Raw genomic sequence first — 136,824 nt, forward strand, 5'->3', positions numbered from 1 at the left:
AGGCAGGAGCTCTGCCCCCTGCCCAGCCTGCAGGGCAGCACAGAGGAAACCTGGGGCAGTGAGTGCCCCAAAACGGAGCCAGGAATGGGGATGGAGCAGGAGAACAGCCCAGAGATGGGGACAGGTGGGTGAAATGTGCTCCTCAAACCTCAGCGATGCTCTCACCCTCCTGGTCCTGGTTTTTAGGGCATTTCCCATTTGGAAATGATTTCTTTGCAGCTTCTCCGAAGCCTGTGCACAACCTGAAGTAATTGTATTTGCCTTGGGTTGAACTCTTTTGGCATTTTCTAAAAATAAACGCTCGATTTCTTCTCCTTCCCGTGGAGCTGCCTCTGCTGGGAGCAGAACCAAGCAAACTGGTAAAAAATTCAAGAGGGAAATCCAACAGCACAGCCCCGAGTTGTCAGGACTGTCCGGCTCCCAGCAGACAGTGACAGATCCATTCCCGTGTGCCAGGGGTGGCCCTGGGCTGGGCGCTGTCCCTCCCTCTCTCCCTGCCCTGGAGCCCCCGGAGAGCCCCAGCCCTGGCCCTGACCCCCAGAATCTGCTGCTGGCAGCTCGAGGGCTGGGTCCCAGCAGGAGACACCCAGGAGCCTTTTCCCTCCTGCCCAGGAGCAGCTTTTGCTCTGACTCATCCTGACGTGCCTCATTCACCACCTCACACTTATTCGGTGATTACTTCAGCGCTGGCCCCGCTCTGGGAAGTTTATCTCTCACCAAATGCTTCTCAGTCCAGCCCTAAACGCTGATTGTTTCAGAAGGAAAGGGCCAAAAGCTGCCTGCTGGCTGCTGATCAGCCTCTGTTCCATGGAGGAGCACCCTGAGCTCCCGGCAAACCCAGCTCCTGGACGGTGCCTCCAGCTGGGACAGGGCTCCTGGCAGGGACCACACCTGGCCTGGCTGCACCCAGCCCGGGGCCAGCAGCTTCCCTGGCTCCTGGCAGCTGGGCCGAGCTGGGCTCAGCCAGCAGAGGGATGTGGGGGAGCCCAGTCCCTCCCCAGGGCTCCTGCAGCTGCAATCCCTCCCCTGGCCCTGCTCAGCACTCCTGAGACCTTGGGGAGAGAGCACATGGGTGCTGTCCTTGTTCCCTGAAGTCCCTGGTATTTCTAACAGGAGCTCAGAACACAACTGGCTCCTGTTTGCCAGGGAGGCTCCTTCCCAAATTTCGGTGCTTCTGCCCTGCCTGATGTGGAGAAGAGCTGAGCAAGGTGCAGGGACAGGGCAGGAACCCTGGGCTGGGGAAGGGTTGGTTCAGGGCCACTGGGGCTGGAGAAGCCCTCAGAGACCAGCCCAGCTGTGCCCAGCCCTGCCAGGGCCACGTGTGCCCAACGTCCCCAGTGCCACATGCAGGGGTTGGGGCCCTCCCAGGCTGGCACAGAGCTGCTCCATTCCTGCTGTGCTTGGGGTGCCTCTGGTGCTGCTGCTCTGCCTCCAGCCCAGCCCTCTGCTCCTGCAGATGAATCTGGGGCTGGGATGGGGCTGGGGCTGGGATGGGGCTGGGCTGGGGATGGGGCTGGGATGGGGCTGGGATGGGGATGGGGAAGGGATGGGGCTGGGGATGGGGATGGGATGGGGATGGGGATGGGGATGAGATGGGATGGGGATGGGGATGGGATGGGGATAGGGATGGGGATGAGGATGGGGATGGGATGGGGATGGGGATGGGGATGAATTGGGGATGGGGATGGGGATAGATGGGGATGGGGATGGGGATGGGGATAGGGATGGGGATGGGGATGGGAGATTGGAGATTGGGGATAGGGATGGGGATGGGGATGGGGATGGGGATGGGGATGGTGATGGGGATGGGGATGGGGATGGGATGGGGATGGGGCTGGGATGGGGATGGCGAAGGGATGGGGATGGGGATGGGGATGGGGATGGGGATGGGGATGGGCTGGGGATGGGGATGGGGATGGGATGGGATGGGATGGGGATGGGGATGGGATGGGGATAGGGATGGGGATGGCAGGGATGGGGAAGGGATGGGATGGGGATGGGGCTGGGGATGGGGATGGGGATGGGGATGGGGATGGGGATGGGGATGGGGATGGGATGGGGATGGGGCTGGGATGGGGATGGGATGGGATGGGATGGGGATGGGATGGGGATGGGGATGGGGATGGGGATGGGATGGGGATGGGGATGGGATGGGGATGGGGATGGGGATGGGGATGGGGATGGGGATGGAACTGGGGATGGGGATGGGGATGGGGATGGGGATGGGGATGGGGATGGGGATGGAGCTGGGGATGGGATGGGGATGGGGCTGGGGATGGGGATGGGATGGGGATGGGGATGGGGATGGGATGGGGATGGGGATGGGGATGGGACTGGGATGGGGATGGGGATGGGGATGGGATGGGGATGGGGCTGGGATGGGATGGGGATGGGGATGGGGATGGGATGGGATGGGATGGGATGGGATGGGGATGGGGATGGGATGGGGATGGGGATGGGGATGGGGATTGGGATGGGGATGGGGATAGGCTGGGATGGGGATGGGATGGGGATGGGGAAAGGATGAGATGGGGATGGGGATGGGATGGGGCTGGGATGGGGATGGGATGGGGATGGGGCTGGGGATGGGATGGGGATGGGGATGGGGATGGGGATGGGATGGGGATGGGGATGGGGATGGGATGGGGATGGGGATGGGGATGGGGATGGGATGGGGATGGGGATGGGATGGGGATGGGGATGGGATGGGGATGGGGATGGGGATGGGATGGGGATGGGGATGGGATGGGGATGGGACTGGGATGGGGATGGGATGGGGATGGGATGGGGATGGGGATGGGGATGGGGATGGGATGGGGATGGGGCTGGGATGGGGATGGGATGGGGATGGGGCTGGGATGGGGATGGGATGGGGATAGGGATGGGGATAGGGATGGGGATAGGGATGGGGATAGGGATGGGGATGGGGATGGGCTGGGGCTGGGATGGGGATGGGGCTGGGATGGGGCTGGGGATGGGATGGGGATGGGGATGGGGCTGGGATGGAGCTGGGGCTGGGGCTGGAGCTGGAGCTGTGGCTGGGGCTGGCCAGTGTCGGGTCTCCCTCATTTCAAACATCATTTATCACACAGGATTATCCTGCAGGGGCTCCTGTGCAGTCATATTTAATAACATAAACTGCTTCAAATCAAATGATTCCTCCTGTGAGTTTAAGCTGAGCTGACACAGCAGATTGACATTTCTGATCCCCACACTAACTGGGAGTGGGTGCAGGGTGCTGGCAGCAGCCCCCACGAGCACTGGAATAAAGCTCCATAAAGCCGCAGTGTCCCGGGCAGGGAGCCGCTCCCAGCCCGTGAATTTGGCCTTTGTGGGGTGGTTTTGGGGTGGGACTGGCAGCTGGGCTGGGCTGGGCGCTGCAGCTCCCTCCCTCCCTCCCTGCACAAGGAGCTCCTTGTGCCCCGGAGCTCCCGCCGTGCCAGCAGCTCTGGGGCCGGGGCATCGCTGCCTCCCGGGGAAATGCCGGGGATGTCTGAGCTCAGGCTCCTGCCGGGGCAACGGGCTCATCCCAGCACCCCCTGAGTGCCCCTGGGCAGCCCAGAGCTGGCAGGGTCCAGCCAGGACGGGCATCTCCAACTCCAGCACCTCCAGCTCTGCTCCTCACTTGTCCAAAATTTCTGGCAAATGATTTCAGCTTCCTCTGGTGCTGCTCCCTCTGAAGAGCATCCTGCTGGAGATGAGGGACTGAGGACCCAGGACAGCTGGACAATGGGGTTGGTGTCTCAGAGTTTCCTTGTGTGCAGCTCCCTGCAAAGAGAAGGCTGGGTTCAGTCCTGGGATAACACAAAAAGTGTTTCCCACTTCTCTGGAGTCAGGAAGTAGCTGAGCAGAGAGCTCAGCCCCAGCAGCAGAGCTGTGCCAGGGCTGCTGGCAGCCTGCAGCATTGCCTAATTAGCATTGGCTAATGAGCCTTGGCTGGGGGCTACTGAGCTCAGAGCCCCCCAGGTCCTGCTCCTCTCCCTCCTCCTGCGCAGGGTTTGTCTCCAAATTTGGGGAGTTTCCTTCCAGGAGGAAACAGAGCTGTGGCTGAAGGCCAGAGCAATGACCAGCTGCTGCAGGGAAACCAGAGCCAGATCCCAGCCCCAGCCAGGGGGTGGGAAAGGCTGTTCAGCACCAGCCAGGGAATGGGAAGGATGCTCAGCCCCAGCCAGGGGGTGGGAAAGGCTGTTCAGCCCCAGCCAGGGGATGGGAAGGATGCTCAGCCCCAGCCAGGGGATGGGAAGGATGCTCAGCCCCAGCCAGGGGATGGAAGGATGCTCAGCCCCAGCCAGGGGGTGGAAGGATGCTCAGTCCCAGCCTGGACAGCCAGCACATTCTGGTTATTCACCAAGTGGCACCTGGGCCTCTGGAAAACCCAATTTCATTCCTCAGTGCCTGGTCCTGGCAAAATAAAGAAAATATTTATTAGTTCTGGTGATTTTGCAAAGGTGAATGGTGAATTTAAGATGAATTTTCAAGTTTCTGTGGTGGCTGCAGGATGCAATGCAGAATGCAGCTCAGAACCTGGGAAGGTCTCCCTGTCACTTGTTTGGGCCAACACCACAACCTGCAATTAAAACCTCCCAGTGCCAGAACGTGTGGGATCAGCTGATCCAACCCACACTGGAGGGGAAAACACGATTTAAAATAGCCTTTAGAAAACACTGAAAACAGACAGATAAACACAGGCTGGGAATGTGAGAGCAGCACAGGGACTCTGCTGGAATTTGTGCACAGCTCACCAGGAGCTGGGCGGCTCCAGGGAGTTTTTAATGTGCTCCTTTGCTCACAGCAAAATGTTCCTGTGCTCGGCTGGCTTCAAAAGCAGCCTGGGACTTCTGGGAGGTTTTTCTCTTCCCCTTTCTTTAGGACATTCTGCAGTAAGAACCCAGAGCGAATCAACCACGGAGTGCTGCAGGACATTTCCGTGTGACACAGAACCCGGCTCGGGGCAGGACAGCGGCTATTGTGCTAAAATCCATTAAAGAACTACTTTCTTTTTTTTTTTTTTTTTTTTTTTTTTTTTTTTTTTTTTAAAATCCAGCTAGAAGAGGAGCGCCTTGTGGGAGGGCAGAGGGGAGAGGAGAGGGGTGGGGCCCGGGAAATCTCCGGAATTCGAGCGCTGTCACTGGAGCGCTGCGCCTCTCCCGCACCCCCATCTAGCGGCGAGCACGGCAAGGGAGCGCTCCCGCCCGCTCCACCCTCCTCATCCTCATCCTCATCCTCATCATCTTCATCCTCATCCCCATCCTCCTCACCCCACTCTGCACCCCACTTTGCACAAGAGCCATCCACCATTCACTGAAATAACTTTATCACTGAAGTATTTTTACATTCCATGGAGATAACCAACCTGCCAGCCCCGTGCTTCTGCTGCTCCAGAACAGATGCAGAGGTGGCTTCAGACAAGAGCCAGTCACTGACAGCACTTGTCCTGCAGCAGGCAGATGTTGTCAGATCCAGATGTTTGCATCCAGTCCTGTCTGGGCTGCATTTACAAACTGGGATCTCTGAAATTCAACAGCTGCAGGAACAGAGTTTTAGGAAAACTTCTTTACAAAATCTGCTCCCCCGGTTTCCAGTAAACTCTGCAGTGCCTGCAGAAGGTGTCACACTCCATCCCCACCTGAACAGGACAAGGCCTGTGCTGAGATCTCCCCTGGGAACATTTCTGTTCTCACCTCCTCAGAAGGGAGGCAGCCCCACATCTCCTCAGATCCTGCTCCTTGGAACTTTATAAAACCAACAGGTATTAAAAAAAAAATACCAGGAACAAACCCAAAATGAAACAAAAAACCCTTCAGCTGATCAGGGACCACCAGCCAAACCTGGGTTTGAAACTGAGGATCATCCTCCAAGTCAGACTTGGAATGTGCACATCAGTCACTGGCAGAGGAAACAACTGCAGAAATTCAGATTTTAAAAAGCCAAGAGAAAATACAAGAGTTCTGTCCTTTGGGAGAAGAACTTTAAATACAGGGGGAGCAGAAGGGGGTGGGGGCACCTCAACAGAGCCCCTGAGCCACCAGGGTGGGAGAGGGCTGGAAATGGTAACAAAAACACAGAAACAAAAATGAAAATGTACTAAAATTTAATCATTCATAAAAGCTGTAATTTAATCTGTGACAGTAAAACACAAGAAGCAATATTAGAGTTGGTTTAGTATATTATATATTTTTGCTTTTAAAGCCATAGAAATCAGTTATCCCAGTTTTTTTCCTATAAAAGACCCATTTTTCCAAAGCATTATGCACAAACATTTTTAATTAGAATACAATGGCAGAATGAAAATAATGATATTCCATAACTTTTAAATATAAAATGAAGTCAATGACTCAAAAAGTTATTTGTTGCAGTGAGTTCAAAGGGAAATTCTGGATAATATATATCTATAGTTATAGATATAAAATATAACAATGGAACATTTTTAGTGCTTGATGGGGAGAAATTATGATAAAATGGTCAATATGAATTTTAATTATAGTAGCAATCTCTAACATTTGAAATGCATCCATGCTCCTTGGGATAATCATATGCTAGAGTCAATTATATTTATTTTCACATCTGTTAATTGCTATTGCAAAGGAGGAGGAATATTGGCTTAAATTTCCAAGAGATATACACAGAGCAACTGCATTTTCCAGGGACTGTGTGCAAACCATTTTTAGATCTAAATTCTTCTGTATATAAAAAACAGGAGAAGCTTCTTCTGATATGTTTCTCATTTCCATAAGGTTTGAAGTTGGGAATGCTGGCACTTTCCATTGAGGCAACAGTTCTTCATTCCTGCAATCTGGAGTGAAACAAAGCACAGGTGAAGGTGCTGGAGGAATTCCCCTCTCTGCTGGAGAGAGCAGTGAGCTCCAAGCCCTGTGCCCACAGAGCTGCTTTCCCTGAAGCCAGGGCTGGTTCCAGGCACAGGAACAGGAGGTTGCACAAAGTGGGACTCCCCAAAGTGTTTTATCAGGGTCACAGCAGTGCCAGAAAACTGCCACCCTCCTGCCACTGCCTGATAGCAGCAGTGCCCAGGGGCTCTGGGATCAGCCCAGGGCAGGGGGATTTCATCTTCTGGGATCTGCATTTTGGGTGAGACAGAGACAGCCACATCCCACTGTGGCACTGACTCAGGGGGGATCTGGGGAGGTGCTGGAGGCTGGAAGGAGATGAGCTCCAACCCTGCCAACCCAAAGCATGCCAGGATTCTGTGGTTGCAGGGATGCAGCAGCTCCCAGAGCTCCTCCAGAGGGAGGGACAGGGCAGAGATCTCCTCCTGCTGGGCTGGGGAAGCCACAATCCACCCTGGCTGAGCAGCAGCATCACCTGAGCAATAGGAAAAGCCACTCAAGGCTCTGCAGTTTCATTTCCTAAAGGCACTGTTTGTCCACAGCCCTGCATGAGCCTCACCCACCAGGGCAGCCCCTGAACAGCCCCTGCTCTGTAGCTGCCCTGATCCTCCTGAGCACACCTGGGCTGCCTCAGGCCATGGCAGCAGGGACTTCAGGCCTGCCAGGGTCCCCTGTCCCCAGGAATTCAGCCCTGAAGGTTTCTGAGGCTGCCAGCTTGTCCCTGAGCTGCTCTGCTGCTCCCCACAGCACAGAGCTCTGCTCAGGACCCTCTGGGGTGACAAAGGCAGGGGCAGAGCTGGGCCATCACCCAGTGCCCTTCTCTGCCCCAAATGGGGACATTTCTGTCCCAAACCTGGAGCTGCAGAGCTGCTGCTTCCTTCCAGGAGCAGGACAGAACAGCTGTGAGCACACAGAGTTCCCTGCCAAGATACACAGGAAGATTATTTATAGCTGTGTCCAGCCTTGGCGTGCTTTTTTGATTGGGTTTGTTTTTGGGTTTTTTTGTGTGTGTTTTGGTTTGGTTTTCTTGTTTATTTGTTTTTTCTGGTGGGCAGATTTTTATTTCTGTGCCACTGAAACCCATGTCCCACCCCAAGCCATCTGCAATTGTCCCCAGCACTCCCAGCACAGGGACAGCAGGGGCAGCAGTAACAACAACACTGAACAGATGAAAGGGAAGGAAAAGTGAGCCCTGGTGGCTCAGAGCTCAGTGTCCCAGGCCAGAGGGAGAACCCAGAGGAGCCAAAAGGAAATTCCTGCCCAGTCACACTGCAGAAGAGCAGCAGAGGGAGGGGGCTGTGACAGGAGCTGCTGTGCTCTGCTCACCTGGCCCAGGTAGGACTCAGGCACCTCTTACCTGGCTCAGAGCTGCTGCATGATGGGAATCTAAAGCAGCAGACATGATTTCTTTTTAGGCTTCTTCTTTTCCACTGGTGTTTTTCTATTTATCTGTCTGACCAGGTCATAAAAGATCTGCAAATGAAAAACACAAGCTGAAAAATCCAAGTGATACAACACAAGCTGTCAAAACTGAGGCAGGCTGGGGAGCTGACAACTCTTTCCTGGTGGCTGCAGTTGTGTAAATCCAATTAAACTGCTTGAATTTATGAAATGTTTCTCAAGCAGCTGCTTATGGAAGAAGAAACCCAAAGCTCCCCTCAGTGTGCAGAACACAAGGGAGCTGGAAACTCAGTTCATCAGCAGCAAGGCCTTCAGAAGAGCAGGGCAGTGAAATGGCAACAATTTCCTTGCTTTGGAAAAGTGGGAGAAAACTGGGATTAACAAAGGGGGTTTTAAGACAGACATGACGTCCTCAAGGACCACCTTGTCAGTGCTGGGGTGTGTGACCAGAGCAGCCCCTGTCCCTGTCCCCTGGCTGTCCCTGCCCTGAACTCTGGCATTTCCACCAGGAACACTGCAGGGCCCTTCCAGCTGCACAGCTTTTGTGAGCCCTGGTGCTGGGAGCTGTTTTCCCAGCAAGACTCAACCCATTTATAGCAAAATGAGCTTTGCAAAAATGCTTGGAGCTGGGTCACAGCATTGAGGAGAAATATTTCAACCTTCAGAGGGCTCCACCCTTGTCCTTGTTTATTTTTTCCCCTTCCTGGAGTGGCTGACAGCTCACAAATTCTTGTTGATTCCAAAGAAATTCAGAAGACAAAGAAACAGTTTATAACACACTGTAACAACTCAAATTTAAGATTTTCCTTTCTCATAAATTAGATAATTTAGGTGCTGGTACTGACTGTGAGTACAGACATCTGCAACAAGGTTTCAGGAATGGCACATCCCTAAAACCAGTCAGTGTGCTGCAGGAGCACCTCAGGGGTCACCAGATTCACTCTGGATTAAAAGCTTATTATCTGAAAGGTTTGATTCAGTGTCAGCAAATGCATGCAGGAATTTACCACTCTTTACCTAAATTTAGAAACTCCACAAGTAGTGAGAAAGAAGAACGAACCCCAAAGAATGCAAAGGCTTCCCCAGCCCAGGAGGCAGCAGGACACACTCCCAGTGCACTGAGCTGCTTCATTCCCAGTTTCTCTCTTTGGCTTCCTCAGCTTTTGTACTTTCCACAACTAGGAAACATCAACTGGCAGGAAACCAGAACATGAAGATCACAAGGAAACCAGAAACTCATCTCCCAGATCAGCACATTCCTGTGTCTGATGTGACCCCTCTGAGGCTGCAGAGCTGGGACAGGGAGAGCAGACTGCAGGTGAGGGATGAGGGATGGGGGATGGGGGATGAGGGTCCCCCCAGGCTGTGCCCCCACTGAACCCCCTGCCATGGGCTGGGGTCCCTCTGCTGCACCCCAGAGCCCAGGATGTGCCCCTCCCTGGGATCTGAGCTGCTCCTTGCTGCAGCAGCAGCCCCAGCCTTAGCCCAGCTCAGACACACACAAATCCCTGCAGGAGCTGATCCCAGCTCAGGGGCTGCAGCTCCCTTCCCTTTCCACAGCCCATCCTGCTGGCTGCCAGGCCAGCCTGGCCCAGGCCAGCATCCTGCTGCTCCTGCTTCTCTCCCAGCCCTGAGCACTCCCACTTATCTGCTGGCAGCAGCCCAGCCCTGCTGCGCCTCAGCTTCTGTGCCTGCAAACTTGGCCTCTGGCACAGGCAGATAATTCCCAGCACAGGATAAAACCCTGATGTGGAGCAGAGCTCCCTCAGCACAGCAGCAGCAGGAGCCCAGAGCAAAGGGGCTCAGTTAACCTTGGGTTTAACTCAGATCAGGTTTGGGCATGGTTTTAGCCAGCTGAGGCTAACAAAGGGCTCTGAGGAGGCATCTGCAGCCAGAAATGCAAATGCTTCAGAACCAGCAGCCAGCACCACGCAAGAGAAGGGTACAAGGGGCACACCCACATTTGCAATGGCAGCAGTTATCCTGACAGAATATTCTCCAGATGAAGCTGATCTGAGCCAAGTGGGAGCCCAGGACCCTCTGCCCTCCATGGCCCTGGGAGAGGCCACAGAAACACCTACCTGGGAATGAGCCTGCCCCTGCAGAGAAAAGGGAGCAAAACCCCTTCAAGCAGACAGAAAATACCTAAATACACTTTATACACTTTATATACCTAAATACACAGAAAGTACCTAAATACACTTTATATACCTAAATACACAGAAAATACCTAAATACACTTTATATACCTAAATACACAGAAAATACCTAAATAAACTTTATATACCTAATACACAGAAAATACCTAAATACACTTTATATACCTAAATACCTAAATACACAGAAAATACCTAAATACACTTTATACACTTTATATACCTAAATACACAGAAAATATCTAAATACACTTTATACACCCAAATACACAGAAAGTACCTGAACACCTTTCCCAGGCTGAGCCCAGGATCATGCTGAATGCCCCCAGGTCACACACACACGCTGGTTTAATGTCACATTCATGCTGGGCAGACACACAGCAGGTGGCACTTACCTCATTTACGTTGATTTTTGACTTTGCAGACGATTCTAGAAAGGCACAGTTACACCACTGTCGTGCTAAGTTCTGCCCCTGCTCCTTGCCCACCACTCGTTCTTCCTCCAGGTCACATTTATTGCCAACCAGAATCATGGGAACCTGCAGGGGAGCAGGCAGGAGGAGAGATCCATCAGCAGGGTCATGTGCAGAGAGCTCTGTGCTGCTCATCTGAGCAAACTGAGGAGGGGAAATGCAGTGGGGGAAATGCAGTGTGGGAAGTGCAGGATGTGGGAAATGCAATATGGAATATGCAGTGTGGGAAAAGCAGTGTGGGAAATGCAATATGGAAAATGCAGTGTGGGAAATGCAGTGTGGAAAATGCAGTGTGGGAAATGCAGTGCAGGAAATGCAGTGTGGGAAATGCAATATGGGAAATGCAGGCCTGGAAAATGCAAACCAGTCCAGGCCAGCAGACAATTCTGAAGTGGCACCTGCCCCCTGCAGTGGCTGGCACAGCTGGGACCCTCCAGGATGTCCCAAACAGGTACAAAAGGAGGAGTCCCAGCCCTGAGAGGGTCCCTGCCCAGGATGAGCTGTGAGGACCCTTCCAACCCAAACCTCTCTGGGATTCTGTACCAAGGCAACAAAGAGCACCCAAAAACCTCTCCCAGCAAGGCCCAGCCCCACCCCAGTGCCACCTGCACGGGGACAGGTGAGGCTGGGCACCCCTGGCCCTGGGGGCTCTGCACCCAGAGCAGCACAGTGCCACAGCCCAGCACCATTTCCTGTTTCCCTCACACTGAAAAGCAGAAAAAACCCTCAGAGCTGCTGCTAAGGGTGTGCACCCGCTGCATTTCCTCAAACATTTCATTCTTTCAGCAGAAATCGAGTCCTTTCCAGCTGGAAAAGAAATCACTGCCTGCTTCACTGGGGAATTCACAACACACTGTGTGTTTGTAATCTACTGCAGTGTTAGGATCTGTGGTCTCTTCCTGACACAACTACACTCAAGATTAATTTTTGTCTTTTAAACTCCCAGCCCATACCCATTAGAAAATGATCATATTTTTATTTTTGAGACATAAGTTTTCCTTTTATTATTATATCAGGAACCTGAAATCACAGTACAGATGAAGCAAATGCAAAAAAAGCTCATTTGAAATCAGATCTACAGGATATTTACAACTCTGTCAGCCTAGACATTGTTATATCCTGTTCTTTACGATTTTCTAGGTAGTTAAAGAGAAATTTTCTCATACTGAAACTTGAAAATGTTTTTAATATGTTCAGCAAAAATCTAAAGTGTATGAAGATGTGAAAGAACAGGGCAAAAAGGGATCCTGAGATGAGTAAGCAGTAGAGGTTTGAAAGACATGAAACTAACTGTGTAAGGTTATTTCAAAAGGTTTTAATGGTTTATCCAAAAGTGGAGTTTGGTGAGCAACTACCTTTGATCATTTACTGTTAGGTGTAGAAGATTGGAATTTAAATTCTTCCAGATAGATAGAATGTAATTTATGTATTGGGACTTTAGACATATTCTGATATGAAGACAGAAAGGAGACATTTCCTAACAGCAAAATGTGGCTTAGACCTTCAAAAGGTTCTCAAGCTTGGATTCAGCAGTACCACACAAAGCAAATAAATGCATTTGAACAGTGCAATCCCATCCTGAAGTGCAAAGGGAAGCAGCAGTGTGTGCTGAGGGATGAACCTGCCCAGCTCAGGGCACAAATGCTCCCAGCACAGGATTTACCCCACTAATCCTGCCTCAAGGAAAAGCAGTTTTGCATAACTAGGAGCTCAGCCTGTTAAAGCAAGGAGGGGCCCAGGGCCATTGCAGCCTGTCCCATCTTCTGTCAAACCAAACTCCCCACAGCTCATCTCTCCTTATGTTAAAGGGTTTAAAACAACCAAAACAACAACCCAAGACTCCACCAGGCCCTTCATGGTTTAATTCATTCATTACTGTGTGAGCTCCTTGGTGACAGATTTTGCTGAGTGACCCAGAGCTGAGGAGCTGCTCCAGGGCTGCAGAGAATTCCAGGCTGAGCCCTGGGAAAAGCTTGGGAGTTCCACTTCCCCCCCACACATCTGGAGTAACCCCTGTCAGTCTGCAGTGCAGGACACCTGCAGAGCCACCAGGAACATCCTGACTGCTGCTCTTCCTTAACTTGGAAGGAAATAAAGCACAGCTAAAGCACAGAGAAAGAAGAAAGTGCAAATCCTGGAAAGCAGTTAAAGGAGGAAAAGTTAAGTGATGTTTTCAATCAACTCCCAGCATTTCAAAAGACTGTGGCTTCCACAATGGAAAATGGGAACATTTTCCAGGACATGGGAAAATCTGGTTGTGTGATGCCTCTTAGCAGGTGCTGTGCCTCAAACAACAACACTGGAAACTCAAATACCCAAGGATATTCCTTGAAAGAATCTTTGTGTGTAAGCATGCAGGCATTTGAGAGCAAACACTCCTTCACCATTCCCAGAAATAAACCCAAATTTTCCACTCACATCTTCAGTGTCCTTAACCCGTAGGATCTGTTCCCGCAGGTCCTGGAGGTCGTTGAACGTGGACTGTGCTGTTATAGAATAAACTAGTGCAAACCCCTGCCCATTCTTCATGTACAGATCCCTCATGGCTGTGAACTGCTCCTGCAAGCAGAGAGATTTTCAACTCATTAGCTGGTGAATGCAGCTGATGAACAGCTCCAAAGGAATACTTTTGTTGTACTGGAGACAAGAACACAAGTGCCACACAGCGTGGATTTCCATATTCACCCCTCCCAGAAACCCACTGAAGCATGGAAATTGAATAATAGCATTAACACTCTCTTTCCCTTTGTTATTTTTTCTCCCTTAATAAAGGGCTTCTTTAAAAAACGAGGGAAAATGAAGAGTAACAATAAAACCATCTCTGCAGACACTGAAATGCCAGGGCAGGCTGGAGCTGCCTCTGCCCCAGCAGGGACAGGACTTCCACCAGACCCACACAGCAACAATTCCTGCTCCTGCTGCTGAGAACTCCCAGCACTTTCCCAATAAAAACAACTTCCAGGGAGCAGCAGCTGCCTGGGATGTGCTGCCAGCCCCAGAGGTTTGTGTGCTGGGGGACAGGGCTGTGCCAGCTGCAGGTGACACTGGCACAGCAAGGGAGCCAGCCCAGCCCTGAGGGACAGGCAGAGCCCCCCTGGCAGGGGCAGTGCCAGGGAGGTGCCAGGGAGGCTCCCTGGCTCTGCAGGGTTTGTGAGGAGCTCCCCACACAGCTGATGGGACCTGCTGGGAGCAGCCCCTGTGCCTGGCATGGCTGCAGCCTGTGTCCTTGCATTCTGGCCACTTGCAAAGTTCATGTTTAAAATCCTCCCAGAGCAGAATGTTGATGTGGGGGGAGGCACAGGAGGCACCAACCTCTGTGGCCACTGGGACAGAGCTCACTGGGCCACTGGCACTCACCACATGGGTTTGGGTTATTGAACAAAATCCTTCCATGTGAATTACTGCAGCTGGTTTATTGCTTTTGTTGGACAGCATCAGCATTCCTGACAAAGCAACTCCACAGCAATTAGATAAAGAAATGCCACTTACTGTCCCTGCTGTGTCGAGGATCTCCAGCATACACTGCTGACAGTCTACTTCCACTTGCTGGGGAGAGAGGGAACAGCTCAGAGCCAGTTATGGGGAGAGAGGGAACAAACAGCTCAGAGCCAGTTATGGGGAGAGAGGGAACAAACAGCTCAGAGTCAGTTATGGGGAGAGAGGGAACAAACAGCTCAGAGTCAGTTATGGGGAGAGAGGGAACAAACAGCTCAGACTGAATTATGGGGAGAGGGGGAACAAACAGCTCAGAGTCAGTTATGGGGAGAGGGGGAACAAACAGCTCAGACTGAGTTCATGGTCTGCAGTGGGACAGGCAGGGGAAGCCCAGCTCAGTCTGACTGCAGCACCAGGGGCTCTGAGCAGAGCAGCACTGCTGCTGGAGGATTAATTCCACCCCAAGCCAGGCATTTGGGTCAGCTCACGTGCTCCAGGACTCCCTTCATTAGCAAGGCTTAAATGAGCAGCTCACTGTAAACATCTCAACTTAAGTGAGATTGTAAATATCTCAATTTAATCCACTCTTACAAATCAAAGCACCTCAAAACTTTATTTTTTTTCTTTGCTGGGGGGAGAAGGGAATAAGGAAGAGAAGAAAATGCAAAATATTTCAGGATCCTCACAGTGAGACTTTGCAAATCTTCCACTCACTGAGAAACGTCTTGGATCTAAAGAGGGTAATTCCAGGAAAGTCAAATAAATTTAACAGCAGAACTCATGCCACAATTTAATTTAATTATCACAGGCACAAATGTCACAAGTTTTCAGTGCATGTTTTGGTGCCTTTAATGCTGGTGACATTTCTGCTAATCCGTGAAACAATGGGTCACTTGACATGCAGCCAGGGAAGAAAGCAGCTCTGTGCCTGGGATTATGTAACAGCTCAGGGATCCTGCAAGGACTTCTGCTCAATCCCAGCCCTGCACATTCTCTGTGACACTTGGGAGAAATAAAAACTATGCTCTTTTACCTTTCTGTATGAATCTTCTATTGTTGGGTCATATTTTTCAACAAAAATTCCCTGAACGAACTGTACAGTCTGGGGAGGAAGGAAAGGAGAAAAAACCTCAGTGAGCTGAACACAACCAGAAACATTCACCAAGAAGCACTTTAGGAAAAAGTAACAACAGTAAAATTGCTCTGCTGTTAAAAATCAATAGTGAAGACTAGAGAAAACTACATAACATTTTGAATTTTTTTTTTCTGTTAAAATCACCTTATTTAAGCATGTTCTCAAGTTTTTTGCACATCAACTGTTTGCTTGCTTGTCTCAGAAAAGATGATACCCTCAAAAATGCCTTTACTCCACTGCCTGTGACTTTAGAAGGATAAAAAATCACCAAATATGGAAGACTTGAGATTTCAGCAGAAGCACTGGCAACCTGTACACCGTGGAAAATCCACATTTCAGTCCAAATGAGCCCAGAGCTGCCACTGCAGGGCAGGGAGGGCAGCCTGGAGAGCCTCCAGCCCCTCCCTGAGCTGGGGAAGGGGAAAGGCTCCCTCACATACCCACAGCACATCTCAGCACCTCCCACCCACTGGGACCATCCTGACACCCAGCTCTGTGCCCTGGCTTCTGCCAGGCCAGAGCTCTCCTGCTCCTCTGGGAGGCAAAGCTCCTTTTCCCTTTTCACCCCCAATAATTTGCAGTAAAACAGCTCAGCAGTGCCTGAAGATTTGGGTGATCCTTGTAAAACAAGGTGGTGTTTGTTTGTGGAACTGAGAGCTCACATCCCAGCACTCAATTTGGTCTCCTGAAAATCACCAAACACACCAAATATCTTCTTCCAACTGAACCTTTCACAAGTTTTATACACAAATTTCGCAAGTTTGTGAGGTAAGTCTGAGCAGCCACAACTACCTCATTTCAAAGTGGTTCTGTATCACTAAAGAAATGCATTTTACACTCTAATGAACGAGGTCTCTGCTTATTCAGTATTTCCTTGTCACACTGAACAGGTGTCCCAGCCTGCCTGAGTGCCAGAAGTGGAATTCCCAGGCTGTGCTTTAGGAATATTGCTGAATTTCAGCACAGTCAGGTGAGCACAGCTGCTCCCAAAGAGGCCCAGAGAAGGCAGCTCTATGCCAGGTCACACATCAGCAGTGCCACATCTGTCCCCCTGTGCCAGGTCACACATCAGCAGTGCCACATCTGTCCCCTCTATGCCAGGTCACACATCAGCACTGCCACATCTGTCCCCCTGTTCCAGGACACACATCTGCACTGCCACATCTGTCCCCTCTGTGCCAGGTCACACACCAGCACTGCCACATCTGTCCCCTCTGTGCCAGGTTACACATCTGCACTGCCACATCTGTCCCCTCTGTGCCAGGTCACACATCTGCACTGCCACATCTGTCCCCTCTGTGCCAGGTCACACATCTGCACTGCCACATCTGTCCCCCTGTGCCAGGTCACACATCAGCAGTGCCACATCTGTCCCCTCTGTGCCAGGTCACACATCTGCACTGCCACATCTGTCCCCTCTGTGCCAGGACACACATCTGCACTGCCACATCTGTCCCCTCTGTGCCAGGACACACATCAGCAGTGCCACATCTGTCCCCCTGTGCCAGGTCACACATCTGCACTGCCACATCTGTCCCCTCTGTGCCAGGACACACATCAGCAGTGCCACATCTGTCCCCTCTGTGCCAGGACACACATCAGCAGTGCCACATCTGTCCCCCTGTGCCAGGTCACACATCTGCACTGCCACATCTGTCCCCTCTGTGCCAGGACACACATCAGCAGTGCCACATCTGTCCCCTCTGTGCCAGGTCACACATCTGCACTGCCACATCTGTCCCCTCTGTGCCAGGACACACACCAGCACTGCCACATCTGTCCCCTCTGGGTGGGAGGATCTGACAAAACCCTGCTGACAGGTAACTCTCAATCTCTGATGGACTTTATTTTCATTTATTACAAGTGAAAAGAAAGGGAGAAGCTACAAATCTGGGGGTGGTTTTGGGTTATTTGTAGTTCCAAGACTTTTAGAAGTTTCCCTCTCTTGGGGTTGTGCAGCTCAACTTCAGTTTCCAGTTCTAAGACTCTGCAGCACTTGACCCCCCTGTAAATTGTGTCACTCCCAGAAGAGTTTTAGCCTCAGAAATGGGATAAAACTGCTCCACAGGAAACAAAAGTTGCTAAACAACTGTGGCTTTCTAACTGTGAAGGTTTTCTGCTGCTCCACCACTGTTAGCAGCAGCACTGGGCTGGCAGAGAAGAGTTAAAACAACGAGGAGGATGTGCAGTGAAACAAGCCCATGTTGTCATCTGCAGCAGGGCAAACAGAGCTGGGAATGAACAGCAGGCTGGGAATGAACAGCAGGCTGGGAATGAACACCAGGCTCTTTGTTGCACAGGTCAGTTTGTACAGTCACAGAATGAAATTTAAAGTGACCCCCATGTTATTTCAAATCCCACCTTGTAATCTCTCCTTGCTAATGCTAGTAAATAAGTGCACAGACTCTTTGAAAGCTAAATATTATCCACTTCTAGCTGTAATTGGCACTCACTGTGTGCTCCTGTAAACATCATGGATCCATGCTGCATGTGAATTACAAATATGCTGATTTAACACCAAGGCTGTCAAAAAGATTTAACTTTTGTTCACCAGACTATTTGAATATTTGCATTTCAGCTGTTAAAAAGGTCAGTGAGGGTACTGACTCAGACTTCACATCACAAAGAAGGAAATTCAACTATGTCAGATGCTGAGTAATTTTTATTTACAGCATACTACTAAGTGTCCCATTTCACCTAGTGAGTCTTTCAGTGCTACATAAGAAAACTAAGATAATCAGGGAAGTGCTGGTGGAAAAAGCAATACAGATTGCTCAAATTGTTGTGGAAGAACAGAGGTGGTAAAAAAAATGACACCTTGTAAACATCTTGTACTGACTAGGATGGGATTGCTGAGAGAATGCATTAAATTTGATACACAGCTGAATAACCTCTCCTCCTGCTCACCAGGACTGTGCAGGTGATTTACCAGGATTATGACCTGGCTGTAGCAGCAGAACACACAAGGAGGCAGGACAGGAAAGGCTGCTGAGCCATTATCATGTCTGTGACAAGGAGCACTGCAGTTCCTTGTTGTTGATAACTTCACACTTGACCAGTTCTTTGCCTCTGTTCTTGAGAGAGCTGCTTGACTGGTGAGTGATAATGGGTGACACAAGGGTCTCTCCCAGTGCTCTGCTATCAACCCTGCTGTGTAAACCTCTTCTCAGGAACAAGACAGGCACTTAAGGAGAGCTAAGTGTCATCAGCCTGCTCCTCCCTCTCTGCTCAGGCTGCAGGTGGATTCCCAGGGCTGCAGCTCTGAGCCCAGGGGCTCACTGGGGATGGAAAACACTCAGCCTTGGAGGTGTGCAAGGCTGAACCCCCAAGTCTGTGACTGATTCCAGCCAGGCTTCTCTTGCTGTGCCACTGCTGGCTGGGGTTTAACACTCACACAGAAGTTCAGCCACAATATGACACCCATGCAGGAAGCAGACATGACACACTAACTACCAGCAATTAATCACCTCTCCTAGACCATGACACCCCTCCACTCAGCAGTGTCACAGTGGCTACATGGAAGTCCTGGCATGTATTAGAAGTCACACAAATTCCCCAAAGCATCAGTAACTGGGCCTGCAGTGAGGCAGGCAGGTTGGAGGGCTGGGTATGGTCAGAGCTGCTTCCCCAAACTCACCAGAGCAGACTTGCCCACACCTCCTGAGCCAAGGACAACCAGCTTGTACTCACGCATGGTGTGGTCTGTCCAGAGAGCGACGACCTGCAGGGCAGGAGGAAAGGCACAGTTAAACACAGAGCTGGGACTGTCCTGGAAGCAGCTGAAACACAGAGCTGGGACCCTGTCCTGGAAGCAGCAGCTGAAACACAGAGCTGGGACCCTGTCCTGGAAGCAGCAGCTGAAACACAGAGCTGGGACCCTGTCCTGGAAGCAGCAGTTAAACACAGAGCTGGGACCCTGTCCTGGAAGCAGCAGTTAAACACAGAGCTGGGACCCTGTCCTGGAAGCAGCAGTTAAACACAGAGCTGGGACTCTGTCCTGGAAGCAGCAGTTAAACACAGAGCTGGGACCCTGTCCTGGAAGCTGCTGAAACACAGAGCTGGGACTCTGTCCTGGAAGCAGCAGCTAAAGCACAGAGCTGAGACTGTCCTGGAAGCTGCTGAAACACAGAGCTGGGACTCTGTCCTGGAAGCAGCAGTTAAACACAGAGCTGGGACTCTGTCCTGGAAGCAGCAGCTAAAGCAAAGTGCTGGGACTCTGTCCTGGAAGCTGCTGAAACACAGAGCTAGGACTCTGTCCTGGAAGCAGCAGTTAAACACAGAGCTGGGACTCTGTCCTGGAAGCAGCAGTTAAACACAGAGCTGGGACTCTGTCCTGGAAGCAGCAGCTAAAGCACAGAGCTGGGACCCTGTCCTGGAAGCAGCAGCTGAAACACAGAGCTGGGACTCTGTCCTGGAAGCAGCTGAAACACAGAGCTGGGACCCTGTCCTGGAAGCAGCAGCTAAAGCAAAGTGCTGGGACTCTGTCCTGGAAGCAGCAGCTAAAGCAAAGTGCTGGGACTCTGTCCTGGAAGCAGCAGCTAAAGCAAAGTGCTGGGACTCTGTCCTGGAAGCAGCAGCTGAAGCAAAGTGCTGGGACTCTGTCCTGGAAGCAGCAGCACTCCCCCTTACCCAATCCTCCCAAAAATGAGAACACCTTTATTGACAGCTCTGGGATTCATTTTTGCACCTGAACAGCCAGGGTGAAAAGGCCAGTCCAGCAGCCCCAGGTTCCAGGAAATGGCCAGAGCTGGATGCTGGCAGTGCTCAGAGAGGAAGAGGAGGGACCATGGCATAAACACAGAGCCCGTCCCAGCTGTGCTGGGCACCACGAGCTGTCACTGCCTGTCCTCTGGCACAGACCAGAGCATGGCACAAGGAAATTAGATCAGAAAGAAGCAAGTCAAGAGGTTTCCTTCTCGCCTCCACCCCCAGCAGGGAGGATTTAGGTCAGTGCTTTCTCTCTGGAAAAGGTCAGGCCCAGCAGTTGGCTGCCAAGCAGGGCTCTGCTCTGCCTTTTTATGGAAATCTCGCGACTCCCTCCAGCCACTACGCAGCACCAGAAAACTTCTCCTTCTCCTCGAGATTCCCTGACAAATAAGGCAAATGACAAAGCTGGTGATAAACACTTCCCTGGGTGTTTACATGAGCAGCCAGGCTGGGCTGTCCCAAACAATGAGCTCAGCACGAGTCCCCCTTCCGCAGGCAGGCGCTTCCTTCCCAAGTAAGGCTGCACACGCTGGAGCCTGGGCAGCTCCCCTGCTCTGAGCATTCCAAACTAACTGCCACGGGATTTATGGGCTCACTGGCTACAGCCCTGAAAATAAAAATGCCTTTCTAGGAGTCTGATAGAGAAATGCATCACCTTGACTGCATGAACAAGCCCATGAAGAACAGGGGTGGTTTGATTTATTGTATTTTTAGCTTTGCAATGTGGACAACTCCCTGACAATCTGTGTCTCAAGGTTATGTCATCATTAAATGGGGACAGGTTCTCTTCTGTCATTTGGACACCCAAGGGGAAGATGTGAAACAGAGTCAAGAGGAGCCCAATGTGCTGCTGTTCCCCAACACCAGTCCCAGCTGAACTGGGACCTGCTGCTCAACAGGAGCTGGGACCCTCCCCAAACATCCCCCCCAGCCTCAGCCTCAGCCTGCTTCATTGGCTTAAAACAAAAATCTGACAATCCCACGTGCTGCTGGAGAGAAATACACAAATTTCTGTGTTTGGTTTAGCACAATTTAAACTCATTTTTAAGCCAGACTAACAGAAATAAAGGACTTGCCTGTGGGGAGGCTCTCTGCAGTCACACAGCCAGGCTGCCCTTCCCTCAGCCAAGCCCTAGACAGGCTCAAGCAATCAGTGCAGCCCATCATTTTAAGCACCTGGAGGAGGTTTTTCTTCAACTCTTGAAGCCCATGTGAGCTCAGTTGCCTAACTGCAAATTGTGAAACCGAGTCACACTGAAAGGGGGTTTCCAGAAACTGCCCAAAAGCAGAGCAGGCAATGTCTGTGCACTCTAGGACACTGACAACAGTTCTGGCTAAATTCTGGGAACTGGAAGCTCTTCTGCTTCACCATTTCCCTGAGAAGTAACATTCACTTCCTTTCTTTCAAAAATCATTATTTTGAATGGGAAGGAGAGGGGAATTCCAATTTACAATTATTTTCCCCTTGATAATCACTAGAAATTAAAAGGTCATGCATTTTTTATAAAGCATAAATGCAACTTATTGATCCAGTCTGTCTTCATTTTCCTACAGTCCCACAGTCAGTTCCATTGAAGAAAACCCAGAAAGCAATCAAGTTAAGGGTTAAATTTAGCTGTGAACTATTTAACTTCTTATTTATAGTAGAAAATACTTGTGGGAAAGTTTTAAGCTGGGAGCAGTACAAGACTAACTTCTCATTTCTTCTCTACAGTATTTGCTGATTTTTTTTTTCAGGTGCAACAGGAAACCAGATCCTGAAAGGCACGAGCCTTATTACTGCAAACCCCACATGCCTTAATTATCTTGTAGCTCTTTCACAAGTATGTTAATGTTATCTGTTTATACAACATGAATAGAGTGCTCAAGAAATTACTATGCTGCATCCCAGCCAACTTTTCATTTGGCAACTGTTGAAGCCCACCTAAATACAGTCAGACACAGCAGCATTCATTTCCATCCAGAGCTCTCTGTGGCAGAGTCACATGCTGTGAAGCAACGGCTCCATTTCCAAATGGAATTAAATTATGGGTGTTAAGTGTTCCTTTAGAGTCAAGAGGAGTATGATCATTAAGAGTGTAAGAAAAATTCACTGGAAATGTTGTGAAACTGGTCTCATTAGTTGTGAATGCTTGGTGCAAAACTAAAGCAAAAGCTGAGTGTGTCTCCTTGCTCCTGGCTCCCTTTTGCCAGGCACAGGGCACCAATCTCAGCCCAGCACTGCCCTGAGCTGCAGCTCCCTGGGCCTTTCCAGCACTCTCCAAAGCACCTGCATCACCTACAGGGCAATGAGTCATAGTGTTCTTCCATCTACAACCACAGTAAAACTGCTTCTACACCATCAAACTCCTGATACATGGGAATCCATCTGTGTTCTGCATCCTTTAACAGCAGCATCTCTTCTCTGCTGCTGCTGGAAGGGACACTCATCCATCCACAGCAGCAGCCCCAGGCTGCACAGACAGAAAAATGAAGGGCTGTACCCTGGGACCAGGTGGAGAGGTGAGAAAAGCTGCAGGGTATTTGTGCCAAAAGCCACAGGCAGTGCAGGCAGAGGATCCCTGAGAAGGGCCATAGGTGGAGGCAAACACAGCTGAGGCTCTGAGCTGGAATGTGGCTCCCACTCACCTGCACCTTTGTTCTGCAGGAGTCACCCTCACCCTCCTGCAGCCCAGGGGCTGAATCAGGGCAGGAAGAGGCAAAACTCCCAGGGGATTTCCCCAGCAGCTGGGCAGAGGCTGGGGGAGGTGGTGGGGACAAGGGCTGAGGCCCTTCAGGACAGAAACCTGATGCAAAAACCAGCTGCTTCTGTTACAGAAGTTTCAGTAGCTCATCAAGAAGTTTTTAATTTCGGTAGTGGGGAGAGAGAAGCATGAACCAAAATAAGCAAACACAGCACTGAAAGAGAGGGAGTGCAAGGACTTCACTTATCAACTACCCACTCCAGTGTTCACAGAAATTGCATTTAAAATATGATGAGAACACTAAAAAACTCTTACCTTGGCATAAAAGATCTCTCATCAGTGTTAGCAGCTCTACTGAAGGTTCTTCCAGGCTCCCCACAAGGAACTGAAAAAAAGAAGAATTAAAAAAAGAGTCAATCGTTTTTCAAGATTCAGCATTTGCAAAGCATGTGTGTAGTGCTTAAGCCAAACCATCCTGGTCCTGTGGAGTTCTCCTCCCTAGATACTCCAAGGAAGACTTCACTTAGGAAAGGCACACTCAAACTAACCATGTTTGAGGTTGCATAAAGTTCACAATTAATTTTAGAAGATCAAAACTTAGTAGAGAAAGTACTACCATAAACACAGGAGAAAGATTTAGAGCAGCCCATCCTGCTGATGTTACAGGGGGAAACCATCACTTATCTGCCCCCCAGCCAGCACAGCCATGCTAAAATCCAATGCAACACCTACACAATTATTTTAGGGAATCCATCAGGTTTGCAGCAGGGGTGCAGGAACGAGATGAGCTTTAAGGTCCCTTCCAACCCAAACCATTCTGGGATTCTGTGACAGTCCTGGAGAGCAGAACAAGTCCCAGCAGCCCCATCCCCTGCCCCAGGAACTGCTGGCTGCCTGCCCAAGAGCTCCAGAAGCTCTAACACTTCCAGTGTCCCAGTCCTTTGCTCAGCAACCCTGAGCAGCAGCAGCAGCACTAACACTGACACCCCAGACAGAAATCACAGCACTGGCTACACCCTGCTGCTCTGACAGTCATAGGCTCCTGTCTTTTACAGGTTCAGCACTTTATCTGTTCTTTTGAAGGGATGAAAAAAAGAATCAATTGTTCCTCTGGAATCATAGGAAGTTTAAATGAAAACCCACTATGCTGGTTTTTTGAAAATGTTTCTTTTTAGCAGCTCTGGAGTCACCGTGGAGTCACAGTCTGTTTCAAAACAGATAATGGAAGCTCTCAAAATCCTTGTCAAATATTTTTCCAAGTATAAGAGAAAGTGAGCAGAGAGGGCAGGGATGGATGGGATATTGGGAAGGAATTCTCCCTGGGAGGGTGGGCAGGGCTGGCACAGGTGCCCAGAGCAGCTGTGGCTGTCCCTGGATCCCTGGCAGTGCCCAAGGCCAGGCTGGAGCAGCCTGGGACAGTGGGAGGTGTCCCTGCCATGGCAGGGATGGCTCTGGATGGGCTTTGAGGTCCCTTCCCACCCAAAGCATTCCCTGATTTTTCGGGGAGGTGCTGCCAGTGCCATGGCTCAGCAGCACTTACAGCCAAAAGCACAGCCTGAGTTGAGATGAGGGTGAGAGAACAGGAACTGAAAGAAGTGAGGCACAGAATGAGCAGCACAGAAATCACAGCAGCAGTTCCTAGAGACAATGTCAGGGGGCCTCTCGAGGTGCACAGCCAGCCTGAGGGGTTTTGCTCTCTGCTCTTCCCCAGAAGATGCACTGGCACAGAGGAAACTGTCCTGGCTGAGAGGAGAGAGGCAGGGAGCAGAGAGCACTCACCTGGCTTTAAGGAAGGAAAAAAGAGAGCAACTCCTCGCCTGCTCATCACTGACACCTCCCTTTCTCTGATTCTCACCAGCAGAACCAGGAATACTGAACATTTCCAAGGAAGAGCAGTGTCAGCACTGTGCACATTTGGAGAGAGGCACAGATGTCTCTGAACTCCAGCACCTCCACTCCAGGCTGGCTGTGCCACTCCTGTGGCCGTGCCCTTCCCATTTCCCAAATGAGAGGCAGATTCTTGGGATGCTGCAGCCACACGTCCTGGTTATTTTTATCCTGGCAGTTAAATACTGAATTGTGGCTACTATAAACAAACCAGTTTAATTTTCAACTTGTAAATGCTCCCTGTGCCAGTTTTTTTCAGTTACTATAAACTAGGCCATGGAAAGGGGTGGATTTTCTTTTTTTAAAGTGTCAACTAAACATTGCTCAACACTCTACCAAAATCCCTCCATTACTCAGAGCCCTGTTGGCAAAACAAACCCAAACCCAGCAGTTCTGCAAGGGGAAGATTTACAGTGATCAAAACCACACTTAAACTGACAGATTCCCTCCACAGCAAAAACAGAGAATCCAAACAAACAGAGAGAATGATGCAGCAGCACAGGCTGGAATCACCAGGGCAAGGATCTCCCCTTGGCTTGGAGCAGCCCAGGCACCATTCCTGCACTGCCCCAGGACAGCTCCACTCAGCACCTGCTCCCTCATTTGTTCTACACCATGTTCAGGGATATTCCATTACTCAATGAAGTCGAAAGCACATGAAATACTTCCCTAATGCTCCTCCAAGCTGTCATCAATTACACAATGGTTACAGGGACGTGCATCCCAAATGAAAGGGGTTTGGCTGGAAATCCCTCAGCCCATCAGCAGATACCAGCCCTGAACAGCATCAGGCAAACACTGCCATACATTAATTACCCTGCTAGGCAGCAAGGAGTCTGCCTCATTAATAAAAACTGTGCCATGGACTCACTTGCTCACAAAACGAGCCCCTTCTCCAAGGCAGTCACACTCCCTGGCTTTAGGGTACAGGGAAAACCTCCTCCACCTTTCCTGAGGCCACCAACACCAGAAAAATGAGAGCACAGAGAAAAACAAAAGGCTAAAAGACCAGACTAAGCAGAAAGCAGCAGTTCAGTCTGACTTCAAAAGTACAGTTTGACAAACTTCCGTTCACAGACTCTGCACCTCATTGTCACTGTGGTATCTGACACCAAAGTGTGCTTTAGGTATTTACATTACATAAGAACATAACATTTTATAATTTGTGCCAGGAATCTCAGCCTCAGTTTTGTAATTTTAACACCAAAATCATTGTCATTTCCACTGACTGCTTTCAGCATCACATCAAATACCAATCAAGGCAACAAATGTGTAATTAGCTATGCACAAGGCTGCTGTAGGATGAGTCACGACCCCATTGCATTCCTGATGCTGGAACATACACGCTGTCCCCTGTCCAAACCATCAGTAATCCAAGCCTAAATATATTTTCCTTTCATTTTTCAGGTAACAAATAACCCCCAAAAGACACGGCAAGAGGCACACACGGAAAATAAAGCTGGTGGCAAGCCAAAAAAGCAACCAGCTGTGTGAGATCACAGGAGAACAACACTGGCCAGAGGTGTTATCTGAACAGTTCCATCACAACAGGCAGGAGCAGCCTTCCAATCTTGCATCCCTTCCCAAAAGCTCCTGGCCCAGCCACATCCCCATCACCACTTTCTGCACCACTCTGTGTTCCTGAGCCAGGGCCAAGGCCACAAGAGCCTGGGCAAAGAGTAAAGTCCTCCAGCAACAGAGCCCTTCCGACTCGTGCTGTGCTGAGCTGGAGCTTCCAGCAAATTAACTGCAGCCCACACAAACAAGGCAGAGAAATGGACTTCTCAGAAAACAGCAATAATTCTGTCATTGGAAATAGTCATTTTGTGCACAAACACTCTGGGACTGATCCTCCTCAGCCTGTAATCTTTTGTGCAATCAGCTTCACGCTGAACCTGCAATTTCAAATAACATAATGTTAACTTCTATGGAGGTGCCTGCCTAATTATTCATTGGAAATTGTTTTGCTACAGAAGCTCTCCAGGCAAGGAACCAGGGCTCCGGGCAGCAAAGCCTGCCTTGCTGAAACGGCTAATTTAGGTTTTGTCCTATTGGTCTGCACTTGCAGCAAGTTGCTAGGGACATGTGCCAGCCAGACAAAGGCAGGGGAAAGGAAGCCAGCAGCACAACTCAAAGAGCAACACACACTGCATCCCCAAATTAGAACAAAGCTCTACGTCAGGGCTGGAGCTGGCAGCCTCCCCTCCGGCCGGACTGCGGCACTGGGAGCACTCACACTGAGCCTGAGCTGCGGGTGGGACACGGACGGGCTGGACACGGGCTGGGCATGGGCAGGACAGGGCTGGACATGGGCTGGGCAGGACACGGACAGGGGCTGGACACGGGCTGGGCATGGGCAGGACAGGGCTGGACATGGGCTGGGCAGGACACGGGCTGGACATGGGCTGGACACAGGCTGGACATGGGCTGGGCAGGACACGGACAGGGGCTGGACACGGGCTGGACATGGGCTGGGCATGGGCAGGACAGGGCTGGACATGGGCTGGGCAGGACACGGACAGGGCTGGACACGGGCAGGGGCTGGACATGGGCTGGGCAGGACACGGACTGGGCATGGGCTGGGCAAGGGCAGGACACGGGCTGGGCATGGGCAGGACACGGACAGGCTGGACACGGGCAGGGCATGGGCTGGGCATGGGCAGGACATGGGCTGGACATGGGCACGGTCTGGACACGGGCATGGGCTGGGCACAGGCTGGGCATGGGCATGGGCTGGACACGGGCACAGGCTGGACATGGGCATGGGCTGGACGCGGGCAGGACACGGGCATGGGCTGGGCATGGGCTGGACACACAGCTCAGCACACCCATCCAGGACAGGACACACAGCTCAGCACACCCATCCAGGACAGGACACACAGCTCAGCACACCCATCCAGCACACACAGCTCAGCACACCCATCCAGCACAGGACACACAGCTCAGCACACCCATCCAGCACAGGACACACAGCTCAGCACACCCATCCAGGACAGGACACACAGCTCAGCACACCCATCCAGCTCAGCACACCCATCCAGCACACACAGCTCAGCACACCCATCCAGGACAGGACACACAGCTGAGCACAGCCAGGGCACGACACTGCTCAATCACAAAAATCTGAAACCTTTGGTAGGAGGGATTGTGAGCTCACAGCTCCTCCCAAGCCACACCACGGTCGCATTCGCCATTCCTCCTTTTCCCTTCTAGCCCTACTGGAGTAGTTCAGCAGAGACCATTCACAGGAGTTCTCCACGGCTTTTTTTGGAAGAAAAAATGAAAAAACCCACTTCCTTTCCCCCTTCCTCATCAGCCAAACGTGTAAACATTAAAGGGCATCGCCATTAGACGCAGCAGCCGTTCAGGGCACTTTCTCCATTTGCTGCCTATCACATCCACAGGTTACCACGCATTTTTAAGCCCTATAAAGTTTTTCATTCCTCTCCATTTGCTTTAGTGGAAAAAATATCCTGACCTTTTATAAAACAGATTAAATTCTAGACAGACCCGAGGAGACTCAATTGCAGCAAAAGACCAACTCCATTCTACTTGGTAGGAATAACTTGTTGTGCTGATAGTAGCTTGGCAACGTTCGCCACTATTCTTCCTGGTTTATATAATTAAGAGTAAATAAGTGACATGAGGTAGATAGATTGCCACTGAAATTTCACCTTGCACTTTAATGATTTCATTTCTGCAGTATTAGTGACCAGACATTGGTCATAAAGCCCAGTTTGAGCTTACTCGGTCTCCAGCATAAAAAATTTAATGGAGAGACGAAGTTTGCAGGTCACTAAGGGTTATGTGAAACTTCTCAATGAAATTGGAGAGGTTTAAACTGCTCTTCCCATGTATTTCAAGCTGACATTGGGTAGGTTAGGATTAGGTATTGGGAAGAAAGTCTTTACTCAAAGGGTTGTGAAGTCCTGGGATCGCTGGAAGGGTCCAAGGCCAGGCTGGAGCACCCCAGGACAGGAGAAGGTGCCCATGGCAGGGGGTGACACTGGATCAGCTTGAAGGTCCTTCCAACCCAAACCATGCCATGCCTCTAGGATTTATACCCACCAGTGATAAATCCTAACACTAATACCAAGCCTCTGAACACGGGGCACATCCCAGCTCTTCAGGAGACCGGGCTAACTCACAAATTCCAGAAAATACTGAGATTCTTTAAATCTGCCTGGCACAGCTGCACCAATCTGCGTGTGTGTGTGTTTGTACCCTGGATCCGAGCCTGCAGCCCGTTCTAAAGGTCAGCTCTGCATGTGCAGCACAGAGATTTTCACTTGCCTGGTGTGTGGCAGCCACGACCAAACCCCTCCCGTTCCCACGCAACTGCCGCTCATTAAACGCCTCTTTGAACAACCATCCTCAGAATGAAAAGCCCCACTGACCATATGGCCACTTATTAATACTACATTTGTTTATCAGTTTAAATAAACCCCCCACAGCAATGAGTATCCGTGTAATGAGGACTTAAACACAGCCCACAACGGATGTGTTTTAGCACTGCCAAGTAGGACTGCACCTCCTGAAAGCTTTTCATGGCAGATTTCAAGGCTTGATAGGAACCTGAATAGCAGTAAGTGCACAGAATTAACTTCAAATAGAGGGGAAAGTAACAGTTTCATTACTTTTCGCAAAGAAATTAAGTTATTTAATGTGGTGCTTAATCCTGCAGTGTTTAGCTCAGCCCTTTAATGCTGCTTCCTGGAACCTTGGGGCAGAGTGGGGGTGGAAACTGAATTTTCTTCTACAGCAAAAATGAAACTTTCTTCTGTGTGAAGGTTTTAACTGAAAGAATATTCAAAGAGTTATTAACACTTCAGTGCCAGAGCGAGCACTTCGAGGCCAGCGGGGCTCTAACAAACCCCTGCCAGGCCTGGCCTCTGCACCAGGGCTTCTCTGAAGTTTTTAATCCTCCTGAACCTGCTTAAAAGGGCAAAACTCCTTTGACAATTCATCCTGGAATTTCCTTTATGGTGAATAAAAGGTGGCATTAAAGGAAACAGCGCTGATAGTTTAATCAGTTTTATACCAGCCATTTCAGTATTTATAGGTCAAGCTTGATTACAACCAAAATAGACAATTATAGAGCAGGCTGTACAGAGCAGCAAGGCCAGGGCAGGGCAGCTGGAGCCCTGCTGGCAGGAGAGGGGCTGGCAGGGCTCACACGGAAGGGAGGACACATCCTCCCCGTGAGCAGCAACTCAAAATGGCTTGTTTTTAACATGTGCCTTTGAAATGATAAGACACAGGGCAAAAGGAAAAAAATCATCTCTCCCACGTTAGTGTGTAAATTTGTCAAACACACGGCCTGGGGACAGGGGGGCTGCTCTGGGAGCAGGACCTGAGAACACAGCACACCTCATTTCAGTGTTCATTGTCATCTCCCACAATTTCTGTGCCTTCCCCGTGGCCAGGACACCTTCCCACCCAAGTTAAAACTAAAACAAAGTTAAAAACACCTGTTTTTTCTGGAGTAAGTCTGTAAATACAGCACCAGCCCAACCCATGCCCTCAGCACAGTACAACCATCACTAGTTTTAAAAAGTTCCTAAATCTATTTCAGCTTCTGCACATAGAGATGCAGTGGATGTGAAGCTGGCATGGAAAGGACAGGGAAAGTTACAGCACTGCAGACACAACTTCATTCTTCTGACACCTGCTAAGCCACCCAGCCCAAGTTTGCTCTGGTGCTGAATGGATTTTGTGTTTATGACAAGGATTTGGGCAACCAGTTCCTTTAACAGAGGCTGCAAAGTACTGAAATGACAGAGAAAAGGACAAGACCCACTTTCTCAGAATCACACCACCCAGGAAAGTGCCCTGGAGCATTACAACATCTGTTTGATCATTTCAAATAGGATTCCTGAAAAAGCTCTGACTGCATTCTAGTGATCAATACTCCAATGCAGTGTATTCACAAAACAGGGCAAAGCCACAATACTGTAACCTCCACAACTTCACAAGTGATCTGATGAGTTAAAAGCCCTAAATGCATAAATATTTCATGAGAAAGGCTGTCTGGAACCACTTCAGTCTGTATCTTTAATCTTAATGCTATTTTCAGCTACAATTAGTGTTATAATCTAATGCAGAAAGCAACAGTTGGCTGAATTTATTTCATCTTCACCCATATTTACTTCATAAATCCATCAAGATTTCTGTTCTTCAGTACATGTTACTCAGCACAGGACTAACAAACCCATCAAATCTCAGGGTAAAGCAAGATGTGCTGGAATGAGACTATTACACAAAAAAAGAATTGCACCAGAAATAGCCTTACCCAATGAACTATGAGTTACTTTTAACTACCACGTGGTGAGTGGCATATAAAAAGATGTTATTCTGCATGTCAGCTGTCTGTAATGAAAGTTTTCCTCTTCTCAGCTGCCCCTCCCTACAACTCCAAGTTTATTTGCATGAGAGAAAAGAATATTACATAAAAATCCAACATTAAAAGCACTGCAAGCAATACTTCCAGCTGAAGTGCTCCTCCCACGCCCTCCGTGCTTTCCAGACTAAGGGCCTATTTCCAGCTGAAACTGTGAGAAATGCCTGATTCCCCCAGATTCCTGCCCTGGCCAGGAACCTGATTCCCCCAGATTCCTGCCCTGGCCAGGAACCTGCAGCAGGAGCAGCCCCAGCTCAGACCCATCACGAGCAGCCTGCACTGCCCCGAGCTCACACGCAATACCCAGATTTAAACATGTCAAGTTCACATTTTTTCAGTATTAGAACACTGCAGAACACAGCATCATTGAATCCAACAAATATCTCGACTAAAAAAAACCCCAAAACATTCCAGCTAGTTGACTCTGCAGTCACTGACAAGTGAAATGCAAGTGTCTGTTTTCCTGCAATGCTCCAGCAAGCAGCAGTTATGCAACACAGCCCATTGACAACCACGCTCCCAGTTGCAGTGCACTCCCAAAAAGCAGGGTTTTGACAAAGCAGCAACCACCTATTACAGAAATGCTCATCCTGCTCCTTACATTGAACACATTTTGCCTCACTGAAGTGATGAATAAAGATTTGCTTCAGCCCCAACACAGTCACTGCTGTGGGCACATCCAGACCTCTTGCTTCAGTGCCCCAGATGGATTTCAGTGTTCTCCATCTTATCAATATTCAAAATAAATAACAAACCACAATGCCTCAGGCCACCTTCCCAACAGGACTGCCACTGCCTGGCTGCCCATAACTTAAGTTAAACAAAGTCCAATAAGTGAAAGAGCCAAGACAACCACCTGCAGCCAGGGGCTGTGAGTAGCCCAGGAGATTACTTTTTGGCTGTTTGTCCTATCACTGCTTCTTTTTGTGCAGGGTCAGGCTTCCCCCTCAGATTGATGATTTTGTTCATCAAAATAAAGTAACCAGCAGTTTTCAAAGCATACCAAGTCTGCTTTTGTCAGCATCTGGATTTCTCAACTGAAAAAAACCCAAACTGAGCCTTTACCTGGGTTCAGGTGAAGCCACTGCAGCTGCAGTGGAAGTGCCTGGTCAGGTACAGCAGGTATTTCCCAACTCCCAATACCTGCCTGAGCACTCACACAGGGAGCAGAGCACACATCAAAACATCCAGGCACCGTCTTCATGTGGCCAGGTCGGGTTCAGCAGAGCCACCAGACCTGCTCCAGCAGCTGGCAGGGTGAGACAGAGCCCCAGCCCTGCCCTGGGCTCTGCTGCCACAGGAGAAACACACACAGGCAGCTCTGAGCTCACCTGCAGCCAGGTGTGCTGCTCTGAGCACAGCCAGTGCAGAAGGAACAGACCCCAGAATGACAGATCAGGGGTTCTGAGTCCTATTTCCTCCCACAGCACTGCATGCAACCTCAGTTTAAACACAGCATTTCTGATCAGGAATGTAAGGCTCAGTGGCTCCTCCCTGAGCACCACCCTTCTTCCCACAGCCTCCTCATCTTAATGTCGTTAAATGGATTATTCTACACAACCTTAATTATTGCAGTACTTGCAAGGGAACTAGTGAACTCTCAGTAGCCAGTTCCCTTTGCAGATCAAAGCTTGTTTCATAGCAAACCTGGGAGTGAAATGGCACCAGAGTGCAGCACAAAGTGCTTCAGTGCAAAAACCAGCTACCAAGAGCTGAGCAGGCCCAGGTGTGTCCTGACTGATGCTCTGCTGTCACTGGGTCCCCTTCTCTTCAGAGGGGAGCTCAGAAAACAGGCATTAATTAACCAAATTATGCTATCACAGGAAATAACAGGAAGCCTCTGATAATGAGCCATTTAGCTGCAAAGGGTTTCAGTCAGACATGTCAAACCAGCTCACAGAGGATGTCAACAGTCACTAGCAACAAGCACAGCCAGCTGAACACCAACCAGCAGAGACCCTCAATTTGTCACAACAGAAAGGCAGCTCCATGGAACTCCCACAAATGCAGGCTGCTCCTTGCAAATAACACCCTGGTACCTCTGAGGACAGAGACCAAATGTCACCTGTTTGGTGTAATTCTGGCAGCCAGAAAAAGCCCCAGGTCATGTTCTTCCCACTGTCACAGGCAAAGCAGAGGCACCACATCAGCCCTGCTGCAGCTCAGGGCTGAAGGACACTGCCCTGGCTCAGGTGTGTCAGCAGCTGCAGTTTCTGGTTCTCCCAACTCCTTCCCTCCATCAGCAGTGGGACTGGCACAATTCAAGTGTATTTTCATCACACCTGCTCATCAACAGCTCTTCACTTACCAACACTGATGGTTTTCTTCACTCTAACATTCATGCTGGAAACTACACTGCAGCAGTTGGATTCCCACTTGGTTCTTGCTTCCAAGAGTTTCTGAATGCTCAACAATAAAGGTTCAGCAATGGGAAATCAGAGGAGTTCAGTCTCTGCCTTGCCTTCCTCACCTCTCAGGGGGTGAGTAACTCACTGCTGCCCTGAACTGCAGCAGCCAACCAGTCTGGGGAATTCTCACCCACAAAAACTGGGCCTCCCTCCTGCCATCCATCCCCTGCTCAGGGAGCACTGGCACAAACTCATCTTCATAACCTGATGCTCTATTTCACCATTTCCACTAAATGAAACCTCCTGAGCTTGATTCTACCTTCCAGGACCTGCAGGGAGCCCATGGGAAGGATGGAGAGGGACTCTCTACATCTCACACAAGTTTTGACATCTGAGCAAGACAGGCTGGACCAGGTAAGAGAGCTCAGCAAGATGAACAGTTCTTTCAGAAAACTTTGGGATATCCTTACTTATCTCTGCCATTAGGTGTCATGTTTCCAGCAGCAGCAACTTTCCTAAAGTGCAAACACAAATGCCTACAGGAAAATCTGACCCTGGGATTTAGAAGCACCCTTTTAAGACACTTCATTCACTTTCTGTTTAATTTCCAATTAACTATTAAATAAAAGAGTAAAAGAAAATCAGTAAGTACTTCAGAGCTCAACATAAAATTAACTAAGGCTATACTTTAACCACCATCCTCACTACCTCATCTTGAAAAAACAACCAAACACCCCTCCCAAATCAAGGCAAAAAAATCCAAACACCACCCCAGGACTTGACCAAGTTTTAAAAGTCGCACCTCCCTTGATTCTGCTTCCTTGAATCTGCAGAATTAAATACACAAAGTAATAAGAAGTGATTGATGTTCAACACTAACGTGGCTCATCAGAAATTCAAAGAAAGTGATAAAATAGGAAATCTCCCATATTACCCTAAAACCCAAAAGTTTTTATCAGGATCCACAGCCAGAGCCAGCTGAGCTGATTTTGGCAAGGTTGAAAGTAACACTGGATCAAGGATAATTCTGAACTTCAAACAGCTACACATAAAAAACACTTCAAATATAAAGCCTAAAGGTTTGAACTTCTGTATGTTCAAAAGATTCTCTTTGTTTTCCCTAGGAAAACGGATAACACACTCCTGTTGTCAGAGTATTAGGATTCCTCTGGAGGACGATTTTTTAAGCCTGCAAAGCTGCACAGAAGCAATCTGTTCTCTAAACACTGAGCACAAGTTCAAAGTGCCACCGAGTGCACTGTGCACGTGCAGGCTACGAGAAAAAGCACTGCAATGTAAAGTACAAACAAATGCTTGGAGTTGTTTATGCCCAGGACGATGATTCAATATACAATTAAAACTTTAATGTTCAAGTGCATCCACATGCTACACTCCTGCCATTTAATTACTTTTCAGTTTTTTTCAGAACAGTCCTCGGACAGGCTGAGCAGCCACGAAATGTATCACTAATACACTATGTCTGTATATCTGCAATATAAACTGTCCCCATGCTCTGAGTAAACACCAGTCTCCAAATAAAAGCATGAACCTGTCACTGCACTTATGCTGTGCGAGCAGTGCAGCCAGTTTGGCAGAAGATCCTCTCAAAACCTCCAGCAAAGCTCCTTACCCTAAAGCCAGGCAGGCAGAGCAGGACACGTGATGGCAGCCAGCGCTGGGCTAGGGGGTGACAGCCTGGCTGTGACACCGGGCTGGGGTGGCACCGAGGTGCCCTCAGCCCCACGGCTCCTGGGCATCCCCACACACAGGCTGTGAGCTGGATCTGCTCTGGAGGGGAAAGCTCTGCTCCCTGACAGGGGCTGAGGAGCACAAACACTGCACATAAAAACAGATTATTTTTAGAAGTGGTGCGAGCACAGCACTTCCTGCCGACTCCACCTTGAAGAACGACAGACACTCTGTCACCCTCCATTCCAAAAGCAGCATTTCACAACTTCTGCTACCTGCCACAACACACTGAGGCGAGGGACAATCTGCCGAGAATGGCAAGTGACAATTCCCCAGCTTGTGACTTGGCACTGACAACTTCTGTTGGAATATGTTGCCAGTCTTCACTCACGTCAATATATCGATGCTTTTTTTCCTGCCAGAGGGATGAACAGAACATTAAGTGTTTTTATTTATGACACTGATTTTCTCCATAGCAACTGGATGTGAACATGGCATTCCCAGCGTAATGAAGTCACTATAGCAACGTGATAATGATGTCAGAATAATCAGCATTTCATACTTGTGAAATACATCGTTTCTGTGAATTCACAAAGTTGCAGAGATCACAAAAGCAAGAGTGCTCCATCTGGAACTTCCCTTTAACTTGCCTGGTTTTGGATAACTTCTCATTAAAGGCACAGAGCTTTGCTAACGCGCCATTCTCTGTTTCCCCAAGCTTCATCCATTACTTCCTGAAAGTCTCACAAATTCCCACATTAGATCCGAGGATCGAGGACACCAGGGAGAATTACTGACACACCATTTCAGCATGAAAAAAGCAATGACATGAATCACAACAGTGAAACATTTTAGAGCAGACAGGCACTGTCAGCTGAACAGCCGCTTTCCTCAACTCTTCACATAATCTGGTGTCTCCTTATGGGGAGCAGCACAACTACTCAGAGAGAACTACAACACAAATTACAGAGTGCACAGATACAATACTCCGAAGGCAGACAGGCGTTTTCAAGTCAAACAACTATTTTAAGAAATATTATCTCTCCTGTTAAGCTCCTGAAAGGAAAAAACCCAGAGTTTTCATGGTTTGCCCTTCCTGTTTGCAGCTCTTTCCAAGCTGTGAGCAAAGCAAGACCTAGTTCCAGTGTCAGTTGGAATTGAGTGTGTCCAAACCCCAACCCTCCCACTGAGGAAGCTTCACAGGAATCCCTGCACCAAAGCCACACGTTCTGCACCTCGAATATTGCAAGCAAAGTCACCAATTAACGAGAAGTATCGAAACACCAAAGTTTCCCTGCACAGAGAACCGTTTCTCTTTAAAGCAATTGAAGGAAGTGCAAGAAAGCTTTTCAGAGCAGAGGTGGTCTGAGACAACGAGTCCTTGGGAGTGGAGGAGGAGGATGGGCCAGAGGATGAGGATGGGCCAGCCCGTGGCTCCACGTGGCTCACCAGGGAATCCCCCTTGGCTTGTCCCCTCTGCCCAAACCTCCTGCTGCCCATCCAGGCTGGCAAAGCAGAGCAGCTCATGGAGCCTGTGCCCTGTCCTGCCACCCCCTGTGCCCTGTCCTCTATCCTTCCAACTCCTGTGCCCTGTCCTGCCACCCCCTGTGCCCTGTCCCCTGTCCTTCCAACTCCTGTGCCCTATACTGTCATCCCCTGTCCCTTATCCTTCCAACTCCTGTGCCCTGTCCTGCCACCCCCTGTGTTCTATCCTGCCATCCCCTGTCCTTCCAACTCCTGTGTCTTACCCTGCCATCTCCTGCCCCCTATACTACCATCCCCCGTCCTGCCATCCCCTGTCCCCCCGTGCCAGCCCACCCTCCGTGCCTCCGGCCCCGCTGTCCCTCGGGCCCCGCACGAGCCCCTGCGCCCCTCCGCACCGCGGGGAGCGGCGAGCACGGGGCGCACCCCTGACCCCGCCAACACCGCAACAATTCCGCCTATCTGAGAGCCCGGCCGGCACAGCCCGCCCGGTGCGGCACAAGATGGATGAGGATGTCCGGCGGGGCAGGACGGACCGGCCGGGGCAGGACGAGAACGGGGCCGGGGTTGGGGTTGGGGCCGGGCGGGGGCCGAGCCGCCTCCCCTCGCTGCCGGCCGGGCCGCGGGCAGGGAGCGCCCAGCGCGGCCCCGCTGACACCGCCCGGCCCCGCCGGACTGCGGGCCGGCCCCTGCCCCGCTCCGCCCGCCCGCGGCCTCGCCAGGCCCCGCCGGGACAGCCGGACCCGCCGCTTCCCCGCCGCTCCCCGGCCCGGCCCCGCCGCGCTCCCCGCTCACCGCCGCCCCCGCGCCGTCCCCGCCGCCGCTCGGCTCCCCCGGAGCGGGCTCGGGGCTCGGGGCTCGGCTCGGCTCGGCTCCTCCTGCCGCTGCCGCTGCTGCTGCTCTGCGCGGCGGCGGCGCCGCGTCCGCTCCGCCCTGCGCGGCCGCGGCCTGGGGAGGAGCCAGCGGCGGGCGGGGACGGACGGGCCGGCAAAAGTTCCGGGAGGGCCGGGGCAGGTGCGGAGTCCGGCGGGGGCTGTTCGTGTGGGGAATGGGCGTCTAATGGGGCTGCTCCGTGTGGGGAATGGGCGTCTAATGGGGCTGCTCCGTGTGGGGAATGGGCACATCCAGCGGGGCTGTTCGTGTGGGGAATGGGCACATCCAGCGGGGTCTGTTCGTGTGGGGAATGGGCACATCCAGCGGGGTCTGTCCGTGTGGGGAATGGGCACATCCAGCGGGGTCTGTCCGTGTGGGGAACGGGCACATCCAGCGGGGCTGTTCCTGTGGGGAATGGGCACATCCAGCGGGGTCTGTTCTGTGTGGGGAACGGGCACATCCAGCGGGGTTTGTTCTGTGTGGGGAACGGGCACATCCAGCGGGGCTGTTCGTGTGGGGAACGGGCACATCCAGCGGGGCTGTTCGTGTGGGGAACGGGCACATCCAGCGGGGCTGTTCCCGTGGGGAATGGCCACATCCAGCGGGGTCTGTCCGTGTGGGGAACGGGCACATCCAGCGGGGTTTGTTCCTGGGGAACGGGCACATCCAGCGGGGTTTGTTCCTGGGGAATGGGCACATCCAGCGGGGCTCTTCGTGTGGGGAATGGGCACATCCAGCGGGGTCTGTCCATGTGGGGAACGGGCACATCCAGCGGGGCTGTTCATGTGGGGAATGGGCACATCCAGCGGGTCGGGGCCGGGGCCGGGCCACTCTGCAGCGGCGGGAGCGGGTCCAGGCACGGGAGCGGAGCTGAGAAGGGGCTGGAGCACCAGGAGCGGCTGGAAAGGGGCTCAGCCTGGAGAAAAGGGGGACCAGGGGCAATTTCTGGCTCTGCACAACTCCCCGACAGAAGGGACAGCCGGGGGGATTTGGGGTCTCATGCCAGCCAACAGGGACAGGAGGAGCGGGCTCAGGGAGGCCCAGGGAGGGAATTTCCCCACGGGAGGGGCTGAGGGTGTTTCCGTGCGGAGGTTTTGCTGCTCTGTCACACCGCACAGGTGTCACCAAGAGGTCCCCGAGCACTGCGCACCGCGGGGCTCAGCAGCAGCGCACATCACCTTCACCCCTGGAAAAGCTTCTCTGGAAACACAGCACTTCAGTGGGTGTGGGGGTTTGTTTGTTTCTTTAGAAAAGCCCAAAATAAAGAACTGTGACATTGGATCACGAAACCAACAAGAAACAGACAAAACGCGGGAAAAGAAAACAGAAAAGTGCGGAGGGTGTTTTTGTCCCCGAGGGTTTGTAAGTGACAGCAGCCACACAGGGAGGATCAGGTCAGAAGTCCAGCACAGGGAGATCTCTTCATTAGCCCCAACTTAAACTGTAATTCGGCTCTAAACTACACACTCCAGAAAAGCTAACGTCAACAGTCAATAAATTTCAGGGACTTGCTTTCCTGGTTAAGAATGTGTAAATACCCCAGGAGGAGCTGTAGCTCCTTCCATGGCTGCAATGCCCGGCTCTCCATGGAATGCAGAGGGATCTCTTGTGTTTCCCAGCACTGTCATCTCCTTGCACAAGCAGGGACAGCCCGAAGGCTGCAGACACTGTCCCTAGGGAGATGCAGAGGACGATGCCAGAAGCAGCAGCAGCAGCGCACCCACGGGCCTCCCCACACTCCTCTATCTCCTCTTGCAAAGCTTCAGGGACACGAGCAGATTTGTTGAGGTCTGAGGCTACAGGAGCAATATTTTAGCAGTCATGCTGCCTTTCATCCAGAAGTCCAACAAAAATGCTAAATGTTATTTGTCTGGCTGTAGAGATGAGAAAACAAAGATTAAATGACTTATCTGAAATCCCCAGCAAGTGAGCAACCAGGAGACACACAGATCTCAGAGTCCCCACTCACCCTCTGTAACTGAGACTGCTCCAGTTCTCCCTCTCACAGCTCTGTGTGTGCAGCAGAAATAAATACACAGCGCAGAATTTTGCTTCCAGGTACAACTTGTGGCTGCTGATACTGATCTGCAAATCCCTGGTTTTATGGCTTAAGAGGTGTCTCCTTCCCCGGGGACCACCGTGCTGGGAGCGAGCAGGTGAATCACTGCTGGCTTTGGATCGCTGGAGGCAGGGCGATGTCAGCAGAGGATTTCCACACTTTCTGTCTCTGCAGGAAGGACTTGGCAGCCTCAGCACTGAGAGGCTCAGTCGGGACACTCGGGGTGGCAAAAGCATCTGCCTTGAAGGATGCTCAGCACTCGTGGTTGAGCAACCTGTTTCTTCAGAGTACAAACGTTATCGTGAAATCTGTGACCTTAGGAAGTTACTAGCTCAATGTTTAAAAACATGAGGTTGTGGCTGGAAAACAGGTGGGGACAGAATATCAGCAGTAACTTCTGTTTAAAAGCTGTGCAGAAACATTTCTATGGGCAGAAACTGCGAGGGATGCAGTTCCTTTACCAGGCTCAGTGTACATGGAAATGTTTGAGCATTCTGCAAGGTTTTACCCCGAATTTCCTTTGAAATTAAAGCTTTAGCAAACTTTGCCCCAAATATCAAGCCATTTGCAGCTTTTCCCACTGAGCACTGACTGAAGAATTTTATTGTATCTAAGGAATCACACACTGATCTGTTTCATGGCTTGTGGACCATCTCCCAGGTTTCAAAACAATGAGGGTCCGGGCACACGGAGGGCCTGACTCAGCGAGTCAGAGCTCCTGTTTGATGTGTGTTCTGGGAAGGGTGACTTTTCCCCCCATTTTCTGCAGGTTGGAGTGGAAGCTGATAACATTTATTGCTGAGTCAGGCTTTGCAAGTACATGAAATTAGATCTGGTTGAATGTGAAGCTGGTTATGAAATGATTAGAAGAGGAGAAGCAGGTCCAAGTTCAGCTGAAATCAGAGGCACTTTTCCTGGTGACTCCAACAGGGAATAAATCTGGATCTCTGTTTCTCCCAGCCCCAAATCCTCCAGGCAGGCACATGCAGCCCCTCAGAGCTGTTTCAGTCGCTGCTGCTGCTCCTTTTCTCTGGTGCAGCACAGGATTGCTCCTCAGCAAACCCAATTTCCCAGCAGGGTGTTGCCTCCCGTGTCCACACCTCGGTGCATTTCCCCATTTCTAACAAATCCCATTATTCCAGGGAGGTCTCCAGGGACTGACAGCACTGACACCTGCTGAGGGGTGGAACCTGCTGACAACCCCAGACCAGGGGTTTCCACTCCACACCAGCTCAGCAACACCAGCAGGTTATGAGGCAAAGAGAATCGATTCTCTGCATCCTGTCACACCCAGGACACAGCCTGTAATGCCCTGGACACAGCCCAGGAAATCCAGTGACCCTTCACACTGCAGTTTTATTTAAAAGGTGTAATTTATCACAGCCCATCTGTTTATACAAAACAGGAGCTGCCACAATAACTTCTTTCCCGAGCTCTTCAGTCCAAACCAAATTCAAATTAAATTACACCAAGATTTCACTCCCATTTTCCTGCTACATGGCAGCAGTTAAAGACTGAAAGGAAAACACTTATTTATCCCAGCACATGCAACAGGATTGTAATTTTTCACCTGCTTTTGCAGCTGAGTTGCAGAGGTTGCACTGAGTCTTCCACAGGCAAATTAATATGAAGCAGAATCCCTCAGGACTGCTTTTATTCCAAAATAATAATTGCCCAATTGGATAAATCATCACAAGTTCAGCTGATGTAAATACATAGCTAAGGCCCATTTGCTGATCTAATGAAATTCAGAAACAATTTGTGATTGCATAACGACCTTGGATTGCTGGCTGATAGAATCAGAGGGCTGGAGAGTAAATGAAAGTGGGTTTGACACCATGCAGGCTAATAACACGTTATCCTTTTGCTCAGGCTGTCAGAAATAAAGGTGCTGACTGCAGCCTGCTCCTGTCCTCAGTGTCTGGACCTAAACTGCACAAGGAAGGAACTGGTGCTCTCTAAACTTAAAATAATCATTCTTTAAACTCTACTCAGGGGAGAATCAAGAAAAAATGCTCATTCCAAAGATCTCAACACAAGCCTTTGAAGTGCAAGCACAATATTTTCTTTACAGATGAGATTGCAGTGTATCATTATGAATAATGACTTAATGATGTAATTAACAGTGAGCACCCACATGGCTGCCAGCAGCTGCCCTGGCTGAGGGTCACAGCTCACACCTCACCTCCCACGCTGTCCTTGCCAGGGATCCGACCACAAAGGATGGTTTAACACAGCCCAGCTCTGCCCTGAGCCTGTTCCCAGAGCAGACAGGACCAGATTCCCCAAACCCCCATCCCTGCTCCCACTGCAGGCCTGGTTTGTTCTGTGCCCACTGTCTGGCTGGGTGAAGCTGCTGGGTGATTAGGCAGATGAACTGGGAGCTGTGGGATCTGGGGAGGGATGGCTGATCCCAAGGCAGGGCTCTGCCAAAGCTCCAGCAGGTTTCCTGGACTGGCTTGTCCATGCACTGCAGTCCTGCTCCTCCCCCAGCTCATCCCGTGCCCTGAAGTCACTCGAAATCACAGCAGAGGCTGGTCCCAGTGCAAACACAGAGGGGTTTTCCAGGTTTGAGCCCTAGGGATGTGAGCACGGGGCTGCAGAAAGGGTGAGCCGGCAGGAACAAGGCTTCCTCTACCAGAAACACCTGGGCTTTCCTCCTGTGTGACTGTCACTCTGAAAGGGACATGGGATGCAAGATTCTCATGCAGCTTCCCAAACATTTCCCTGCCTTGTGATTGTGCCAGAAAAGCCTGGAGCCAGTCTGGTATCAGCAGTTCTGCAGGGTCAGGAGAAAGGCAGAGACTGATTGGGGTTTCTGGTTCAAGGGTTTTATAAATACCATCAGAGGCTGTGAAACTCACTGTGGAAGGAAGCACAAATCCCACTTCCCGTGCTCAGCTCAGCAGGGAGCTGCCAGTGATCATGCACAGGGATTCCCACCTTTCAGCCCAACAGCAGCACAATGGGCTGCTCCCACTCTTTGCTTTCTGCAAGAATTTCCTTGTCCAAAGCTGTAGCTGGAATTTCCTACCAGAGGAGAAGGATTGGATGCTTGGGTTGGGATCTGACCCAGCAGCTCCTCATACTGAGACACATTTGTAGGATACTTCCCAAATCCCCTGGGTAGGGATGGGTGGCATCTCCACAGAGACCCCCATGACACAGCCAGGGCCTGATTCTGCCCTCAGTAACCCCATCCCCAGTCTGCAATGTGCTGGATTTGCACAGGGAAAAGCCAAAGCAGAGGGGACTGGAGCTCCCTGACCCCTGCACAGCCACAGGGAGAGACCCAGGAAAAACTGGGACAGCAGAGCTCGACATGAGCAGGAACAAGTGTTATTCTTTCAGCTGTGCTCACTGCTCAAAGGCAGCTGCAACCACACATTTTCTATTTCCCAACCTCTTCCTGTGCAGCCCAGCACTCGCTCTCCCTGTGGTCGGGCAGTGCCTCCTCCAGCTCTGGGTACCAAACCTCCTCCTCCACTGCCAGCTGCTTTCACCCATTTCTAGGGCAGCTGCAGCTGCCATTTTCCTACTTCTATTTTGTAAAAGCCAGCAGAAGAGTATGGGGAAGTGGGGGAAAGGAAAGAAAAAAAAAAAAAAACAAAGATAAAATGAAAGTTAAAATATAACTGCAAGAGGAAGTCAGAGACATCCTTTGACTGGAGGTTTGGTGGAACCTACACAGTGAGACAAACATTGCCTTGAAATTAAATGTCATACATATTGAAATTGAGAGAATATCTACCCCAGTAAGTACTCCTTCTCATGTGTCCTTTCATGGGATTTAAACACTTGTTTTCTTTAAACAGTCACACAATGACTGTATTGTAGCCAAGGGGCAAGTTTTGATGAGCAGGTAAAAGTAACAATCCAGGTGTTTGTCTGTCAGCTTCTGGAAGATCCATGGAGTTTCTTCATTACCGGTCCATGATTCAGCCATGATTCATGAATAAATTGTCCCAGTTGACAGCTGGTTCCATTCAGGGTCAGTGCCAGTACCCAGGATCAGACACTCCCGGTGCCCTCAGCCCAGCCCCAGGCAGCACAGGCAGCACAGGGCTGCAGGACAGGCTTTAGAAAGACACCAGTGAGGTAATAACGAGCTCACCTACACCTGGAGATGTGTGTTTCCAGTTACTGCTCTGCTGTCCTAAGAGGATTTAATCATGGCCCAGCCTTGGAGACCCTCCAGCACCTCCATTCCTCCTGCTCCCAGGGCTGAGCAGGAGCTTCTCCTAAAGCAGCTGTGGCAGGAGCAGCTCCTCTGCTCCCTCTCATCGCTGCTCCACTGTAATTACGAGCACAGTAACACTCAGACTTTTGACAGCACTCTTTGTTTTCTGATGGCTTCCTGAACACAAGTGAATAACCCTGGCTCTGAGCCTCCTTCTTGGGAAGAGCAGGTATTTTCCTCTGGATAAAGTAAAGCAAATGCTGAACAGGAGGGAGCACGAGGCACCTGTGTGTCCTCACTCACAGCCAGTGCTGATCTCCCCTCCCAGCACTGCCCCCGGCTCTGTTTGGGCAGTGTCACAGCCTGAGCCCAGCTCTGCACTCAGCTGTCGCCTCCTCAGCGGATCATGAGTCACTTCCAGCCCTGCTCTGACTCAGGAGCTTTGGCTGGAAGCTGTCTGAGAAAGGCCTGGCTGTCCTGAGTCTGCCACCCTGGGCAGGACAGCAGTGCCAGGGCCGGGCAGGTCACCTGGGACACACTCAGTCTCCTTTCTGCACCCAGAGATCCCCACAGGCTGAGCTGTGCTGTCTGTGCGGCTGCAGCCCGGCTGAAAATCCAGCCACATCCTCAAAACACTCGGGTGTGCTTTGGTTCCCAACACTTCCCTCTGTTGCCCTTTGGAAAGAAAGTGTTTGCATAAATAGCAGCAGATGCGTTTGAGAGCAGCTCTCTCCCAGCCCGAGCGTGGCTGTGGAAGGAGCAGAGATAAAACTCTCCCATCTGATGTGAGAAATGCAGCAGATGGGTTTGCCAGGAGCAGCCAGCCCGGGCAGGGAGGATTGAGGCTCAGGGACTGAATTTGTCTCAGCATTCATGGCAGGGTCTGGGGGAAAACTGAACCAGTGGCAGCTCAGAGCTCAGCCCAGCAGTGACCTGGGCAGGGGGACAAACTGGCAGCTGTGCAGCCACCTCCAGCTGTGGCTCCCCCTGACACGGGGGTGGATGTGGGGCTGAGCCCCCAGCGCTGCCCCTGCTGTGGGAGGGCAGGGATGGAGCTCCCAAGGCTGTTTGCCCAAAGAACAACGTGCCAGGGATGAGGGTATTTATCTCCCAGATCTCACTTTTACCCCAAACAGGCACAAAGAGTCCTGTGAGCTGCTCTCCCTTTTGATAAACCAGGATGGCAGCTGAGCTCCTGGCACGATGGGGGCTGATCCTTAAGGTTGCCTTAAAGATAGAAATCTCCTCTTGTCTTTCCAGAGCTGCAGAAACCGCAGAGCTATCAGAGCACTTGATGGCTTGTTTTGCTGCCGGGGCTGAGTGTTGTGGCGAGGAGCTGCATTCCAGACTGACGGGCTGCTGTCAGCACCGGCCCCAGCCCAGCAGTCCTGCCTCTCCCTCTGCTCCCTGCTCCATCCCTGGGCAGGGTGAGGAGCAGCTCAGCCGGGTTCCAGCCCTTCCCACTGCCCTGCAGCCCTGGCAGGGAGCAGGGGCTGCTCTCTGCTCTCCTGACACCTTCCACACACCTCTGGGGGCTCTGGGTGCTGGGTGTCCTGGGCATTGGTCACTCCTGCTCCCTGCCAGCCCATTGCCAGCCCATTCCCATTCCCTGCCAGCCCATTGCCAGCCCATTCCCATTCCCAGCCCATTCCCTGCCAGCCCATGCCCACTCTCAGGTTAAATTCCTTCCACTGCAGTGTTGTGCTTCCTTCAGACAAATCTTAGGGGCAAACTCCAGATACATCATTGTGAGGCTCCAAAATCTGCAGCAAGAATTTAAGAATACTTTATTTCCCCCCAGCAATCCTGGCAGACAGTGTCATTAACAGAACAGTTGTCTACAGCAAGGAGAACTCTCTGTGTGTTTTGTTGTAAGGAAAAATAAATTCCTTGTTTTCACTAAGGAACCAAAAAATGTCTGTGAGTTAATTGTAGAACAAAAGAGGCCTTGATTTCTGCCATGCTTCATGGAAAAGGTTGGATCCAAATATACATACATTAAAAATAAAAAGGTATAAACAATGCTTCCTTCCTAAAGAGCTTCCCTGGCAGACCTGGAGCCTGGCTGCCTCCAGCTCATCTTCCTGTTGGTGAGACCCAGGCACACTCAGGCACCTCAGGACCACTTCCCTGGAAAATGGTTTGTTTTCATCCATCTTTGATCAAAGAAGGGCCCGAAGGTTTTCCTTCCTGCTTGGCACCTTTGTGTGTGGCTGCCCTTGGTTCTGTGGGAGCTGAGCCTCCCTCTCCTGCCCTGCTCCAGGGCTCAGCAAACCCTGAGCTCCCTGCAGAGCCAGCGGCACCAGGCAGCTCTGGAAACCCGACCAGTGTGGGGTTTGGGACCACTCCCCTCTCGGCTTTGGAGCCATCAGCTCCTTCCTCCTCCCCAAGGGCCCGTGGGCTTCCATTTGTTCATTTGGAATTGCTGCTCCTTGGGGAAAGCCTCTGCTTGCACCTCAGAGGATTAGGGCAGCCACAGGAGCAAATCCCTCTGTTCATGACACCCGGGCAAAGCTGCAGGAAAGAAATCCTGTTAAGCCATTGGGGCCACTCCGAGCTTACCCTGACAGAAACGGCAGCACTATAAATAAGATCTTGGTTTGATTAGGGAAATAAAGGCAGGAAAAAAGCACTTAAAAGATATCCAGAGGAAATATAAGCTTCACCCCCCCCCCCAGTCATGCTGACAAATGATGAATTAGCCCACGAATGCCAGTCAGAGAGTGAGTCAGGATTCATAAATAAATTACAGCAAGATATTCATAGAATATCCTGAGCTGGGAGGGATCCACAAGGATCACAAATCCACCTCCTGGCCCTGCACAGGATAACCCAAAATCTTAGGAATCACCTTGATAATAGTAATTTAATCTGGGACATTTGTAGCCTGAGATGCCACTAAACATTCAAAATTCAGAGTAATCCAGTGACCCCATATCAAGCACATCTATTGATTGTGGTTGATAAACCACACATTTCTGGCAGTGTCCACTCAACTTTGTTGGAGAGAAGTGATTTGGAGAAGCTGCTCAATGGGTTTTACACCTCCTGTTGTCCAGCCCTGAGCACAGGCAGGGCAGAGGCAGTGCTGCTGCTGAGGATGCTCATCAGGGACATAATGGCACTTTCCTCCCTTGCTTTTCACAGAAGGGCTTTTGCAGTGCTTTGCATTTCAATAATTTGCTAGTGTTCAGAAAGAAGAGCTGGGAAGGGAGCTCAGGGCCTTGGCTTTGTTGTTTCACCCCGTCCTGCCTCCCCCAGCCTTGCTGTGCTGAGATGCAAAATTATCAGTGGAAGAGTTTATAAAATGTCAAAACAGTTTCTCTCCTGTCAGCCAGACAATTCGTGTAAATAGAGCCTCTCTAAAGAACCTCCTGCCAGCTCCAGCCTCCCTTTCATCTCCCCAGGATTTATTGTATGCCATTTTCATGGAATTTTAAAACAGTCTCTAATGAAGAGTGAGGATGGAAAGTTCTGTGCTGTGCAGAGGGGGATCCTGGATCTGCTGTCACCTCCCAGGGCCGGGCAGAGAGGCTGTGAGACACAAACTGAGGTGATTTCCTTCCTCACAGGCAGGAGCTGGCTCTGCAGGCTGCTCTGCAGCAAGCTGGGAAAGCAGCTCTGGGGATAAAATATTCCAAAAGGGTTCATTTCCCCATGAGCCGGGGTGAATCCACTCAGCCCAGGGCAGGAAGAACTGGATAACCCGGGACTGGAGCTCCCAGGGCTGGCAGGGAGCATTCCCCAGTGCATCCAACTGTGCCAGCTGCTCTGCCCCCGCTGCACTGCCACACCCAAAAACCTGCCCAAAACTCCAGCTGTAATGTTGAGAGAAATGTCGGGTTTGTCTTCACAAACGAGCTGTGGATCTGCTGGTAGATAAAACCAGCACTGAGAGAAAAGAAACAATGGGATGGATTCCACTGACTGATGCATGGAGAAAGACATTTGCCTGTACAAACTGTAGCTTTGCTGATAAATGAAATTGGATATTGGAAGATGAAAGAAGCAATGGGGGGAAACCACGAATTCTATAAGAATTAAAAATTAAAAGGGAGGGTTGTACACTAGAGGGAATCTCAGGTGTCAGGTGTTTGGGAAGTCTGTGCCTCTCAAGTACCACAGCCAATGGGGAAAGAGAGAGGGAAATGTGGCATGGACAGGGATGCCAAGGGCAGGGATGCCATGAGAAGGGATGCCAAGGGCAGGGATGCCCTGGGCAGAGATGCCATTGCCAGGGATGCCAAGGGCAGAGGTGCCATGGGAAGGGATGCCAAGGGCAGAGGTGCCATTGCCAGGGATGCCCTGGGCAGGGATGCCATGGACAGGGATGCCAAGGGCAGAGGTGCCATGGGAAGGGATGCCTGGGGAAGGGATGCCTGGGGAAGGGGTGCCAAGGGAAGGGATGCCAAGGGCAGGGATGCCATGGACAGGGATGCCTGGGGAAGGGATGCCAAGGGCAGAGGTGCCATCCCCATACAAGGAGCAGCTGCTGCTGGGAGCTTTCCCGAGCCCAGGACTTACAAGGGGCAAAGCTCCTCCCAAGGCAGCTGCAGGAGCTGCAGCCTGCTCGGGGCAGGGGAAGGGAAGGGGACGTCCCCTGGCACTGTCCCTGCCCTGCCAGGACAGTTGTGGGCCTGTCCCACCCACCCATCACGGGACAGCAGGAGAGGGGCAGGGATCAGGGCCAGGCTGCCCCACAGTGCCACACACTCGCTGCTCTCCTGCCCTGCGTCCAGTAACACCCGGGGCCGCCCGAGGCTGGGGCTGCCCTGGAGGGCAGAGAGCAGCCGAGAGCCCCTGGCAGCTCCCCTGGCAGTCCCAAACACCCTGCTGAGTCACCAGCAGGATCGAGCCCCAGCACAGGGCTCAGCGAACGGGATGTGGAAGGGAAGAGGAGCTTTCCAGATCTGATTCTCCTCTGACAATTTGCTCTTGACAGCAGCTGAAATCATCTTTGGAACCAACCCTGCATTCTAAGGACAGTGAACTTTGCCTTTCAGCACAGCTGTGTGTGTGCCAGAGGAGGGGTTTCTTCAGGTTTTTGCATCTGTGAGAAATACCAGCAGTGGTTTTCTAACATCACTGTGCCCCTGCTGGAGGGGCACGTGAAAAAAATCCCAAATGTGGAGTTTCAGAGGAAAACCAAAAGGGTCCTGCTCCTGTCCATCCCTTCCCAGCTCTGTGCAGACCAGATTAACTCTTCTTTTACCATGGATGGGGAAACTGAGGCACAGCGACAGGACACTGTCCCCCACACCAGGCTCCAGCCTCTCATTCTGGCTCGTAATTCAGCAGCCCACAGTCACTCTGTCATACCAGATGTGATTCTGCTCCACACTCACATCCTCTCTCTGCCTTGCTTTCACTTCCTTCCCAGGCAGGGAAGAGCCAGGACAGAACTCACTTGGTTTATGACTTGCTTGGGGCTTTTCCCTACAAACATTAAATTTTGAAATCCAGAAAAAACTCCTCCACACCCCTTGGCACAGGAGCAGGAGCTGCTGGGATGGAAGGAAAGGGGGGACACTGCTGTCCCCAGCAAGGGACCAGCCTGGCAGTGTGAGCACCGGCTCGGGGACACCCGGAGCAGGCTGGGCTCGCTCTGCCCTCCCCTCCCCTCCCCTCCCCGCGATGTTTTACAGCCCCACCACAACACAGCAGACGTGGCTGTTGTTGACTCACACGATAAGATCATTGCTGTGGGATTTATTTTTTTTTTTCTGTGTGTTATTTAGAAATATTTTTTTTTCTAGCAAATTTGTTCTCCTCCCCTCCACCCCCAAGTGAAAAGGGAATCTGTGCTCAAAGCCGCAGCTGAGATTGCAGAGACCTTCCCTTCCTGATCCTTATCTCACCAGGATGTAGGAGGATCCCTCGGGAGAAGCTGGAAGCCTTTCTCCGGAGCCATCCAAGGAACAAGCCGAGTGCAGCCTTTAAATGGCAAAACCATCAGGAGCTCGGGGACCGGGATCCCAAAGCCTTTAACCCCCTCTGGCTGTGACATCCCCGGGCTCCGACCCCAACCTGCCCGGCCCGGGCTGCTCCTGGAGCTCAATAACGGGATCTGAAAATGCTCCTTGGAATCCTGATGGGCACCAAAGCCCGAGGCTGCTGCCGCACAGCCCTGCCCGCCTTTGGCTGGGCTCACCCGGCTGGGCTCACCTGGGCTGGGCTCACCTGGGCTGGGCTCACCCGGCTGGGCTCAGCCGGGCTGGGCTCTCCCGGGCTGGGCTCTCCCGGCTGGGCTCACCCGGGCTGGGCTCACCGGGGCTGGGCTCACCGGGGCTGGGCTCACCGGGGCTGGGCTCTCCCGGGCTGGGCTCACCGGGGCTGGGCTCACCCGAGCTGGGCTCACCCGGGCTGGGCTCACCGGGGCTGGGCTCACCGGGGCTGGGCTCACCGGGGCTGGGCTCACCCGGGCTGGGCTCTCCCGGGCTGGGCTCAGCCGGGCTGGGCTCACCGGGGCTGGGCTCACCGGGGCTGGGCTCACCCGGGCTGGGCTCAGCCGGGCTGGGCTCACCGGGGCTGGGCTCACCCGGGTTGGGCTCACCGGGGCTGGGCTCACCCGGGCTGGGCTCAGCCGGGCTGGGCTCACCCGAGCTGGGCTCAGCCGGGCTGGGCTCAGCCGGGCTGGGCTCACCGGGGCTGGGCTCTCCCGGGCTGGGCTCACCGGGGCTGGGCTCACCCGAGCTGGGCTCTCCCGGGCTGGGCTCACCCGGCTGGGCTCAGCTGGGCTGGGCTCACCCGAGCTGTGCTCACCCGGGCTGGGCTCACCGGGGCTGGGCTCACCGGGGCTGGGCTCACCGGGGCTGGGCTCACACCGCCTCTGCTCCAGCACCGCCCTCTGCCTTTACAACTCGGTTTTCTGTGTCCTTATCCTGTTCTGATTTGATTGGGAATTAATTTTCCCCCAAGTCAAGTCCGTTTTCCCCATGCTGGTAACGGCACACTCTCCCTGGCCTTACCTCCACTCAGGAGCCTTTTATTTTTTAATGCAGCTCCTTTCAAGCCCCTGAGCTGCCTCAGTTCTGACACTGACTGAAGAGATTAACTGGACTGATAAGTGGCTGCTTTGCAGCCAACTGCTGTTGATATTTTTGAAAGAGGAACCTGTAAAACTATTTCTTTATAAGTTGCTGGTAAGAAGGACTGTGGAAGCTTTCCCTCGTTGTCTCTTCCAAACAGCTGCCCAAGGCACGTGGCTGACCCGAGGCTGCTGGAGGATGCAGTGAGCCTCAGGAGGGGTCTCCAGAGCGGGGAAGGGCTCCTGGATGCTGAGTTCCTGCAGCTGCTGATACCTGCCCAGGTGCTGGGGACACGAGATAGCAGCGAGCTGTGGATGTGGAGAGTCCCCGGGCCAGCACTGCAGATCCACGCGTGGCCGTCCATGCCCACGTCCCCCCGCGCAGCCGCAGCCGGGGCAGCCGCAGCCGCAGCAGCTGGCGATGCCGAACAGCAGCCTGGCCCTGGGCAGCCTGCACGGGCTCTACATCGGCACCGAGTGCCTGGTGGCCCTGCTGGCCACGCTGGGCAACGTGCTGGTGATGTGGGCGGTGAGGCTGCAGGCGCTGCACAACACCACGCTGTACTTCATCGCCTCGCTGGCGCTGGCCGACGCCGCCGTGGGGCTGCTGGTGATGCCGCTGGCCGTGGTGGTGAGCCTGGGCATCGCCATGCCCGCCTACAGCTGCCTCTTCCTCTGCTGCCTGCTGCTGGTGTTCACCAACGCCTCCATCCTGTCCCTGCTGGCCATCGCCATCGACAGGTACCTGCGGGTCAAGCTGCCCACCAGGTGAGCCCGGGCTCCTCTGCCCAGCCTCCTCTCTGACCTTTCCTCTGCCCAACCTCTCTCACCTTTCCTCTGCCCAGCCTCCTCTCCGACCTTTCCTCTGCCCAGCCTCCTCTCCCTCCTTTCCTCTGCCCAGCCTCCTCTCTGACCTTTCCTCTGCCCAGCCTCCTGTCCCCTCTTTCCTCTGCCCAACCTCTCCCACCTTTCCTCTGCCCAGCCTCCTCTCCCTCCTTTCCTCTGCCCAGCCTCCTGTCCCCTCTTTCCTCTGCCCAACCTCTCCCTCCTTTCCTCTGCCCAACCTCTCTCACCTTTCCTCTGCCCAGCCTCCTCTCCGACCTTTCCTCTGCCCAGCCTCTCTGACCTTTCCTCTGCCCAACCTCTCTCACCTTTCCTCTGCCCAACCTCTCTCACCTTTCCTCTGCCCAACCTCTCTCACCTTTCCTCTGCCCAGCCTCCTCTCCGACCTTTCCTCTGCCCAGCCTCTCTCACCTTTCCTCTGCCCAACCTCTCCCACCTTTCCTCTGCCCAGCCTCCTCTCTGACCTTTCCTCTGCCCAGCCTCCTGTCCCACCTTTCCTCTGCCCAACCTCTCCCACCTTCCATCACTCCCTGTCCCAAGCCCACCTGAGCTGAGCTTTCTGAGACTCAGAGCTCATGAGCAGCTTGATGCTCTCGGGTTATCGCTGATCAGAATTTGGCCACAGGATGTGTCTGTGGGCAAACTTGAATTTTCAGCACTTTGGTTAGTTGCACAGGATGCTGAGCGTGTTATAGGTTTTTTTTTTTGTTTTTTTTTTTTAAGTCTCTGAGCTTGTCTTTTAAATAAAATTCCTTTTAGTATTTGCTGAAAATACAAAAACAGTAACAAACTTACTAACAGTTAACTGAAGTCACTCACTGTTTGCATTTAAATGAAAATACACAAGCTAGAAAAGCAAAGCATAGCCTCAAGCATCCAAGAAATCGTATTTTATAATGGGAAAGGTGCTATGAAGCTGAAGAATGAATTTTAGCCCTACAAGTGGCACAAACCAAATAAAAAGAGGAAGGTACAGCCAAGGACGCCAAGAAATAAGATAGGACAGACAGCAGCAGCAAAGCAATATCCTGGCAAGAGGAGAACTAAGATCATAATGAAACAAGAAATAAATTAGATTAAACATCCAATTTTAAACAAGGGAACTTAAGCACAGTTCTGGCTGATGCTGGGAAGTAACTGTTACATTGGACAGTTGGGGCTTGTCTCAAGACAAAATTTGGTTTCCCCCCCAAAAAAAGTTAATGCTTCATTTTCTAGCAATGATCCTGCAGTATTGAACAGGCAAGTTCATCCTTAACTACCTTAAAACGCTTCTCTTTAACACGACTGGGATTTCTTCCCCTACAGATATAAAATAATCACCACTGAGAGGAGGGTGTGGTGGGCCCTGGGGCTGTGCTGGTGCCTGTCCCTGCTGGCAGGGCTGGTGCCCATGTTTGGCTGGAACCAGGCAGGCCCCAGCAGCTCCAGCCCCCTCCGGTGCCACTTCACGGCCGTGATGAGGATGGATTTCATGGTGTATTTCTGCTTCTTCACCTGGACCCTGCTGCCCCTGCTCATCATGTGTGCCCTGTACGCAGAAATCTTCTACATCATCCACACAAAGCTCAGCCAAGGCACTGCTGGGAGAGGGGCTGGGGCTTTCTATGGCCAGGAGTTCAAGACAGCCAAGTCTCTTGCACTTGTTCTCTTCCTGTTTGCAATCTCCTGGCTGCCTCTGTGCATCATAAACTGTGTTTCCTATTTTTACCCCGAGTCTCAGATCCCCCCCTATTTGATTTACTTGGCAATCCTTTTATCCCATGCCAATTCTGCCATGAACCCCATTATCTATGCCTACAAGATAAAGAAGTTCAAAACCACATACCTTTTCATTTTAAGGACCTATATCCTGTGCAAAAAGCCAGACCCAGCTCTTACAGAGCAAACAACAGACCCACAGTCATAAATAAAGGTCCCAGAGCATGGATAAAGCACCTGGCTTTGCTAAGAAACTCTTGGGAAACTGCAGGACCTGTGGATCTGAAGCTGCTCTAAAGCTGTATGTGAATATATGTCTTTATGTAATATAATTTCTGAACACAGAAGATGGACATTTTGTCTAGTTGGGAGTTTGGGATTTTTTTAACATGAGGATTGGTTGAGTTGATTGAAAACCAGGATGTGTTCTTTGCTGTTCATAATCCAGCAGCTCACAAGCTCACTGACTGTTCTCACTGCATTTGTCTTGTCTGTCCATTCAGATTTAACTCTAGTCAGTTTGTGCTTCAGCCAGTGTTGTCAATTTTCATGAGTAATAATAAATAGTAGATGGATTTTACATTATTTTGGCCTGCTGAGTCTTCCCATGACAATCAAACAAACCTGCCCAGTTTCAGTCAGTTCCTGCCTGGGGTGGCACAGGAGCTGCAGTCATTGTTACACCACAGCTCACACAGCCCTTATTTAGGGAACATGGGTCAAACTGAGAAGAGGTTCTTAATGGCCAGGCTCTTTTCTTCTCCATCTTCAAATAATAGAAGCGGTTTAGAAAAAGCAGAAAAGGGAGGGAATCATTCTGCTCCTCACTTAGAGAGTGTTGGCATCTCATTTCTTATCTGAGGTAACCCTTGTCCCAGCCAAAGCTCTGCCCACCTCACAGCTCAGCTCTATCAATAACCAAGCCAAAGGAAGCCACTGCACAAAATATCAGAAGAGTATCAGAACTTGCTGCAGGCTTTCCTGTGAGCATTGATGGACCCGATTGCCTTCAGCAGAAAACCAGGTCCCACCTAAAGAGCAGCAAGTCACTTGTCAGAATGATGCACAGGGAACTCTGCTGATGTGTTTTGGATAAACTGCACCAAACTCCTGGCAGGCTGCTTGGCAAACTCCAAGGGAATGAGGCACAAGGATGTGGAGGAGGAACAGAGAGGACTGAGAGCAAAGCAGAGCAGCCCCAGCCAGTGACCCTGCTCATCCGAGGGACCCAGCCCACAGGAGGGAGGGAGGGAGATGCTCCCCCTGTTTTCTCTATTAAACAGAGCTTGAAGGAACTGCCTTGACAGAGGTGAGAGCAGAGAACAGCAAAACAAACACCACAACAAAAGTTTTTCTGCTGACCCTGTGAAAGTCTTGTGGCCAAACCCACGACACCAAATTTCAGAGCACCAGAGCGTCTGGTGACACTTCCCAGTGTCCCCGAGGTGGCAGCAGCTGCGGGAGGAGAGGAGGAGGAGGAGGAGGAGGAGGGGCAGCGGGCAGGGAGCCCAGCCCGGTCCATCCCCGGCTTGGTGCTGCCCTCAGGCGGCTCCTCCCGCCCCGCTCCGACACAGCCACCGCTGAAACCATCCCCGTCCGTGACACGAACGGTTTGTACACCGTGCTGACATTACAGCTCTTGGTAGTAACAGGTGAATGAACATTTCCAGAGATTCTGGCTGTCACACCCTGATTGTGCATTTCTTTCATGGGACCCGACCAGGAAGCAGAGATTTGCATATAAACATTTCATTATCAACACTTCAATAACAGAAAATTACTAAACAGAGCACTCGGCAATAAAAAAAAACACAATACAAAAAGTTAGAGTTGCTGACCGAAAAGGGAAACACAAGGACAGAGACGTGGATAGATGCAGAGAAACATTTTCATTTCTCAATTCTCTCTGGTAGCTCTCACAAACGGAAACTTTACAAGGGCAGGGAGATTTCTACAGATGAGGAAATCCTGTAGAGCAACTCTCCCTTTGCCCACACTGGTGGCAGCCAGTTTGGAACAGGAGACAGCTTCCAGTCATAACTGCAAAAAGAGCTGTGTCACAGAGGGCATGGGGCATTCCCATGGTGCAACATCCTCGTGGCTTTTGATGTCCAGAAAGTGGGAATGTTTTTAGTTCATTTGGAAACATTTCATATTTCATCCTCATCACACAGGCAGTGATGTCCTGCCCCGCTGGAAGACCAGAGTGCTGTAGATCACTTCATTCTGGGGATGTGAGAGAAGCCACAGACATTAGAGAGCACAGGCACAGCAGCTCAGCAGGAATTTCCCACCTCTAACTGCCCTCAACACCACACACAGCCTGTCCTGCATGGGGGAAGGTGGGAAATGCTGGTTCATCCCACTGGTCAGTCTGGCTCAGGGTTCTGGGCCAAGTCTCCTTTAGGGCCTTCCAAAGAATTAATGACACAGAGGAAAACTGCCCTTTAAAAAGATTTCTCCTAACCTGCCCAGTCAGTGGTTTAGTTAAACCCCAGAGCCCCTGAAGTTCTTGACAAAGAACGGCTGAGTAACAGCTGAGTCTCAAAGGTGACTTTTCTCCCTCCCACCCCAAATTAATATTTACCACCCTGTCAAGAATGTGGAATATCTGCATAAAGCATTAGAAATTACAGTTGTGACATTTACCTGGGTGTTCCTAAGAAATTCCTCAGCTGCCACCTGGGAGAAAGCTTCCTCTTGTAAAGTTTGGTGGGATTTTTTATAACCTAGGAAGGAAAGGGATGCCAGTCTCAGCTGTTTGCACTGTGCAAGAGAGGCTGGAGAGGGGTGACTGATGGGTGAAAGGGACTGAGGAATTCAGTGTGGCCACGATTAGGATAAGAAAATCCCACAACCAAAAAAAAACCCCACAACCCATCAGTGGCAAAGTGAATTTTTTTCCTGAAAGCACTGCTGGGATGATTCATGAGGAGTTGCTGTTCATCAGCACAGAGTCATTCAAGGCAGACATTACTTGAGCCACTTTCTCAGTAACTTCTGCAGTCACTATCACTTGCTGTCATGCCCTTGACTGTGTCACTCACTTTTCCTGAAGAGGAAGATGATTGCAAAAACCAGGACAGTCAGGAGGACACCAGAGATGAAGGCCAAGGACATGTACAGTATTTCATGGCTGTTGATACACAGAAAATCCTGTCAGAACTCTGGTTTCAACAGAGGGATTGAAACATCAGTAGTGCTCAAACTCACCAAACTTCATGGAGTGTAATATTTATCCCCCAGATTAACATGTGTGTATCTGCACTGAGCATCTCTAGGAATCACCATCCAGTGCATGGACTAAGAAATTCTAACCAAATTTTAACCCTCCAAGATGTTAAATATGTGATATATAACCCTTCCCTTGCACAAGGAGGCTGTAGTCTCAGGAAACTTTGGGTTTGAAATCAGGAAAAAAAAGGTGCAGCATTTACTTATCAATCCAGCATCCAACCCCTGCAGCTCTGAAAGCAGCTGTAGTGGTGTGGGCAGTGCTGGGGACAGTGCTGGGGACAGTGGTAGTAGTGGGAATGGCTTCTGGTGCAACTGCAATAGAAACAAAAATAATCACGTTTCTCCAGTAGTACTACCAGCAATTAGAAACACACAGGGGGCTGTGTCTGTACAGTCTGTCTGAAAGTAGAACCAGCAGACAGGAAAATTCTGCTGCTCAGATGGTGTCTGCAGCCATGCAGTTCTTCCCCAAACACCCCCCGTGCTCAGCTTCCCCCACAGCAGCCCCTGGGCCAGCACATCACCTCAGCCAGCAACACTGCAGCCAAGGAAATTCCTTAAAAAATAAAATAAAATAAAATACCTGTAGCTGGTTTTGAGGAAGGGCTTCCCATTCTCTCAGAGCATTAACTGACAGAAAGAAAAGCTGAAAGAAAGGGAAGAGAGTTATATTTAAACAGGTATACACATCAGCAAAACAAACCTGCCATCCTCTTCTAACTCAAAAGACTTGATTTAATTTTTAAGCATTTCTTGGAAATTTTTAAAAGTGGCACAAAGCCACTCAAACCTGGCAGTTCCTCAGCATCAACCCCTTCCAGTGTCTTGTTCCTGAGCACAGGAGGTCACTGCTCCCTGATGGGCACGGCACCTTCTCACCCAGAAAATGCAGGATATTTAATAACCAAACAGCACCTACAGGATGATTTTTGCAGCAGCTAAAACACTGTGAGCATTTTCATAAGCAGCAGCTTTGAAAAGTTCCTTCCTTGATGTGTTTAAGTTAAATTGACTTTTCCCACCAAAACAGGAACAGTAACTTCTCAAATTTGGGCGTGGAATCTTAGAGATAAGGATTCTTACAGACATTCTACAAAACCCCTACACTGGCATTTCTCACCACATGCTTTGCAAACTGTGGATTGTGAATAATGTGAAAATACTACAACATGAAAATAAACACCCTGTTCTCTGCTGCTGCCACATTTCCCACTGCATCCCATTGTTGCCACATTCCAGAGGAGTCAAACCATGAAACCTCCCAGTTTCCCACAGCAAACCTCACAGAGTGCTGTGCTTGCAATAATGAAAGAAGCAAGAAATGATCCAGCTCCCTCTTACCTCCCACCATGGAAGTGCTGCTGGAAAACTCCCCAGGTATCAGCACACCAGTTTAACCACTTGCTTGGTGAGAAGCATCTGTCACACAGTTCAAAGCTCAGACTTGGGCTTACACAATTGTGGAAGTTAAGCAACTTCACTTTTTCATTATTTAAATTGACAAGAAACAGGAAACCATGAAAGACACCTGCATTTTCTGGAACTGTTGATCTAAAAAAAGTAAGGCAGCTTCAGCTCAGGTTGGCTTGAAGTAAGGTTCCTGCCTCTAGAGAACACCATTTTGGTGAGCTGGTGTAGTGAGCTGTGAGGAAACTGTGTTTAACCCCACTGAGAAATGGGATTGCAGGCACCCCCACCCTGCCCACTTGGCTTTATGGACCACATAAATGACATCTCAGCACACACAGGAGGAGTTCATTCCTGTCTGTGCTTTGCTGGGATTTTTAACAAATTCCTTCAGGGAAAAGCTTTCTATAGAAAGAAAATGAAGAGACTTATGCAAGTCCAGAAAATCTCCTCTGGAATAAATTTCCCCATCTCCCTATTTCAAACTCAGCACTGACTACTGACACGGTCAGCTGAGGACAAGTTTTTCACGAGCCTTTGATACATTTCCTGCCCTTTTCCCAGAACCCTTTCAACACTGCACGAGGCTTTATGGTGAAAGGGGGTTCCCAGCTCCTTCTGAGAACAAGATTCACTCAGAGCCCCTCCAAGCACAGGGCCAGGTGACTGGGAGCACAAATCATCCAGGTTTTAGAACATGTGTACCAGGACAGCCAGTATCTGGGGTTGCTGTCACTCATTATTCTACCTCAGGGATCAGTTTCAGCACCAGAACTCTCTCTGTAAATTCTGTATCCTTAGAAGTGTTTGTGACCAGGGAATCCAACAGGATCTCACACACTGTGGTTTCAACTCATCCCCCACCAGCTGTAGTGGTTGGTGTGACCATCCAGTGACTTCAGACACAAACAGACAGGGACTGTTGCTAGTGAAAGACAGCGGAGGGGTTTTTTGTCTGTTTAATGGTATTTTAGACTCATACAGTTTCCAAGAGGAGCTATTGGGAGGTGGCAGTGGGCTCAGGCTGCTCACACGGCTGCGTGGGCGCTCTTGGACAGCGCCTTCAGGTCCAGGATGCACTTGGCAATGCTCTCCTTCTGCTGCAAGAGACAGGACACAGCCTTCAGGAGACATTTCAACACAAAAATAGACATCCAAGCGTGTTTTAGATACACCTTTCTAGACCTCTAAGTTACTGATTCAGAGGGATGCAATTACAGCTCATGAAGTCACAGATTCACATCCAATAAAGCACAGATTCAAGGAATCCCAGAAGGTTTGGGTTGGAAGGGACCTCAAAGCTCATCCAGTCCCACCCATAGCCAAGGTTACCCACCAGCTCATGAGCCAGGACCCTGAACAGCAAAACTTTGTGCAGGCTGAAAAGCAAAGCAGGAAAAGCCCAGCAAGTACCTGCTGAGGTGTGATGCTCTGAACAACACTTTTCTCCACCCACTGGATCATGTGGTCCTGCTCCTTCTGCCGTTTCAGGTTCTGCATGGCCACCTGGTAGTCCAGCCTCTTCTTCACCTCGTTGTACACCATCAGCAAACGCTCTCGGTAGTTGGCTTCCAGCAGCATGGCAATGTTGTTCTGCACACAGCAGAGACAAGGGGCTCAGGTCAGGCAGCAGAACAGGCTCTGTGCAGGGTGCCAGGAGCCCAGCATTGCTCCCTGCACTGAGCCCAGCATTGCTCCCTGCACTGAGCCCAGCATTGCTCCCTGCACTCAGCAGCAGCAGGGCTGCCCTGCACTGAGCCCAGCACTGAGCCCGGCAGGGCTGCCCTGCACTGAGCCCAGCATTGCTCCCTGCACTCAGCAGCAGCAGCAGGGCTCCCTGCACTCAGCAGCAGCAGCAGCGCTGCCCTGCACTCAGCAGCAGCAGCAGGGCTCCCTGCACTGAGCCCAGCAGGGCTCCCTGCTCACCCTCTTGGCATCAAAGAGGTAGCTGCGCCCCTCTGCCCTCCACTGCTCCTTCTTCTCCTCCTCAATGGCTGTCTGCAGTGTCTGTATGGACTCGTTCTTCATAGCCAGAGCTGAGGCCACTTTCTCCTGCAAGAAGGAAAGAACTCCACAATTCAGAATCTCACAGGTGCAAGGAAAACAAATGAGCTGCAATAAATCCTGAAATGCTGCATGAAGCTGTGAGAAGTGTCTGTGTGACCTGCCCTGTGCCAGGGCTGAGATTATAGCAACAGAGCAGAATGAGGGCTCACAATCAGTCATGGAATCCCAGACTGGTTTAGGCTGGAAGGGAACTTAAATCCCATCCAATCCCACCCCCTGCCATTGCAGGAACACCTTCCCCTGTCCCAGGCTGCTCCAAGCCCCAATGTCCAACCTGGCTCTGGGTACTCTGGGCAACCTCTGCCTCTCCACCCTCACAGGGAAGAATTCCTTCCCAACATCCCATGTGACCCTACCCTCTGCCAGTTTGAATCCATTTGTACTTTCACAAAACCACTCCTTACTAATGACTACAAAGGCAACTTGCAGCTCCTTCATTACCTCGTTAAGTTTGTCAGCAAAAGCTGCCACACTAGGCCCAAACTTCTTGATGCCATAAATGATGACTGAGAGGATGCAGGCAGCTGCTGCTGTCTCGTGGTTAACAACGTAGATCTCCTTGGAAAGGAGGTACAGCAGGAGGCCAGTGCCCAACATGTAGGGCCCTACAGAAGAAAAAAAGCATAACAAGGCTCAATAAACTCAAGCACCTAAGAGGGAGCTCCTTTAAAGGCTCACAAGGTCAGGAAGAAGTGTTCTATTTCATCAGGACAAAAAGCAGAGCCACAATTCCACCTGGGAAAGGTGACACAAGGAATCTCATTAGAAGCAGAAGCAGCTTGCACCTGACATGGGACCTGCTGCTTCTGCTCATTCACAAACATGTTGAATTCCCTGTTTAAACGTTTTAAGGACCAACAGGCAATTAAGTCTTTTTATAAAATCAAGCTCAAAGAATTCTTTCAACCATTAGGTGTCTAATTTTAGTGCCAGGAATCCTGCATTGGCTTGTTCTGCACAACCTACACACTCAAAATATTCATTTTCAGTAACACTTTACCTTTTCAGCAGCCAGAACTGGTGAACAGAACCAGCATAGCATAAAATGGCAAAAGTCTATATTAACCTGTAACTCCTGTTTTAGGGTAGAGAAACTGGAAAAACTCCTCAGGGATCAACCCATGACGAACTTCTCCTCCCTTCTCAGGCAGAGGTGGCACAGGAGCCAAACTCTGTTGAGTTGTGTGTAGTGGTCTTGTGGTGTGCAACACCCTGTGAACAAGGAGAACATTCCAATTATTACTCTTATTTTAAAAAAGAGACAGAAATAATCCCCCAAACCACCCTCAGATGAGGCACATTTCCAATACAATAAGTGGGTAAGTGGTGAGGCCCGGGCACAGGGTCCCAGCCCACCCCGGCAGTGTGCAAGGGCAGGCTGGGCCTGCTCTGGGGGAAGGTGTCCCTGCCCATGGCAGCCGCTGAAATCGATGAACTTTAAGGTCCTTTCCAACTCAAAGTGCTCCGTGATTCGAAGGTGGCGCTTGCTGGACACACCTCCTTTCAGGAAGTGGGCGGGACTAGATAACCTCCAGCAGTTCCTTCCCACCGTCCCTATTCCACACTCCCACAGCATGAATGAGAAAATAAAAGACAAAACCCCAGCATAACGCTGTTTAGGCACAAATCCCGGCGGTTCCCCCGGTACTCACCCCACGGCGACGGGCGGCGGCAGCGCCCTCAGCGCGGCGGGGGCTGAGGGACGAGAGGGCAGAGAGCGCGTCAGGGCAGAGCTCGGCCCGCACCCAGCACCCCGCACCCAGCATCCCGCCACCCCGTTCCCCCGGCAGTCCGTCCCGGCTCACCGGCGCGCAGCACGAGGCGGGACAGCATGGCGGGGCAGGGAAAGCCGTGAGGCGCGGAGCCGAGTCCCGCTGGGGGTTCGTCCCGCTCGGTCACCGCCGCCGCCGCCGGGCGCTGAGATGGCGGCGCGCTCTCGCGAGAGCGCGGGGGGGGGCGGGCGCGGCGCGGGCGCTCTCGCGAGAGGACGCGGCGCGGGAGGCACGTGGGGGCGCCGCCGGCCGCGCCGCCGCCGCCGCCATGGAGGAGCCGCTGCCGCCGCCGCCGCCGCTGTCGCTGCCGCTGCCCCAGGCGGCCCCGCCGCCCGCCCCGCCCGGCTCCGCGCTCTCGGAGGATGGGAAACCCGCGGTGGAGGCCGGCCCCGAGTGGAACATCCCGCCCAACGCGCCCGCCTGCATGGAGCGGCACCTGGAGCGCGCGCGTTACCGCGCAGGTAGCGGCGCGGCGGCGCGGGGGGCGCGGCGGGGCCCGGGAGCCTCGGGCGCTCCCCGGGGATTCCCCGCGCCGCTCCCCGCGCCTCCCGCCTGTCTCTGCCGCAGACGGGGCCCTGCTGCTCGGCGCCTCCGGGCTGAACGGCCGCTGCTGGACCGGCTCGCTGTGGGTGTTCGCCGAGCCCCGGCGCGCCCCCAGCGAGGGCTTCTGCACCGCCGGCGTGCAGACCGAGGCGGGGGTCGCCGACCTGTGCTGGCTGGCGGACAGGGGCATCCTGGTGGCCTCCGACTCCGGTGAGCGATGGATGTCCGCATCCTTCCCCGGGGGGTGTCTGTCCCCTCTCCCGCTGGGGCGGGTGTCCCCCCGTTCCCTGCTCCTCCTGCTACCTCTCGCTGAGCCGGGTGTCCCCCTGCATCCCCCAGGTGCGGTGGAGCTCTGGGAGCTGGAGGAGAAGGAGAGCTTGATCGTGAACAAGTTCTGTAAATACGAGCACGATGACATCGTGACGTCGGTGTGTGTGCTGGCTGGCAGCAGCCAGGCTGTCAGCGGGGGCAGGGATTGCTGGTGAGTGTCCCCAGCCCGGCAGCCGTGTGCCCGGGCTGTGCTGGGCACTCACTGCTCCCTCTTCTCCCCAGCGTGAAGGTCTGGGACATCCCGGAGCAAACGGTGCTGCACTCCTACAGAGGTGAGTGCCAGCCTTCTCTCTTCCTTTTATAAACCCCTTTACATCCCATTTTCACCTTTTCCCCCGACCCCTTGTCTGGCTCCCTCAAGCTCAGGCCTGTCATAAGGACTTGTGGCCATGGTTGGATTGGGCACTCATCGCCTTGGTAGGAAGCAGCTGGCTGCTGCTGCTGCTGAGCAGAAGTTATCCCGTGTCTGGGCATAACTGCTGAGCCTCCGGAGGCCCTTGGGAATTCGGGGGAGAGTTGGATACAATCTTTGAGGCTGTTTATCCTTTTGTGCTTTTGGTAGCTCACTCCGACGCAGTGACATGTGTGGCTTCCTGTCCTGGTAAGGACACTGTGTTCCTGTCCTGTGCTGAGGTAAAGCTCACTCCATTGTCTAAATCCACCTCTTTAAAACAAGATTTCACTTTAGCTATTTGCAGTTTAATGCACTTAGAAACCACCTCTTTTGCTGCAGCCTGTGTTATTGCATTGTTCTAGTCTGATAAATTTATAATCGACTTACCAAGCTGAGTCCTACAGGTTCGTATCAAATTTTGGGAACTCCTAGTTCTGTCCTGGGCGTGACTAAAGGCTGCACTAAATGACAGCATCATTTTAACCCAGAGGAAAAGGCAGGGCCATTTTGCCTGTGAGTTAGCAGTGAATCTGAATTTATGCCACAAAGAAATTGTAAAATTTTTCTCATTCCTTTTGGATTTATAGGACAACAGAATTTTACTCTGGGACACCCGATGCCCCAAACCAGCTACCCGAATTGGTATGTCTCTGTGTGCAGTCACTGCTTCTGCATGAGTTTGTGTTGGAAGAAACAAATTACTTAATGCCTGACTTCTAACTCCAAACCTAGTGAGTGGTGTGCTTGTTAAAACCTAAGGAGGTCTAACACTGTCACAGAAGTGCAATGAGCTTGTCTTGCTGCAGTAGTAGTGCTAGGTGAGATGGATGAGGAGTGTCTTTGTGCTGCTCCTTCCACACTCACCCCAGTTCTTCCCTCTCAGTTTGCCGTGCCTGTAATTACCTACCTACCTCAGTCTTGTGGCATCCACAGAAAAGTGACATCTTTGTCTTGGGTAAGAATCTGATCTCTCACCTGGAAAATCAAGGTTGTTATTTTCACAGGACAGTTTTTGCTGGTAATTTAAATCTCCCTCTGTCCCAGGTGATGAAAGTGGAAGAGTTGCACTGGTGGACACAAAGAATCCTGAGTCTGCCCTCAGCGCTGATGTGCACTCCCAAGGCATCACAGGCTTTGCTTTCTCTGCACACAGGTACTGACTGAATCTGAACAGAACATGGGACTGCATCCCTTAAAAGCCTTAGTTTTGAGTAAAACCCATGAGAGTGCCAGTTTTGGCCTTCTTATCAAGGAGATTGTAGCAGAGAATAGAGTAAACCAAGTAATGTCTCACTTCTGACATGTGAATGTCCGTGACAAGAATTCAGCTGTTCCAGAACTACTGACCCACACACCGTAGGGTTTTTCTAATTACAGTCACCCCTGATTAAGGAATGATCACTTGCTTTCAGACTCTAATAGAATATTCCCACTCAGAGTAGTGGCACCCTGCCAAATGCTGATAAAAACATTTTTGTAAGATTTTTGTGAGTTAATTCGCTGTACTGGGTCAGGATCACTAAGAATCTTGCTGTTCACAAGTTTATCCCTAAAAATTCTTGTATTTGGTGGTTCTAACTGTGCTCTCATCTTTCTCTAGTTCACCCTTACTCGCTTCCATCAGTGAAGACTGTTCAGTTGCTGTTCTTGACTCAGACCTCTCAGAGGTGTAAGTACAGACAGAATGTACTCACTGCTGTTTTATTCTTGTTTTTTCGAGTTAATTATTAGTACACAGGATGGTTTGGGGTGGAAGGGACCTTAGGGATCATTCATCCCACCCCTGCCATGGCAGGACACCTTCCACTATCCCAGGTGGCTCCAAGCCCTGTCCAGCCTGGCCTTGGACACTTCTAGGGCAGGGGCAGCCACAGGTTCTCTGGGCAACCTGGAGGTGAAAATGTTCCTAAACAGAGGAGCATCATCCTAACAAGCCAGCAGTGAGGGATGGCCAAGCCCACATACTGTGTGATGATGGCTGATGGGGTGATGGTGTTTTTCAGGTTCAGAAACCGTTCTCATCGAGACTTTGTCAAAGGCTTGTCCTGGTCTCCTTCAGATGATGCCTTGCTCACTACAGTTGGATGGGATCATCAGGTTATACATCACACTGTCCCCCTCCCAGCTGCTGAACCTTCTGGAATCAACTGTGTAAAAGAATAGTTTTATAAACTCGCGGTCCAAGTTCCGAGCTGGCATCACTTTGATCCTGCTGAAGTCACAGGTGTGTGAGCTGGAGTTGGGCTCTGGTGTCTGCCTCAAAGCTTGTGGCTAAGAAGGTTCCTGTAGTAATTTTTAATTTTGCTTAAGTTAGTTACAAACCAAGCTTTACCTTATCCTCAGGAGTGGCTTCTCCTGTAATAAAAGACTTTGGTTTGACTCAGAAAAAATTGACTTCAGGCACAGAGGAGACTTAGGGAATTGGGTGTAATGAAAAAAGAAATAAAGTCAAAAAGACTTGATTCTTCCCTCAGTTCTCCACACTACCCATGGAATTAATAGAAGCTTTTGGGGGAGGTTAGCAACACGCCTCTTGTTTGGTAGATGTGAGAGCCTCACCCCTGAGCAGAGCTTTTTGCTGTGTAAATCAGGTAGAATGAAAAGACATGTTGGGATTCAAGGGCTGGAAGGGTTCCAGCACTGTCCCTAGTGCAGCACGTGGTGGAGGATGGAGCCTCTGGTGAGCACTGGTGTCAAATCCCAGTGTTTGGTGTTGGGATGTGAAGGATCCCAGCTGCAGCCCTGCAGTTAAACACCTTTGGGAAGGTGCTGGAATCCTGGGGTGCCCAGCACGTGGGTGCAGTGCTCTGACACCATGGGCCACCTCCTCTCTGCTGAAGGGTAAGACCTGTGAACAAAAGGTTTCTCTGAGGGGAAAACTGGACTAAGGACTTCAGTTGTCATTTGCTTGTTCCTGTACCAGACTGCTTAGTGATAACCCAGACCCATGCACTTGTGACAAGTGACTTCTGGTGCTGGCACTGAGGGGACAGGACATTGCCCTGCCCCCAACCCAGACTCCACAGAACCCACAGAGGTGTTTTTGTCAAATACCACATACATTTCTAACTCGGCTGTTTCTCTGGAGAAAGTCACTGCTCTGCATGCATTGCTGCTGCTCTCGTTATGGCTTGGTCTGGTCAGTTCTTTAGTATAGCATCATTTAAATGTACACTGCTTCCAGTTTTTACTCTGCATACACATAGGTTTAGTTGTGCAAAGCCCACAAATAATTTTTAGGCAGACTAAGCTTTCCCAGGCTCTACTTTTCCCATACTCCTTGTAAACCTCCCTGCTTTTTAAATTCCTGTGTCATACAGGTGTTCACAGCAACTTCCTGTTTTAGGGCTGTGTATGACAAATATAAATGATGATAAAAACTGACACATTTCCTCAGAAATGTCCTTTGAACCACAAAATCCCATTAGGGACCTGTGATGCTGTACTGAACTAGGTCTTGTGCTCATTCTGAAAAAGGTGTTTTGGAAGATGGTTTTTGTTTGTAACTGGGGTTGTTTCACTGGGCCGCTTCTGTAGCACTGAAGAGCCAGCTGAGATCATCCACACAGTTCAAGTTGTGATTTCAGTTCCTGATATTAAAACTGTTCTTAAATAAGTGTTCACCGTATTCCTGTTCAATGCCAGGGTCCTGCAGTTCTTCAGCACTGCTACAAGGCAGGAAGAATTCCCAATCAAGTTATTCTTAAAGGGAGGAAAAAGAAGCCAGGGAATTCACAATAAGTTATTCATTACAGGAATCAAACACAGTCGGGGGGGAAAAGGAGCTCGGGAAATTCCCCTCAAAGTTACTCCAGCAGTGTTCCCGCAGATCCCATTACCCCAGTGGCCTTCCAGCGGGATTCCTGGGGTGTTCCTGCTATCCCAGTGGGATCCCAGCAGCACCGTTCCCTCTCCCGTTCCCGCTCGTACCCAGCAGCTCAACGTTCATGGCGCCGCCCGTTCCGCTCCCGTCGCCGAAGGACCCCGCAGGGCCCTGCCCGGTGCTGCTCCGCGCCGTTCGCCTGAGGGCGGGATCAGGCACTGCAACGGGCAGCCCCAGCGCGGCGCGCAGAACAGGCCGGGTGAACCCCGCGGCCGCGCAGAAAAGTTCCGGGCAGAAAGGTTCCGGGTAGCGGGAGTGGCCAGCAGGGGGCGCTAGGCAATAATGCAAGACAAGGCAGGGCAGGGCAGGGCAAGGCAATGGCTTTACCTGACCCCAGAACAGTTTTCTCCCACCGGGAGGGGCGCCCAGAGCCGTGGCAGAGGTGGAGGAAATGAGCAGCGATCACTCGTGCAAACTGATCTACCTGCTCATTGTGTTGGTGCTCCTCATTAGCTCTACTCTTGGAGACATGGGCATCTACGTAACAAACTTTCACAGCAAGCTTCTCTATTGAGTGCCAATGTCTTTCCACTCATCAGCAGCCCAGAGTGGTTTTCCTCTATGTTGCCTTTTTGCACCTTTCCAGCCAACCCCACAGAGCACTGGCTACCATCCATGAATCAGTGGCCACTTCTCTCTCTCAGCAATGTCCAGGGCCAGCTGAACAGCTCTGAGCTCAGCAATGATGAGACAGGAACTGTCAGTGAAAGGAGCACAGCGTGTTCCCTCTGCTGGCAGTTGGTTGTTGTACCGTGGGGCCTCTTCAGCCCAGGTGTTTATGAGGCTGTTCTTGAAACAAGTCCCATTGTCTGACACAATTATCTCAGGGGTGCTGTGCCATGGAATGTCAGGGAATTGTCCAGGATAGGTTCCTCGGGAATTGCAGACACAGACACAGAGCTTTGCCTTTATTTGTTTACTATTTACACTCCTCTGTGCCAGCCCGAGGCCATTCCCACTTTGCCAGAGGTTTTTCCCCTCCTGGGCCTGATGCTGTCTTTGGAAAAGGGATGGGAATTCTTGGCACGAGCATCTGGATTGGGATGGGACAGCTAGGAATGGCAGGAGAGAGGATGGATCCATTAAAAAAAACACAGTTTGGAATACCAGGAGAAAGGATGGATCCATAGAAAACCATTCTGGAATGGCAGAGCAGGGATAAGATCCATAAAAAAACCACTCTGGAATACCAGGAGGGGTATTGGATCCATACAAACCACTCTGGGAATGCCACAGGAGGGTTTGGATCCATAAAAAAATCCCCTCTGGACTGGCAGGAGAGGTTGGATCCATCCCCATCCCATCAGGAATGCCAGCACATCCCCCACAGGTTGAGGGAATTAACACAAAAAAGCCATTTTTTGTTTTTTTTTTTTTTTTTTTTTTTCTTTCCTCCATAAAAAGCTTCTGAATCCATTTATTGCACAAAGAAAGGAAAAGATTCCCACTAAACCCATCCTCAGCCACGGGCAGCTGGAATTTCAGCCAAGGAATTCCACCTGCCCTGGGAATTCCAGGGAGAATTCCCAACTCCCCAGTTCCTCATGGAGCCACCAAGGGGCCTTTCCTGCTCCAGATCAGCCCAATTCCACCCCAAAAATGCAGGAAGCAAACTGGGATTTCCAGGAATTTGGGAAAGACAACCTTGCCCATGATCCCCCTCTTCCCATATCCCCATTTTTTTTTATTCTTTCCAACCAAATTCCAGCCCTGGAATGAAAGTGAGGAGAAGAAGGATCTTTCTTCCCTCCAACTTGAAACAAAAAGCTGGAAAAACCTTTTTTTAAAATATTCCTGTGCAGACTCAGCCCCATTTAAAACTGCCATGACATTCCCATGAATTCCAAGCCCCAAATCCTGGTCTAAAAGGAATTTTGGCACTCTCCCCATGGAAAAATCAGTATTTTTAAGGACTTTTTTTGTGCTGCTACAAAGCAGAACCTCTGAGGAACAGAGCATGGAATCAAGGGAAGGTTTCTCCAGCCATTCCAAGAAATGTAAAGAAGCAAAGGAGAGGGAGAAAGAGGAGGAAAAAGTGGGATTAGGGATCAATAGCTTATCCAGGTGGGGTTTTCCAAGTCCCCACAGAAAAACACGGAAGCTTTGCTCCTGTCCATGTAAACATTTCCAGCTCCTTGGAGCTTCCCAACACTTCCTTCCTTATCCTAAAGTTTTGTGCCTTTTCCTTCCCCTCTGAGAGCTCTGGAATTGGTGCCAACGGCTGAGGGAGGAGCAGGATCCTCATCCCGGAGTTTTGGGAAAGGACTTCCCCATCCCACAGATCACTCACAAGGCTTGGGGTGGGACTGGTGAGTCCAAAGGGTTTGGATTTGCCACCCTTTGGCAGCACAATTCCAAAGGGATAGCGGGGTGGGATTGGGATGGAGCTGTCCCCACCCTGAGCCTCTCTGAGCTCCTCCCTGTCCCCTCGGGGCTGGCTCGGGCTCTGCCAGGCGGGGCTGGAATTGCCAAATCCCGCCTCAATTCCCGCACGCTGCCGCGGCTCCCGCTCAGGTGGAGTCATCCAGGCCTTTGTGGGGGTGCTCGGAGGGGGCCCGGCAGAGCCTGTCCATGATTCCCTGCAGCATGGGCTGCACGATTCCCAGCAGAGGCCGCTGGGAGGAGTCCCCGGCCCAGCAGGCTTCCATCAGCTGCCAGCACTCCTCGTCAAACACCGGCAGCCGCTCCGGACGCACCCCTGGCAAACACACGGGGAGGGGGGTCAGGAATGCCAGGGATCCCCAGGGAAAGCCCTGCCTGCTGCTCACATCCAGGGAAAAACGGGCACAGGGGGCTGGAGCTGCTGGGAAAGGGGCACATGGCAGCAGTGCTGCCAAGGAGTCGCTCAGGGCGCTTCCAAATCCACGGAATCGTGGACTGGAGCACTGGGATGGGTTGGGAGGGGTTTTAAACATCCCATTCCATGGGCATCCCATTCCTATCCCAGGCTGCTCCAAACCGGTCTTGGACAATCCCAGGGATGGGGCAGCCATGGATTCTCTGGGAATTCCATCCCAGCCCCTCCCCACCCTCCCTGGGGAGGATTTATTCCCAAGACTCCATCCAAACAAGCACAGGGAATCCTGGAATCATTCAATCCCGTGGGCAGGGACACCTCCCACTATCCCAGGTTGCATTTTATCCATGTTTTATCCACGCTTTATTCATATTTTATCCCTTTTATCCACTATCCAACCTGGCCTTGGGCCCTTCCATGGATTGGAATTCCCAGAGAATCTGTGGCTTCCCTTCGCAGCCCCTCCCCACCCTCAGACTCAGGAATTCCTTCCCAAAATCCCATCTAAACCTTCCCTCTTTTACTTGATCAGCTCTTGTCCTGTCACTCCATTCCATTTAAAAATCTCTCTCCCTCCTTTTTGAGCCTATTCAAGCCCTGAAAGGATCTCTGAGGTTTCCCTGGAATCTTCTCTTCCCAGCTCTCCCAGTTAATTCCACTAGAATCTCGTATTTGCAATTATCTGGGATTAAAAAACCCTCTTCCTGTCGGGATCCCAATCTCCCCACCCAGCTGCACATTCCAGAGCCTTGGGAGCCAGCTCCACCCGGGAACAGCCCAGAGTGTGAGACAAACACAGCCTGACTCTCCCAGATAATCCTTCCCACGTGACCAGGGGGAACTTCCAGAGACACAAAACTCCAGGCACAGAGGATCAAACCTCCTGACAAAGCTGGGACAAATCTCCAAACCCAGGGAACCAGCAGGACAAATCCCAGCCCTCCCCAAATCCAGTGAACCAGGAGTTGATATTTTGGTGAACAGCTGGAGCAGTTTTTTCCCTCCACATCCAGCTCTGTCCCATCCTCAAGGATTTGGATGTGCAGATGCCACAGCCTCCAAGTGCCAGGGATTAAACATTCCTCAGGGGATCACTCCTGCCTGCTCTGGGGGCTGATTTTCATCCCAAGGCTGTGCTGCTTCCTGGACTGAGTGTGCTGCTGGGGAAGGAGCTGATCCCAAAAACCTCTTTTATCCTGGGAATTTTAGTTCAATTTCCAGCAGAACCTGTCCAGGTTGGACCAGTGAATGCCCCTCTAAACACTGGATCAAAAACTAAAGCAGCAGGAGCAGGGCAGGGATTGTCCCCTCACAATGGGGAGGAGCCTCAACCCCTGCGTCCAGTTCAGGAGGAACATTTTGGGGCTGGAGTGAGTCCAGGGGAAGGGAATGGAGATGGAGAAGGGTCTGGAGAGTCCTGAGGGAACTGGAGAAGGGTCTGGAGAGTCCTGAGGGGAAAAGGAAGGGGCTCAGCCTGGAGAAAAGGGGCTCAGGGGGAATTTCTGGCTCTGCACAGCTCCCTGAGGAGGGGGCAGCCGGGGGGGATTTGGGATCTCATCCCAGGAACAGGGACAGGAGGAGAGGGAACGGCTCAAGCTGGGCCAGGGGAGGCTCAGGGTGGATTTTAGGAGGAATTTCCTCATGGAAAGGGTTGGCAGGGGCTGCCCAGGGAGGTTTGGAGTACCCAGCCTGGGGGTGGCACTGAGTGCTCAGGGTGGGGATCGGGCACAGCTGATCCATGATCCCACAGGGATGTTCCAACTTCAGGGATTCTGGATTTTTTTCCTTTCACCTCTCCACCACCAGAATAAAACTGGATTTTCCCAGCAGCTCAGGATTTTCAGAGTTGAGCCAAGCCCAGGTACCTCTCCTGACGTTGTTCCACAGGTGATCTTTGCTCGCACACCTCTCAAAAGCCTCAGGTAACTTCACGTGGCCTGAGCAGAGGTACCAGAACAGGATCCCAAAAGCATAAACATCCACAGAATTGTCATATTTCCCTGGGAAAAAACACAGAGGATCAGCAGGGAAAAATCATTGGGCAGGCTGAGAGGTGCTTCCAGGGTCCCAAATTTAAACCTCAGTTTCATAGCAGAAGGCAAAACTTGTGTGAAACCCAGGAAGGCAGCAGGAGCTGGGATCAAGGTTAAGCTTTTCCCATTACCAGGATTTATAAATTTAAGCTGTACCAAGAAGTCCCAAACTGAACTCAGGTGTGTTTTAAACACCAACACCTGTAAGGCTCAACTCAGAGTCAAACTTCAGCCTCTCATCCCAGAAATAGGTATCCCCTAAATTCCCACAATTAGAGATGCCTCCATTTGATCCCAGCCTTCTCCAAGCAGGAGCAGCTCTGACAGACCAAAAGGATTTGGACAAGTGGGATTTGAATTTCCAAGTGGCTCCAAAACTCAGCAAAAACCTTGGGGCAGTTGCCAGAATTCCCAGTAAATCCAAACTCACTCCAAGGTAACAACAGCTTGGAAATTCCATGCAGGGAATCCTTCCTGGAGTATTTCCCTATGGAAGCCAAGGATTTCCAGCTTCCTAGTGATGATAATTTACCTTTCTAATTGCAAGGGTGTTAATTACTGCAGCAGAGCTGATCAGCCCCATTATCCCCTGTCAAGAGTGGCACTTAAAAAACAGGAAAAATCCAGCATGATGGAAAGCAGGGAATTTTCTGGGGTTGGAATGGTCTCAGGAGCAGCTGAGAGGTGAATTCCAAGGGCTTTCCCCCAGAACTGCAGGCAGAGCAGTGGATGCAGGGGGATCCTACCTGTGAACAGCTCGGGAGCCATGTGGATGGGGGTGCCCACGATGCTGCCCGACATCATCGCCTCGGGTTTGCAGAACCCCAAATCTGTGATCTTGGCCCGATTCTTTTTGTCCAGCTGGGGGAAAAAACCACAGGCAGGCAGGTGAGAAGCTCACTTCTCCCATAAAATACTGATTTTTGATGTTGATTCCCACTGGGAGGGCTGAGCAGATGGTTTGAACTGGGTTTCTCTGATTTCCTGCCTGCTCCAGGGCCTTTCCCTGCAGGCACTGCTCATCTCCCACACCAGGGGTGTGCCTGGGATTTCAGGGAAGCAGGAACTGGAAATCCTGCTCATGAATTAAGCTGTCTGCACTCCAAAGGAATCATTTCCTGCTCCCTTTGCCCCATGTTTCCAGCCAGGAAAGGAAGTAGCAAAACCTCCCTGTGGCTGACACCAGCACAGCTTCAAATATCCCGTGTGGAGAAAGTTATTCCTTCACTTCAAGATTCTTTTTCCCACTACAAATGCTCTGGGATGAGGCAGAGGCAGGGATTTCCTTACCAGGACGTTTTTGAGTTTGATATCCCTGTGCACCAAGCCCTGGCTGTGCAGGTACCGGATCCCTTCCACCACATCCAAGGCAATCTGCAACCGTGGCTCCAACTCCAGCCCAGCCTGAGGGCAAAAACATGGATTTTATTCCTAAAAGTTGCTTTGGCCTGCTCTTCTTTATCAAAACACTGAAAATTGAGTGATTCCAGCTTTGTTTTGCAGATTAATGGGAATTGTTTTAATTAGAGAATCACAGGTTTGGGTTGGAAGATTAAAGCTCATCCCATGGGCAGGGACACTTCCCACTAAACCAGAATTAGTCTGAGGGGAAAAATACAGATTTTATCCCTAAAAGTTGCTTTGGCCCCTGCTCTTCTTTACCAAAATGCTGAAAATTGAGCAATTCCAGCTTTGTTTTACAGATTAATGGGGATTTTTTCATTAGAGAACCAGTTTTGAGTTGGGAGATTAAAACATCCCATGGGCAGGGACACTTCCCACTAAACCAGGATGCTCCACGCTCTGTTCCCAGTGCTTCCAGGGATAAAATAAATATAAAATCAATATTTAATAAGGGAATTAGGTACCTTCAGGCCCGTGTAGAGGTCCCTGTGCAGCCTCTCCATGATGAGCAGCACAGCAATGCTGGAGCCTCCCCCGTAGCCGTAATCGATCACGGAGCCGTGCAGGTGCACCAGCCTCTCGTGGGACTGCAGGGACCTGCAGCAGGTGCAGCACAAAAACTGGGGTCATTTTTATCCCTGCCCAGGCCAAGGCAAGAAGCCCCTGAGTCCCTGCAGAGGCCTGGAATAGGCTCAGCACAAAAAAACCTGGGGTTATTTTTGGCCCCTGAGTCCCTGCAGAGACCTGCACAAAAAAATTTGGGTCATTTTTTTCCCTGTCCTCCAGCCCAGGCCAAGGGAAGAAGCCCCAGAGTCTCTGCAGAAGGTTCAGCACAGAAAACTGGGGAAATTTTTGTCCTTATCCTCCAACCCAGGCCAAGGGAAGAAGCCCCAGAGCTGCAGATTGAGCAAAAATTCCCAGCACAGCTCAGAGCAGCACAATCCTCAGCTGTCTGAGCCAATTAAACTCAAAAAATAAAAGCCTTTTTAAAGGTTAGAGTCACAAAAAAGCCCATTCTTCTGTCAGCTGGCTGTGCCTGCAGCTGTTTACTGCAAAGCAGCTGCTCCCTGCACTGCAGAGCCATCCCTGGCTTTTTTGGGGATTCAGGCAGGACAAGGAGTGGGAAAAGAGGGAGGACTCACCACCAGGAGTCAGGGGAGGAGAACTGCTGGTTATTATGGTCTGTAAATTGGAATTTACTCTGAATTTGGAAAGCAAAGAATCCAATTAAGGCAGGAAGGAGCACCCCTGCCCATCACAAGGTGTTCTATTGCATGTAAGTAAAAAATTTTTAAAAGAAAGGCTTTATAAAACCATGACCTAAGCCTGTTACTTCAGCTAGGTGCAGTTAACAATCAGCATGTCAAGTTGCCATGAAAAAGAATCTAAAAATAAAAATCAATTTACATAACAATCTATTCTTACTAAGAAAAACAAACTGCACCTATGGAAAAGAAAAAATCTATCCCATCAGAATCTATAAAAGATATATTAACAACAATATGAAAAGAATACACACACAAACACCTTCTAACCAAGGAATTAAGTAGCAAGAAAATTACTAACCAATTAAACACTAAGTTAAAATATATAAAAATAGACTGTAACATTAAAATAGAGGTTTTGCCACTAAAACTTTCATGTGCTGTGCCCATCTTTATTCATTTTTTTTTTAGTGTCCTGCCAGGGTTGGGAATGGCTGAGCATTCCAGGAGCTCCAATCCCTCATTTCAGAGTGGAAGTGCAGCAAACCTGGATCAGAGCTCTGGGCTGGGTGACAAAGGAGACACCAGCCCCAGCCTGGGGGCTCTTCCAGCCTGAATAATGCTGGGAAATCAAGCAGATCCCTGTGCCATGGGGGAAGCTCTCAGGTACAGACCTCATGTAGTGAAATTCCAGTGCCAGGTCGTTCCAGTGCTTCTCATCCGGGGGGACGACGGATTTGAGGGCGCAGGGGAAGTGTCCCCCCCAGGAGTCACACAGGTACACCACCCCGTACTGGCCTCTGCCCAGCTCCCTGCCCAGCCTGGGCTTCCCTGCAAGGCACAGAGTCCTGCAATCACCCACAAACCAAGGCACAGAGCCCTGGAATCACCCCCAAACCAAGGCACAGAGCCCTGGAATCACCCCCATTCCAAGGCTCAGAGCCCTGGAATCACCCCCAATCCAAGGCTCAGAGCCCTGGAATCACCCCCAATCCAAGGGGCAGAGCCCTGGAATCACCCCCAATCCAATCAGCCCCAAACCAAGGCACAGAGCCCTGGAATCACCCCCAATCCAAGGCACAGAGCCCTGGAATCACCCCCAATCCAAGGGGCAGAGCCCCGGAATCACCCCCAATCCAAGGGGCAGAGCCCTGGAATCACCCCCAATCCAAGGGGCAGAGCCCTGGAATCACCCCCAATCCAATCAGCCCCAAACCAAGGCACAGAGCCCTGGAATCAGCCCCAAAACAAGGCTCAGAGCCCTGGAATCACCCTCAAACCAAGGCACAGAGCCCTGGAATCACCCCCATTCCAAGGCTCAGAGCCCTGGAATCACCCCCAATCCAAGGCTCAGAGCCCTGGAATCACCCCCAAACCAAGGCTCAGAGCCCTGGAATCACCCCCATTCCAAGGCTCAGAGCCCTGGAATAACCCCCAATCCAAGGCACAGAGCCCTGGAATCAGCCCCAGTCCAAGGCACAAACTGATCCCTGGAATCAATCACCCCCAGTCCAAGGCACAGAGCCCTGGAATCACCCCCAAACCAAGGCACAGAGTCCTGGAATCAATCAGGCCCAGTCCAAGGCACAGAGCCCTGGAAACAGCCCCAATCCAAGGCACAGACCCCTGGAATCACCCCCAGTCCGTGCTCTCCCCCCTGCACATCCCCAGCCTGGCCCAGCTGAGGCAGTGGGAGTTGCCAGGTGAAGCCTGGCTGGAGGATGCAGTGCAAACCCCAAAGCCCAGTGTGCAGAGCAGCCATCCCTCCCTCAGGAGCCCTGTCTCACCGTGCAGCAGCACATCCTGCAGGGACCTGCTCTCCAGGGCGAGCCGGGCCAGCCGGGGCGCGTGCTCCTTCCGCACCTTCAGCCACAGGTCCTCCGTCCTCTCCAGCCGGCCCGAGTGGCCGTCCTCCAGCTGTGGGGACCTCTCTGAGCTCAAACCCCACACTGCCAGCCCCAGCACAGAGCTGCTGGGCAGTTTGTGGTGGTTTTGAGTTCAAACCCCACACGCCCAGCCCAAACTCAGGATTCCTGGGCAGTTTTTGGTGGTTTTGAGTTCAAACCCCACACTCCCAGCCCAAACCCAGGATTCCTGGGCAGTTTTTGGTGGTTTTGAGCTCAAGCCCCACATTCCCAGCCCAAACCCAGGATTCCTGGGCAGTTTTTGGTGGTTTTGAGCTCAAGCCCCACATGCCCAGCCCCAGCCCGGGGCAGCTCCCCTGACCTGGCGCAGGGAGGCAGCGAAGGCCTCGTGGGAGCTGTTGAGGCGCGTGCGGAACTGGCTGCAGATGCTCTTGGCCAGTTTGGAGGCGCTGAGGCTCTCGATGGCGTCCTGGGCCACCTTCCTCTTCCAGTCACTGCTGATGGCAGGGGGGCTGACCCACGTCAGCCGCTGGATTATCTGGGGAATCACAGAGCCACGGTCACACAACCACAGAAATCCCAGAAATCCCAGGAATCACACAGTCACACAATCCCAAAATCACAGAAATCACAGTCCCGGAAATCCCAGAAATCACAGTCACACAGTCCCAGAAATCAGTCACACAAAACAGAAATCACAGAGTCACAGAAATCACAGTCACACAATCTCGAAACCACAGAAATCACAGTCCCAGAAATCAGTCCCAGAAACCACAGTCACAGAGATCACAGAAATCACAGTCACAGAAATAAGTCACACAGTCCCAGAAATCCCAGAAATCACAGTCACACAGTCCCAGAAATCACACAGTCACACAGTCCCAGAAATCACAGTCACACAGTCCCAGAAATCCCAGAAGTCATGGAGATCACAGAGTCCCAGAAATCACACAGTCACACAATCCCGAAATCACAGAAATCACACAGTCATAGAAATCACAGAAATCACAGTCCCAGAAATCCCAGAAATCCCAGAAATCACAGAAATCACAGAAATCACAGCCACACAGTCCGATAAATCACAGTCACACAGCCCCAGAAATCCCAGAAATCCCAGTCACACAGTCCCAGAAATCCCAGAAATCACACAGTCACAGAAATCCCAGTCCCAGAAATCACACAGTCACAGAGTCACAGAAATCAGTCACATAAAATGGAAATCACAGTCCCAGAAATCACACAGTCACACAATCCTGAAATCACAGAAATCACACAGTCCCAGAAATCACACAGTCCCAGAAATAAAAGTCTCAGAGTCACAGAAATCACAGTCACACAATCCCAAAATCACAGAAATCATAGAAATCACAGTCCCAGAGTCACACAATCCCAAAATCACAGAAGTCCCAGAAATCACACAGTCCCAGAAATCAATCAGCTCCCAATCCAAGGCACAGATCCCTGGAATCACCCCCAGTCCAAGGCAGGAATCCCACAGGAATCAATCCCACAGGAATCAACCAATCAATCACACAGAAATCAATCAATCAATCAATCAATCAATCACATAGAAATCCGTTCCTCACAGGTTTTGTGTTCCAAAGAGTTCAGAGTCTCTTTAGGGAGCAGCTGAGAGGATTCTTTGCTCCAAAATTCACTTTTTTTCACCTGTTTGATCTGTTCCCACAGCATCCTGGTCACTGTTGAGCCCGAGTGGAAAGTGACCTCCACGTGATAGGCTGCATTCAGGATCTGGAAAAGCAGAAAAATGGGAATTTTCCTCTGGGAAAAGAGGGAAAATAGGAATTCTGCCAGTAGGAACTTTGCTAGAGCCTGTGAAAATGGAAAAAAAAAAAATGGGATAGTCCATGAATCACTTAGTTAATTGATTTATTGTTTTACTTCATGGGTGTTTCTAGGCTGTAATTTGATTATTTTAAACAGATTTAGGAAAATTACTGCATCACCACCCCAAATTCCTGAGCTCTTTCCCTAATTTTCTTGCCTCCACCTCCCTGGAGCAGCACAAAGGCACTGGGACATCCCAGACCTGTCTGAGGTAATTTATTGTATTATCTCATGACTGTTTTTAGGCTGTAATTTGATTCTTTCACACAGATTGAGGAGGTAATTGATTTATTGATTATTTCATGACTGGTTTTAGGCTGTAATTTGATTATTTCATACAAATTTAGAAAATTACTGTTTCACCACTCCAATTCCTGAGCTGTTTCCTGGATTTTCCTGCTTCCAGCTCCCTGGAGCAGCACAAAGGCCCTGACTGGGACATCCCAGACCTGTTTGAAGCAAATTATTGTATTATTTCATGGGTGTTTTTAGGCTGCAATTTAATTATAACTGATTTATTGATTATTTCATAGGTGTTTCTAGGCTGTAATTCAATTACTTTATATAGATTTAAGAGATAATTAATTTATTGATTATCTCATAGGTGTTTTTAGGCTGTAATTTCATTATTGCATATAGATTTAGGAAAATTACTGTTTCACCACCCCAAATTCCCAATTTCCTGTCTCCAGCTCCCTGGAGCAGGACCATGCCAGCCCCATCCCAGACCAGTTTGAGGTAATCTACTGATTATCTCATAGGTGTTTTTAGGCTGTAATTTCATTATTTCATACAGATTGAAGAGATAATTGATTTACTGATTATCTCGTGGGTTTTTAGCCCATAATTTGATTATTTCCTACAAATTTAGGAGGTAATTGATTTATTGTGTTATTTCATGTGTGGTTTCAGACTGTAATTTCATTATTTCATACAGATTGAGGATATAATTGATTAACTGATTATCTCATGTGGGTTTTAGACCATAATTGGATTATTTCCTACAAATTTAGGAGATCATTGATTTATTGATTATCTCATGGCTGTTTTTAGGCCGTAATTTGATTATGTCACACAGATTTAGGCAAGTGACTGTCTCAGCACCCCAAATTCCCCATTTGCCCATGGCTCCCCACCCCAAATTCCCCATTTGCCCATGTCTCATTGCCCCAAACTCCCCATTTGCCCATGTCTCCCCACCCCAAATTCCCAATCTGTCCATGTCTCCCCACCAAATTCCCCATTTGCCCACATCTCCCCACCCCAAACTCCCCCTTTGCCCATGTCTCATTGCCCCAAACTCCCCATTTGCCCATGTCTCCCCACCCCAAACTCCCCATTTGCCCATGTCTCATTGCCCCAGACTCCCCATTTGCCCATGTCTCATTGCCCCAGACTCCCCCTTTGCCCATGTCTCCCCCAAACTCCCCCTTTGCCCATGTCTCATTGCCCCAGACTCCCCCTTTGCCCATGTCTCATTGCCCCAGACTCCCCATTTGCCCATGTCTCATTGCCCCAGACTCCCCATTTGCCCATGTCTCCCCCCAGACTCCCCCTTTGCCCATGTCTCCCCCCAGACTCCCCATTTGCCCATGTCTCCCCCCAGACTCCCCATTTGCCCATGTCTCCCCCCAGACTCCCCATTTGCCCATGTCTCATTGCCCCAAACTCCCCCTTTGCCCATGTCTCATTGCCCCAGACTCCCCCTTTGCCCATGTCTCCCCCCAAACTCCCCATTTGCCCATGTCTCCCCCCAGACTCCCCCTTTGCCCATGTCTCCCCCCAGACTCCCCCTTTGCCCATGTCTCCCCCCAGACTCCCCATGTCTCCCTCTCCCGTCCCAGACCTGTTTGAGGTAATTGCTGGTGATGTGCACGGCGCCCTCGCGGGGTTTCTCCAGCCCCCGGGCCGGGTGCACCGAGCCCTCCCAGGACTCCTCCAGGCTCTTCAGGCAGCGCTCCAGCGTGCCCACGAAGCTCTCCCGCAGATAATCCACAGAGCTGATCAGTTTATTGGCCACAGCCTGGTTCAGCCTGGAGATGATCAGCTCCTGGATCTGCTGGATGCAGCGTTTGATGTCCTTGGAGCTGACGGGCTCGCCGTTCTCGGGGATGATGATGTCTGCAGGAAAGGGGAGGGGAAATGTCCTGGAGGTGTGGGATTGCTGGGAGAACAGCTCCTGAGGGAGCCCAAACTGCTCCAAATGGGGTTTTAAAAATGCTCTTCTGCCATCATCCCAAAACTGCATTATTATCATTTTATCCAAGACTATTAAAATTTTATCCAAGATAAAAAGAGGGAAGTTTCAGGGAAGGGAAGTTTCAGGGAAGGGAAGGGAAGTTTCAGGGAAGGGAAGGTTTCAGGGAAGGGAAGGGAAGGTTCAGGGAAGGGAAGGGAAGGTTCAGGGAAGGGAAGGTTCGGGAAGGGAAAAGGGGAACCAGAGGAGACAAAAAGCAAGGAAAGAAAAAGGAAAGACCAGAGGAGACAAGGAAGGGAAAGGGAAAGCCAGAAGAGACCAGAGCAGAGGAGGTACACACAAAACACACCCAAACCCACCCCAGCCCCTCCAGGCAGGACCCACCTCGGAAGTCCATGCTGGCAGCATCCTCCAGCAGCTCCTCCTTCATGCTGCTCAGCGTCTCCACGATCATGTCCTTCATCTCCTCCTGCTTGCGGTTGGCGATGCCCATGAGGGACTCGTAGAGCTCGCTCTCCTTCCTGCGCGTGTACTCCAGGCGCTTGGGGGTGATCTGCAGGTCCCTCTGCATGTCGAAGGCCTGGTTGATGAAGATGTTGAGGCAGCGGCCGTGCACCTCGCTCAGCCTGGTGGCCGCCTGCACCAGGTGCTGCTGCAGCACCTGCCTGCAGAAGGCGCTCAGCAGCCGCAGCCTCTCCGCCATGGAGGAGGCGGGAACGCCGCAGGGGCTGGACGGGCTCAGCAGCTCCAGATCCAGCAGCTGCCGCTGCAGGGGGGATCTGTCCCTGCCGGGGTCGCTGCAGGGCTCGGAGACTCGCAGGAAGAAGATGGGCAGGGAGAATTTCTCCTTGATGTCCCGAAGTTCTGCCTGCTCTGATGGGGACAGCTGGGGCTCGCTGATGGCGAAGGTGACAACGGGCAGCACCTGATTCACAAGTTCACCCAGGGTGGCCTCAGCTGACTGGAAACCTCGGCATGGAGCCACCACGATGTCCACTTCCTAGGAAAAAGGAGGTTTGGAGAGGGTTTTTTTCCCCTGTGGAAAAATGCCCTGGAATTCATTCATACAGCAAAAAAAAGGAATTCTTCAAACCAAACCTGGAGTCTTTCTCTTCCTTGTCTCCTCTGGTCTTTCCTTTTCCTCCTTCTTTCCTTGTCTCCTCTGGTTTTCTTTTCTCCTTTCCCATTTCCCAGTTAGGCTGACCCCTAACTCCAAATTTCTTATTTTGCACCAAATCTTTGGAGTTTTAGCCCAGGTTAGGACAAGGGTGATCCCTGGACAACTCCAAATTCCTTACTTTGGACCAAATCATTGGAATTTTAAGACAAAGTCCTGGAATTCATGCACAAATCAAAAAAACCTGAATTCTTCAAAGCAGATCTGGAGTCTCACCTGCAACGACTCCAAATTCCTTGTTTTGCACCAAATCCTTGGAGTTTTAGGACCAAAGTTTAGAAGTGTCCCAGGGAAGAGCCAGCACAGAAAAGCTGGAATTTTTCACGTTATCCCTGCCCTATTTTGCACCAACCCTGCAATTCCTGGACGGTCACAGCATCCCAGACCCCAAACATAAATCAAAATGAGGGATCAAGAAGCTTTTGACCCAGAAAAAAATCCATGAATTCAGTGGGATTCCAACCTGCAATTCCTGGATGATTCCAGAACCCTAAACAGGAATGAAAATCTGGGATCAGGCAGATCCTGCCAACCAGGAATTCTGTGGCCAACTGGAGTGTGGAGGATTCCTCATTTCCAGAGCAGTTTAAAGCAGTCCCTGGCTCCATCCCAGTTTTTTGTCCAATTCTTTCAGGCTTGGGGCACTTTAATCCCTGTTTGCTCAGCAAGCTGAGGTGCTGAAAACCCAATTTTGTGCCATTTTCACCCAAATTTCTCCTCACACAATGACTGCAGGCCCAGCTCAGCCTTTTCCTGCTCCAATTGGTATTTTGCCTTCCAAGAACAGCCTGTGACTTACTCCAGTCTGACAATTCCTGCTTTTATTCCATTTGGGAGCTCATTACATGCCTCCCTCATTCATCCCAGTCACTTTTATACCCCCAGATTCCACTTCAAATTCTCTTTGTTTTGTTTCACACACCCAGTTTTGCTCAAATCTCACCCATTTTTTGTTTCCATGGAAATCTGAGGGGAAAAAAGTTGAGTCACAAAATAAATCCCAATTAATTTGACTTCTCATTAATTTTCCAGTTTTGTCACAACAACTGGAAGTTTTTCATTCCCTACAATCCTTACACTTTTCAGCCCAAAATTCCAAATTCCACAAGGGCAGGAAAAAGAAAATAAATCCAAGGAAAACCAAGCCCATCCCAGCTTCCAGGCACAGCTGACTGGATTTAGGGAAGCAGCCAAGTGTTTGCTCCCACTGTAAATCCCATAATAATCCCAAAATCTGTCTGGCCCCATGGATTATTCCCCATGACCTTGCTGAATTCCTAAAATCCCCAAGGAATTGGGCAGCTCTGCCAAAACATCAGATTTTCCATCCTGATATTTGGAGTTTAAAAATATCCCAGAGCAACACAAGGTTCCCGCAGCAGCCATGCCATGGAAATGGGATTTGTGGTTCCCTCCTCACTCTTTTTGGGGAAAATTTGGGATTCGGGAATCTGGCAGGAAGAGGAAAAAAAGTGCCAGGGGACAGTGGCAGTGCCACTTCAAGCTCCCCATGGATCAGGGCAGGGACAATGAGAATTGGGAATTTATTGATCAGACCAGGAACAGTGGCAGTGCTACCCCAAGCACCCCACAGAGCAAGGCAGGGACGATTTGGAAACTGGGAATTTACTGATCAGGGCAGAGACAGCAGCAGTGCCACCCCAAGGATGGTGGCAGTGCCACCCCAAGCTCCCCACGGACGGGACAATGAGAATTGGGAATTCATTGATCAGACCAGGAACAGTGGCAGTGCCACCCCAAGCTCCCCACAGACCAAGGATGGTGGCAGTGCCACCCCCAAGCTCCCCACGGACCACGGCAGACCAATGAGAATTGGGAATTTATTGATCAGACCAAGAACAGTGGCAGTGCCATCCCAAGCTCCTCACAGAGCAGGACAGGGACAGTTGGGGAATTGGGAATTTATTGATCAGGGCCATGGGGCAGTGGCGGTGCCACCCCAATGTCCCTACAGACCAGGGACAGTAGCAGTGCCAGCCCAAGCTCCCCAGGGACAGTGGCAGTGCCACCCCAAGCTCCTCACAGAGCAGGACAGGGACAGCTGGGGAATTGGGAATTTATTGATCAGGGCCACGGGACAGTGGCGGTGCCACCCCAGGCTCCCCACAGAGCAGAGACAGAGCCAAGCACGGTGCCACCCTCACCTTGAGCAGCGCGTAGGGCAGCGCCACCTCCAGCTCTGCCGCCCTCTGCGCGGGATCCTCGGCGTCGCCGGGCACCTGCAGGTCCTGCTCGGGGATGGTGTCCCAGTGCCCGCGGTGCGCTGCCAGCGCCTGCACCAGCTCGTACTGCCCGGGCAGCGCCAGGCTGAGCCGCGTCCGTGCCCCGTGCGTGAAGCGCACGCGGCGGCGCCGGCAGCGCTCCTCGCTGCTGGATGTGGGCGAGGGTAGCAGCTCTTCAGTGCCAGCCCTGCGTGAGGGCAGCTCCTCACTGCTGGACGTGGGCGAGGGCAGCAGCTCTTCAGTGCCAGCCCTGCGTGAGGGCAGCTCCTCACTGCTGGATGTGGGCAGAGATAGCAGTTCTTCAGTGCCAGCCCTGCGTGAGGGCAGCTCCTCACTGCTGGATGTGGGCAGAGATAGCAGTTCTTCAGTGCCAGCCCTGTGTGAGGGCAGCTCCTCACTGCTGGATGTGGGCAAGGGCAGCAGTCCTTCAGTGCCAGCCCTACATGAGGGCAGCTCCTCGGTGCTGGACACGGGTGTGAGCAGCTCCTCGGTGCCATCCCCGAGCCTGGGCAGCAGCTCCTCGGTGCCAGCCCCGGGTGAGGGCAGCTCCTTGTCGCCAGCCCCGGGCGCGGGCAGCAGCTGCTGGCCCAGCAGCGCGTTCAGTAGCCGGCCCTTGGCGCCGCAGTTCTGGCCCAGGATGAGCAGGCACGGCCGCCAGCTCACCGAGCGCTGCAGCTGCTCCTCCTCGTGCGGCGGGAACCAGGCGGGGCTGGGGCCTGCAACGGGACAGCAGCTCAGGGTCAGCCCTCCGGGGAAAACGGGTGTTTAGGGGATTGTTCCTGAGGGGAAAACTGGAGATTTAGGGGCTCATCCCTGAGTGGAAAATGGGATATTTAGGGGATTGTCCCTGAGGGGGAAATTGGGTATTTAGGGGTTTGTCCCTGAGGGGAAAACTGGATATTGAGGGGATCATCCCTGAGGGGAAAATGGGATATTTAGAGGTTCATCCCTGAGGGGAAAATGGGATATTTAGAGGTTCATCCCTGAGAGGAAAAATGCAATAGTTAGGGGGAAAACCTGAGAGGGGAAAACCACCTATTTTTGGGTTCATCTCTGAGGGGAAAATTGGATATTTAGGGGTTCATCCCTAACAGGAAAAATTGGATATTTACGGTTGTGTCCCCGAGGGGGAAAATTGGATATTTAGGGGTTCATCTTTGAGGTGGAAATTGGGATATTTAGGGGTTCATCCCTGAGGACAAAATTGGATATTTAAGGGTTCATCCCTGAGGGGAAAATGTGATATTTAGAAGCTCATCCCTGAGGGGAAACCCAGCAGCCTGGGAAAGGATGAGGCCCAGGGAAGGCCTGGGCTGGCAGCCAAAAGGTTCTGGAACAACCTCAAACCTCACAAACATCCCTCAGAGCCCACAAACCTCTTTAACACCCCAGAAATGTCCCTCAGAGCCCACAATTGTCCCTCACACCCCACAATCGTCCCTCAGAGCCCGCAAACCCCACAAATGTCCCTCAGATCCCACAAACGTCCCCCAGAGCCCACAAACTCCCCAAAATCATCCCTCAAACCCCACAACTGTTCCCCCCCTTGCTGCTCCAACAATAAATCAACTGGCAGAGTTTGCCACGGGTTGGTTTGGAAAGGAAGAAAAGGAAATTTCTCCACATCTGCCTCCCTTCCCGAGCTCTCTGTCCTCACCCTCCTTACTCATCTTCCCTGGGAAGCGTCACGGGCAAAGAATTCCAAGGTCAGTGGGATGGAACAACTCCCTGCCCTCACCTGGCTGTGCTAATTCAGCCCCAGGGCTGAGTTTAGCTCTTGTTTTCTTTTTTAAAAAGTCCTAAATCTGGCTGTGGGAAGAGCTAAATTCAGCGTTATCCTCGTGCACAGCAGCAGGATGACTCTGACAGCCCCAGAAATGTGGAACAACAAACAAATCCCTCATCTGCTGCACTTCAGGAATACAAAAATTCCAGGGCACAAGGCCCAGGAATGAAATTAAATGGGAAATGGAGGCACCAGTCTCTAAGAATGCCCAGTTTGAGAGCTACAAACCACCAGGATTGCTCTGATACTGGAAGGAGCAGCAGGGTTTTTACAGGGAAGGTGCTGTTAAAATTCTTTTTCATGAGTCATGTTCTGGCAGCCCAAATTGTCAGGAAAACAAGATCCTCCCCATACTCCAAACCCAACTAAAGAGATCCTACAACACATCTCGCTCCTCACTCTTACAGCTTAATCACACCAGTTTAATCAAAACCAGCCAAATTTGGAGCACTTTGTGTAGTCTTCGATTGGTTTAAAGCTTCTTTAAAACCCTGCCCAAGATTTGCCTTCCCCTCAAATCCTCCAGCTGGAAATAGGATTTTGGAAGAGTTTTTCCACCTCAAAACTAAGAAAAACTCTCTTTGTGGCTCAGCACTGCACCTCTGCCTCACCGAACCCCAATTCTGAGCCCCAAACCTGGGAATGGTTTAAGGCAGGAAGCTCTCCTTGAAGTGTGATTTTTTGGATTTGTTTTCCAAACGAGCCTTTCAAAAGCCACATCAAGTGACCAAAGGGCTGGAAGCTGACCAGAAGCTCACAAAAGATAAGGAACTGGAAAAATCCCACAAATTGCACATTTGAGCCTTCATCTGCAGGATGAAGGATGTCTTTGATCTGGGGACATTCCTTGGAGCTTCTCCTGGGATTCAGGCTCCCGAGTATGAAAAAGCAATTCAGGGAGGGCTGCACAGGCAGAGCCTTTTTCCTGCTGAGGCTTCTGAAGGGAAAAGAGGCAGAAGAGCTCTCTCTCCTCCTTCCAACCAGGCTCAGAATTTGTGGATCCTAAAGTCCAGCAGAAAATATCCCCAAAAAATCACTGAGATACAGCAGCTTAACTGGAACTATTGAAGGGTTATTTATATGGATGGGGAATCCTGGGATGATTTAGGTTGGACCTTAAAGCTCACCCTGTTCCTCAGCCACCTTCACTATATCAGGATGCTCCAACCTGGCTTTGGACACTCCCAGGGATGGGGAAACCAAGGATTCTCTGGGAATTCCATCCCAGGGCCTCCCCACCCTCACAGAGAGGAATTTCTTCCTATATCCCATCTAAACCTTCCCCCTTCAACTCAAGCCCATTCCCCTTATCCATGTGAAAATTCCCTTTCCAGTCTTCTTGGAGCTCCTTTGGCTACTGGGAAAGTGCTCCAAAGTCCTCCCAAATCCATCTTTTCTCCAGGATTTGTGGTGAAAACACCTTTCCTGTGTTTCCATGTCCTGTGATCAGCAAGACACAGATCCAGGCTGGGAGGGACTCAACAAAAAGTGGGATCAGAACTTCCCAGAGGGACGCAGCGACATTTCCTTGCCCACAGGGGCAGTGCCAGGGGCTGGAGCTCCATCCCAGATCCATCCCAGATCCCAGCTGGGATGGGCCATGTGATGAACACTTCAATCCAGGGAGCCCTGGGGCGCGCACATCCCATGAATTCCCCGGGATAAAAGGAGGCCTGTCCATGGAACAAGGGCGGCTCTCAGCAGGGCTCCTCTCCAAGCTTGGATTTATGGAATCTACAGAAGCTCCAAGCATTGATTCATCCCTTTTCCAGCACTTTGATGGCCTCACTTGCCTTCACTCCATTTTCCACCCCTGGTTTTGCCAATATTGAGACTTTTCTAAGGACTCTGGCCATTTCTGAGCTGCTGGCTGTGACTTCCTGCAGGCTTTGACCACCACAAGATTTAATCTCAACACATTTGTGCCAACTGAGGTGTCCAAAACTGGCTTGGAGCAACCTGGAATGTGGGAGACTGGATGAGCTTTTAGGTCCTTTCCAACCCAAGCCAGTCTAGAATTCTAAATAAACCCACTTCTAGTTCCATATCAGCACAGAGGTCTTGATTCCAGGAGAAAAAAAATCCAATTAATTCTGATTTCAGCAGCTCCAAAGGCTGCAGAGCCAAATTCCATCCTCTGAAGCTCTTTGGAAATCCTCCTTTCATCAACCTGAGGAGTTATTCCACAAATCCCACCCCAACCACCTCTCCACTGCTCTTAAATCCAACTTCTTACCCCCAAAAGGAGCCCTGATCTTTAAGGGATCACAGTGATATCAGCAGAGCTCACACTGGAACAGGATAAACCCCTCAGTCAGCAGAGATCAGCACCAAAAACACTTTCAAACCCTCTGGAGAACTCCCTAAAAAATTACATTTATTTATGGAAGCTGAGCCCCAACACACAACATTAAGGGAACCTCCAGCTGCTGCCCAAAACTTTGGGGATTTTCTAAAAATTCCTAATATAAGGCAAAAGAAACCTCCAAACCCCTCAGGTTTCCAGGTCAGATTGTTCCAGTTATTACAGGCACTGCACAAAGAAAACCCCAATGAGCAGAAAACAAATTGATTTTTTACCCATATCTTTACCTATTTTATGCTTTGAGTCCCTAACTCAGATTTTGTTTTTACAGCTCCCCAAGAACCCCAAAACCCCAGGATTGGAGGAAACCATTCCCAAAAGGCAATTCCTGGAACACCATCCCAGGATTCTATTTGTACACCCATATAAACAATCCTTCAATAATTCCAGGTAAACTGCTGTATCTCTGATTTTTTGGGAGGGACTTTTTGGCTGGAATTAAAGAATCCACAAATTCCCAGCCTGCCTGGAGCGAGGAGAGGGAGCCCTGGGGAACAGCCAGGATGTTGTTGACTCTCTGGGAAGAGCAAACACAACTTTCCCTTCCCTCACAAACAGTGGCTGCCCCTGGATCCAGCTCAGTTCTGCTCTCAGGAGTAACCTCAGAGTAGCAGCCTTGGAGTGATGGGTGTTGTGTCACCCTCCAAGCAGGGAAAGTGGGAAATAAAAGGATTTATTTGCTCCTTGAAGCACCACCTTGAGCTCACCTGAGAGGTTCAGGGGCTCCTACTCAGCAGATACTCGGGCCTGGTTGTGTTTGGAAGCTGATCCAAAGGGAATTTCCCTCCCTGTGCTGTCCCATCTGTCTTGCAGATATCCCAAAGGCAAACCCTTCACATCTCTTTGATTTCTAAGACATCCACATTTATTTTCCAGGTTTCTTTTTCCACTCCAGCCCCTGGGAATTGCGTCCTCTCCACTCCACTGCCCAGTGCCCTCTGTGCTGCACAAAACTGACCCTGCACAAGTCCTTGGACAAAATTCCTCCACTTTGGAACCACCTGAAGGGCAGATTTTGGGGAAAAGTCAAGGAAAACTGTGCTCTTTAATCCTCCTGACACCTAAAAACCTCCCCAGGGGAAAAAGGACAATTTCTATGATCCTAGTTTGACCCCAGCCATGTCCAGCCTGACTTTGGATACTCTCAGGGATGGGGCAGCCATGGATGCTCTGGGAATTCCATCCCAGCCCCTCCCCACCCTCCCAGAGAAGGATTTATTCCCAAAATCCCATCTATCCCTGCCCTCTGGCAGTGGGAAGCCATTTCCTGTGTGCTGGCACTCCATCACTTGGAAATATTCCATCTTTTCTCAATTCACCCCAAATCCTTCTCTTCTCCAGGCAGAACAATCCCAAATTCCAAACATCACAGGGTCACCTGTCCTGGCTCTGCCCCTTCCCAAAATCTCACTTCCCACCCAGCCTGGTGAGAGGGGCAGCAGCCACTTCCCAAAATCCTGATGTGCTCCCAAAACCTTTCCAGCCACGACTCCACAGTACCACAAGGGGAAAATGAACCCCAAATCAAACCAAATACATTTTTTCTTTTAATACACAGACAGAAAAACTCAACACTTCAAACATTCAACCAGGATTTGGAGTGCAAGACAAGGAGGGACAAGAATCCTGGACAAGGACCCTGGACAAGTGGCCAAGAGAGATGACTCAGGAGCCGTTTGGGGATGAATGAAGATGATCTTTATGGACTTTTCATGTCACACTGAGTTCCTCTCACGAGACAGTCTTATGGAAACACCGAGTGCTGCTCGTGGCAGGAGAGGGGCCACCCGCAGCTCTGTTTGTCAACAGCAGCAGATGATCAGGAAGGTCCTGAATGAGGCCACTATTCACGGAACTCCGGGACAAACAGGGAACGCCGGCCCCTCATCCCACCGCCCTCCCTGCGGGGCTGGAGCTGCAGGTGGGATCAGGGACAGGGGGAGAGGGTCCCCATCACGAAATCATGGAAAGGACCCACAGGGACGATGGATCCAGCTCCTGGTCCTGCACAGACACCCCAACAATCCCACCTTGAGCATCCCTGGGAGCGGCTGCCAAATGTTCCCGGAGCCCCTGCAAAGCCTGGGCAGTGCCCCAAAACCCTCCGGGAGAGGAGTATTTTCCTGATATCCATCCTAAATCCCCTCCTAAATCACTCCCTGCCCTCCTCCCTTCACCCCACAAAGCCCCTCACACTCTCCAGCCCTGTAACCCCCATTACAGCCCCCCCCAAGTCGGACGCTTCAGTCTGCACCGCAACCCTCGCAAGACCCTCGAGACCCTGGGCCCCAGAGATTTCCCTTTACCCCCACAGACCCCTCACCCTCACACCCCCCCGCCCCAGCGAGGCCTCCCCGCCCGCCCCCGCCCCTCTCTCACCGCCGTCCCCGGGACCCCCATCCCCATCCCCGGCGGAGGGGGGGCCGTCACCGGCAGGCACCGAAGCGAAGGGATGTCCCTGGGAGTACTTGACATCGCGGAAGAACCTCTTGGTCTCTCGCAGGTTGTGCTGTAGCCGCGCCAGGTGCCGGTTGTAGTGGCCGAAGGAGCGGCAGAGCTCCCGCACAGCCCCGCCGGGACCCCGCCATGACGGGGCCTCCTCGCCCTCCATGTCCTCCGGGTCCGCCCCGCTATCCCCTCCCCACCGCGGGCCGCACTCGGGCCCGGCCAGGCTGCCGCCGTTCGGGGAGGAACCTCCCCGAGGATTTCCTCGCGTCCCGACCCCCCCACCCCCCGCCCCTCCCGCCTCCCCGACCCCCGCGGCCGCCGCCTTCTCCCGAGGGGAAGCGCCTCCACCGGCCGCGCTGCGTGTGCGCGGAACGATTGTCGGCGCGCCGCAGGGCAAAGGGGGAGGAGGCCGGGCGCACCTCGCTGGCCAGGAACGCTGGGAGATGCAGTTTGTTTACGTTAAAATGTAGTTCATTGTCCCGGCCCGCGGAGGGACGCCGGGAGTTGTAGTCTGTTGTGCCACAAAGCCTCATGGAAATTGTAGTCTCTCAAAGAGCGGCCGCCGACCTCTCTCCGCGGCCTCTGCGCAGCCCCGTGGGGAACGAAAAAAAATACTCCAAAAAAAGAAAACCACCATAAAAAGACATATAGAAAATGGGGGTGCAAAAGGGGACGGTGAAACGTCGCCCGCTGCTTCCCCATTCCGCGCTGCGCGGAGCGGCTCGGCAGGAGGCGGCCCGCCCGTCTCCAGCTCCGCTCCGCCTCCGCGAATCACCAGCGGCGGCCCCGCCCTCCGCGCGCCGTCATTGGTTAATTCCTCCCGCCAGCACCGCCCCCCGAGCGGTTTCAACCAATCACCGCGCGAGACCCCTCCCGCCTCACGCCGCCATTGGCCCGCGGCCCTGTCTGTCAGGCGCGGCGGCGGCGGCGGCGATGCCGGTGGCGGCGGCGGGCGCGGAGCCGCCGCGGCGCGGAGCCGCCGCCCGGCCCGGGCTCGGCGGGGCGGGCGGGCCGGGGCCGCGCAGCCCGCGGGCCCCGCAGCGGCCGCCGGGGCGCCGCCCGCCGCCGCCGCCGCGCCCGTAGGCGCCCCCCGCGCGCCGCGGGCACGGCGCTCCCGGGATGAAGCGGTGCCGCTCGGACGAGCTGCAGCAGCCCGAGGAGGATCCCGGTGCCGCGGGGGAGTCGCCCGGTCACGGCGTGATGGAGGGCAAGGCCGGCGAGGCGGCGGCGGCCCCCGAGGCGGGCGCTGTCCCGCCGCCGCCGCGCTCCAAGCCCCCCGACCTGAAGGTGAGCGGCGGGGGCATCCCGGTGGGACACGGGGATCCCGTAGGATCGGCGGGGGGCTCCCGGTGGTGACCGGTGTGGGGAGATCCCAGCGGGGTCACCGGAACGATGGAGCTCGGGGTGCCACAACCCCATCCCCCCGGTCCTACAGGTGTGACCTTGGAGAATGCGGGATGGCTTCGGTATAGGGGCGCTCCGGGATTGGGATAATCCTGGGAATAGCGTGCTCCTGGATGAGGATATCCCTGGGAATAGGGTGCTCCTGGACCGGGATGCTCGTAGGATGGGGACGGTCCTGTTACGGGGATCCTACTGGATGAAGATGCACCAGGGATGGAGACACTCCTAGGATGGGGATGTTGCTGGAATAGAATGCTCCTGGAATGATGATGCTCCTGGAATGAGGATGCTCCTGGGATGAGGAGCCTCCTGGGGTCGGGATGGGGATGGTCCAAGAATGAGGCTAATCCATGTCTGGAGCTGGTCCTGCAGTGAGGACACTCCTGGGACAGGGATTCTCCTGGGATGGAGGAATCGCAGGCTGGGAACAGGGCGTTGGGGGCTGCCCCCCTGCCGAGGGGCTGCGCAAATCCCGGGAATTCCCTGCCGGGAGCCGGGAGGGATGCTCCGGGAGGATCCGGGGCTGCGGCACCGGGAGTGACGGTGTGGAAATGGCCCCGAGGCTGCTCCTGCCGGGCCTCGGGGCCGGTGGATGAGGAAAACAAACCCGGCAGCACTGCAGCGCTGCGGGAGAGACAGAGCCCGTCCTGGAGCCGGGATCCGGCCTGAAACCGGGCACACAATTCCCCTGGGGTTGGGAAAGAAGCAGCTCCGACCCCTGGCTGTTCAACAGGGTTTTATCCCGCAGGGACGAATTCCCAGCATGGAACTTTGGGGTGTGCAGGCGTGGGAATTCCGTGGGCAGAGTGGGATGGGCTCAGAGGCACCCCGTGGTGGGACGGACCGAGGGGATGCTCCCACTCCTCGCTTTCAAAAAGCCCTGGAAAAAGTGGGAAATGTCCCTGCTCAACCCTGGGATCCAGGGTGGAGCCCCTCGTTGTGGCAGCCCAGGTGGCCCTGAAGGTGTCACCAGCACGGTCAAGGTCACGAGGAAGCCGATGGCAGAGCCAGGAGTGCCGAGCCTGCAGCCATCCCTTCCAGAAAGGCACCAGGAGAACAAATCCCTGCTCCCAGACGAAAACTCGGCTGCTGTGGGCACAAGGAGTCCTGTGGACACTGCTGGAGGTGACACAGTGACATGTGGGCCTTCCCCTCGATGGTCCAGCAGCTCCTGCTCCTGAGGCTGCTGTGGGGGAGCAGCTGCTGCTGCCCCAAAAACAGCTGGAGGGGCCAGGGCCAGCACATCCGTGGGCTGGGAGGGTGGCACAGCTCATTCCAGAGGAGTCTGGCTGTGATCCCTGAAGTGTCCAAGGCCAGGCTGGACAGGGCTTGGAGCAGCCTGGGGCAGTGGGAGGTGTCCTGTCCACCCAAACAGGGGCTGGAACTGGATGAGTTTTAAGGTCCCTTCCCAGCCAAACCATAATTCCATGATCCGTGAGGTGTGAAGCTCAGGGCTGTGCTTGGCTTGGTGGCTTGGGACATCCCAAGGGTTTCCCACCCCCAGCTGGGGCACAGAGGCTCAGAAAGGGGTGGGAACGTTGGGCAAAAGGAGCTGCATCTTCCCGTGGCTGCTCCCAGAACCCCAACCATTCCAGGGCTGGCACATCCCGCTGGAGCTGGAGCTCCTTTGGCCCCGCAGCCTCACCCAGCAGCAGCAGCATCCGAGGCCAGATAAATCCCCATTGATTTTATTGAGCTGGCCGTGCTGCCCTCCCGCAGGTTTGCTGCCAGTGCTCACCTTTAATGCATTTGGAGCTGAGCAATTAATTAAAATAAATCCTCAAACTGGGCAGAGCACAGGGGAAGCTGGGGATGGCTGCTGCCCACAGCTGCCACCGCGCTGGGCACCGTGCCATGGCCACCAGGAGTGGCACCATTCAGAAATCCGAGTTTTCCTACCCCAAACCCTCACTGGAGCTGCTGCTGGCATGGGTTTAAGCTGGTCCTGCTGTCCCTGTTCCAAATCCAGATTGCTGTGCCCATGGATGGGGAATGATCAGAGATTCCTGTGCCCATGAATGGGGAATAATCGGAGATTCCTGTGCCCATGAATGGGGAATGATCGGAGATTCCTGTGCCCATGGATAGGGAAGGATCAGAAATTCCTGTGCCCATGGATAGGGAAGGATCAGAAATTCCTGTGCCCATGAATGGGGAATGATCAGAGATTCCTGTCCCCCTGGATAGGGAAGGATCAGAAATTCCTGTGCCCGTGAATGGGGAATGATCGGAGATTCCTGTGCCCATGGATAGGAAAGGATCAGAGTGAACTCTTTGCTGCCAGCTGAAGATGGATTTGAGGTGGCACCCTGGAAACCACAGCCTGCTTGGTGTCACCTCCATCCCCGAATTCCAGCAGATCCGTGGCAGCTCTCCCTTCCCCATCCCTGGCTGCCTTAGGGAAAAAGAGGGGAAACGGAAGTTCTGGCAAGGAGCAAAGCTGTTGTGTGACAGCTACTCAGGGATTTCTGCAGGAGTGATGGGATCCATCCAAAAGCCTGCATCCAAAAGTGCCACTTTTCCTGAGCCAAGGGTTTTCCCTGGCTCCCTGTTTTCCCTGGCTCTCTGTTTTCCTGGCTTTGTTTTCCCCAGTCTCACCCAGCCCAGGGCTGCAGGTTGAAGCCTGACCCTATTCCCATCTCCAGGTTCACAGTTTTGGTTTTCACAGCTCCTGAACCCAAAAGCCAAGTGAATTCCATCATTCCCAGAGCATTCCCACTCCTGGGCAGTGAATTCTGCTATTCCCAGAGCATTCCCACTCCTGGGCAGTGAATTCCATCATTCCCAGAGCATTCCCACTCCTGGGCACTGAATTCTGCTATTCCCAGACCATTCTCACTCCTGGGCAGTGAATTCTGCTATTCCTAGACCATTCCCACTCCTGGGCAGTGAATTCCATTATTCCCAGACCATTCCCACTCCTGGGCAGTGAATTCCATTATTCCCAGAGCATTCTCACTCCTGGGCAGTGAATTTCATCATTCCCTGCTATTCCCCACTCCTGGGCAGTGAATTCCGTTATTCCCCAGAGCATTCCCATTCCTGGGCAGTGAATTCTGTTATTCCCCACTCCTGGGCAGTGAATTCCATTATTCTCAGAGCATTCCCATTCCTGGGCAGTGAATTCTGCTATTCCCCACTCCTGGGCAGTGAATTCCATTATTCCCAGACCATTCCCACTCCTGGGCAGTGAATTCTGCTATTCCCCATTCCTGGGCAGTGAGTTCCATTATTCCCAGAGCATTCCCACTCCTGGGCAGTGAATTCTGCTATTCCCCATTCCTGGGCAGTGAGTTCCGTGGCTCCCGCAGCGTTCCCGGCTCTGTCGCTGTCGCTGGCGCTGTCACTCCGGCGCTGTCACTCCGGCGCTGGCAGTGCCCTGCCCATCGTGACTCACGTTTGTCACATGCTGCTGCCGCTGCCGCTGCCGCTCTGCCGCTGTCCCCGGAGGAGCAGCGGGTGTGGGGGAGTTCTTCAGTTGCCATTTGGGAACATCCCGACGTTTTCCTTGGCGTTTGTGGCAGCGGGAGGAGCAGGAGCTTGGGGTGCTGTGAGAGAAGGGGCTGAGCTGGGCTGGTTGTCACCTCTTGGGGACAACTCCGAGCCTGTCCCCCAGCCTGGCTGGAGAGTGCTGGGAACCTCTGGGTCCTTCCCAAGGAGAATCAGCTGGAAAAGCAGCAGCAGGGCTGGAAACCCCACACAGGGGTGAGCAGGATCTGCCAGGGTCCTGCTGCTGTTTGGGGGCTGTGGCCTCCCCTCTGTGCCCTAAATATAGAATGGGATGGGGTGGGAGGCACTGAAACTTCCCCCTGTGCCCTAAATATGGAATGGGATGGGGTGGGAAGGGCTCAGACTTCCCCCTGTGCCCTAAATATGGAATGGGGTGGGGTAGGAGGGGCTGAAACTTCCCCCTGTGCCCTAAATATGGAATGGGGTGGGGTAGGAGGGGCTGAAACTTCCCCCCAAGTTTGTGCAAACACTCCAAAGAGCTGCAGACCCTCGGCTGGAGCCTCTGGGCGGGCTGGGGAGTTAATCAATAATTAATAGTCCCAGCAATTGAGCAGGATTTCGCAGCTTGGGGCCATGCTGGGAGGTCGTGGCAACCAGATCCTCTCCTTGTGTGTCCGTCTGAAAGCCGAGGAAGGGGTTTGGGTGTCAGGAATGATTTCCAGAGGAGCTGGGAGGTTTCAGGCTGAAAAACCACCCTGGAGAGCCTGGCACAGCTCTCACAAGGCAGCACAGGGTATTGCCAAAGAGTCCAAGCCAAAACGGTCGTCCAAGTCCCAGTTTTCCCTACAAGATATCCTGGTTTGGGGCTAAAATGGGATTTCTCCAGCTCTTCTCAGTGCAGGGGCTTTGATGCCCATAAAAACAAGTCCCCACCACCAAGCAGGAGAGCCTGGCTGTGCTGATAAAAAAGTCCAAAGAAATAAAGATATTTTTGGATTCACCTCGGTGTTTTACAGCTGTCCACACTGAGAAATTAATCTGTGTCCATTGCCTCGGTTAGTAAGCAATGGCTGTTCCAAAATAGCCTCTGCTCTGAGCTGTGAGCGCATCTGTGCCAGGAAAATGCCTCTGCTTTGGAAGTGCAGGAATATCCTGGGAGAACAGGAGAAAACATGAAAAAACAGAGCTTTCCCAGCAGCAGAGGACTTGTTTGTGGCCACCACTCACAGCTCTTTAAAGCACACAAACCCAGAGCTGGAATTCAGTGGGTTCCAGGCTGGACAAACAGAACTGGGATCCCTCCTTGCTTCCCTCGTTGTTTTTGTTGTTTTTTTTTTCCATGCAGATCCCGTGAATGCCAAGCTCATGAAAGCTTCTTTCAGAAAAAGTTGGAAAGGGCCTGAGGGGTGTTTGTTTGAAAAGGTGAATTTTGCTCAGTTGGAGCTGTTGGACCAAGAAGCCCTGAGGGCATCTGGCTCCCACCTCGGGGAGGGGGGAAACACTTCCCCTCCTTTCCTGCCAGCTCCACTTTGAGTTTGTTTTCATCTCCCTCGGGGAAGGGAGTTGGTTGTTTCTTTTCCCTTGGACCTTCTGCAGCTCTGGCCATGCCCTACATGGGAGGAATCTGGGGGTTTGGAGTTCTTACCTCTCCAATGCTGCCTCTGTTTCCATAGAGACTCTATAAATAGAATAAAATTTAAATCGTTATTTCCTCAAGAAGGGATTCGGCACCGGAGATTTCTTATCTATTTCCTAGGAAGGACCTGAAAGGACTGAGATTTGTGTTGTGAACAGCTCAGGGAAGGATGAAAGGCTTTGCCTGCAGAGTCTGGGGACACAGGATCCCATTGCTGATTCCTTGTCAATATTCCAGCTGGGAGAGATGGATTTGAACCTTGGCTGGGATATTTTAGGGGATTTTTAGCCTGTTCTGTACGGCCACAAGTCCTGCTCTGTCTGGAGCTCCTGGAGGTCATGGCTGAAACATCACAGCTTTTCCAAAATCCTCACTTTTTGCTGCTGGGGCTCTGAGGATTCCTGCTGGTTTGGAACAGGAGTAAATGTCACGGGAAGAGGATCCCTGGGGACAGTCCTTGCTGCAGGACAGCAGAGGGGAGGTGGCCTTGAGGACAGTCCCTGCTGCCTTGGGGACAGTCCTTGCTGCAGGACAGCAGAGGGGAGGTGGCCTTGGGGACAGTCCTTGCTGCAGGACAGCAGAGCTGAGGTGGCCCTGGATGTCACCAGGGTCACAGGACAAAAGCAGGGTTGTGCCTTGTGCCCTGCCAGGTCCTGCCTGCTCCTGCTCAGGAGGGAGAGGATTTTTTCTGATGCCAAACCATTTCTGCTGGAGCAGGAGCTGGGAATTGGAAGTGGAAGTGCTGGAATTTGCTGTCCCCCGGTCCAGCAGGCACAGGGGATTGTGGAGGGCACGGGGCCAGAATCTGCCGGGATGCAAATCTGGGTGTTGCACACACCCCGGATTTCAGCCCGGGCTGCCCCGGCTGTAATCGGGAGCGGGATCTGTTCCACCATCCATATTCATGACTTCTTCCCCGCCCTGATTCCCCCGAGCCTGTGTGTGTGTCCTGGGGAAAGGGAGACCTGCTCCTGTGTCCCCATCTCCTGCTGGGAGCCATTGGCTGCCCTGTTTGGGCTGGTTTTGGTGGCCCAGGGCCACCAGCTGGGTGCATCCCCAGAAGTGAGGCCATGGGAAATGGCACAGGGAAAAGTCCCCTGATCCTGCTGGAGCTCGTGTGGCTCTTGGTCCATGGCTGAGGCCACTAATGTTTAGTATTTCCAATACTTCCATTAATATTTAGTATTTTCAAGTACTAATATTTAGTATTTCCAGTGTTTCCACAAAAATTTTGTATTTCCAAATACTAATACTCAATATTTCCAATATTTCCACTAATACTTAGCATTTCCAAGCACCAGTATTTCCACTAAAGTTTCATATTTCCAAAAACTAATATTTAGTATTTCCAGCGTTTCCACTAAAATTTCCTATTTCCAAATACTAGTATGTAACAATTCCAATATAAATATTCCCATCTTCCAGTAAGTGCTGGTAGGGGCTTGTTCCCTTCTACAGATCCCTTTGGGCTTTTCCAGGGGGTCCCCAAATCCCTGTGGGTACTTCCCAGATCCCTTTGGGCTGCTCCAGGTGGTTTCCAGATCCCTCTGGGCTGCTCCAGGGGGTTCCCAAATCCCTCGTGGCTGCTCCAGAGTGTCCTTAGATCCCTCTGGGTACTTCTCAGATCCCTCTGGGCTTCTCCAGGGGGTCCCCAGATCCCTGTGGGTACTCCCCAGATCCCTCTGGATACTTCCCAAATCCCTCTGGGCTGCTCCAGAGTGTCCCCAGATCCCTCTGGGTGTTTCTCAGATCCCTCTGGATACTTCCCAAATCCCTTTGGGCTGCTCCAGGGTGTTCCCAGATCTCTGTGGGTACTTCCCAGGTCCCTGTGGGTACTCCCCAGATCCCTCTAGGTTGCTCCAAGGGTTCCCCAGATCCCTGTGGGTACTTCCCAGGTCCCTGTGGCTACTCCCCAGATCCCGGTGGGATCTCTGCAGAGCTGGGATGGGCACAGGGCCATCCCGATGACCAGTTCCCATTAACCCCTCCTTCGTCCCGCAGAAAATCCAGCAGCTCTCCGAGGGCTCCATGTTCGGCCACGGCCTGAAGCACCTGTTCCACAGCCGGCGGCGCTCGCGGGAGCGGGAGCAGCAGAGCTCGCAGGACTCGGGCCCGGCCGCCCCCGGCGCCTCCGACCACGAGTCTCCGGACGAGAAGGAGCGCTCGCCGGAGATGCACCGCGTGTCCTACGCCGTGTCCCTGCACGACCTGCCCGCCCGCCCCACCGCCTTCAACCGCGTGCTGCAGCAGATCCGCTCCCGCCCCTCCATCAAGCGCGGCACCAGCCTGCACAGCGGCGGCCGCCGCGCCAAGAGCGGCTCCCTGGAGCCCCAGAGGGGCAGCCCCCACCTGGGCCGCAGGACCCCCCAGGACAGCGGCCTGACGGCCATCCTGCACCAGCACCAGGGCAGGCCCAGGTCATCGTCCACCACCGACACCGCCATCCTGCTGGCCGAGGGCGGGGCTGTCTACCTGCTGGCCGAGGACAGCGAGGGGCTGGAAAAGGTAGGGCTGGGGAAAGGAGGGGTTAAACAAGGGGTTTTGTGACTCTTTATAGCTGACAGGGTAGTGAGGGGCTGGATAAGGTAGGGGTGGGGAAAGGAGGGGGTTAAACAGGGGCTGGAGGGGTTTTGTGGCTCTCTATAGCTGAAGGGTAGTGAGGGGCTGGAAAAGGTAGGGGTGGGGAAAGGAGGGGTTAAAGGAGGGGTTTTGTGACTCTTTATAGCTGACAGGGTAGTGAGGGGCTGGAAAAGGTAGGGGTGGGGAAAGGAGGGGTTAAAGGAGGGGTTTTGTGGCTCTCTATAGCTGACAGGGTAGTGAGGGGCTGGAAAAGGTAGGGGTGGGGAAAGGAGGGGTTAAAGGAGGGGTTTTATGGCTTTACAGCTGACAGGGTAGTGAGGGGCTGGAAAAGGTAGGGGTGGGGAAAGGAGAGGTTAAAGGAGGGGTTTTGTGGCTTTACAGCTGACAGGGTAGTGAGGGGCTGGAAAAGGTAGGGGTGGTGAAAGGAGGGGGTTAAACAGGGGCTGGAGGGGTTTTGTGGCTCTCTATAGCTGACAGGGTAGTGAGGGGCTGGATAAGGTAGGGCTGGGGAAAGGAAGGGGTTAAACAGGGGCTGGAGGGGTTTTGTGGCTCTGTAGCTGACTGAGGATAGTGAGGGGCTGGTGGATAAGGATGGAGCACCTGCAGGGGTGTGGTGTGGAATTAGGAGATGCTGAGTTCTGCACAGTGTGGACAGGCACAGAGAGAACCTTCCCAAGGGGGTTTTTCCATCTGTACAACTGCACTTCACGAGTGCCCTGAGCCCCGTGGGATGGTGGCACCGTCACAGCCCCAATGGGGACAAGGAGCAGTGGTGGCTATTTGTTTGTTTGTTTGTTCCCTTTGGAGGGGTTTTGTGGCTCTCTACAGCTCCCTGGTTTGGTGCAGCTACAGGGGTCAGGCTCTGCTCCCACAGGAGAAGGGGACATCACCTTAATCTGTGCCTCAAGAGGTTTAGGTTGGACATCAGGAGGAATTTCTTGCTATAAATGGGGATTAGACACTGGAAGGGGCTGCCCAAGGGGGTTTGGAGTGCCCATCCCTGGAGGTGTCACCTGGAGGTGGCACTGAGTGCTCAGGGTGGGGATTGGGCACAGCTTGGACTCAATGATCCCAGAGGGATTTTCCAGCCTCAATTCTGGGATTCTGTGGCTGCACCTGGGTTAGGGAGCACAAGAACAGAGTGGGAAGCCTGGGCAGGACAGGGTGCAGAGCACCCCAAAATTCTCTTGGGATGAGGTTGTTCCTCAGGGCAGCCCTTGGGAACCACTCAGGTCTGGAGCTGCTGGAATTGAGGCTTCTCTCATGGGGAATCTAAGGCAGGGACACAATTCCAGAGTGGGATTTGAGGGATGAAGACAAGGCCCTGGCATGACTCCATTCCCGTGGGATGGGGGGATCCAGGGGCAGCTCCAGGCTCAGCTGGGTGGCTGCGATTTGGTCCCATCCCAAATGATTTTGAAACCAGTCTGTGCCAGGCTGCTGGGCAGGATGGTGTTTCCATCTAGTGTTTAGTGCCATTAATTATGCACCAGCCCAATTAGCACACGCTGGGTTCAAGGGACAGGCACTGAGAGGTGCTCTGGGGGCCAGGGGGATTTTCACTGTTGGCTTCTCTCCTCGACCTTCGGAGCCTGAGGGGTTCCAGGGGTTCCTTGCAGCTCTCAGGGAAACAAGGATCCTTCTTTTTATGTTTTTAATTCACCTGAGAGTACCAGCAGTGGATTGGAAAAGCTTGGCATGGGGAGATGGCCAGGCAGGGACATGGAAATGTGCTCCCAGAAGATAAAAATGTCACTGGATCAGCAGCTGTCCAAGGAGCTGCCCAGAATCTCCTGTCCCCAAATCAGGGCACCCCAACCCTTCCCTCCAGTCCCTGCTCCTCCCTTGTGGAATGTCCCACCCAGACCAAGTGATGCAGGAGCTCAAGTTGTTCATTTGAGCATCTGCAGCCAGAATTCCTCCCTGGTGGCCTCCTCTGAGGCATGGCCCATGGCATTGCCTTGTGAGGATCCCAGTCCCACTGGGATTATGGCCAAAGCCTCAATCCCACTGGGACAGAAGCACCCAGAGCAGCTCTGTGTCCACTCCCTGAGCAGCACAGAGAGGGGATGAATAATTAACTGCATATGACACAAAGAGTAATAAGAAGAGAGACAACACCTTTGTGAGGCAGTGGAAAAATAACTTATTTAGAGAAACACGAGCCGGGCGATATTCCCGAGCCGGATTGTTTTTCCAGGAGCCCTCAGGAAGCCCTGAGCCTCCTGCCTGCAGCAAAGCAGCTCCTTTTCCTCAGGGATGGGCTCCAGAGGGGGGCATGGCCTCATTCCTGCCTTGTCCCCTGGGATCTGGCACCTCCCCCCTGTTTCCAGTCCCATTGGAAGCCCCACGGGATGCACGGGGCCCCTGGGAAACAGACATTTCCCACACACACACAAATTTTGTGCTGAATTTTCCACCCTTTCCATGAGGAGCACACACTGGGGGGAGATCCCTCGTGGGATCTCTCAGTCTCAGCAAGTGCTTTCTGAGCAGTTATTGGTGATTTTTTTTCCTTTTAATTTTTATTTAATTAAGTTCCTACAGTTCTGCCTTCCCTTTTCCTACACTAACTCCTCACCTTGTGGAATTTGGCACACAAAATTCCTCCCCCCTGCACCCCCTAATTCCCCCAAGGAGCAGCCTATGGTGACAGGGCACATCCAGAGGGGCTCAGTGGGACCATGGAACAGTCTGGGAATTTGGGGCTGGGGGTGCCAGTTCTGGCTGGGGTTTGTGGTTTACTGTCCTGTGTGTCCCACCAAGCTCCTGGCTGGAGGAGCTCCTTCCCCATGGCTGGGAACATCCCTGCATCCCAAAAATCGGCTCTGCTCGGTGTCCCACGGAGCTCTGAGCTGGAGGAGCTCCTTCCCCAGGGCTGGGAGCATCCCTGCATTCCAAACATTCCCTGTCCTGTGTGTCCCACGGAGCTCTGAGCTGGAGGAGCTCCTTCCCCAGGGCTGGGAACATCCCTGCATCCCCCAAATCCCCTCTCCCCTGTGTCCCACCGAGCTCTGAGCTGGAGGAGTTCCTTCCCTGGGACCGGGAGCATCCCTGCATGCCCAAAATCTCCTCTTCCCTGTGTCCACCAAGCTCCTGGCTGCAGGAGCTCGTTCCCCAGGGCCGGGAGCATCCCTGCATCCCCAAAATCCCCTCTTCCCTGTGTCCTACCGAATCCCGGCTGCAGGAGCTCGTTCCCCAGGGCCGGGAGCATCCCTGCATCCCGAACCCCCGCTCGGAGCGCGCCTCTCGTTAACCCCCCGGCGGCGTTCGGGGCGTACCCGCCGTGCCGGGAGCGGCTGCGGCCGGTGCCGCTGCTCGCCACGAGGCCGTGCTGGCGGCACGTGTGACAGTGGCACTGTCGGGGCCGGGGGAGGCAGCGGCAGGGAGGGCGCACGGCGCCGGGAGCGTGCTGGGGATCTTTGTGCTGATCTCCCTAATCTCCTGCTGGTGACCCGCCAGGCAGAGGCGGCCACTCGGGAATTAGCGGCCGCAGCGCCCGGCACCGGCAGCAGCGGCCGGGGGGGTCCCTGCACGGCCGGGGGTGTCCCCGCAGCCCCCCGTGCCCGCGGCCGGGGCTCGGCCGGTGCTGGCGGGGCTCAGCATCCCCGGGGACCCGCGGGGTCCCGCAGGGCCGGAGCTGGAGCGGGGCGGCCGCGGGGTGCTGTGCCTGGTGCTGCCGGGGAGCTGCACGGACTGCGGGGACTGCAGCATGGTGCACGTGCAGGTGGGAGCGCCGCGACCGGCGGGGGACGGACGGGACGGGACGGACGGGACGGGACGGGACGGGACGGGACGGGACGGACGGGGCGGGACGGGACGGGACGGGACGGACGGGGCGGGACGGGCACGGCGCGGGGAGCGGCGGCGCACGTGGCCGTTAGAGGGCGGCGTTACCGCGGCGGAGCCGCTGCCCGGGTGTCCGTGTGTCCGTCCATCTGTCCGTCTGTCTGTCCGGATATCTGTGTGTCTGTCCTTCTGTCCGGCCGCGCTCCCGGCCGCCTCCTCCCCGCGTCCCCCCAGCAGTGGATCCGTCACAAGTGTCACCAGTGCCAGTGGCTCTGGAGCCGCCGAGTCCCCGGCCTCGCTGCCCTCGGTGTCCCCGGGCAAGTGACAGCGCCAGCTGCCGCCGCTGGCCGTGTCCCCCTCCGTGCCCCTCCCGGAGCAGATGCTTCTCCTGTGAGGCGCTGAGGGCAGCGGGGGCTTCCTGCCACGCCTCAGGCCGGTTCTAGAGCTGTGGGATTTATGGGATTAGGTGTGTTTTTATGGGATCACAACCCAAAAGTGCTGTTCCTCTGCTCCAAACTCCTCTCTCCCTGCCCCTGTCCCTGTACTGGCCCTCCAGGAGAGTGTCCACACTGCCCTGGGGAGGGGCCTGTCCCTACAGCCCCAGCCCTGCTGTTGTGCTGCCTCAAGGGCAGGATTCATCCTGCTAAATTTAGCTTCCCCCAGGTCAGTGGCTATATCAGGGCCAGACAGATTACAGAAGAAACCCAGAGTTCCCCAGCACCCACCCTGGGGTGGCCGTGGGGACAGAGGGGTTTGGGGTGGCCAGAAGGCTGTGAGGTGGCTCAGGGATGTCAGGGAAAGTTCCTGTCCCCTGCCCAGGCTCTGCTCCCTGCCTGGGGCACGTCCAGCTCGGCCCCTCTGACCCTCCTGGCATCCAAGTGCCTTTGGTTCCAGTGGGAGGATGTGGTTTCTCCCTCCTACAGCTCCAGTTACCTGGGCTCAGTCAGCAGCTGGGACAGGGACTCTGTGAGGATTGTCCCCACACCTAACCCCGGGCAGAATTTCACCAGGCAGTTTTCCCTCACTTGCTGCCTCAGGTCCCCCAGCTGGAATCCAGAGCCAGCCCATCCATGAGTCTGGTGAAATGTCTTGGGTTTTCTGACATATCCTCCCCTGCCACCAAAATTCCCAGTGACTTAAAATCCCGGGGAAGGAGGTGAAATGGGTAAAAGGGAACAGAGAGAGAGGTAAAGCTGCCCTCCCTGCACCCCCCAGCCCCTGGGACATCCCTTGGGCACCTTGATCCCCAGGGGTGAGCTGGGGAGCACCAGGGTGCAGAGACCCTCCAAACACCAGGGGTTGGGGGGGAACTCCTGACCTGGAATTGGAGGTGTGAGAGTCCAGGTGAGCCCCCACTCCTGACCTGGAATTGGAGGTGTGAGAGTCCAGGTGGGCTCCCCCTCCCCACTCCTGACCTGGAACTGAAGGTGTGTGAGTCCAGGTGGGCTCCCCCTCCCCACCTCCATCTCCCCACGTGCAGCAGGGGAATGAGTCTGAGCCAAGGCTGGTGCTGGGAGCTCCTTCCTGCACTGGGTTGGGATGAGAGCTTTGGAACGAGCAGATAATAGCTGGAAAGACAAAGACACACGAGATTGCTGCTTAATTAATTCAGGAGGAGAAGAATATCAGACTGTGCTACTGATTCACCCCTCATGAAGACATCGTGTTCCTCAGCCTGGCTGACATATGGCTGTTGATTGCAGCCCACCCGCAGCTGCCGCTCCCGCAGGCAGCGCCGCGCTCCCGGGGGGTTTGGGGGTGGGTGCCCGGGGTGCAGGGCAGGATCTGGGGTGCAGGGTTTGTGATCTCTGCAGGTCACCCCTGCTGCTCTGGGCCGGGAGCAGGATTTGGCTCCAGAGTCTGGATGAGGGTCCTGTTTGTGACAGGCTGTGGCTCGGCCTCTCCCTGTTTCCATCTCAAATCCTCCGTGCAGAAGCTCCCAAAAATCCTGGCTGTGCAAACCCTGCTGGAGGTGCTGAGCTGCTGGGTGGCTTTAGTGCCATGTCGGGGTCACTCCCTCCAACAAAAACAACTGCAGGAATTTTCCCAAATGTTCTCCAGGCATAGGCAGGGCCCTGAATGGCTTCCCCCATGAGGGGTGGTCGCTGAGTTGTCCCTTCAGAGCTGTCCCACAGGGCACATGGACAGTCCCAGCTTGGGGGATGTGTGTGGAATTAGGAAACACCAGGTTCTGCACAGCGGGGACAGGCACGGAGAGAGCCTTCCCAAGGGAGAATCCCGGGGTTTTTCCATCTGTCAACAGCACTTCAGGAGTGCCCTGAGCCCCGTGGGGCGGTGGCACTGTCACAGCCCATGGGGACAGCGAGCAGTGGTGGCTCTTTGTTTGTTTGTTTGCTGCCTTTGGGAAGCAGCACTCGGCGGTGCTGTCTGTTCCCGGGCACAGTTGGAGGATTGGGATCAGCCCCGTGGCACCTGGCCTGTTCCTGCTCCCCCAGGCTGCCCCCAGCCTGTGCTGCTCCTTCTTGGCTGCTGTGGAGGCTCCTCTGTGAATCCTCTGCCCCTCGGGCTCCTCGGCTGTGAGGGAGGGAGAGGATCCAGCCCTGCACTCTGCAGGAGCCACCCCCCAACCCTGCCCTGGCAAAGGGACACTGCTCCTAAATTCTCTGCTGGGTGTCCTTGTGAGTATCCCCCTGCTCTGGTCTCCTTTCCAGGTGAGGGTTTGGGATGTGCAGGGATAAGGGGTGAGGAGCTGCAGGAGGAGGCTCAGAAGCCGCTTGCTCCAGACACCAGATCCTGGAATGGGATGCTAAGGAACAGTGGGTTTACAGATCTCCACCTGTATCAGCATCCCAATAATACATATGCGGTTTTCCCAGCCCACTCAAGGAGGGTTTTCCTGCTGGTTTTAATTCCTGCTGCTCTGTGCTAAGCCCAGCCCCAGGCAAAGCAAAGCCCAATCCCCAAAGCTGCCCCAGATTCGTGTGGCAGCACAAGGGGCCCCACCTGGTGCTCAGCCCAAGGCTTTGTAGCTGGATCCTGCCCTGCCCAGCACCAGCACACACCAAATCTGCCCTGATTTTTTAGGAAAATCCAGGGGTTTTCTTTGCAGGGGAGCTGGCATTTATTTCTAAATTTGCCTCGTACAGTCAGGCCTCAAAAACAGCCGCCAGAGGGAAGGATGATGGGGAGTCTGATACCAACCTCTTGGGTAATTCCCTTGCAGAATTCCCATTTTTCCCATGCCAGGAGGGGTTTTGCATCCTGTGGAAGGGAGTCTGTGCCCTTGGGAGGGGAGATGCTGCCCCACTGCTCTGCCTTGCTCGGCTGGGGTGTTCATCAGCGAGCTCTTTGTTGTTTGCAATGATTTGTTAGCCTTCCCATTGTACTGGGGAGCTGGGAGCAGGTGTTTTCCTGGGAATCCTGCACCTGAGGTTCTCAATAAGTCCCAACTCTCCAGGGCTTTTTACAGCAGCCAGCCTGCACTGGCTCTTCCTGAACATCCCAACCTTTATCAGCTCAGCCTTTTTCAAGTCCTCGCTCCATCAGCCTCCTCTGGGAAATTCCTGCTCCTCCATCTTTTCCCAAGGCCAGGAACAGGGTTTGTGGGGGTCTGAGCTGTGGGGGACATCCTGTTTCCCCCTAGGATGGGTGAACCACTCCTTTCCCAGCCCCAAAAACCACGGAGGGGAAGCAGAAGGGCTCTAGGGCCAGCCCCACCACCTTAAAGAGGGAACTGGCAAGCAGGAAGGGTGCTTTCCACAGTGTCCTGTGCAGCTGGGTGATTCTCCTGCCCTGCTGAGACAGCAGCAGAGCGATGGGAAGTGACCTCTGCCTGCTGTGCTAAAAGCAGAAGTGATGCTATGGCAGATAGCAGAGCCGAGCTGTCCGGCCCTGGTCACCTGCCCCGAGTCACGCCAGAGGCACCCACGGCAGGCTGCTCCATCCCCCGGCATGCAGGGATGGGCCAGGACAGGAGCCTGCCCACCAGGGAGGAGAGGAGCCCCGGGTGCTGCCGGTGCCACCCCCGGGGGCAGCTCTGCCGTGTCACCTCCCATCCCCGGGGTGTCACCGCCCGGTCCCCGCGGCTCCGTGTGGCACCGGCAGGGAGCTCTGCCCCGTCCTCACCCTGCCCTGGCACGGCTGAGCACCGCATGGTAGGCACGGCTGCGTCCTGGGTGGAATTCCCAGGGAATCTGCTCATCCTGTGCCTGGGGATGGAGGCATCGGGAGCTGGGGTTGGAAGGGGACGAGGAATTTGGGGCCGTGTCCGGCTGCTCCAGCTCTGCCTTCTGTCCCTGCTGGGGGAGGGCACACCGGGCACGGGCACCAAGTGCTGCTGCACAGCTCGGGGTGCAGCACCGCGCCGGAGTGCCAGGCTGGGTGTGGGGACAGCCCGGGAGCGATGGCACTGCCAGGCTGGGTATGGGGACAGCCCGGGGGCGATGGCACTGCCAGGCTGAGTGTGGGACAGCCCGGGGGCGATGGCAGTGCCAGGCTGAGTGTGGGACAGCCCGGGGGCGATGGCAGTGCCAGGCTGGGTGTGGGGACAGCCCGGGGGCGATGGCACTGCCAGGCTGAGTGTGGGACAGCCCGGGGGCGATGGCAGTGCCAGGCTGGGTGTGGGACAGCCCGGGGGCGATGGCAGTGCCAGGCTGAGCAGGGCTTAGTGCGGGAGCAGTACAGGCTGCCCCTTCCGGGGGTCTGGGGCACGCTCAGCTCCAGCTGTTCCAGCCTGCAGCCTTCAAAGGGTGCTTGCAAACACTTCCTAACTAAAAAACCTAACTAGAAAACTGGTAGGGTTTTTGAGGAATAGCTAAAGCAGAGGGCTGCAGAGGAGCCAGCCTGCTGTCCGTGCCCATGATGGGTTTGGGGTTTCAGACACCGTGAGGGCTTTGCTGTGGCTCTGCACAAGGTTCTGGATTTCCATTCTGCCTCCCAGGTTGCTCAGACCCACCAGCCCTGCCTGGTGCAGCCCCACACTCTGGGCTGAGTCAAACGCTCGAGCTGGGGTGCCCTCGGTGCCTGCCCAGCTCACAGCCCTGGGAACGCGGCTGAGCCTGCTCAGCGTTGTCCATCCCTCCTTTTTCCATCTGTCCTGTTTAACATCTCGGGAGCTGCTGTGAACCTCCACACCGGGCTCTGGGCAGTGGCTGGATGTGTTTTCTGTGCCGGGTGTGTTCTCCGGTGGCAGAATGGGGTCAGTGCCACCCCCACTCTCGTGGGTGACAGGGACAGATCCAGGTCCTGCTCCAAGACCCCTCCTGGTGCTGGCACGAGTGGCTCATTCCTGTTTGTAATTCCCTCAGGCCACCCAGCTCCTTGCTCGATGACAGGATTTTTTTTTTCCCCGACTGCTTTCCACTCTCATTTTTCCTTTCTGGATGCCTCCCCCTGCCTCTCGCAAGCTTTTCTGTCCCGCTCTGTGACACAGCAGATGACAAGAGCCCGTCCCGACCTCCTGCGTCAGGGCACAGGCAGCGTATGGGGCTGGAGGCGTGTGAATATCCCGGCACGGGGACGAGGGGGGTTTTGCGTTCCAGCCCTGAGAGCTGGGCTCGCTGGGAGCTGTAAACAGCTCGGGCAGATTTCCTGAGTCGGCAATCCCGCCGGAGCCAGCGCCTCCGTCCCTGCGCGCCGGGAACGCGCGGGGAGCGCTCGGGAACGCTCCGGGAACGCTCCGGGATCGCGCCGGGATCGCTCCGGGATCGCTCCGGGATCGCTCCGGGGACACGGAGCCAGCCCTGACGGGGTCTGCGAGAGGCTTCTCCTATTCCTCCTTCTCCCTCCCTGCTGCTCCCCCAAAACTTCTCTGCGTTCCCTCTCCGGGAATCCTGCCATGGCAGCCGGCACTGCCCGGGCAGCGCTGCCAGCCTCGGGGACACAGCGGGGACACGGCCGGGCAGACAACTAGCCCTGGGGCACCCCAGCCCTGCCCGCCATGGAGGTATGTCCTGGCAGCTTTTGGGGTTCGGGTAAGGTGATGGGGAGGATGGTGATGGGCACAGAGACCCACGGGGGTTTTCAGTGCCCCCGTTCCTCAGGGGATGAAAGCAGTGAGTGAAACCCCCCAGCGCCGTCCGTGCCGGGTGGGAAACTCCGCTGCAGCTGGCAGGCTGAACGTTAATCCCTGCATTATGTAAGGAAAATTATTGCCAGGCTGGAGAATGAGTGCAGGGAGTGCTGCCAGCCCGTTGTGCCCATCCAGGGGTGGCACAGAGGGGGACACGGTGCTGCTGGCCCCGGGCGCTGCTGCAGGCTCGGAAGGAGGGTGGGAGAGTGAGTCAGGGCTCCTGCTGCTGTTTTCAACACCTGGGGTGGGTCTGGGGGGAATAACAGCTCAGCTCAGGAGGCACAGGCTGGTGTGGGGACAGGGACAGGACATTCAGCATGTTTCCAGTGACACGGGGCTGTCACCGGCTCAGGGGATGCTGTGCTGGGGAACTGCTCTGAGGAACGGGGGCCACATGGAATAACTGCCCCAAAACCCCCCTCCCCACATCCACCACACACCTGCATTTCTGTGCTGGCTGTGGCCTCTCCCTGATGGCATCCCTCGGCCACCAAGGCACGGTGACACTTGTGCTGCACAGATCAGGGCAGCAGCTCCCTAGATCTGCCCTGGATTTGGCATCAGTGGCACTTATTCTTGTTTTTCCCATGCTGGAAGGTGCACATGGTCCTTCCCACGGCTGTTTTGTCTCTGTGATGGATTCCAGCCAGGAATCACTGACACTTTGTAGGGAAAGTCCTTGCGTGGGGTGGACACAGCCACGGCTCATCCCCGGCGCTTCCCAGGGAGCTGCAGGCTCGGAAAACAGAATAGTTCAGGGGGTGATGTCAGTGCCTCCAGAATTTTGCTCTGAACTTTGCAATAATTGTGCAATTTCTTAAAAATGGGGTTAAATACGGGCGTGGATGTGCTGGGACAGCCACGGCCCCGAGGTGGGGACACAGCCCTGAGCTGGGGGACATCTCCAAGCTGGGGGGAGCAGCCCCGATTTGGGGGGACAGCCCCGAGCTGGGGACACATCCTTGAGCTGCTCACCTGCCAGCTGGGCTCATCCCTACCCAGCCAAAGAGCCCAGCATTGCATAATTGTGCCCGGCCCTGGCCCTCTGGGCACTGTTTGCTCAGCTCATTAGCTTGAGCCTTTTGCAGATCTCAGCTCTCCTGGGCTCAGCTCTGTTGATAAGAATAATTTCCCTCCTCTTGTCCTGCATTCCTCCCGCATCCCACATCAGCCCTGGCTCTGCCCTCCCAGCCTGCCTGGAAAACAAGCTCTGCAAAACAGCGTTTTCCAGATCAGGATGAAATTCTGTTTCATCTGGTGCCTACCAGCAGGTTTGCTGCATGTAGGGAAAGTGTGGCTTTTCGTAATCCCCTCGTTAAATCCCCTGCACAGTCGCTGGGATTTAGCAGGCAGGGTCTGTTAATGCCCCAGGGATCCACATTGTCTTTTTTTGGGGGGTTGTTTTCAAAGCAGTGCCTTCCCCAGCATGGCAGGGGTCAGGATTTCAGCCCAGTGCTGGATCCCTGCTGTTCCCTGCCCATCCCAGATGTAATCCCATGGACAAATCATGGAGTTACAGAATGGTTTGGGTTAGGAGGGACCATAAAACCCATCCAGTCCCACCCCTGCCATGGACAGGGACATCTTTCACCATCCCAGGATGCTCCAACCCAGCCTTGGACACTTCCAGGGATGGTGCAGCCATGGATTCTCTGGGAATTCCATCTCACCACCCTCACAGCCAGGAATTCCTTCCCAAAATCCCATCTAAACGTCTTTTCCAACCCAAAAGATTGGCTTTACAGAGGGCAACTCCCTCTTTGGAAAAAGAGTTTGAGCAACTTCTCCCCTCCCCTCCCCAGCGGGTGTTTCCCGTTTGGGCCTCTCCAGAGCTGCCTTTTCCTTTGCCACGGTCACTTTTTCCCTTTTCTGTCCAAAGAATTGCACATCTGGGCTAAAAGTCTGTTTCCTGCTGTTTCTAATTTCTGCCTTGTGATAAGAAACCAAAGCAAAACCCTTGGTGGAGGGCCCAGCCTAAAAATAGCCTGGAAGTGGGGTCTGAAAACCATGGGTTTGTTATGACTTCACTTTTATTTTTAAAAAATTGCCACTGCAGACAGAGTGAATCCAGCTGGGATTGACCTTTTGCTCCCATCCTCTGGCCCTTGCTCCATCACAGCATCACAAGGAGGAGACAGGAAAAGCTTTGGGGAATGGGCTGGGGGGAAGCTGAGATGAAATCCCAACACCCCCAGACTCCCAGCAGAACACAAAAAACAGAGGGAAAAGGGGATGGGAGAGAATAACAGGAGGGCCTTGGCTTTTCCAAGCCCCTGCTCCAGATGGGAGTGTTCCCAAGCAGCATCTTGAGAGAACATTCCTCCCTCTTCCCCCCTGCATTTCCTGGTGATACACACTCCCAAGCAATGATCCTGCAGCTTTATCCCTATTAAAGGGTCACTCGGGGAAAGTGGGATGGAAATGAGAAATTATTCAGGTCTGCCAAGAGTATTTAACTTTCAAGCAGCTCTTAATTAGAAGCCAGGAGCCATTTACACAACCAGGGAGGTTTTGCATAAGAATCTGCGTGTAAAACCCAGCAACTGGGAAGATTTAGGGATTTTTTTGGTTTTTGTTTTTTTAATTATTATTTTTTATTTTTTAATTTTTCCCAACTGGCCAAGTCCACATTGGAGAGCACAAGGCAGGGCCTGGGTTGCAGTCCAGGCTCTGCAAATGTGGCTTCAGGCGAGTGATTTCCTCTCCCAGAGCTCCAGTTTTGCCATCTGTAAAATGGAATTTTTGGCATTTGTCCGAATTCCCTGTGGTGGCAGCTGGTGTTTGCAAGAGGAGCTTGGCACTGCCAGGTGAGGGAGCCTGGAAAAGCAGAGGAGTCCCTGCACCTGCAGAACTGGGAGCAGGAGCTGTTCCCCAGTCCCCCAGAAATTTGGATTAGGGTGGTTCCTCTTGGGCTGGACAGCTTGGGGGTGTATCCAGGCTGAAAGCAGGACTGCAATACCTGGGGGCGGCTCAGTCCTTGTGCTCTGTGCTGCTCTGGGGACAGATTGGATGAGGAATCCTGGTTTTCCTCACTCCTTTCTCCCGGAGAAATCCCAGTTCCCATCTGTGCACAAGGTGAGGTTGGGAAGGCAGAGTCAGAATTCCACAGGGAAAATCCAGCCCTGAACCCCAACTGGCTGCTGTGCTCTTTTCCTGGTGTATTCCTGGGATGAACTGGTGTGTTCCTGGGATCTGCTGGGGTATTCCTGGGATCTACTGGGGTATTCCTGGGATCAACTGGAGTGTTCCTGGGATCTGCTGGTGCGTTCCTGGAATCAGCTGAGATGTTCCTGGGATCTGCTGGGGTATTCCTGGGATCTACTGGGGTATTCCTGGAATCAGCTGGGGTGTTCCTGGGATCAGCTGGTGCATTCCTGGGATCATCTGGTGCATTCCTGGGATCTACTGGGGTATTCCTGGCATCAGCTGGGGTGTTCCTGGGATCTACTGCTGCATTCCTGGAATCAGCTGGTGTGTTCCTGGGATCTACTTGTGCATTCCTGGGATCAGCTGGGGTGTTCCTGGGATCAACTGGTGTGTTCCTAGGATCAGCTGGTGTATTCCTGGGATTCTAGCCATGCTTGCATGGCTGGGACATCTCCAACCAACCGGAAAACTCCCCCAGCTTCTCCAGTTAATTATTCTCCTGCCCAGTTCTCGCCTCTTCCTTGCATCCCAAGCCCAGTTCCCTCTGTCCCCTCCCATTCCCGGGGTTTTTCCTCCCTCCCCTGAACACCCCCTTCCTTTTTCTTCCCCGCCAGCTGGACAAGGGCGACGTGAGCACCCTGAACCTGCCCCCGGGCGCCGGGCACGGCGACGCCGACGGCCCCGTGTGCCTGGATGTGCCCGATGGCACCCCCGACCCCCAGCGCACCAAAGCCGCCATCGAGCACCTGCACCAGAAGATCCTCAAGATCACGGAGCAGATCAAGATCGAGCAGGAGGCGCGGGACGACAACGTGGCCGAGTACCTGAAGCTGGCCAACAACGCCGACAAGCAGCAGGCGTCGCGCATCAAGCAGGTGTTTGAGAAGAAGAACCAGAAGTCGGCGCAGACCATCGCGCAGCTGCACAAGAAGCTGGAGCACTACCACAAGAAGCTGAAGGAGATCGAGCAGAACGGCCCCTCCCGGCAGCCCAAGGATGTTTTCCGGGACATGCACCAAGGGCTGAAGGACGTGGGCGCCAACGTCCGCTCCAGCATCAGCGGCTTCAGCGGCGGCGTGGTGGAGGGGGTCAAGGGGGGGCTCTCGGGGCTGTCCCAGGCCACGCACACGGCCGTGGTGTCCAAGCCGCGCGAGTTCGCCAGCCTGATCCGCAACAAGTTCGGCAGCGCCGACAACATCGCGCACCTGAAGGACACGCTGGACGACGGGCACCCCGAGGAGGCGGCGCGGGCGCTGAGCGGCAGCGCCACGCTGGTGTCCAGCCCCAAGTACGGCAGCGATGACGAGTGCTCCAGCGCCACCTCGGGCTCGGCCGGCGGCAGCAACTCCGGGGCGGGGCCCGGCGGCTTGGGCAGCCCCAAGTCCAACACGCTGGACAGCCACCACAACAACTTCGACACCATCCTGGAGGAGCTGAGGGAGATCAAGGACAGCCAGTCCCACCTGGAGGACTCCATGGAGGACCTGAAGGCGCAGCTGCAGCGGGATTACACCTACATGACCCAGTGCTTGCAGGAGGAGCGCTACAGGTAGGGGAGGTGTCACCCGGGGTGGCTCTCTGGGGACCACGAGCCTCCCTCGTGGGCTGGTCCAGCCAAGAGACACGGGGAGCTGCAGCCCTGCTCACTGCCAGACCTCCACGGAGGGTCCTGAGATGTCTTCCCACAGCAGGGGAGGAGGGTGGGAGGGGCTGGGTGGTGTCCCCAGAGCCAGGGGGGGTCTCAGGGAGGTGTCCCAGCCCGGCTGCCCTGTGCAGGTACGAGCGTCTGGAGGAGCAGCTGAACGACCTCACGGAGCTGCACCAGAACGAGATGACCAACCTGAAGCAGGAGCTGGCCAGCATGGAGGAGAAGGTGGCCTACCAGTCCTACGAGAGGGCACGGGACATCCAGGTAGGGCTGTGGGAGGGCTCAGCCCCCCTCTGCTCCCTGCAGCCACACAGTGAGGGAGAAGCTCTGGGCTGGGGGGTCCCTTCTCCCAGCACCCTCCAGGTGAGGTTCTCCCTGTCACAGCAAGAGGCAGGTGACAAAACCACGTCCCCAAAATCAGGGAATCCCAGACTGGTATGAGTTGGAAGGGACTTTAAAAATCACCCATGGGCAGGAGCACCCTCCACCATCCCAGGCTGCTCCAACCTGGCCTGGGACACTTCCAGGGATGAGACAGCCATGGATTCTCTGGGAATTCCATCCCACTCTCACAGGGAGGTATTCCTTCCCAATATCCCATCTTCCCTGCCCTCCATCCCCCTTGTCCTGTCACTCCTGCCCTACTGCTGTCCTGCTCTGCTCAGCTGGGTGTCACATCACTGAGCTGTGACAAACCACGTGTGTGTGCCAGCACAATCCCCGTTGAGCCACCCCCCAGAACCCAGAGAGAACAGAAATGCCCAGCAGCAAACGCCAGGATCCCTAGGGAGTCTGGACCCCTCTGGGGACAGCCCTGGAGCCGCTGCCACCTCTGTTCCCCCACAGGAGGCCGTGGAGTCGTGCCTGACGCGGGTGACCAAGCTGGAGCTGCAGCAGCAGCAGCAGCAGGTGGTGCAGCTGGAGGGGGTGGAGAACGCCAACGCCCGGGCCCTGCTGGGCAAGTTCATCAACGTCATCCTGGCCCTCATGGCCGTGCTGCTCGTCTTCGTCTCCACCATCGCCAACTTCATCACGCCGCTCATGAAGACCCGCATGCGCATCCTCAGCACCGCCCTGCTCGTCCTCTTCCTCTTCTTCCTCTGGAAGCACTGGGACTCCATCAGCTACTTCCTGGAGCACGTGCTGCTCCCCAGCTGAGCCTCCAGCCCCGGGGTTTTCGTTTCCTGACGAGGAGAGGGACAGGGGGATGAGGGTCCAAAGCCTTCTCCACGCGCTGGGCTCGGCTGCTTTCCCGGCCCTCCACGGATCTGGGATCCCTCTGGGATGTTTGGGAAGGGTGGGATGGGGGGCGAGGAGGAGTTTTGGAAGGCACTGGTGATTTCTGGATTTTTCTAAGGGGTTTTGGGTGGTTTTTTAAAGGTCATCCTGGAGTCCCCAGGAAGGAGATTTTCTCCTGGGGTCTTCAGTTGGTGAGAAGGATTGAGCTGGACCAAACCTGGCTCTGGGAGAACTTCCAGCAGGGAGAGGAGAGGGGTTCATTGGGGCAGGATTTTCCCTTTCAGCCTTGACAACCAAGGTGGCAAAAAGTCCTGGGATGGAGCAAAAGCAAAGCAGGTGGAGATGGAGACAGCAGGGCCACGACAAACACAGCAGGACACACACGTGCCAGCAGCCCGGCAGGACACAGCGGGGCTGTGACACCCCCCGGTGTCCCCGCAGGGGCTGGCCACACCCAGGGCAGTCAGCACCGGCACAAGCAACACCCCCTGCGCTGGTTTCACCTCCTGACTTCCCAACTCTTTGGCTTTAGTTGATCCGATCTCTTCAGGGACGCCTGGACTCATCCAGCCTCTGCCCCGTGTCGTGTGTGTGTGCGTGTGTGCGGTTTTTAATTTAATTCCAGACTCTGTTTCCATTTGTGAATCAAAGCTGGTGGGGCAGGGGGAGGAGGGGCAGCAGCTGCTCCCCCCAGCCCCTCCCCAGAGCACAGCATGCTGTCTCAGATGGTTCTTAAATTATTTCATACCTATATATTTATGTAATATATCTATACACACACATATATATATATAAATATATATATAAAATACCTGCACAGTCAGGGCTTCCTCTGGTGCAGCTGCTCCACTCACTTTGAAACCCTCAACCACTTGGCCTCAGGTGAGAATTTGGCCCCAAACATTTTCAGTGGTGATTCCCAGGACTGGCACAGGGTGTTTGGGAGGGCTGAGGGTCCCTCTGCCACCTCCTCTGTACTCCCAGGGCCAAGCCCAGCCCTTCTGTGGCCTCATATCAGGGTCCCTGCATCCCCTCTTGAGCACCACAGCTGGCAGGTGATAAAGGTTTGGTGTCAGAGATAAGGCCCAGGGTATGAGCAGGGCCGTGCCCAGGTGGGGTGCACAGGTAAGGACAGGACAGAGCTTTGTGGAGGCTCCCTGGTGCTGCAGGGGACACCCAGGGCAGGTCTCCTGCAGAGGGAATGGTCAGGAGTGGTCACCTGAGCAAGGTGGGGCTTGCCCAGAGCTGGGGAATCTGTCCCACCCTCAGGTCCAGCAGAATTCCCTCCTCTGCCTCTTCCCAGCCAGGTGCATCCTGCACCAGGTCAGCCCTGACACCATCAAAGGAACAAAACCGTGAGTAATTCCTGGATTAAACTTAAACTCGGCTCCATGCCCTGCCTGAGCCCAGATCGGGAGCCCGGCGGTGCAGCTGCCCCCGCCCTTCGAGGGAGGGAGGGAGGAGATGGGGGGAAAAAAACCTCGTTCCGGATTTTATCAGCATCCGGCTGGGCAGGGGCTGCGGGAGGGGAATTCTGCCACAAGACGGATTGCGGGAAGGGGATTCTGCGGGAAGGGGATGCTCCAGAAAGGGAATTCCGCTGGAAGGGGAGTCTCCGGGAAGGGGATGCTCCGGGACGGGATTTCTCCGGGAAGGGATTTCTCCGGGGTGGGAATTCTCCGGGACGGGATTTCTCCGGGGTGGGAATTCTCCGGGAAGGGATTTCTCCGGGATGGGAATGCGGCGCTGCGGCCGCAGGGGGGCTCCCGGTCCCCGCCGCAGAGCCCGGAGCCGCTCCGGAGCGTGTTCCTGTAGGGCCGGGCAGGGACATGGACAGGGACAGGGACAGAGGTGGGGGTCACAGCCCCCCAATTAACCCCTTGCTGCCCTCCAGCACAGCATCAGCAATCGTGACCTTAAAGCCCATCCAGGGCCCCCCCGTGCCGTGGGCAGGGACACCTGCCGCTATCCCAGGCTGCTCCAAGCCCCATAACCCGGCTTTGGACACTGCCCTGGGGCAGCCACGGCTGCTCTGGGAAATCCATCGCAGGCCCTCACCAGCCTCCCTTTGAAAAGCGCCATCCCAGTGTCCGCTCTGAGCCACCCTCTGCAGCTAAAACTCTTCGTTCCCTTCGTCACACAATCGCCGTGAACTGGAGGCGGCTTTGGGGCAGGAACCCCACACGTGCGAGCCCTGCCACCCCCCTCGCCGCCTGTGGCACTTGGGGACATTCATTCAGGTCCGGCCTGGCACTGCCCATCCCTGCGGCCGCGTTGGCAGGGCCGGAGGAGGCCCCAGGTTGGGGCAGCGGGAGGAGGTTCGCTCCTCCAGCCGGGGCCATCTCATCCCGGTGGGAATTTCGGGATCTCTTGTTCATGCCCCTGCTGTCCCCATGTCCCCTCCTGCCCTCCACACCCCTCCAGCCAGCAGAGACCTCCCCCGGGCCGAGCCCCGCTCTGATGGGCGAGCACCTGGCACTGGGGGCCACTGGCACCAGCGAGGGGGAGCTGCGAGCCGGCGAACCCCGCTCGGGAGCCGCTGGTGACACTGGCGCTGGCGGAGGGGACAATTCCCGCGGGGCTCCCTGAGGACTCGCCTTGTCCCGGCGGGGTCAGGGGGGCTCACAAGGGCCCCCTTTGTGCGGGAGAGGTGAAGCTTTGACGTCAGCCCGGCAGGAATTCCTTAATTCCATTCAGGCCTCGCTGCCCGCCGCTAATTGCGTTTTATGTAAGAGCCGCAGCTGCGCTCGCGGCCGGCAGCGGGATAAGCGGCGGGGACAGGGAATGTCCCTGCGGGACACGCCGGGCTGGTGCCACCGGGCACGGGGACCCTCGTGGGGCCGGGCTCAGCCAGCCCTTGGCGTGGCACATGCGGAGATTGGGGCACTCAGCGGGGACAGCAAGGACGGGACACACCAAGCTGCACCAAGGGAAATACAGGCTGGATATCAGGAAAAAACTTTTTACAGAAAGGGTGACAAAGTACTGGAATGGTCTGCCCAGAGAGGTGCTGGAGTCACCATCCCTGGATGTGTTTAAAAACAGACTGGATGTGGCACTCAGTGCCATGGGCTGGGTTGGACTCGATCTTGGAGGTCTCTTCCAACCCTGTGATTCTGTGATTCTGTGTGTGACAGAGCTCTCTGGGGACGTCCAGGGACAGGCTGGGGGGTCGTGGGGGCGGCACGGCACAGTAGGATGTCCCTCTGTCCCCTGCTTGGGGCTGGTTTGCCGCATCCCCGGGGTGCCCCGCGGTGCCCAGGTGCTGCAGGGTGGGACCAGCACTGTCGCCGTCGCTGTCCCGTGTCACCGCAGCCAGCCCGGCTGAATTCATCACCATAACTTTTGTTGGTGTCTCAGGGTGATGGATGCTAATTCAGACAAAGCCAGGCACTGATTTATCCCCTGGCATTCTGCTCCTCCTTTCCAGCTGCACGCACCATAAAATGATGTCCTCGCTGCCCTCTGCTCTGCTGGGTGGAATATCCCAAATATCCCCGCGCTGTCCCCCCGGGGATGTCCCTGCGTGCCCAGGAACAGGAGGGACCCGAAGAGGCTCACCTGCATCCCCTGGGCACGGAGACCCGAGCCAGGCACAGCGCTGGGGAGTTTTCCCAAGGAGGAGGAGGATGAAGGGATTGGAGGGGGAATGTTGGCACCCATCAACGGGGACACGGCGGTCCCGGCTGTCCCCTCCCCCCGGCGGCGTGGCCGAGCTTAGGCCGTAAGAAGCGAGAGCTGGTACCAAGGAGAACATGCCTCGCATTCCTGCGCTGTCTCCGGGGGAATTTCGGCTGTTCCACATGAAAAATGCTCCTGCCCTGCGGGTCAGGACGGCTGCAGGAGAAACCACGGGTCGGAAAAGCTCCTGGCGGCCAGAGCCGGCCCCGGGCACTGTGGCCACCACGGCAGGTGCCTGTGCCACTGTGGGCCATCCCCGTGTCACTGTGATCAATGACAATGCCACCATGGCCAATGCCAGTGCCACCATGAATTGTGCCTGTGCCACCCGGCCAGTGCCTCTGCTACTGTGACTGGTGTTGATGGCGCTGTGACCAGTGCCAGTGCCACCAATGCCACTGTGACCAGTGCCAGCACCACAGAGTGGCCAGTAGCCCCGCGAGGCTCGTGTGGCCCCGGCAGCCCAGCAGCTCGCCCAGCCGTGTCCCACTCGTGGCCACTCCAACCCTTTAATTGCTCGTTTAAAAATAAATCCTCCTCTGGGCTGGGGGGGGGGAGAGAGGCTCGTGGAAGAAAATGAAGAAGAATTTAATTAAGGGTCGTGCCGGGAATGTCTCTCCCACAATAAAGATAAGAAGGATCAATTGCTGCTTCCCGGGATCAAAGCCGGGGCTGGAGGGGAAGCGTGGAGGCTACAAAGGGAGGAGGAGGCAGCGAGGGGAGGGCGCACAAGGGAAAGCAGCAGAGAGACTGAGATAAGATTAGAGAAATCATTGATCGCGGGGCTCCCCGAGGGCTGGCGGCACTCGCAGGTCGATGGTGGGTGCCAAAATCCCACCCTGTGCATCCCTGAGATGAGAAAAATATCCAAACTTCCCATTTCTCCCCAGGAATGCAAACATCAGAGTTAAGGACACCAAGATAAAAAAAAAGAGAAATATCCTGAGCTGGAAGAACCCACCAGGATCACTGATCCAGCTCCTGGCCCTGCACAGAACAGCCCCAAAATCCCACCCTGCGCATCCCTGGGAGCTTTTCCCAAGCATTCCTGGAGCTCTGGCAGGTTTGGAACAGCGACCATTCCCTGGGGATCCTTCCCAGTGCCACCCCTGCGGGAAGAACCTTTCCCTAAAACCCCCTGGCCCAGCTCCAGCCCTTCCCTGGCTGCTGCCACTGCCACAGGGAGCAGAGATCGGATCTGTCTCTCCGAGCTCTCCGTGCCCAGCCCCGTGCCCATCCACCCCTCCCCGAGCCCCGGGAACGCCCGCTGGGATGGCGGCTCCATGGGAATCGCGCCCCGCTCCATTCTCAAGCGCTTCCCACGCGTGCAAAGCAGGCACGGGAGGCTCCCCCGGGGCCGCGGCGAACCGGCCCCGCTGGCTCGACCGCCGGGGCTGCCACCGGCTCGGCGGGGAGGTGGCACACCCAGATGCTGTCCCCGTGCCAGCCTGCCAGCCCCGAGCCGGCCCGACCGCTTCCCCCGGCTGCTGCTTGCAAAAGCAGCTGAGGCAAGAGCCCAGCCCGGCTCTCAGCGCCCTGCAGGAAATTCCCAGCGGGATCCAAAGCTGCTCCTGCAGCCCCGGAAAGCCCCGGGAGCGGGGAGCAGCACCCCGAGCCCTGGGGGACAGGGGAGCGGCGATCCCCGAGCTCCAGCTGCAGCAGCCGGGGGCCCGCGCTCGCTCCGGTGCCTGGAGATGCGCTGGGGGGTCCGAACTCCCAGGTGGGCTTGGCTGGGCACCAGCGTCCCGAATTCGGGATCCGCCAGGCCCGGCCCTCCCCAGAAACCTGTCTGGCTGCTGCTCTGCGTTCCCAGGCAGCCAGACCCGCTGGGAAAATCGCCCTCGCCTGCAGCTGCCAGCGGTGCCGCGCTCCCTTCCCGTGTGAGACACGGGATGGGATGGAGGATCCCGGCTGGGGCAGGAGCGGCTCTTGAAAGCGGCTCCTGGAGCCGCCGGGCAGGCTGGCAGCTCCCCGTGCCCATCTCGGGCAGGGTGACAGCTCCCCGTGCCCACCCCAGGCAGGCTGGCAGCTCCCCGTGCCCACCCCAGGCAGGCTGGCATCAGCCCCGTGCCCATCCCGGGCAGGGTGGCAGCTCCCTGTGCCCATCCCAGGCAGGCTGGCAGCTTCCCGTGCCCACCCCGGGCAGGCTGACATCAGCTCCGTGCCCATCCCAGGCAGGCTGGCATCAGCCCCGTGCCCACCCCGGGCAGGCTGGCAGCTCCCCGTGCCCACCCCAGGCAGGCTGGCATCAGCCCCGTGCCCACCCCAGGCAGGCTGGCATCAGCCCCGTGCCCACCCCGGGCAGGGTGGCCGTGTTGGGGTCGCTCCGGTCCCGCTGCAGGCCTGGGCAGCGCGGAGATGCCGCGGCGCTGACGCGGCGGTGACAGGAGCTGTGACAGCCCCTGGGGACCCGCGGGGTCACTGAGTCACTGTCAGGGCTGCTCTCCCCAGCCGGTCCCCGAGGGTGAGCGCCGGTGGCTTTTGCAAGCCCGGAGTGTCCCGGGAGCAGCCCAAGGCTCGGGATGAGGGGCTGTGGTCAGGAGCTGAACTCCACGATCCCTGTGGGACGTTCCAGCTCAGGATATTCCGTGGGTTTATGGCTCCCATCAGCTCATGGCCCGAACGTTGGGCTGGATCCTGCAAGGAATGGCAAGGACAGGAGATGTCCTGGCGGTCCCACAGGCACAGATTTTGGACCTGATCCCCCCTGTCCCCTTCCACTGCACATCCCAGAGTTTCTGGCATGGGATGGGCAGAGCTCTCCTGCTTGGAGAAATCTTCCAGCAGAGACCCAGCACCCCAAAAACATCACCACAGCTCCAGGAGGGCACGGGAGCTTCAGAGTGGCCACCAGTGCTCAGCCAGCCGGTCCCCAGTGGAGTCTGGGGTTGCATTTTTGGCTCAGCCATTCCTTGTGCTCCAGAAAAAAATGGGATCAAAGTTTCTGAGAGCCGATTTCTCCTTTTTTTTTGGGCCGCTCCAGGCTGCCATTGAAGATGGGAGGACTTTCATGTGGGGATTTCTTTCCTTCAGATCTTCAAAGAAATCCAGCAATCAAACAGGTGGCTGTGGAGGCACCTTAAAAAAATACAAAAAGAAAAAACTAGAAAAAAGAAACCACTTTGAAAGAATCAGAGGCAAAGGAACACCTCAACTTTGTTGTGTTAATTGTTCTGGCACTCAAAGTTCTGACAAAATGTCTCAGAAATATCCCTGGCTCTGAGCCCACGATGTGTCAGACACACAAAAAAGGCTCCGACACAAGACGCGAGGAAGGGAAAACCGACAGCGGGAGATTCCGACAGGAAAGAACAATCCCAAGGTTCCAAAGAGGGAGCTCGGCCAGAGGGGAGGTGACACCCAAGCTCCAGACTCCAGAACATCCCTGAGCGGCTCTGACCTCGTTAAGAGCCGCCGGTTAATGAGAGCTGCCCGCGGCCCTTCATCCATCCCGTTCCAGCGGCTCTGGGAGGCTCCAGCGGGTCCAGCCCCGTCCCCGCGCTGCGTTCCCGACCCCCGGGGTCTCCCCGCGTCCCCCCGAGCCCCCAGCCCCACAGAATCCCCGGTGGATCCGGGATTCCCGCACAAGCCCGGGCAGGAGCCGGGACCGGGGGTGACTCAGGGGAGCGCCCGGAGCTCCGCTCTGCCGGGAAATCCTCCCGCCGGGGCCTGCCGGGAATTCTGCTGGAGCCGCTCCCCAACCAGCTCATGGCCGCTTCCACCCCAAAATTCTCTTTTCCTCCTTTTCCGCGGAGCTGTCGCTGCTCGGGGGGGGATGTGGATCCCAAAGCATCCCCCGGTGAGGGGGGATCCAAGCGTGGGGTGACCCAGAGAGGCACAGACACACCACCCACCCCGTTAGAAATGGTCGGGAATGCCCAATTCCCCTGAATGGAAGTCCCTACACGTGTTCTTTGGCCATGGCTGCAGTCCCAAACCCCGGGATGCAGCAGTGGGAAGCACCAGGACCAGCGGGAGAAGGGTCCAGGCTGGATAATCGCTTGAGATGGTGGCCAGGGAAGCTGGGATCAGCGGATATAAACCCACAGGACAGCGCACGGTGCTCCGAGCCCTCCAGGAAAAATCACCTCCGGCTGCTTCTCCCGGTTTCCCTGTTGCTCGGAGCCGCTCCCACACCTTGCTGGGCAGCAAACGCAGCACTTGGGGCTGAAGTCACCCCCAAAAAATGACATTTTCTCAGCAAAACGCGGCTGAGGTCATTCCCAGCAGCCCCAAAGCCCCGTGGGGCCGGGCAGGGCGGGGTGGGAGCTGCGGGAATTGCCAGTCCTGGGGATGAAAGGGCTGGATGGATAAAAGAGCCGCGAATAATGGTGGGGGGCTGAGAGGGGGGCTCAGAGGCAGCGGAAATCAAGGCTGGGATGAAAGGAGCGTTTCCAGGGGCTGGCGGGGGAATTCCAGGAGCGCAGGGATGGGGGCGGTCCCCGCGGTGTCCTCGGGCTCGGCTGTCACCGCCTCATCCAAGGGCATTTCCCACCCTAGGGAAGGGACTCGGGGCAGCCCCGGGGAGATGCCACAGCTCAGGGTTGGGCTGAGCTGCCCACGACACGGGGGACAAGCTCTGCTGGCACCAGCGGGGACACGGGGCGGGGGGGGCTCCTCACACCCAGAGCTCCGAGGGGCCACCAGTGCTGGGCTAGCCAGGCCTCCAGTGGGACCTGGGGTGGCATTTTCGGCTCAGATGTGACCCAGCCAGGAGCAGACACGTCATCCACCCCAACATTCCCATTAAAAATCTTTGGGAATGCCCAACTGCCGTGCTTGAATTCCCTACACCCGTCCTTTAGCAGCCGCAGTCCCAAACCCCGGGATGCAGCACTGCCCACCCAGAGCTGCCACGGCTCCAAAAACAGCACGAGGGGACGTTTTCCTGCAAATCCGGGATGAAACGGGGCTGTGACTCCAACACCAAACCCAAAGAGGAGCCTGTGCTGCTTGCCTGGCTCATCCCATCCCATCCCATCCCATCCCATCCCATCCCATCCCATCCCATCCCATCCCATCCCATCCCATCCCATCCCATCCCATCCCAGGGCACCAGGGCTTTGCCCAGGCTCAGCTGGACGCCCTCAGAGTCGCTTTAAGCTCTCGGAGTTTCCCAAGGCTCGGGAAGCACGCGGGGAATGCGCGGCGGGGGCCGAGCGCGGTGACCCGAGCCCGGGGGGACAAGGGGTGGCATTCCGGGCACGGCCCTGGCACCCTGGCCGTGCGGGGGGTGAGGCACGGGATAGCTCCGGTTAACCCGGCTGGAAATGGGTCAAGGGGCTGAAGGGAAAGGGGGGAGAGGCAGCTCTTGCCGCCAAAACCCGGGAATATCCCCCAAACCCAAACCCACGGGGGTTCAGGGATGTGGGAGGGGCTGGGACAGAGGGGCTGCTCGTGGTGGGGAGAGAAGGGATCCTGCTTCCATCACAGCTTCCCCTAAATTTTGGGCTGTGTTTATCCAGCAGCTGCTCAGCTTTAAAATCCAGATTTCCCACTCGTGGGGGTGCTGAGCCCCGACATCAGCCATGTGCCAGTCCCAGCTGAGAACCAGTTAAACCCAGTTTGAGGAGGGGCTGAGCACACAGAGGAGTCTGAGCTGAGCCGATGGAGCACAGCCCTGTCCCAGCAGGGATGGCACAAGGTCAGGGTCAGGGACAGGGACACCAGCCTGGCCCAGGCAGCCCCTCCCTCACACCCAGCAATCAAGGTGACAACTCAGCTTTACCATTCGCTTTTAATTTAATGTTTTTCTCCAGCCCGTGCTGCAGGAAGGAGGGAAAACACAACACGAGCACACGTGGCAATAGTACAAGGGAGCCGTGTGACACAAGGACACGGCCACCTCCCCAGAAACACCCCTGGAGGCCTCTGTGGAGCCAGACACGTCCCGTGCTCCACAGCAGCCTGGGCAAAGGCAAGAAATCAATAAATAAAGACACGGTGCCTCACCAAAGGCACCTTTTCTATTTCTTTTCTTTTTTTTTTTTTTTCTTTTTCCACATTACAATGAGATGTTGGCATCACAGCATTTCCCAGCCCGGGCTTTTGGCCACATCCAGTTTCTCAGCACTCAGGACAGGGCAGAGCCGTGGCCTGGGTGCCCCAGCACCTCCCAAAGCCCACGGGCAGCACCTTGGAGCCCTCGCCAGCACCCTGCTACATCTGCAGCTTGTTTGAGGTATATCACCCACCCCCTCCGTTACCTTGTGCAGCAAAAAACAGTGCAAAGAAAACAAACCCCCCCACCCCCAACCCACTGCTTTCACCCCCGTGATGAGATGATTTTGGGAGGAGAGGACGGCAGCGAGGAGCCCCCGGGACCCCCCAGCCCCTCCTCGGGGGTCACTCTGGGGGCTTTGGTCCATTCAATGTCCTGGCCCTGGGGCATCCCCCGGCCCCGAGGCTGCCAAATAAATCCGTGGGATGCGGATCAGCAGCACCGGCAGCCCCGGGGAAGGAAGGGAGGGATGGAGGGAAGGAGGGAGGCTCAGCCCCATCCCCAAAATGCCGGGGGAGAGCCCGGAGGGAGGCGGGCTGGGCTCGGCTCGGCTCAGCTCAGCTTCACCCCGACACAGCGCCGGTAGAGCTGGGTGTCATTGTCACAGCCCGCCAGGGACGCGCTGCTCTCGGCCAAGGGGCTGCGGCAGTGCGTGACCGTCCAGCGGCGCAGCCGCCGCCCTTCCTCCCGCTGCTCCTCCTCCTCCAGCCGCAGCAGGCTCTCGGCGGACACGCAGCCCCGCACGGCCCCGCCGCCGGGGGCGCCGCGGGCGGGCAGGTCCAGCTGCTCGAAGGACTCGGTGGACAGGATGCTGTCCTCGCTGACGGCGCTGGCGGGCCGGCCGCGGGGTCCGGGCGGCAGCGACACCTCGCTGAAACCCCCGAAGCCGCTCCCGGGGGGGGTTCCCGGCCCGGCGCTGCCCGAGGAGAATTTGCCGTTGTGTTTGAGGATTCCTTTCCTGCGGGCCGGGAGCCCCCGGGCGGGCGGGGAGGGCGGCTCGGCAAACACGGTTCCGTCCAGGTCCAAGCTCCCCGCGTCCAGCACATCCCCGGACTCGCAGCACTCCAGGGACGAGTAATAGCCCGACTCCCTGGCCGGGGGCTTCTTCAGGATTCCCTTCTTGGGCGCGGCCGCGGGCGCTGCTCCCGCTGCTGCCGAGACCCGGGAGAGCCCCGCGGGGACCCCCTCCCCATCCTCGGCCGGCGGGGGGCCGGGCCCGGGCACCTTCTGCTCGCACGAGTTCCTCTTCTTCAGGATGCCCTTGGGCCGCTTGAGGATGGACTTGGAGGGGTTCTCGGGGCCCGCGGGCACCTCCTGCAGGGCGTGCGACACGTCGTTCTCCTTCTTGGACTTCTTGAGCGAGCGCTGCCGCTCCAGGGCGGCGCCGGGCATGTGCTGCTTGAGGAAGCAGCGCACCTTGGAGCCGTTCTCCAGCAGCGGCCGGGACGAGCGGCGCAGCCACTCGGCCACCGTGGCCAGCGGGGACTCGCTCTCCCGCAGCAGCTCCTGCTCGCCCAGCGGCATTTTGTAGCCCCAGTTGACCCACCAGTGCGTGGCGATGTCCTCGATGGTGGCCCGGCGCTCGGGGTTCACCATCAGCATCCAGCGGATCAGCCCGCAGGCATCTGGGGAAGGGGCAGGTCAGGCACGGGAGGGGACACGGGGAAGGGACACGCAGGGGGCGGGGCTGTCCCTACCTGAGAGCTTCGTGGGCTCCCGGTAGTCCCCGCTCGTGATCTGCTTGACCAGAGTCTTGTAGTCGTGGCCATCGAAGGGCATCGTGCCGTGCACCAGGATGTAGAGGAGGACACCCAGGGACCAGCTGTCCACCTGTGGAAGGGACAGAGGAGCCTGGAGGGGACAGCAGGACCGGCCTGTCCTGGTCCCCACCCCACCAGAGTCTCATCAGGACTCCCAGCACGGCAGCAGCCACAGGGAAGGGACGGGGTGTGGGGCAGGACCCCAGCACACCCTGCAGTGCCCCGTTATCCCAAGTACCCTGGGAAAACCCCAGAGGGATTCCCTGGGCCCACCTCCCACAGAGGGAGGCACAACCCACCTCGGGGCCCTTGTAGGGCCGCCCGTTGATGATCTCAGGGGACGCGTACAGGGGGCTGCCGCAGTAGGTCTGCAGGAGCTTGTCCTGCTGGAAAACGTTGGACAGCCCAAAATCTGCAATCTGGGGGGACAAACACAGCTGTCATCCAGTGGCAAAGACCCTCTTCCCAAAGTTCCCATTCCCAAAGACCCTCTTTCCAAAGATCCCCCCTCTCCAAAGTCCCCCCTCCCAAGTTTCCCAAGGCTGAAAGTTCCCCTGGAGTTCTCCTGGAATAAATCTGGTCCAAACCAGAGCTGCCCTTGGTTCTGAATCCCCTCAGGTGGCACCACCAGCCTGGTTTTCCACCCCTGAGGTCACTCCTGCTGCTCTCTGCCTCCTGAAATCCTCATCCCAGGCACGGCAGCAGCTGCCCTGCAGCGCTGGCAGCGGGAGCAGAGTGGAAAGGTGAGGCTGGAAGCACTGCCAGGCTTTCCTCCAGCTCATTCCCAGCCACCCCGGGCTGCAGCAATCCCTATCAGCTCCACCTTGCACAGGTACTCATTATCCTCATTACAGCTGTCACAGGAGCTTCTGTGGCTGCCCGCGAGCTCCCAATTGCAAAATTATCCCCGGTGGAGATAAATCCTGCAGCCCGTTCCCAGTGACCGCAGGGATCCCCGTGAGAGCACGCTCAGGGGAGCTGGGATGTCCTGCTGGCACCTTCAGAAACCAGGAAAAGAGCCCTTCTCATGCAGCCAGCCTTGATCTGGGCACTCAGACTTTGCCCTCTTATCAGCAGGCTGGTATCAGTTATGGCTTTACCAGATCTGCTCAGGTGCCAGGCTCTCTCCTGAGGATTCCAGGTGGTGCCAGAGCTCTGGGAATCACGTGCCCTGAGGGGACTGAGGTGCTGTGGTCACCCCCTGTCCCTGCACGCCGGGCAGCTCCCCTGGGTGACACCCCAGCCCCTCACCTTGATGTTCCCGTTGGCGTCCAGCAGGATGTTCTCCAGCTTCAGGTCCCGGTGGACGATCCCGTTCTGCGGGAAGAGCCGGGGTTAACCCGTGGGGGTTTGAGGGAGGGCAGCTCGGCACAGCGGGAGGTCACTGCCGGGCACGGGAGGAGCCGCAAACAGCGCGGGTGTGGCCCCGGGCAGGGTGGCCCGGGTGTGCCCAGGCCCTGCGGCACCAGCTCGGCAGCAGCAGCAGGGAGGTGACAGCAGCAGGTGCCACCCTGCGCTCCTCCATTGTCCCCAGCCGTGGCAGCACGCGGTGCCAGCCCCACCCGGGCACAGCTTCAGCTTGGCCAGGGCCTGCTGTGCCCAGCTGAACGAGCCCCCGCCCTGGTTTGGGGTGAGGAGCTGCCTTGGGGCATCCTCCGGGCTGGAGGGTCCTGCCAGGGCACCATCCCAGAGCCCCAGGGAGGTCCTGCCAGGGCACCATCCACAACCCCAGGCAGGTCCTGCCAGGGCACCATCCACAACCCCAGGCAGGTCCTGCCAGGGCACCATCCACAGCCCAAGGCAGGTCCTGCCAGGGCACCATCCACAACCCCAGGCAGGTCCTGCCAGGGCACCATCCCAGAGCCCCAGGGAGGTCCTGCCAGGGCACCATCCACAACCCCAGGGAGGTCCTGCCAGGGCACCATCCACAGCCCCAGGAAATTCCTGCCAGGGCACCATCCACAGCCCCAGGCAGGTCCTGCCAGGGCACCATCCACAGCCCCAGGCAGGTCCTGCCAGGGCACCATCCCACAGCCCCAGGGAGGTCCTGCCAGGGCACCATCCACAGCCCCAGGAAATTCCTGCCAGGGCACCATCCACAACCCCAGGCAGGTCCTGCCAGGGCACCATCCACAGCCCCAGGCAGGTCCTGCCAGGGCACCATCCCTCCACCCCGCAGCTTAGCCTCCCCACCAGGAACAGGACAGGTGAGCCAGGCCTTGGCTCCCAGCCCCGCGGGCAGCCCTGGGCGTCTCCGTCTGGCCGGGTGGGAGGGGAGGTGACAACTGCCAGGCCGGGTTAGTCACCTCCACAGCGCAGCAGCCGAGGCCAGGACCTCCCAAAAGCTGCCAGGGTGCTGCCACACCCTTCAGACTAAAGGCAGGACCAACCCTTCTGCTGGGAAAGGTGAGGGGCCACGGGCTCTTCTCACCTCCCGCTCTGCTGCAGGGAGGAGCGCTCAGGAGCCCACCCGGCCTCTCTCCCGTGGGAAATCCTCGGGAAAGCCGCGGGAATGGCGCTGCCCGCGCACCTTGTGGCAGTAGTAGACGGCGGACACGACCTGGCGGAAGAAGTGCCGCGCCTCCTGCTCCGAGAGGCGCTGCCGCTCGCTGATGTAATCGTACAGGTCGCCCTTGCTGGCGTATTCCATCACAATGACGATCTTGCCGCTGTTCTCGAACACTGCGGGGCACGGGAAAGGGTTAAAAGGGATCCTGGGGGAGTTCTCGTTAGGGCGTTGCTGTTAATGAGCAGGTGAAGCCTTGGTTCACCCTAACGCTGCCCACCCCAATCCCTGCCCTCAGACTTGGGCTAACAGCGACCTGCGGGTCAGAGGGGGCCACCAGGGCTGTCACCCACCCCCCCCGGTGCCACCAGGGCTGTCACCCACCCCCCCCGGTGCCACCAGGGCTGCTGGCCCAGCAGCTCTGCCACCACCGAGCCTGTGCCACCACTGGCTGTGCCACCACCGAGGCTCTGCCATCACTGAAGTTATGTCACCACAGTGGCTGTGCCACCACCGAGGCTCTGCCGCCACAGCGGTGACTCAGACGTGCGGCTCTTTGCTGGAACCCCTCGCCAGTGACCTTCCTGCCTGTTCCCAGTGCTCCCAAAAAAGGCTCTGGCTGGAGCCAAGAGCCGGAGCGTTTTCTTCCTGTTTGCAGAAAGCACCTCGGTATTTTTGAATTCCAGCGGCCGGTGTGAGTCAGCGCTCGCAGGCAGCGCGGAGGAGCTGCCAGCGCGCCCGCCTTTGTTCGCAGCACAAAAGGCTCCGGATCCCGCACAAGCGCCGGGAGCAGGGGCAGAGCCAGCCCGAGGAAGGGCAGGGGCACAGCAGGGCCCAAGGCCTGCGTCTGCTAAGCCTGACCCAGCTGCGGATTTGGGTTTAGTTTGGTTCCGGTTGGAGAAATTTCTCTCGGGATATCCCAACCTCCCGGCAGCAAAGCCCAGCCCTGGCCACAAAGCCCAGCCCGGCAGCACCAGGAACTCTCCCAGCACGCTGTGGTTTGGTTTTCCAGCGCTCCAGGGAATGAGGAGGACTCCAGGACTGAGATTAAATCCTGCCTCGGGCTCAGAGCAGATCCACGGAGATTCCAAATTCTCTGGGATGAGCGCTCAGCACAGCCACACTCAGGCCCTGCTCCCCATCACAGCCTAGCCTCCCTCCACAGCCCCACCGCAGCTTCCAGCTCCCAAAAATCCACATTTGGGGCTGGATTCGCTGTCTGGGTGGGAGGGGAGGGGACAGGACAGGAAGGGTTTTTTCTGGAGCAGGTATTTCCCCTCGCCGGGGAAAAAACAGCCCGGGAGCATCTGCATTCCCTGTGAGTGAGCAGGAACGGGAGCCAGGTCCTGGAAGGGAGGAGAAGCCGGGCCAAACCCACCCCAGCCCGTTCCCGAGGCTCGGATCATGGATGCAGCTGGAAAACAGAAGGGAGAGGAGGCCTCACCTTCGTGCACGGCGATGATGTGCGGGTGGTTGAGGGAGGACATGATCTCAATCTCCCTCCGGATGTGGACAAGGTCCTGCTCATCCTTGATTTTGTCCTTCCGGATGGATTTGATGGCCACCTGCAGGTGAGCACAGAGGGGGCTGTGAATTCCCGAAGGAAGAAATTCCTCCCTCCCTTGTTTTGGGAAGGGACTCACAAACAAATCCTGGCTTCCCCACGAGCTCCATGGAAACAGCTCCCAGAAAAGCCAATTTATCCATTTGGGGTTTATTCTTCCCAAATCCTTCTGCTGCACACGAGGGAGGAGCTGCCCCCGAGGGACATCTGTGACAGCTCCTCATTTTTGGGGGCTCCTCGAGCCTCCTCCCGCAGGTAGCACAGCCCTGATCCTGATTTTTGGGGGCTCCAGGAGCTTTATCCCACAGGTAGCACGGCCCCGATTTTTGGGGGGTCCCAGAGCCTCATCCATCAGGTAGCACAGCCCTGAGTTTTGGGGCTCCCCAGGATTCCTCCCAGGGTAGAACAGCTCTGATTTTTGGGGCTCCCGGAGCCTCCTCACAGGTAGCACAGCCCCGCCCCCGATTTTTGGACTTTGCAGGGATCGCGTCCCGGCGCTGGAGCTCGGCCAGCCGCAGGAATGTGCCCCATGACTGGGGAGATAACCACAACAACAACAACAGCCAACTCCTGGGGTGAGGAAAAGGGAAAAAAAAACCCACACCTCGGGTTTTGTTTGCCTCTAAACCACTTTATTTCTAGGAGTAAGAGAAAGTTTGGATGAAAAATAGATCCCTGCTCGGAACGGGGTGGGAGAGCCGGAGTTTTCCAGGCTTTCCTTTGGGTTTTCAAGTTTTCCTCTACAAGGAGATTGAAAAGGGAGGAGAAAGAGGGGTAAGAATAGACGCCTTCTAATCCCCTTTCAAAGGGGCACACAATGCGCTCCCAGGGCTGAATTTACAACTGAATCCAGCAGAACCTTTCATTTATTTTTTTTTTCTTCTTTTCCCCTCCCAGACAAGAATGCGGAACAGTTCTAATCCCGTCAAGGGACCCTCGCAGCAGTCGCCCAGCAACGGGGAGAGGCCACGGAGCCCCGGCGGTCGCAGGGAGCTGTGGGAGGGATGCTCAGCCCCGTGTCCCTGGGATTCCGGGGCCTCGCTCCTAAAGCCCAGCCCAGCAGGCAGCCAAGTTTTGCTAAGCCGGGTCTGTGGCACCCGCGGGAGGCATCGGGCACAGAACCAGCGAGATCTGAGCAGGGAGAAGCCTCTGGAAGGGGGCTCAGGTGGGTTCCTGAAGTGCCTTGCTGGCCCCAAATCTCATTTTTTGTGGCCCCAAATCCCATTTCTGTGGTCCTAAACCACCCCAGGCAGCAGCAGCCAGTGCAGGAATTGCTCCTGGAGGATCCAGCACGTGGGAGCAGCGGACTCTGGCCCGGGGAAGTTCAGTAACCCCGGCCCGAGTTACTGGATAAAGCAATACCGAAAGTGTTTGGCTCTTCTGGGAAGCCCAGCCAGGTTTTCTTTCCACTGACCTTTGTTTAACAAGTTACATTTTAACAATTTTTTTTTTTTTTTTTTCGCTGCTGCTCCAGTTACCTGAGCCTTGCAGAGCCTCCCAAATTCCTGCTCGCTCCCTCCATCTCTGCCCCCTGACACCCAGCCCAGCAGCCTCAGCATTTCAGGGCCAAAAATTCTGAGCATTTTTGAGAGTTTCCTCGCTGCACTGGAGGCTCACACCCAAATTCTGAGCCCGGGGCTCAGGAAGAGCCACAATCCATAAAAAGATGAAGTAGCTGCAGGAGATGCCCCTGGATCTCTGGCTGTATCCAGTAGCGCTGGATCCTCACCGTGATCCCAAAATTAGTGACCTGCAGGCAGGTGGAGCCATCCCATCTTCCCCCAGGGATGCTGAGCAGCGGCTTTGTTCCCAAATTTCCCCTGCCCGGGAGGGATGGGAGCAGAACGTGTCCCCCGGAGACGGGAAAGGCCACCCTGGAGTGGGGGACAGCAGCCTCGGGGACAGGCAGGGCCACAGGAAAATCCTGCAGGGAAACAGCCAGGAAATCCCTCCGGGAGCACAGCGAGCTCGGCAGTGCTTTCCAAGTCAAAAAAGGCTTTTAATTACAAGTTTTTGGGGGCAGAACAGGTATTTTCAGCAGCTGCTGAAAGATGCATTAAGCTACAACCTCAGGCAGCGCTTCAGAAGTTGTTCCAGGCTGCGAGGGCAGCGTTTGGTGCTCGGTGAAACGCGGATTGAAATCCAGCGTGGCTTTCCCAGAAAAGACTCTGGAATATTCCAGGTGCTGCCTCCTCCTGACACCACGCGGGCCCCAAAGCGCGTTTGTGACACCGAGGATTGTCCCACGGGAGGTCCCCCGGCTGTGTTTGGTTTGGCTGCTTGCCAGGGATTGGGAGCCAGGCTGGGAAAAAATCCAGGCTGGGAGGAAAAGAAAGAGCCCGGGGGCTGCCCTGCAAACAGGTGGAGAAAAAAAGGGAAGGGGGGAGAAAAAAGGGGAAGGGGGAAAAAAATGAAAGACAAAAAAAGGAAGGAAAAAATGGGAAGGAAGGAAAAAAGCAGGAAAGGAAGAAGGGAAAGAAAGAAAAAAAGGGAAAGAAAAAAAAAAAAGGAAAAGCAAAAAAATGGGAAAGGGAAAACACCCAGCAATTCCCTCCCCTGATATTGCAAGGATTTTTATAAGGATTGGGAAAGGCACTCAGCAGGAGCATCACTTCGGATAAAGGATTTCTAACAAGAAAAAAAAAAAAAAAGAAAAGGATTTTTTCCCAGACAAATAATTCATGGAAGTCCTAAAACACCCTCCAGCTGCAGGAGCCTGGAATTTCCTGTCACCTTCCAACCAAATCAGCCTGCTCTGGGTACAGGTATTTTAAAATTCAGAGAGGAGCAAGAAATCCGGGCGGTAAAACGAGATGTTTCAAGTGTCAGAGGCAATTCCCGATTGGCCAGAGGCAAAATCCCTGCGGATGGAGCAGCTCCAGCTTTTCTGCCCGAGCCGGTGCCGGGGGATCCCCGGTCCTGCCCTCACAGCCGCGGGTTTGGGAAGTGAAAACCGCTGGGGCAAGGAGCAAATGAGAGCCGAGCTCGGGATAAAGCTCCAGATTAACCAGGCCCGGAAATGCTGAGCGCTCCGAGAAAGAATTTGCGGGAAGAGGAGAGATTTGTGGGCTTGAGTCTCCTGTTCCTTCACCGGGCCGGGGAGGTGCTGCTGAGCAGAGCCTTTGATTTTCTGCGGCGTTGATTGAGGGCTCGGTGGCCCGTGGGTTGAATTTGCATGAAAATAAAGAGATGCCAGAGCCAGTCCTGAGGGGCTCCCGCAGAGTTTTGGGGCACAGAGCTGAAATTTCGGAGCTGCAGGTGCGGGCAGCGAAAGGCAAATTTTCTCTGGCGTGCGAGGGGAGGGATCCTCGCAGCTCTGGGGGTGGAAGCTGCATTTCCAGGCCCTGATTATGCAGCAAAGCAGCGGCTCGGATGGGCTGATGGAAAGGGCAGAGCTGCCTTCGGATCTGATTTCATCAAGATTACACAAGGAAACCTCGCAGGTTCGCGGCTCTTTCCCCTGGGATGTCGCCGATCCCATCTCAGCCCCTGCCAGGGCCCGTCCTGCCTCTCGCGGGTCACCCCCAGCTCGGGCCGGGCTGCGAGGGGCTTTTTGGGTCCCTCCCACCCCTTGGAATTCAGTCCAGGGTTGAATCCTTGCAGATCCCCACAGGACAGAGCAGCACCCGGCGTTCCTGGGGGCTCAATCCCCTTTTCCCTGAGAAAAGCTGAGCCGGGCTGAGCCAGAGCCACTTTCCCCAGCGAGCTGGGGTGAGTCAGGAATTTGGAGAGCCCTGCTGCGCTCTGGGTGCCCCACACCGTGTGAAAGCAAAGCCCGGCCCTCACCCAGGGTGAGAGGAAGGGAAAAACCCTTCAGACTCAAGTGCGGTGTTTGCTCTGGCGGCCCCGTCCCCGCCCGCTCCTTCCCCCAGGAAGCGCGACCGCGGTCAAGTGGGCGAGAGGAGCCGCAGCTCCCCGGGAGGAGGGGGCGAGACCCCCCTGGGCTCCCTGAGCACCCCCTGCCCCACGGCGAGGGCAGAGCCGCACACTGCGGGGGGAGCGGGCCCGGCCTGGCTGCACCGAGCCGGTACCGGAGAACAGGGAATGGAACCGGGACGAGATACTGGGAGCGGGGGATGCGCGGGGGTCCGTGGGGATGGAGGGGGGAGCATAGGAGGGGGAGGCACCGGGACCGGGCTGAGGGGAGCGGGGGCAGCTCAGAGACCTCCGAAGCACGGCGGGGCTGCGGCGGGCACAGGGAGGGACACACTGGACCGAGGGATGTACCGGAGACAGAGAGGGACACACGGGGCCGGGGGGATGTACCGGGGACAGAGAGGGACACACTGCACCGAGGGATGCAGCAGGGACGGGAAGGGACGCACCGGACCGGAGGGGATGCGGTGGGAACGCCAAAGGTGCACAGGACCGAGGGATGCTCGGGGACCCCGCACCCGGTGACGATGCCCCCCCAGAAGGATCCTTACCAGCTTCCCGGAGCGCTCCCGGGCTTTCTTCACCTTCCCGTAGGTGCCTTTGCCCAGCGTTTCCAGGAACTCGTAGCGGTGTTTGAGGTTGTGCTTGTGGTGGTGCCGCTTCACCGCCTGCTTCTTCATCAGGGGCCGCGGCGATTTGATCAGCCCCTCGGCCAGCGAGGCGGCCAGAGCAGAACCGGTGCCGGTTCCGGGCCCCGCCGCCCGCTCCATCCCGCTCCGGCTCCGGCTCCGCCGCCCGCCTCGTCCCAGCCCGGCCCGGCGATAAATGCGGCGGCTCCGGCGGCCGCGCCTCCCTGCGCCCATTGGCGGCTGCCGGCGACAGCCCCGCCCGGGGCCGGGACCGGGACCGGGGATGGAGGGGCCGGGCTGCGGGGACACCCCACGGACAGCGGGGAACCCGCGGGAGGGGCTGGGGGGACCCAGGGGGCAGCGGGCTGGGGGCACCCACAAATTTGGGGTGAGAGAGGAGGTGTGGAGAGGGGGGCAGAGGGAATTCAGGGACGAGGGAGAGAGGAGGGACAAAGAGGGGCGCGGGGGGGTTCCCAGGCTGAGGGAGATGCAGATTTTCCAAGGGGTGATGAAGGACAGATTTTCACCCCTAGGCTGGGAAGGGGAGCAGCCCCAGAGCGCTGGGAGGGTCAGAGGGGCTCTGGAGAAAAGCCTGGGGTGCCAGGACACGGGGAATGGCTTCACGGTGACTGAGGGCGGCGTTAGACGGGATATTGGGGTGAAATTCCACCCGTGACCGTGCCGAGACTCTGGCACAGAGTGCACAGAGCAGCTGTGGCTGCCCCTGGATCTGCCAAAGCTGGACATTGGGGCTGGGATCAGCCTGGGACAGTAGGACGTGTCCCTGCCATGGCAGGGGTGGCACTGGGTGATGTTTTAGCTTCCTTCCAACCCACACCATTCTATAATTCCACAACGTGGAGTGAATTCCATCAAGTCTCACAGCAGGGGCTGAGGGACACGCACAGCCAGACGTCATTGGCTGCAAGGAGTCCCAATGCACGCAAACCCAGGATAAAAACGGCATTTAGGGCAAAATCAGGGAGGGGAGAGGTCTGGCCGAGTGCAGCCCTTCCACAACCTCCACAGGGCCACCCTGTGCCCTCCTGGACACGGAGCCCGGGAGGGAGGAACGGGAGCCAGGCCCGGAGCCGGGGGGGAAACGGCTGCTGAGGCTGCTCAGGGCCATTCCCGGCTCCCTCGGCAGCACCTTCGCCCCGTGTGGTCTCCCTGCGGTAAATCTTCTTTGGAGATATTAAAAGAATGCAATTATTCCCCAGAACAGCCAAAACAAAGGCGCTTGCCCAGTTCTGGCGGGTGCGGGGACAGCCCGGATCGATGGCAGAGGGAGATAACTGCGGCATTACTCACCCAGAGCTGGATTTTCCCAGCGCTCCCCGCAGAGCAGGGGGTCCCAAACTCCTGCCAGGGGTGATTTAATCCAGCCCCGGCTCCTCCCCGCGGGCTCGGGAGGTGACACAGACAGGACCGAGCTCTCAGCACCTCCAGGCTGTGTCTCGGTGTCAGGAGAGAGCCAGGCGGGTGGCACTGTCCCCTGGCTGGTTTTGTCACCGGGGTGAGGTTAGAGAGTGACCTTTTGAGGACAAATGTCCCTCA

The 136,824-nt window shown here is 54.3% G+C and overlaps 8 protein-coding genes across 11 annotated transcripts; 3 read left to right on the forward strand and 5 right to left on the reverse strand.

Annotated features, from left to right (window-relative positions):
• Positions 1-6,074: 6,074 nt before the first annotated feature.
• Positions 6,075-37,572, reverse strand: RAP1A (RAP1A, member of RAS oncogene family). The gene is made up of 9 exons (XM_056511318.1): positions 37,438-37,572; positions 23,152-23,221; positions 19,083-19,166; positions 15,344-15,412; positions 14,365-14,421; positions 13,294-13,434; positions 10,798-10,941; positions 8,203-8,318; positions 6,075-6,793 (listed from the first exon to the last, which is right to left on the reverse strand). Exons 3-8 carry the CDS (start codon positions 19,137-19,139, stop codon positions 8,232-8,234), a joined length of 555 nt encoding a protein of 184 aa, XP_056367293.1. The 5' UTR covers positions 19,140-19,166; positions 23,152-23,221; positions 37,438-37,572; the 3' UTR covers positions 6,075-6,793; positions 8,203-8,231.
• A 12,972-nt stretch (positions 37,573-50,544) lies between these two features.
• On the forward strand, positions 50,545-53,910 carry ADORA3 (adenosine A3 receptor). The gene is made up of 2 exons (XM_056511494.1): positions 50,545-51,549; positions 52,933-53,910. Exons 1-2 carry the CDS (start codon positions 51,203-51,205, stop codon positions 53,531-53,533), a joined length of 948 nt encoding a protein of 315 aa, XP_056367469.1. The 5' UTR covers positions 50,545-51,202; the 3' UTR covers positions 53,534-53,910.
• Positions 53,911-55,007: 1,097 nt separating this feature from the next.
• Positions 55,008-58,397, reverse strand: C26H1orf162 (chromosome 26 C1orf162 homolog). Of its 2 annotated transcripts, XM_056511498.1 has the most exons (6): positions 57,904-58,397; positions 57,146-57,208; positions 56,763-56,874; positions 56,373-56,461; positions 55,975-56,054; positions 55,008-55,551 (listed from the first exon to the last, which is right to left on the reverse strand). In XM_056511498.1, exons 2-6 carry the CDS (start codon positions 57,174-57,176, stop codon positions 55,492-55,494), a joined length of 372 nt encoding a protein of 123 aa, XP_056367473.1. In that variant the 5' UTR covers positions 57,177-57,208; positions 57,904-58,397; the 3' UTR covers positions 55,008-55,491. The 2 variants fall into 2 exon arrangements, with proteins under 2 accessions (XP_056367473.1, XP_056367472.1); XM_056511497.1 differs by having other exon boundaries at positions 57,146-58,397.
• Positions 58,398-58,912: 515 nt separating this feature from the next.
• ATP5PB (ATP synthase peripheral stalk-membrane subunit b) lies at positions 58,913-62,010 on the reverse strand. The gene is made up of 7 exons (XM_056511496.1): positions 61,842-62,010; positions 61,689-61,731; positions 61,103-61,248; positions 60,478-60,641; positions 59,896-60,021; positions 59,383-59,562; positions 58,913-59,069 (listed from the first exon to the last, which is right to left on the reverse strand). The coding sequence occupies exons 1-7, from the start codon at positions 61,867-61,869 to the stop codon at positions 58,998-59,000; spliced, it is 759 nt and encodes a 252-aa protein (XP_056367471.1). The 5' UTR covers positions 61,870-62,010; the 3' UTR covers positions 58,913-58,997.
• A 25-nt stretch (positions 62,011-62,035) lies between these two features.
• Positions 62,036-65,537, forward strand: WDR77 (WD repeat domain 77). Its single transcript, XM_056511495.1, has 10 exons — positions 62,036-62,269; positions 62,376-62,561; positions 62,691-62,832; positions 62,904-62,953; positions 63,244-63,314; positions 63,663-63,717; positions 63,959-64,030; positions 64,120-64,228; positions 64,676-64,744; positions 65,079-65,537. The coding sequence occupies exons 1-10, from the start codon at positions 62,077-62,079 to the stop codon at positions 65,236-65,238; spliced, it is 1,107 nt and encodes a 368-aa protein (XP_056367470.1). The 5' UTR covers positions 62,036-62,076; the 3' UTR covers positions 65,239-65,537.
• Positions 65,538-68,031: 2,494 nt separating this feature from the next.
• Positions 68,032-90,583, reverse strand: DSTYK (dual serine/threonine and tyrosine protein kinase). The gene is made up of 13 exons (XM_056511440.1): positions 90,258-90,583; positions 83,650-84,443; positions 80,692-81,307; positions 79,957-80,231; positions 77,931-78,014; positions 76,624-76,800; positions 76,185-76,314; positions 75,072-75,228; positions 73,657-73,789; positions 73,079-73,192; positions 72,535-72,649; positions 71,621-71,755; positions 68,032-69,656 (listed from the first exon to the last, which is right to left on the reverse strand). The coding sequence occupies exons 1-13, from the start codon at positions 90,487-90,489 to the stop codon at positions 69,469-69,471; spliced, it is 3,150 nt and encodes a 1,049-aa protein (XP_056367415.1). The 5' UTR covers positions 90,490-90,583; the 3' UTR covers positions 68,032-69,468.
• A 798-nt stretch (positions 90,584-91,381) lies between these two features.
• TMCC2 (transmembrane and coiled-coil domain family 2) lies at positions 91,382-116,069 on the forward strand. 3 transcript variants are annotated; one of them, XM_056511467.1, is made up of 5 exons: positions 91,382-91,613; positions 98,818-99,321; positions 112,978-113,912; positions 114,140-114,275; positions 114,858-116,069. In XM_056511467.1, the coding sequence occupies exons 1-5, from the start codon at positions 91,446-91,448 to the stop codon at positions 115,167-115,169; spliced, it is 2,055 nt and encodes a 684-aa protein (XP_056367442.1). In that variant the 5' UTR covers positions 91,382-91,445; the 3' UTR covers positions 115,170-116,069. The 3 variants fall into 3 exon arrangements, with proteins under 3 accessions (XP_056367442.1, XP_056367444.1, XP_056367445.1); XM_056511469.1 differs by lacking the exons at positions 91,382-91,613; positions 98,818-99,321 and adding an exon at positions 107,091-107,300; XM_056511470.1 differs by lacking the exons at positions 91,382-91,613; positions 98,818-99,321 and adding an exon at positions 108,276-109,090.
• Positions 116,070-124,890: 8,821 nt separating this feature from the next.
• Positions 124,891-135,545, reverse strand: NUAK2 (NUAK family kinase 2). The gene is made up of 7 exons (XM_056511484.1): positions 135,190-135,545; positions 130,643-130,763; positions 129,223-129,374; positions 127,944-128,009; positions 126,992-127,111; positions 126,630-126,762; positions 124,891-126,557 (listed from the first exon to the last, which is right to left on the reverse strand). Exons 1-7 carry the CDS (start codon positions 135,499-135,501, stop codon positions 125,485-125,487), a joined length of 1,977 nt encoding a protein of 658 aa, XP_056367459.1. The 5' UTR covers positions 135,502-135,545; the 3' UTR covers positions 124,891-125,484.
• Between the last annotated feature and the right edge of the window lie 1,279 nt (positions 135,546-136,824).

The sequence above is a fragment of the Oenanthe melanoleuca genome, chromosome 26 (genome assembly GCF_029582105.1).
Source record: "Oenanthe melanoleuca isolate GR-GAL-2019-014 chromosome 26, OMel1.0, whole genome shotgun sequence".
Lineage (NCBI taxonomy): Eukaryota > Metazoa > Chordata > Aves > Passeriformes > Muscicapidae > Oenanthe > Oenanthe melanoleuca.

Bases quoted from the DNA above. Each gene is read 5' to 3' on its own strand.
- WDR77 (XM_056511495.1), top strand. From the start codon at position 62,077: ATGGAGGAGCCGCTGCCGCCGCCGCCGCCGCTGTCGCTGCCGCTGCCC. The intron at 63,315-63,662 runs GTAAAGCTCACT...TTGGATTTATAG, and splicing joins TGTTCCTGTCCTGTGCTGAG to GACAACAGAATTTTACTCTG. The intron at 64,229-64,675 runs GTACTGACTGAA...ATCTTTCTCTAG, and splicing joins TTTGCTTTCTCTGCACACAG to TTCACCCTTACTCGCTTCCA.
- ATP5PB (XM_056511496.1), bottom strand. From the start codon at position 61,869: ATGCTGTCCCGCCTCGTGCTGCGCGCCG. The intron at 61,249-61,688 runs GTGAGTACCGGG...CCTTGTTCACAG, and splicing joins CCGCCGCCCGTCGCCGTGGG to GGTGTTGCACACCACAAGAC. The intron at 59,070-59,382 runs GTACTTGCTGGG...TGTCTCTTGCAG, and splicing joins AGAGCATCACACCTCAGCAG to CAGAAGGAGAGCATTGCCAA.
- NUAK2 (XM_056511484.1), bottom strand. From the start codon at position 135,501: ATGGGCGCAGGGAGGCGCGGCCGCCGGAGCCGCCGCATTTATCGCCGG. The intron at 128,010-129,222 runs GTGCGCGGGCAG...CTCTTCCCGCAG, and splicing joins CCGTCTACTACTGCCACAAG to AACGGGATCGTCCACCGGGA. The intron at 126,763-126,991 runs GTGGGTTGTGCC...TCCCTTCCACAG, and splicing joins GGCCCTACAAGGGCCCCGAG to GTGGACAGCTGGTCCCTGGG.
- TMCC2 (XM_056511467.1), top strand. From the start codon at position 91,446: ATGAAGCGGTGCCGCTCGGACGAGCTGCAGCAGCCCGAGGAGGATCCC. The intron at 91,614-98,817 runs GTGAGCGGCGGG...TTCGTCCCGCAG, and splicing joins CCAAGCCCCCCGACCTGAAG to AAAATCCAGCAGCTCTCCGA. The intron at 113,913-114,139 runs GTAGGGGAGGTG...TGCCCTGTGCAG, and splicing joins TTGCAGGAGGAGCGCTACAG to GTACGAGCGTCTGGAGGAGC.
- ADORA3 (XM_056511494.1), top strand. From the start codon at position 51,203: ATGCCGAACAGCAGCCTGGCCCTGGGCAGCCTGCACGGGCTCTACATC. The intron at 51,550-52,932 runs GTGAGCCCGGGC...CTTCCCCTACAG, and splicing joins CGGGTCAAGCTGCCCACCAG to ATATAAAATAATCACCACTG.
- RAP1A (XM_056511318.1), bottom strand. From the start codon at position 19,139: ATGCGTGAGTACAAGCTGGTTGTCCTTGGCTCAGGAGGTGTGGGCAAG. The intron at 10,942-13,293 runs GTGAGTGGAAAA...GCTCCCCTGCAG, and splicing joins GGGTTAAGGACACTGAAGAT to GTTCCCATGATTCTGGTTGG. The intron at 8,319-10,797 runs GTAAGTGCCACC...TTTCATTTGCAG, and splicing joins CAAAAATCAACGTAAATGAG to ATCTTTTATGACCTGGTCAG.
- DSTYK (XM_056511440.1), bottom strand. From the start codon at position 90,489: ATGGAGGGCGAGGAGGCCCCGTCATGGCGGGGTCCCGGCGGGGCTGTG. The intron at 80,232-80,691 runs GTGGGTCCTGCC...CCTTTCCTGCAG, and splicing joins TGCCAGCATGGACTTCCGAG to ACATCATCATCCCCGAGAAC. The intron at 73,790-75,071 runs GTCTGTACCTGA...CACCTGCTGCAG, and splicing joins CTGGAATTTCACTACATGAG to GTCCCTGCAGTCCCACGAGA.
- C26H1orf162 (XM_056511498.1), bottom strand. From the start codon at position 57,176: ATGGGAAGCCCTTCCTCAAAACCAGCTACAG. The intron at 56,462-56,762 runs GTAAATGCTGCA...GTGTATCAACAG, and splicing joins GTTGGATGCTGGATTGATAA to CCATGAAATACTGTACATGT. The intron at 55,552-55,974 runs GTAAATGTCACA...TCACATCCCCAG, and splicing joins AATTTCTTAGGAACACCCAG to AATGAAGTGATCTACAGCAC.